At 40.8% G+C, this 144179-nt stretch overlaps 2 long non-coding RNA genes across 2 annotated transcripts; one reads left to right on the top strand and one right to left on the bottom strand.

The window, feature by feature from the left end:
* The first annotated feature begins 632 nt into the window (after positions 1-632).
* Positions 633-106741, top strand: LOC140477139 (uncharacterized). The gene is made up of 3 exons (XR_011960653.1): positions 633-829; positions 948-1055; positions 106605-106741. It is a non-coding gene; the product is annotated as an uncharacterized lncRNA (long non-coding RNA).
* A 14784-nt stretch (positions 106742-121525) lies between these two features.
* Positions 121526-130452, bottom strand: LOC140477140 (uncharacterized). Its single transcript, XR_011960654.1, has 3 exons — positions 130267-130452; positions 125322-125413; positions 121526-121745 (listed from the first exon to the last, which is right to left on the bottom strand). It is a non-coding gene; the product is annotated as an uncharacterized lncRNA (long non-coding RNA).
* Positions 130453-144179: the final 13727 nt, after the last annotated feature.

Here is a 144179-nt window from a genome sequence, read left to right on the forward strand (position 1 = left end):
AGCAAGAAGTGAATTGCTTTCCTCTACTCTGATTGTTTCTGATAGGTCACTGCTACTCCAGCAATTAGTACAATACAAAAATTGAAGCCAGCATATTTTGTTACTGCCAGCATAACAATTTTGCACACAAGTGCCAGCTTTTGGAACACAGGCACTACAGGATGTCTCTCTGAAGTAGACAAGCAGTCTTTTGACTGGCTTCTTCCTTTCTGGTGAGAGGAAGCAGCCTGGTGCCTGTGAGAATAATTATTTTGTCATGGCTGCGTATTGCTTGATTTAGCAGTTGCCTCAGAGTTTTATAATTTGCACTGCAGCAGTCTAAATAATTTCCTTAAGTTCAATTTCCTTTATTTCAACTTGAGCTTCTTCATAGTTTGGAACAGATTTTGTTTTTAAAAGTACTTGCATGAAATTAAAAGTGTAAAATAAATCTAAACGCTGCATTTGCTCCTGAATGAGCAAAGCTAAAGGTAGTTCTCTCTGCCCTGAAGTCAACATTGCTGGGCCTTCTGTTTCTCAAGTTACATCATCAGCTACAAATCAGCCACTTGAGAGTTTATGTTAAATAAATGCCTAACAAGTGAAAACACTAGAAGCTTCTGTTGCCTGGAAGAAGGAATTTTATTCTTGTAAAAAGATCTCTATATCTGCATTACATGTTTCAGTGATAGAAAGGAGCAAACACAAGAGACTGATTGAAAAATAATATAGTACTGCTTGTTCATTCTCTTCTTGCTCTCCTGGAATGGTGCCCCAGTATTATCATGGAGCTTAATCCATTGTCACCTCAAACGGACTCACTGATTCAGTTGGCAAGCAAAAGGTTAAGGTACTACTAAAAACGCTGAAAATAACACTGCAGAAAATGAAACTTTACAGAAAATGCTAAGCATGTCTGATCTGTGACTTAACTTCATAAACCTACTATTTCTCTCGTACCCCAATAGAAGATCCAATGGCTTCTTCACCCAACGTTTACATGTGTGCATTCCAGCAGGATTTATCAGATGCAAGGAGGGAATGGAAATCCTGGCTGATAGCTCTGTCCTGTGTTGGTGAGTTTAATGTGCTGTCCTGACTTGTGTTTGGATGACAATCTGTTAACAGCACAGATATGAGACTGATCCTGGAATCTTTTAGCATGTGGTTTCATGTATGGGTGTGCTTTTGAATACTTTCACTTCCTTTCCAAAGCATAAATATGACCAGTTAAAGAAAGAATGGACATGACCAGATGATAAAGCCCAGCTAATCTTGTGGCTGACATGTCTGATGCATTGATTAGTTTTGAGACTGCTATTGCCTGAACAAAATCATTCAGGACAGTTAAAAGTGAGATTAACTTCTGCCTTTTTGTATATATTTGGATACAATTCTTTTTACATTTGTAAGGGAGTCTGTTTAGGCTTGGAGCTTTTTAGCCCTAAGTATTTTCTCATCCAATGCCTAACAGAACAATCGCAGCCTGTATGGTGGTGCCAAATCCAGGCCTCCTTGAACACCATCTGAATCAAGTAAGTCTCTCTGAGTTTTGGGGTGGGATGAGGCGATCTAGGTAAAGGTTGTTGATTGGACTCCTGATAGGTAATAACATTTTTATGAGTTGTCACACCCATACAAGGGGAGTCAATGAATAAACTATGACCGCATATGCGTTCTACCACACTCAGGTTTTCGACTCCTTTTGTATTGGATTCTTGAACTTTCCACATCAGTTAGCAACTGGGCTGCACTCAAAGGATAGTGGTTGATTGCCTACAATCATAAAATTAAATTACCTTCTCTTGATCTCACATGCTTTGGTAGAGACAGTACCAGAGATCATGGGTGCAAATATATGGACATCCAAAATAGAAGAACTAATAAACCATTCTGTCCCTTGAGTCTATTTCATTATTCAATAATACCATGGTTGATTTGTGTGTCTTGAACTCGGACCTACCCCTGATAATATTTGATTTGCTTGCTTGACCAGAATTGATCTACCTCTGTCTTAACAATATCAAATAACACCACCTCAACAGCCTTTGGAGTCAGTGAGTTCCAAAGTCACGCACCCCACTGACAGAAAGGTTTCTCTGAAAGAGCAATCCCTAATTTTAAAACACTCCTTGCAGTTCTAAGCTCACCAACAAGGGAAAACATCCTTTCTACATTGACCTTTTCAAGATCATTCATGATTTTATATTCTTCAATCAAGTCACCTCTCATTCTACTAAACTTCAGTGGAAACAAGCCCAGTCTGTCTATCAAATCTATATAAGACAACCTGTTCATTTCAGGTATTAATCTAGTAAACATCCTTTGAATTTCTCCAATGCATTTACATCTTTCCTTTAATAAGGAAAGCAAAACTGCACACAGTATTTGAGATGTGGTTAACAAATGCCATGTAAGTGAAGCAGAACATCTTCATGTTCAATTTCTTGTAACAAAAGATAACATCCCATTAACACTTCTGTTTATAAGAACATTAGACCATAAGACATAGGAGTGGAAGTAAGGCCATTCGGCCCATCAAGTCCACTCTGACATTCAATCATGGCGGATGGACATTTCAACTCCACTTACCCGCACTCTCCCCATAGCCCTTAATTCCGTTTGTGTTAGACAGGTTATATTTGCTACTTTCAGTCTGCCAGAACCTTTCCTGAACTAGGGAATTTTGGAAAATTAACACCAACCTATCTACTAGTTACCAGTCACTTCTTTGAAGACCTGAGGGTGACATCATCTGGAGATGGGCTAGTTTTTGATCCACAGCCTCATCAGTTTGTTCAGTATGTTTCCCTTGTTTTTCCCTTCTTGCTTTCACCTCCTATCACTGGAATGTTATTTTTGTATCCTCTACAGTGAAGAGAGAAGCAAAGTATTTGTTCATTTAATTTACCATTTCCTTATTATTTGTTACTAATTCCCAATTCTTGCTCTCTGGAAGACCAACACTCACTTTACTTACTCTCTTCCTTCTTAAATACTTACTGAAAGTCTTGCTATCCAGTTTTATATTCTTGGCTGGATTCCTCCCATACTGTAATTTCCATCTCATGGATAAGCTTTTAGTCATGTTCTGCTGTTCTTTATATTATGATCAATCTTCTAATCTGTCAAAGATCTTTGCACAGTTAAAAGCCTTTTCTTTAAGTTTGAAGCTTCTTTAGTTAGCCACGGATGGTGCGTCCTCTCTTTTAAAACTTTTCTCTGTAGTCGGAGTACATTTATTGTTTGTATTGTGAAATATCTGCTTAAAGGTCTGCCACCTTGTCTCTGTTGATCTATTACCCACTTTGTATAGTAGTTTGCTTTAGCTAACTCAGATTCCGTGCCTGCACAAATGCCCTTATTCAGGTTTAAAATAACTAGTCTTTGATCCTCTCTCTTTCAAACTGGATGTAAAATTCAATTGTATTATGGTTTCTTGTGTAGGTTGCCTTTACTCTTTATATACTGGTTATTGATTCATCCTGTCACATTAAACAACACCAAATTTAATAAACATGGTCTTTGGTCTGTTCAAGAACATGCTGTTCTAAGAATCCATTTTGAAAGCATTCAATGAACTCTTCTTCCAGGCATACAATAGCCAATCTGATTTTTATAGTTTACATGTAGATTAAGTCAACAAGGATTATTGATGCTCTCCTATCGCAAACAGCAATTTTAAAAATTTATGCTTAGTCCTGCATTGTTGTTATTGTTGGTGTTTTGCAGACTCCTCCCGCTAGTGAATTATTTCACTCACTGTTCCTCATCTCCACCCAAAATGGTTCTACATTCTGATTTCCTGAACACAAGACCATCTGTAACTATTGCACAACAGTATCATCCTTTATTAACAGTGACATCCCTGCAAATTCACCTTACTTCCTTTTCATCTTAAATGTCATTTGTACCTAACTATTCAGGACCGAACTACGCTGATCATTCAACAGTCACATCTCCATTATGGTGATCAGATCATATTTATTTATTTCAATTTGTGCTATCAATTTGTCAACATTGTTATGAATACTATGTATATTCAGATGCAGAATCTTTAGATTTGTTTTGTTATTATCTTTGGAATATATAGTTGGTTGTTGGTGTATTGCTGGGGCTCTATTCTCTGTCCTTGCCTGCTAACCTCTGGCCATCATTTCCCATTTTAACATATTCCTTTCTCTGGATTGGGATTGCAATTCCTTTTAGGAACCAGTAACAGGTAATAAAAAAGCTAATACCGAGGGAGAAAATTGATTATGAATTTATAAAAACAAACAGCAAGATCTTCTGTTGGTATAAAAAGAGAGTAGCTGAAATAAGTATCAGATCTTTTGAGAATGAAACTGGGGAACTAATAATCATAGAATTATAGAATCCCTACATTGTGAAAGAGGCCGTTCAGCCCATCGGGTTCACACTGACCTTCTGAAGAGGATACTTCTACATTGGATTCTTTGTCCCATTGCTTATTTTAAAATCTCCTCTCTTTTCCTAGTTATGCAGTTCACAAAAACATGACTCCAGTACTTCTTATGTATAGACCATTCCAATGGTAAAGTCCCTACTTTCTCCAGTACTGATGTCACAGACCCAAGAACTATAACCCGCTTCTCCCACATCAATCTTTAAGCCGTGGATTCATTTGTCTAATTAGATGTATCCTACATCAATTTGCACACGGTTCAGGTAGTAACGCAGAGATTATAACTTTTAAGGCTTTTTAAAATAATTTAGTGCTCAGCTCCTCACAGTCTATGTAGAACCTCATTCCTGGTTTTATCTTTGTCATATTCAACTTTAAGTGTGACCACTGGATCGTCCATCTCCCAGTGTAAGTTCATTTTCAGTCCTGAGCAGATGTCCTGAGTTCTGGCACTAGGCTGTCCATCTGACCTCTACCTCTTTGCTACACAGGAAGGGATCAACTTCCATCACTATACAGCCATTACAAATCTGATATTCCTTGTTACTCCCTGCACTTAAATGGCTTCTTGTACCGTGTGCTATGGTCAGTTTGCATATCCATGCTGCAATCCTCATTTTCATCCAATCGTTAAAAAAAAGAAGCTGGAGTAGGCCACTCAGTCCTTCAAGTCTGCTCCTCTCTTCAATATGACCATGGCTGATCATTCAACTCAGTACTCTGTTCTCATTTTCTCCACACACTCTTTGATTCTGTTAGGTCTAAGAATTACATCAATCTCCTTCTTGAAAATATTCAATGTTTTTGCCTCAACGTCTAATAGTGGCATATAATTCCATCAATTCACCACTTTCTGGAATAAGAAGTCTTTCCTCATCTCAGTTCTAAATTTCCCTGCATGCTTAAACTATAACCCTGTTCTGGACTCCTTGATTATCAGGACCATCCTTTTTGTCGTTAGCCTGTCTAGACCTGTTAGACCGTTTTAGGCTTCAATGAAATTCCCCCTCATTCTTCTAAATTCCAGTGAATATGGTCCTAACTGATCAAGTCTCTCCTCACATGTCGGCACTGCCATCCTAAGAATCAGTCTGGTAAACCATTGTTGCACTCACTTTAGTCTATCTGTAGTTTTCAAATGACACAATTCATGACAATCTTTCATCCTGTGCCTTGCCCTGTTTCCATCGAGTGTTTGACTTGGTTAGAAACGTCAGCAGTTCTCATAATCTTATTAGATAGTCCGACTTAGGAATTCATATTGGAAAGGCACAGTATCCTTTACTGCAAATGAGCACATGAGACAGGCTCTGACTTTACAAGCCGTCATGTTTTTCCTGATCTATGGAATCCTTATTTATGACATTGAACCACTAAGATGTAAAAAATGTTCCATTGTTACCATAACTTTCTTTTGAAACAAAAACAATGCAAAAAAGAAAATGACATAGGATAATGTTTGTGTTGCATGACAGATTGCCAAGTCAGAGAAATAGCACGTGTACCTCAAAATATCATAAATTAATTTACAGTGTGTTTGTTTCCATAAATGTTTTTTTAAAATAATGTGAATTCTACACTGCATTCTATACTTGAGTTATGCAACTCAAAATATGATAGCTTCTCTTTGTGGATGTTTAAATGCAATTCCATTGAGTTAAAGACTCTTCGGAGATTACACGCTCTGTTGACAATCTCTGAAGAGTGCTTAACTAAGCAGAGTTACTGGTGAGCATGCCTGAATATTCTAGTCAGTGACCTAACATCTGTTTTAGTACTGTGACATCAAGTTTGACATAAGTAGGAATGATCATTCAGTTTGCATGCGCCACACTGTCTTTTTAAGTCATCTCCAATCTAATCAAGCTTCTTAAAGGGAATGGGAGTGATTACTGAAGGATGGTAAGATTTGATTTTGTACTTCTTATGATGCAGGGATAGAAGAACGGCAAGATTCCTCTGACTTCACAGTAGTATTATAGGCTGTTGTTGGTCTATACCTAAGCTATTTCAATTTGCCTTTCCCCCAGAATTTAGCTGTGTGTCCGCTTGGCTTCGAGGTGGCTCAAATTTCTATAAACAAGCTGCAAAGAGTTGACACAGGTCACCCATTTATGTTGTTAAGGCCAGACACCCCCTGTTTCCAATGAGATTCTGATGCACTGTTCTGTTTTCTTGGTTTATTTGTTAGATGCGGTATAGAATATTGTATGAAAAGTAAAGATTAACATAAAATGATACTCTTCTAGGTGCTGAATGTGCTCTGATGTCAAGCATTACCAACTTGTGGTTGGATTGGTTAGCTGCAACTATCCATTTTCCTTTAACACCCAACTTAGCTTATAGAATTGGAGGAAAATGAGTTGTGCATTACAGTACATGAGAAGAAGCTTTTTTCTTAAATAAAATGCAGTTTATTACATGACAGTAATCATCTACAATTTACACTGGTGTGTTGGACATTGGTGGTAAATCTATGGGCTATTACAAGACCCGCGAAGCTGGTTGTAGCCTTTCAAGATCTGCTGCAGGTCCTTCTGATACCATCAGATTAGATGGAGCTTAGCGCAGTCTCCAATGGTAAGTTATACTACATTATGACCCTTCCAAAGCAACATTTTCAGAATTTGGTCTCTCATATCCTGTTTGTTACTCATTATAACTCGTTGAACTCCTCCTATTTATTCAAGAAGGTTAAGGTCAAAACATGTATCCTTATGATTTCTTGATGAGGAATTATAAATATATTCTCAACAATCTTATACACTTGTGTTGCAGTAGTGCATACGATTAATCTTGAAACCAGTCCTACCTGGATCATGCTGCTTTATCTTCAGATTGTAACTTACCTTTCTTTATCCATGGTTTGTGATCTAATAAGACAGCTACAAGCTTACATTTAATGAGATATCCATTAACATGAATAGGATTTGTCAAAATCTAGTTGGTTTAATCACCAATTTCCCCTAGGGTATCGCTTCTACTACTGGTACCTCTACCATGACATGTCAACATAGAGGCATAGAGTCTTAAGGTTGTACAGCATGGGAAAAAGACCCTTCGGTCCAACTCATCCAGGCCAATCAGATATCTTAAATTAATCTAGTCCCATTTGCCAACATTTGGCCCATATCCCTCTAAACACTTCCTATTCATGGACCCATCCAGATACTTCTTAAATATTGTAATTGTACCAGCCTCCACCACTTCTTCTGGCAGCTCATTCCATACACACACGCCACCCTCTACATGAAAACGTTGCTCTGTAAGTCCTTTTAAATCTTTCCCCTCTCACCCTAAACCTGTGCCTTATACTTCTGGACTCCCCCACCCCAGGGAAAAGACCTTCTCTCTTCCTGATGAAGGGCTTTTGCCTGAAACGTTGATTTCGCTGCTCCTTGGATGCTGCCTGAACTGCTATTTACCCTATCCATGCTCCTCATGATTTTATAAACCTTGATAAGGTCACCACTCAGCTGCCGACACTCCCGAGAAAGCAGCCCCAGCTTATTCAGCCTCTCCCTATATCTCAAATCCTCCAACTATAGCAACATCTTTTTCTGAACCCTTTCAAGTTTCACAATATCCTTCTGATAGGAAGGAGACCAGAATTGCACACAATATTCAAAAAATGGCCTAACCAATGTCCTTTACAGCCACAACATGACTTCTTAACTCCTATACTCAATGCTCTGACCAATAAAGGAAAGTATACCAAACACCTCCTTCACTAGTCTATATACTTGCGATTCCACTTTCAAGGAACTTTGAACATGTACTCCAAGGTCTCTTTGTTCTGCAACACTCTCCAGAACCTTACCATTAAGTGTATAAGCCCTGCTTTGATTTGCCTTTCCAAAATGCAGTGCCTCACATTTGTCTAAATTAAACTCCATCTGCCACTCCTTAGCCCATTGGCCCATCCGATTAAAATCCCGTTGTAATCTTAGGTAACCTTTTTCACTGTCCTCTACACCTCCAATTTTGGTGTCATCTGCAAACTTACTAACTATACCTCCTATGTTCACATCCAAATCATTTATATAAATGATGAAATTGCAGTTTCAATGATCTTCTTACCATCTTCTTCTGTTAACTTTGTTTAGGCTTTTAAATTGCCCCTGCTGTCACCTTAAATCTGCCTGTGTGACATCATCAGTGCTGCAATCTTGGTTGAAGTTACTTCTATAGCCCTTGCTTTCCCTTCTGCTGCTGAAATTCAGCGAGTTCAACCACTGTAGCAGCAATCCTCAACGTAAACCCATAAATACCCCTTTATAATGTCTATTCTGCTCAGTCCATTCTGTGCCGTTAATTTAAATGTTTGCTTTGTCCAAAAGGGATTTTAAACTTTCCACATGGATCTCTAAACTATGTTCACTCTTCCTGTAAATTACTAATTGGGACTGCTTCTATTTCCCAATAGAATCTGTAATTGCCAGATAAATCAAGGATCAACTCACATTTGCTTCTGTACTTCTCTTACTAGGTGTGAAGAAAACGGCTTTACTGTTAAGTATCGTTTCTCCTTTGTTGAAGTTTGCATTAGTTATTCTTGATGTTCAAGTAACAGCAAAACACTGTAGAGACTTGAATTCTAAAACACACAGAGAAAATGCTGGAGTGGCTTTGCAGATTTGTCAGTATTTATGGAGAGGGAAACAGAGTTAAATTTTAGAACTCTTCTTCAGAACATTTCTCCACAGATGTTGTCAGATCTGTTGATTTTCACGAGCATTTCCTGCCTTTGTTTTTTGCTGTTCAATTGCTGCAGCTGCCAACTGTCTGTATGAGCAGTTCTTAAATCCTTTAAAGTCTTTAAAGTTTTTAATGTCCAATAATGCTCCTGGATGCACAGAATTCACTGTACTTGTATTCATTGGAGTTCTCACTGCTATTATCTGGCTGTATTTAAGAATCTATGTGCACTCAGTAGTCTTTTCCTTTTTTTCCCCTTCCATTGTATCTCAGTGCATTTTTGGCATGGAGGGAGTCTGCACGACAGTGGAGCCTGTTTGCCTTGGTGTTTGGCTTGGGTGACTGTGGGGCATTAGTGTCGAGACATGCTGAGTGGATCCTGCCCAGAGGCAGGTGCACTTTCCTCAGCTTGACTTCCGACCAGGCTGAGGGCAGTAGGCAGGAGGAAGGTAGAAGACATGGCCATCCCTGCAGTGTCCAGAATGGAGACTTTTTTGTGGGGGAAATGTATGTGATTCTTCCTCCAGGTGGGTGCCTTCTGGCACCGTCCTATCTTCTTGTGATGAAAGGCTCATCTGAAGTGAGCTCAAGAGTTTTCATCCCCTTTTTGATTTGCTGTTGGCAATGAGCACCAATGTCTAGAACAATAGAGTGTATACCCGCCAGACCCTGAGGGTACTGGGCCTGGCTCTCCATGGTGGCTGCCAACCTGTCCTTGGAGGCAGCCAGACACTTGCAACTTAGCTGCTCAGTGACCATGGCAAACCTGCTCTTGCCTCTGTTTGAGCATTGCGATGAAGTCAAGAATGGCTGACACAGTTGGGTCCTGTCCCAGTTGGGTTTGAGAAGGTCCCTGGTCTCTGGTAGTGTTCTGAGTACCAATGACCTGGGCATTTCCTCAGAGTGCCAGATGCAGAGACAAGGTGCTTCCAGCTCTGACCTAGAGAACATTCTCTTTGAGGAATCAGTATCTGAGCTAGGTGGGGAGTGCAGGAGGCAACTTTGCCAATGTATCCTCTGAGGCACTGTGTTCAGTTTCTCAGCAGTGGAGCAGGATTATTTTGCAGGATCGCCTTGTTGATCATGGAGATTATGCTTATGCTGCTCATAGCTGCAGGAAATAAAAGAAAGAATGTGTTGTAAACACATAATAAGGATAATAAGAGTCCATTTACAGTGCTGGTATTGGCAGTATAACACTGTAATGGATAATGTTTATTAATTTGGTTCCAGGACATGGAGGTTTCTGTGTTACCCCAGGACCGGTCCTCACTAGAGAGGATCAGGATCATCTCCTGGTGGTGGACTAGCTGCTGAATGTTGGGTGCAACCTCTCATTTTGACTTTTTCTGATCTTTTATGGGTTGTTTTCTCACATAATGAGATTGAGTCAGTTCGAAATGGGTGACAAAGCTGGTAGTGTTGCTGCAGGTGGGGGAAAGTTGATGAAATGTCCTGAGTGAGTGAGAAGGGTTTAGGATGGGGGCACAGGGATAATGGTGGAATTGAGGTAATTGGAGTAAGGGAAGATGTTGAATTAAATAGTGAGAGTGGTAAGACATGAGCTTTGATGGGAGGTGTGTGCAGTATCAGAGATAGAGTGAGTATAAGGCAGCAAACACAAGAATGTAGTGCTTACCCTAGCAGAACAGAGAAAGTTAGTCACTCTTCTTCCTACACTGCTTGGTCTTCCTCTGGACAATTGAGACTACACTGACCTGGCTGGCAACATTGTAGCCTTCTCTGTCCATCCTCAGGGAACAGGATGGCTCTCTTCTCCACCATTCCAGCCACCAGGATGCCCAGATCTTTGTTGGCAAAACAGGTTGCCAATTTTCCCTTGTCTGCCATCTCTGGGACAATTCAAAGGAGAGCATGGAGGCAACTCTGATGGGGCTTTTTAAATTTGGTGCAGGTGCGAGGATTGCAGGCATATGACCTAAAGTGAATGGAGAATAGGATGAGTAGGGTGCCTTAGGGTATGGTGCATGATTAACATGCCTGAGGGTATGGTGCATGATTAATATGCCTGAGGGTATGGTGCATGATTAATATGCCTGAGGGTATGGTGCATGATTAACATGCCAGTTGGGGATGATTGCATCAGAAAACCCACTTTGCCTTGAGGAGAGAAATACTTTGTGAACCTGCCAAAAATGATAATTAGTCAATTTCTGGCAAAATTTGACCCATGTGTTCTGTCCATCACATAAGGCTACAATACCCATATACCAGCAGAGACAGTCTAGAGAAAGAACAAAGAAAAACATGCTGCTTTAACAGCACATAATTCTTCTTGAATGCTTCTTCTTGAGAAGTTCAGTGAAAAGAACACCAGACATGTGAGAAAACTGGTTGCTAATTCACCGCAAACCCTTTTTGTGCAATGGATATGGACCAGTTTTACCAATTTATTAACTATTGAATAAGATGCTTTATGTAAGCATTTTCCATAATGAATACCACTGAATAAGTTAATCCATAATATAGCTCAATTAACATAAATAGAATTATTTTGAAAAACAAGTGATGCATTTAATTTATGAAGTATTTACATTCAAAACAGGACAACAAGTTACTTATTCTCTAGAATAAAAATGTTCATCTTTCTCAAAGAGCACAAGGCACAGAAACAGCTTGTTCAGTACTTATATTCTGGACATGAAAGGATTTATTTTATTGTTTTCACTTGTGACCACTTCAGCTTCCAAGAATTTTGTTCTTGTGACTTGTCAAGGCACAGGGTCATGCAGCTTGCTCATAGTCCTTAGCCCAAGGTCCAGGATTCCCTCCTTTTCCTTCCCAGTATTGTCCTACATCCTGCAGGGCCGTTCTCCCTCTCTACCGCTGCTGTCGTGACAAGAATGACTGGTGCACAGCCCATGTGGACACAACGGTGACATATATTGGTTTATTGCCAAGATTTAATTACTACAGTGTGACAACAGAAACTTAAATAAAGGTTTGCAGAAGGTGTATGCTGGTCTAAACATATCACATCCTGTGAAGAAACCCTTCTCCTGTTTCAGTAATCAAATCTATCCACATATTAACCATACTTAAAGAGGTCAAATAAATCTCCATTAAAGTATACTTGAAGTAAAGTTGATTAAAATTAGTCTGTTTGATATTAGTTACTCATGCTGGAATTCCTTTTGCTATTTTAACAAGTTATTTAAATTACATGGCTATTGTTTTTGTTATAGGAGAAGATGAAAATATCATACCAGCAACAAGAACTATACATTGCGTAATGCTCTTAATATTTAAAGGTACTTTATAGATGTGAGGGAAAAAACGATGCTGAAATGTAGAAGGAAAAATTAGGAAAAGTGACTAACACCTTGAACAAATAGATCTGAAAAGGGGAAAATTAGAGTGGAGACACTGCAATTTTTAGTCAAAAGTTTCAGGCAGCAGGATAAAAGAGGAGGATGCACAAGTGACTGAAATCAAAGGAGATTCAAGAGTAAATGAGTGAGATCATAGAGAAGGTTAAATTCAATGTTCACAATTTTACACTTGGGCTAATTGAGGGGACTAGAAGCCAGTATTTGTCAATGAAGACACGCTGATGAATAACATTCATTATAGTTATTTGTTCAGCTGCATCAAGATCAACTGTTTAGTCAATGGCAGCAGTTTCTAGAAGAGGAGACGATAGTTTAGAGGGAACCCGGGTGATAAACATGGGGAACACGGCTTGAGACAAGATGCAGCAACAACATTTTAGATGAGCTGAAGTTTATGGCTTATACCCTAAATGTCGATTCTCCTGCTCCTTGGACGCTGCCTGGCCTGCTGTGCTTTTCCAGCACCACACTCATGACTCTGAAGTTTATGATAGCTTGACAGTCAGCCAATTTTAATTCAGAAGATGATTGAAACGTGAATAGTCCTTGTTAAGGAGAAAATATTATGGACAAGGCTCAGCTCAGGGCAAATTGACATGACAAGGTTATGAACAGTCTGGTTCAGAACTTTAACTGTGGCCAGAGAATTAGTAACAATAATACAGATAGGTTGATGACATCAATCATTGCCTCAGTGTCAAATTTATAATAACATAAGACATAGCAGCTAGAATAGAGCATACCATTCTTTGAGCCTGTTCAGTGACCCAACATGACCATGACTGTCCTTCCACATTCAGAAAAGTGGCTTGGGGGTCAAGTTGAGTATAATCAGTTTGCATGCGGAAACAAAAATAAAAATAAAATGCTGCACATGCTGATGATCTGAAATAAAAAAAAGAGAAAATGCCAGAAAAACCCAGCATCTGTGGTGAGAGAAGTAGAATTAATGTTTTAAGTCCAATACGATTGCAGGGAGAACAATGTGGCTTTTGCCCCAAACATTATCCCTTCCATCACCTCGACTCATACAGGCCATACAGAAAAACGACTGGACTTAACACATGACATCGTGACCCCTAATATGGGGAAAAATGTCAGCAATGAGTTGATGAGCATCTTAAGGTTGTTAATTGAATATTGGTAATTGGCTTCAACAGGGCCATGGTTGGACTGGTGTCCCCTCTCTGGCCACTCCAGAATTTCAGAGAAATTGAGAGTGAATGGGTAGGCAGTGGGGAGGCCACCCACTGGCAAGAGAGCTTACAATTCAAACCATGGTTATTGACTTTCCTGCTGAGGCAAACAGATCACTCCCAAGCACTGAGATTGGGAGAAGGATGCAAGTTTAAAAATACCTCACAACGCAGGAAGCAGGAAGTGTGCCTGGAAGAGAGATACAGACCCAATTAAAAGCAGGCAGAGAGTTGGAGAATTTTTAAAACTGAAAGAAATGGAGGATATATCACCGAAAAGAATGAATATGCAGACAGCAATTTATAAGAGTTAATTTATCACTTTATCCAGGAGAACTGAAATTGTAAGAATACGTAAACCTTTATTGTTAAAGCACCCATGAAAAAAAAGTAATCACGACAGAATCATGAAAGCAGTGGTGATGCCCCAAGTAACTGTGACGCATGGGAAGTGAACACAGATTCACGCTTTAAAATGCATTACTGTACAATAATCACACTTTGTGACAATTCAATCATATGTTACCCTCAATTATAGAATCATCCTTGTCACTCTTATTCCAGTACTCCTTTGAGTGAGTTAGCATTGAATTTGTTGCAAATATTTAAGTAAACATGTCTGTCTAAAACTTAGCTGAATTACATGTGCTTACAAACTGTAGGTAGTAAATGAGGTCCTTATAATAGAGGACAGAAATAGTGCACACTTTGACAGAGACTGACTGCTAAGCATTTCAGACATAGGCAAATAAGAGGTATTGTGGTAGCAACCAAGCAATTTTCAAAAAAGGCATTTCTGTTAGTTGCCCAGACATGTTGTGAAAATGATGCAGATATCAAGGTGAGTGAAAAAGGGTTTCATGTAGGGATCACCAATCAATCTAAAAAACAGAAATTAAAAGTGTTATTTAATACAGATTAATGCAGTGTCTGGATAATAGGTAGGTGGCACTGTGATAAACTTGTAATACAAACTTGTAGTGATACATACATTCATGACTTGTGCTTAACTTGAAGTTTTACTGCTGTTCAAATATCTGGTAGCTGGCATAAATGCTTCCACAATATTTCTATGGATACTTTTCCTAATATTTACAACATTCCTTCTCCCCATTTTACATTCTCTACATTCGACACCATCTATCCCTGCTCTTTTCCATTTTCCTTTGTTCCTCTCTCCTTGTCCAGTTTTCAAATCATTCTCCATTCACTTTGCCCCATCCCATTCGCAGTCACTCCTCTTCTTTCATTCTCTTTTCTTTCACGAATCCCCGCAATGACTATGAATAACATTCTTATGAACTTTGCACTCTTTCTCCTTCCAACTTTCAGTTGATTGACATAGCTGCTTCTGCAAACAGCTCTGCAATCTCTAAAACTAATCAACTGGAACCAGAATTCACACAAAGAACACCAAGGCACGAAGTAACAATTCAACTCCATTTAGGTCTGACAATATTTCCAGGACAAGTGAAAAACAAATAACACTGTGGGGGTATCCACTTAGGCAGGAAAAATAGATGTGCAGAGCATTTCTTAAGTTGTAAGATATTAGTGTATGTAAAAGGACCTAGGTATCCTTGTTGATATGTCACTGAAGGCTGACATGCAGACTCAGCAAGTATTAGGATGATTGATGGAATGTTAACCTTTATTGCAAGAGGACGAGAATCCAGGAGTAGTAATGTCTGCTTTCATTGTTTTGGGGCTTGGTTAGTACAATGAAGATTTTTCAGACTTGGTCCCAGGATGGAGTGATTGTTTTCTGAAGAGAGATTCAACAAATATTCTGTGTTAGAGATTTAGAGATGTACAGCACTGAAATAAACCCTTTGGTCCCACTCACCCATGCTGAGCAGATATCCTAAATAAACTTAGTCCCATTTGCCAGCATTTGGTCCATATCTCTCTAAACCCTTCCTATTCATATACCCATCCAGATGCCCTTTAAATGTTGTAATTGTACCATTTGCTCCATCACTTCCTCTAGCAGCTCATTCCATACATGTACTACCTGCTACATGCAAAAGTTGCCCTTAAGTCCCCTTTAAATCTTTCTCCTCACATCTTAAACTTATGCCTCTAGTTCTGGACTCCCCTACCCCGAGAAAAAGACTTTGTCTATTTACCCTATCCATGTCCCTCATGATTTTATAAACCTTTATAAGGTCACCCCTCAGCCTCTGAAACTCCAGGAAAAACAATTCAGGCTATTCTGCCTCCCTCAATAGGTAAAACCATCCAACATTGACAACATTTGTGCAAATCTTTTATGAACCCTATCAAGTTTTGCAACATCCTTCTAATAGGAGAGACCAGAATTGCACACAATATTCCAAAAGTGGTTGAGCCAATGTACTGTACAGCCAAAACATGACCTCCCAACTCTTGTACCCAATGCACTGATCAAGCATACACAATTCCTTCTCCTCTATCCTATGTACCTGCGACTCTACTTTTAAAGAGCTATGCACCTGCACTTCAAGGTCTCTTTGTTCAGTGACACTCCCCAGGACCTGACCATTAAGTGCATAAGTCCTGTCCGGATTTGCCTTTCCAAAATGCAGCCCCTCACACTTATCTAAATTAAACTCCATCTGATACTCCTCAGCCCATTGGCCCATCTAATCAAGATTCCATTGTACTCTGAGGTAACCTTCCTCGCTGTCCACTACACCTCCAATTTTAGTGTCATCTGCAAATTGACTAACCATACCTCTTATTTTCAAATCCAAATCATTTATGTAAATGATGAAAAGCAGTGGACCCCTCACTGATCCTTGTGGCACACCGCTAATCACAGGCCTTCAGTCTGAAAAGAACCCTCCACCACCACCTTCTGTCTTCTACCTGTTCTTTAGCATTTTGAAACATGAGAATGATATCATTGATACTTACAAAATACTTAAAGGAAATGACAGGGAGGTCAGATGTTTCCAATGTTTGAGGCATCTAGAACCAGGGGCTGCAGTTAAAAATAAGGAAGATGCCATATATGTCTGAGATGAGAAGAATCTTTTATATACGGAACTTTGTGACCCTTTGCAATTCTCTATCACAGAGAGTTGTTAAGGTTCAGTTTTTGAGGATGTTTAAAGTAAAGACTGATATTTTTCTGATTACCAGTAACATACTGTAACATGTGCTGGGGTGAGTAAAAGGCATTGGAGTGTTTGATCAGCCATGATCATATTGATTGTGGGGCAGGCTCGACAGGTAGAATCTCCTGCTCCTGTTGCTATTTGGACAGAGTCTTACTGATTCTGGAGAGAGTGTGAGTGATTCTGCAGTTAGTCTAACAGATTCAAAAACAAAGAAAAAGGATTGATATTTGATTCTGGATAGTCAGCTGAAACCTGTTCATTGCAATATTTGAGCCAAGTGGGAACTTCAGGACACAGTGTATGTCTTGGGAACAACGTATGTAGTAACTACCCCAGCTACTTGATTCCAAACTCAAGATTTCTAAACTTCAGGGGCAGTTGGAACTATTGTGTCACTTCAGGGAGGATGACTATATCCTGGATCAGTTATGCCTGAAGGTGCTATCCCCACAAGCAAGATTTAGATGGATGGTCATCTAGAAGAGTAGGATGAGGTAGGCGAGCACGGGAATCTTGGGATGTGTGTTATTCTTGAATTGGTACTCAACAGTGAAGACTGTTGGGAGTAATGTCATCTTGAAGGAATATAAAACTAGGTGTCAATAGGAAAGGGACTGCACAGGGAAGGGCAAAATGTAGAATGCAATAATTGAAAGATAATTGTTCCATATTTATGAGGATGGGGCATTTTGGAAACTGTTGTCAACAGTCCTCGATTGTCTAGAATCTTTTGCTCAGATTGGTTGTGAGCCAGAAGTTGTGGTGCATGTTTCTACAATCTCATAGGGAAGCAAGCTTCCTACTGCCAGAATATCAGAAGTTAGTATAGAAATTAAAAAGTAGGATTTAATGTCACAGTTATAAAAGTGTGCAAGGGCAGAGAGATCTAATATCTATGTATTTGGTATTTGAAGGAGGCAGAACATATTGGCAGTTAGCAAGGTACATGAGATCTTGGACTTCATGAACAGAGGTATTGAGTATGAAAACAGTGAAGTTGTGTTGAACTTTATAAAGCTCAGGTGAGGTTATAACTGGAACATTGCACATAGTCCTGGTTTCAAAAATTTAGCAAGTATGCAAAGATCCGTGAGAAGATAGACATGTGATTGGCCAGAATGATTTACTATTCTTGAACATGATGCAGGTTCACAAACAAGGCTGACATTTGTTAACCATTTCTAGCTGCCCTTAAACTGACTGACTCTTGAGGTCAATTGAGAGGACAATGACGAGTCAACAATTTAGATTCAGTAAGAGGAAATTGAGCCACATTAATTTGGAGAAGGTTCTCCTTAGAACAAAAGAAACTGATGGGAATGCAATAATGGTGTACATAGTGTCATAGAGACATACAGCACGGAAACCGACCCTTTGGTCCAACTCGTCCATGCTGACTAGATATTCCAAACCAATCCAGTCCTGTCTGTCAGCACCTGGCCCATTTCCCTTCTAGCTATTCCTATTCATATAGCCATCTAGGTACCTTTTAAATGTTGCAATTGTATCAGCCTCCACCACTTCCTCTGGCAGCTCCTTCCATATACGCACCACCCTCTGTGTGAAAAAGTTGCTCCTTAGGTGCCTTTTAAATCTTTCCCCTCTCACCCTAAAGCTATGCCCTCTAATTCTGGACTCCTGCACCCCAGGAAAAAGACCTTGCCTATTTACTCTATCCATGCCGCTCATGATTTTATAAACCTCCATAATGTCACCCCTCAGCTGCCGATGCTCCAGGGAAAACAACCCTAGTCTATTCAACCTGTCCCTATAGCTCAAATCCTCCAACCATGGCAACATTCTTGTAAATCTTTTCTGAACCCTTTCATGTTTCACAACATCCTTCCGATATTCCAACAGTGGCCTAACCTATGTCCTGTACAGCCACAACATGACCTCCCAACTCCTGTACTCAATACCCTGACCAATAAAGGAAAGTATACCAAACGCCTTCTTCACTATCCTATCTACCTGCGACTTTATTTTCAAGGAACTATGAACCTGCACTCCAAGGTCTCTTTGTTCAGGAACACTCCCTAGGGCCTTACCATTAAGTGTATATGTCCTGCTAAGATTTGCTTTCCCAAAATGCAGCACCTCACATTTATCTAAATTAAACTCCATCTGTCAGTCCTCAGCCCATTGGCCCATCTGATCAAAATCCCGTTGTAATCTGGGATAACCTTCTTTGCTGTCCACTATATCTCCAATTTTGGAGTCATCTTAAAACTTACTCACCATACCTCTTATGCTCATATGCAAATCATGTATATAAATAATGAAAAATAATGGACCCAGCACCAATCCTTGTGGCACTTCACTGGTCACAGGCTTCCAGTTTGAAAAACAACTCTCCACCACCACCACCCTCTGTCTTCTACCTTTGAGCCAGTTCTGTATCCAAATGGCTGGTTCTCCCTGTATTCCATGAGATCTAACCTTGCTAAGCAGTCTTCCATGGGGAACCTTGTTGAACACTTTACCGAAATCCATACGATTAGGACCAAGATGAATAAGGTTCATAGTCATAGAGTCATAGAGATGTACAGCATGGAAACAGACCCTTCGGTCCAACCCGTCCATGCCGACCAGAAATCCCAACCCAATCTAGTCCCACCTGCCAGCACCTAGCCCATATGCCCTTCAAACCCTTCCTATTCATATACCCATCCAAATGCCTCTTAAATGTTGTAATTGTACCAGCCTCCACTACTGCCTCTGGCAGCTCAATCCATACATGTATCACCCTCTGTGTGAAAATGTTGCCCCGTAGGTCTCTTTTATATCTTTCCCCTCTCACCCTAAACCTATGCCCTCTAGTTCTGGACTGCCTGACCCCAGAGAAAAGACTTTGCCTATTTACCTGATCCATGCCCCTCATACTTTTGTAAACCTCTATAAGGTCACCTCTCAGCCTCCGACGCTCCAGGGAAAACAGCCCCAGTCTGTTCAGCCTCTCCCTATAGCCCAAATCCTCCAACCCTAGCAACATCCTTGTAAATCTTTTCTGAACCCTTTCAAGTTTCACAACATCTTTCCAATAGGAAGGAGACCAGAATTGCATGCAATATTCCAACAGTGCCCTAACCAATGTCCTGTACAGCTGCAACATGACCTCTCAACTCCTGTACTCAATACTCTGACAAATAAACAAAAGCATACCAAATGCCTTCTTCACTATCCTGTCTACCTGCAACTCCACTTTCAAGGAGCTATGAACCTGCACTCCAAGGTCTCTTTGCTCAGCAACATTCCTTATGAAACAAACCTTTTCATATTTACTAATGATATCAGGGCTAGGGGGCAGTGATTTAAGATTTTGAGCAAGGGGTTTAAATATGATATGAAGAGGAACAGGTGGTCATAATCTGAACTCGCTGCCTCCGTGAATGATGCAAGTAGGGAAGATAAGAATTTTAAATGGTAATTGAATAGGTATATGAAGGAAATAAACTTTTCGGTTACTTTTATAGAATGAAGAAATTGATCAGTCTGGATTACTCTATAGAAAGTCAACATATTCTCAAAGACTTGAAAAGTCTTCCGAGCCATAACGACTCAATGACTCCATTTCAACTCTGCTTCTTTTGCCAATCTCTTTTAGTCTGTATCTTTTGGCCATTGGCACTTCAGCCATTGGAAGCTATTTATATCATCTATATAAATCTTATGACATACTGAAGTGAGGATACATAGTACATGTAAAACTTTACTCTGCCTGTATTTCACCAGCAATGATTCTGCAGGATTAAAAAAAGGCATTTCAATATAAGGCTTAGTGTACCTCACCAAAGCTCAACTTTAAAAAACATTCATAGTGCTTAATGTGAGCCTTGATCAAGTACACTTAGAAACTATATTTGTTATTTCAAATATTTTCATATTTCATGATTAAATGCCATTTACTTGAGTATTTCCATGGCTGCCAGTTTACTGTCATGGAAATATGAGAGATTAATGTGCACATCTTACATGGAATGATAGTAATACTTCATTTTGCATTAGATTATGATTTCCAAATCAAACACAGGAGGGTCTTTTCTCCTTTTCTGCTGTTCCTTCCTTGATTTATGGAGAAGTTAAAGCAGTGGACAGCAAACATCTGTGTTTCACATCACAAACATATGTATTCTTTCAATATTGCAGAAAATATTCGCTTTTTTAATTTAAATGTGTCTGAAACAACCATCAAAAGCACTCTTGTTAGACAGAAAGTTCCTCTTTGCCCTTTATAAATCTCTGATTCTATTTTAATTAACTTCATATTAACTTGCCTTTGTTTTGGAAAAGTTACTTTGGCTGTTATGAAATTAGAATTTAAATTTGAATAAATCTTGCCACAATTTTTCTTAACCCTTTAATATATACTGATTTTCTCCCACCTTGCTTTCAGTGCATGTCTGCAAAGTATGCCAAAGTACATCTCTATCGGGAAGTTAGGACAAGTGGCCGTATCACTAGTTGCTTCACATTTGCATTAGGCTGGCAGATACGAGGGCTGGAACATGTGAGCTTGTGATTGGGTGCAAGCCTATTTGTGATGAGCACTTTTGAAGGCTGCTGTCGGATGTAGGAGATTGAATCAGCTAACTTCTGAAAACAAGCAGAGAATTCTCAGTATTAACTAACATTGATGCACTCATCAGGCCGTGGGCAACATGTTAATTTAATGCTATCTCCTGGTGTAAATCATTGCTGTGAAACCCGCACTCCCTGACTAGTTAATTGGCTACACATGTCAGTCAAGCACCGATATCGAGTAGCTAATGCAACCTGCATCTTTGAAAATGATGTACATTGTGACTACAAGAAATGGTCAGAAGGTTTTGAAATGCCAATCTAGACTCTGGTATTTTGAAGAGCAAGAAGGGCTTGTATGTTAATAGAATTGCAGTTGAATTTCCTTAGTCGAATTTCAGAATAAGACTTGGTTACTTCCTCTGAAGGATTCTGAAAACCTGTGGCAGAGTAAATGGGCAGAATAGTAGGGAGTGCATCAGTACAGTGCAAAAAACATGGATTTAGTGCAAAACATGTAATAATCAGACTAGGTAGGTGGAAGGGACTAACTGTCTTAATTCTCTTGTAACAAATGGTATTATCATAAAGTCTTTTGTTCTGTTCCTCAAACTTAGAATTTTCAGTGACTGATGTAAAAGAATTATGTACCAAAACTTCAAGCTTTGAGACCATTACTATAACAAACTAAAGGCAACATCAACTAAACATTACCGAGCAGACAATTAATACCCAAAACTACAGAAAAGATAAATTTTAAAACTATTTTAACATGCCATATAACTCTGCAGCTTAAATATGCAGGAGAAAGGACCACAGATGCAGGAGATCAGAATCAAATCGTGTGGTGCTGGAAAAGCACAGCTGGTCAGGCAGCATCCGAGGAGCAGGAGAGTTAATATTTCGAGCATAAGCTCTTCATCAGGTATGGGGGTGTGGGCCAAGGGGGCTAAGAGATAAATGGGCAGGGGTGGGGCTGGGAGGAACATAGCTGGGACTGCGATAGGTAGATGAAGGTGGGGGGAGTGATTGGTGATATGTCGGAGTGGAGGGTGGAGCAGATAGGTGGGAAGGAAGATGAACATGTAGGACAGTTGACAGGTAGCTCATTTGGAGAGTTGGATCTGAGATAAGGTGGGGGGAGGGGAGATCAAGAAACTGGTGAAATCGACATTGATCACGAGTAGTTGGAGGGTCCCAAGGCAGAAGATGAGGTCTCTTCCTCTAGGCGTCGAGTGGCTAGAATTTGGCAGTGGAGGAGGCCTCTTTCAAGGATCTCAGTGAATCTCTCTCTCATTGCAGCCCTCAGGTCATCTCCTCTGCCCTGAAGCTCTTCAGCCACATCCTGAAGCAGGCCTGCTACCACAGCACTCCCCCTCCCAGTCTGCCTGACCTTTTTTAGAATTAGAACCCCTACAGTATGGACACAGGCCCTTCAGCTCAACAAGTCCACACCGACCCTCTGAAGACCAACCCATCCAGACCCATTCCCCAACTCTATATTTACCCCTGACTAATGCATCAAACCTACACAACCCTGAACATTATCGGCAATTTAGCTTGGCCAATTCACCTAACCTGTACATCTTTGGCTTGTGGGAGGAAACTGGAGCACCCAGAGGAAACCCAAGCAGACACGGGGAGAATGTGCAATCTCCACACAGCCCGAGGCTGGAATTGAACCCAGGGCCCTGGTGCTGTAAGGCAGCAGTGCTAACTACTGAGCCACCTTGCCGCCCTGGACCTGCTGTACTTTTCCAGCACCACACAAATTGACTTAGCATAAATTTACATATATGCTCTGCGTAGGCTTAGCATCTTTGAAGAAAACAGTCCACAGTCAATCCCAGCTTCAAAGGTTATTGGCTTTCCACTTTGGCAAGACTTGACATCTAAATGTACTTCCCTCAGTTTTCAATGATTTCCTGAATTGAGTATCAGTAAATAACCCCCAACTCAGGTGATTTATGTTCTTAGCTTCACCAGGGAAAGTTTTCAAATACATTTTTGTATGCTGAGAAATGTGCCTCTTCAACCAGAGATTATGCTCCCTTTCTTATTCTGCCTTCTTGTAGCCTTTTGTCTCCATAAGTTGTCTCTCTCTTTTTCAACCCGAAACCTTGGACACTGAAAGTCTGCCCACTGTTAGGCCAGTTACTCTTCCTTTGTTTTCAGATGTGAAATACTTCCTTTACATTTCAATGAGGTCTGACCAGATTTCTGCGATCCCAATGGTAACCAATGTACATCGTCTTGTTTTTGGGCAGATCTTCTAACGGATCACATGATTCTCTCATGTATCCATTCTACAAACATTATCATTTTATAAAACCTTCGATTTATAACACCTTCATCGAACATGTTTATGGTCAATTATGAATCCCATCATACACTTGTCACCACCATCCTTAACCACTGCATATCTGAATAAATAACATACATGGGCTCCCTCTCTGCAAAACTGCATATTTATGTCCTCAGTGTGTTTAGAGTGTGTACCTTCCTATGTCAGAGTAAATAAATTCCAAACATATGCAAACACCTTGGTTATGTCTTGATCTTTTAGTTGCCTAAAAGCTGCTAACAATAGAGGAGACCAAGCTGATACTGGAAATAGCTTCCATTAATTTGTCGGTCACTTAGAACTTTGCATCAAAGACCCAGGGCTGAGATTGTGAAGTGAGTGCGGGAGAAGAGAACACTGAGTGTAGTGACATAGGAGATTTTGCTATATCTGGATTGTTGTTTTACCTTGTTGTTTCTTGAATAATACATCATTTCCACATGAACTAACATCTAAGGCACCATCCATTAGATGGTCACTTGGCCAAGACAGTTCTTTCTGAGTTGCTTCATGATCTCTTTACTCTCTCAGTTTTCTTAAGTTTGAGTTGTAAGACAGAGCTTCCCAAGAATATCCACCCAACACCTCATCAAATGACCTTTCTTCTGAATCAGGCAAAGATATTCACAGAGATTTCTAACCTGATAGTCAGTTTAAAAGGGCAGCAATCTTAGGTGCTGATGGGTCAAAACACTTCCTAACTGGTCCATATCAGATGGAGGACGCATCTTGGCTTAGGTTAGCAGTGCCCACATGGGCACTTTATACAGAGATTGCATAGATTATTTTTAAAACAAAACATACTTTTCTTCAGGGGTTTAAACTTTCAACTAAGCCAGAACAACCATTGAAGTTAGGAGGATCTGAACGACATAATTCCTTCTATATTATATTCTTTACCCTTGATCATGTTCTCTTCTAGTGATAACATTCTGAGGAAGGTGTTGTCTGGCTAAATATCTTAGTTAATAATTTATAACTGTAACTTTAATGATCATTGATTGGAATTACTCTGGATTTTCTTAATCCTGCTAATAAAGAACTATATTTAGCAGAGCAACTTCCTGTACCATTTTTATGTTAACATTTACAATATAAACATACCGTACAACAATGTGTAGTGGGATTTTTGTATGTAAATATTTTGTAATGAGGAACCCTACAAACAATTCTACTGCTAATTCAACTAAATGATTCCAGTTTTTTACAAAAATTTGCCATTTTACTCTCTAATTTTCAAAATAAAATTTTAAATTTCACAACAACTCCCGGTAACAATAAAAAATACCTAAGAATATCTATCAGTGAAGTAAATGTGGAAATAAGCCCTTTACTTTACCTTAAACCTTGCAATATAAATAGGACATGTTTAAGTTCAATACTTGATTTCAATCAATTTTACACTTCATTCAGTTTAGTGAGGCATAATCTTCTGAGTGAATAAGCTGTTGACCTCAGTTGGTGTCGTCTTTGAGCTAATGTGATCGCTACTGTGAGGGGACCGATTTTGGTGAAAGGCCCACAATGGCCTGATTGACTTTGTGAACTGGCAGGCTTTCCCAAAAAAGGTTTTCCTGATGAAGAGCTTATGCCTCAAACGTCGATTCTCCTGCTCCTCAGATGCTGCCTGACCTGCTGCGCTTTTCTAGCACTACACTCTCAACTCTTTCCAAAAACAGTCTGGGTCTCTCACTAGCTGTCTAGTTGGTAGGTGAGATCCTGAACATATCTATCTGATTTCCAGAAGGTATTTGATAACCTGCCACATGAAAAGCAATTGCACGGTATAGGAGCTCACTATATTGTGGGTAATAAATTAGAATGGATTGAGAATTGGTTAACACACAGAAAACAAGGTATTGAGATGAATGGATCTTTTGCAGGTTGGAAAAACGTAATTTGTGGAGTGTCACAAGGATCAGTCCTAGAGTCTCAATTATTTACTATCTATATGAATAACATGGTGAAGAGCAATGTTGTATTGTGAGCAGTTTTGGGCCCCATACCTCAGGAAGGATATACTGGCCCTGGAGTGGGTCCAGAGGAGGTTCACAAGAATAATCCCAGGTTTGAAAGGCTTAAGGTATGAGGAACATTTGAGGACTCGATGGAATTTAGAAGGATGAGGGGGGATCTAATTGAAAATTGCAGTATATTGAATGGCCTGGACAGAGTGGAGATTGGGACTAGGACCTGAAGGCGCAGCTTTAGAATAAAAGGAAGACCCTTTAGAACAGCGATGAGAGAAACATCTTTAACCAGAGAGTGGTGAATCTATGGAAGTCATGGTCACAGAAGGGTGTGGAGGTCAAGTCATTGAGTATATTTAAGACCGAGATAGATAAGCTCTTGATTGTCAAGGGGATCAAAGGTTAAGAGGAGAAAACGGGAAAATAAGGTTGAGAAACTTATCAGCCATGATTGAATGGTGGAGCAGATCCGATGGACTGAATGGCCTAATTTCTGCTTTTATATCTTATGGTCTTATGGTCTTACGAGAGGGCAGATTGTAATAAATCTAAATTCCCTGATGATACAAAAATAGGGAGGAAATGTCATGATAAGGGCAGAAGGAATCTGGAAAGGTTATAAATAGGTTGAATGAATCATGAGAAACTTGGCACATGGAGTTTAATGTAAGAATGTATGAGTTCATGAATTTTGGCCGGGAGAATTAAAAGGCAGACTATTATTTAATTGGAGACAGACTTCAATAAAAGTCTAGCGCAGAGGGATTTGTGCATGAAACACAAAATGCTAGCATGTAAGTGCAACATGTAATTAAAATCATAAATATAATTTTGGCCTTTACTGCTAGGGAGTTGGAGTTTAAAAATGGGGGAGTCTTGTTATAACTGTATAGGGTGTTACAACTGCATAGGGTTTTGGTAAGGCTGTACCTGGAATTTTGTGTGCTATTTTGTCCATGTGTTCAAATTAATTACATTGGTATTGGAAGAAATGTAAAATAAATTCACTAGACTGAATTGTGGGGTGAGGAAGTTGACTCCTCAAGAATAGCTAAATAGGTTAAGCCTTTATTCATTACAGTTGAGAAGAATGAGGGTTGATCTTTTTGAAACATACAAGATTCTGAGGGGGCTATCACAGTAAATATTGGTAAGATGTTTCTATCAGTGAGAAGTCTTTAACAAGGGCTCAAGTAATTCTGATGGAGGTAGCTGATGAGATAGTGGAGGCATTAGTACTGATCTTTCAGGTGTCACTGGAGTCAGGTAGGGCTCTAAAGGACCAATGTAAATCACTAATGTACTCCCCCCACCCCCTCCCGTTTAAGAAGGGAGCAAGGCAAAAGGCAGGAAATTAGAGGCCGATTAGCCTGACCTCAGCCATCAGTAAGATTTTGGAGTCCATTGTAGAGGGTGAGATTTCAGCAAATTGGATGTGCGTGGTAAAATAGGGCAAAATCAGCACCGTTTCATCAAAGCAAGGCAATGTCTGACAAATCTGTTGGAAATCTTTGAGGAGATAATGCCCAAGTTATATATCTGGACTTCCAGAAGGTGTTGAGTACAGGAAGTTGCTGAGTAAGATGAGGGCCCATGGTGTCAGAGGCAAGCTACTAGCATGGATAGAACATTGGCTGTCTGGCAGAAGGCAGAGAGTGGGGATGAAAAGGCCCTTCTCAGGATGAAAGCCAGTGACTAGTTGTGTTCCACAAGGGACCACAGTGTTGGGACCACAACTTTTTATTTTAAACATTAACAATCCAGATGAAGGAACTGAGAACATTCTGGCTAAGTTTGCAGATGATACAAAAATAGGTGGAAGGGCAAATAGTATGTGGAGGTGGAGAAGCTGCAGAAAACTTTAGACAAGTTAGGAGAGTGGGCAAAGAAGTGGCAGATGAAATACAACGTGGAAAAGTATGAGGTCGTGCACTTTGGTACGAAGAATAGAGACATGGACTATTTCCTAAATGGGGAGAAAATTCAGAAAATTCAGTGCAAAGGGACTTGGGAGTCTAGATCCAGGTTTCTCTTAAGGTAAACTTGCAGGTTGAGTCTGTAGGTAGGAAGGCAAATACAATGTTGTCATTCATCTTGATAGGACTAGAATATAAAAACAGGGATGCAGTTCTGAGGCTTCATAAGGCTCTGGTCAGACCACATTTAGAGTATTGTGAGCAATTTTATACCTATACCTCAGGAAAGATATATTGGCCCTAGAGCGGGTCTGCAGGAAATTCATGAGAATGATCCTAGGGATGAAAGACTTAACGTAGGAGGAATGTTTGGGGACTCTGGGACTACACTTGATGGAGTTTCAAAGGATGAGGTGGGATCTAATTGACACTTACAGAATACTAAATGGTCTGGACAGAGTGGACATTGGGAAGATGTTTCCATTGACAGGAGAAATGAGGACCTGAGGGAAAAGCCTTAGAATTAAGGAAAGACTGCTTAGAATGAAGATAAGGAGAAACTTCTTTAGCCAGACAGTGGTGAATCTGTGGGATTCATTGCCACAGAAGGCTGTGGAGGCCAGGTCATTGAGTATATTTAATGCAGAGATAAATAGGTTCTTGATTGCCAAGGGGATCAAAGGTTATGGGGAGAAAGCAGGAAAAGGGGGTTGAAAAACCTATCAGCTATGATTGAATAGTGGTGCATACTCGATGGGCTAAATGGCCTAATTTCTGCTCCTGTGTCTCATGCTCTTATGGTTTTAAGATTACTGAATAAGGGAACTCATTTAAAACTGACATGTGAAGGACTTTATTTTCTTTGAGAACAATGAAAGTCTAGAATTCTCCACTCCAGAGATTTTTGGAGGCTATGCCTCTTAAAGTATTTAAATAAGAAGTACATAGATTTCAGAAATGTCAAGGAATTGAGAGCCTTGATGAGTTGGCACAAAAGAGCAAGCAGGACCAAGGAGGAAACTGCATTGATTCCAGGTCTGGGGCTTTTGGTTGTATTTTTTTTAGGAAACACAGAGGTAAGTTGGTAAAGGACTTGCATGATCTCCTCGACCGCCAAATCAAACCCACCTGCCGCCTGGAGAAAGAACGCCTCATCTTCCGCCATGGAATCACATGGCAACAACATCAACTTCACCAGTTTCCAAAACCCCCCTCCCTCCACCTCATCCCAGATCCAATCCACCAACTTGGCACTGCCCTCTTGACCTGTCCTAACTGTCCATCTTCCTTCCTACCTAACGGCTCCACCCTCCCCACCAACCTATCTCAATTACTTCCCACCTGCATCCACCTGTCAACTTCCCACCTACCTTCCCCACACCCCAACCCCCACCTTCCCCATTTATCTCTCAGCCCCCTCCCCCGTCCACCCTCCACGTTCCTGATGAAGGACTTATGTGAGAAATGTTAACTCTCCTGCTCCTCGAATGCTACCTGACTTGCTGTTTTTTTCCAGTGCTACACTTTTCGACTCTGATTCTTCAGCATCTGCAATCCTACTTTCTCCTATCTACTTGGAACCAGCTAAGACAGAGTTGGCATTTCCTTTACCCAACAGAAATGACTTCAAAAGGTGTGGTGTGATAAAATGGGTGGAGTGTCAATAAAATAGAATACTTAACTTTTATTACCTGGTTATTGATTTACACACTACAAAAGATGGCTGGGTGCAGAGTACTGCAGGTTAGTGTACATTTCAATTTGGATTAGATCTGTTTTATATAGCTCCCTATACCTATAATTTGTTCAACTTGCCAGTGAACTGTGAATGATTGTGTGATTGGATATATGGGCACAGTCTTCCATGAAAACAAGTTTCTTTTGATAAGGAAACACTTTGCATCCTGGAATATGACTAGTGCACTTTCATTTTAACACAAAGTGGAATGTCTTAATTTGTCTTTTGCAATTGTTCTTCACTGGCTTTGCAAAGTCTGTAGGAAATAAAAAAAGATCAGAGAAAAGCTACCTTTCAGCTTCAAATAGTTTTGATTGTTCAGATGAAAGAGAGGAAGAGAGGAATTGGGAAGCTATTGCTGGCATTGTTAAAACAAGCTGATTTGGATCCAAGCCTGGCTTTCTTTGGCACAGAATTAACATTGGAGATATTGAATATTAAGTCTGTAGATGAGAATATCTCAACTTATTCTTTTTCCTGACTGAGTTGGCAGGATTTACATCACTAGTGTACAATGCATATCCCTCATGCTACAGGGTGGCAGGCTTTACCTACTTTTTTTGTAAGATCTTCAAAAGAGCAACAGTATTTCACCATCAAACTGATCTGCTCCTCTGCCTCCCTTGCAGCAATTGAGAAGAGGCCATTCCCCCTGTGACACTCTGATTCACTCTTCAATTACCTCTCAACACCTTCTCCTCTTCCCTCAGCACTTCACTTTGAAATATACAACCTTTCACTGCCTTCTTTCCCACTTACCAAACATGAAGAACATTCCACAGGTGGATTAGTAATTTACTTCTATTTTAAAATGTATGTACTCTATTTGTTGATTACATGTATCAATGTGGAAAATTTGTCATCAGCTATTAAGCAGCACTTAGAGTCATAGAGTCATAGAGATGTACAGCATGGTAACAGACCCTTTGGTTCAACCTGTCCATGTCGACCTGATCATTGATTAAAAATGGAAAGAACTGTAGATGCTGATCATTGATGCTTAGTGTTCTGCAAAGGCCACACAGCTCATTACAGCCTTAGTTCAAGCATGGACAAAAGAGAGGAATTTCAGAGGTGAGATGAGAGAGACTTAACAGCAAGGCAGCATTTGACTGGATGTGGTATCAATGCACCCTTTGAAAAGCTGACATCAATGAGAATTATGATAGAAAGAAATGGTGCCGTTGTCATTTTAACTCCAGGCCAAAGCTGCAGGAGTTGCTCAGGGTAGTGTCTTAGGCCCGACCATCTTCAGCTGCTTCATCAATGCCCATCCTCTATTCTAAGGTTAAAAATTGGAAGGTTTAGTGGTGATTGCCTTATATTCAGTACCATTTGTGGCTCTTCAGTTCGTGTCCAAATACAACAAAGCTGGATAATTTCCAGGATTGGGCTGTTAAATAGCAAGCAACATTCACGTCGCACTAGTACCAAGCACTGACCATCCTCAACAAGAGACAATCTGACCATCACCTTCTGGCATTCCACAGTCTTACCTTCACTATCAACATCCGACTGGTTTGCATCGATCAGAAACCGAACTGGACAAGTATGGAAATATCATGTTGAGAAGAGCAGTTTAGAGACAAGGAATCCTGCCCTACCTCATCTCCTGTCTCCCCAAAGCTTGCCATTTAAATAGAGCCATAGAGTCATAGAGTACAGCACGGAAACAGACCCTACGGTCCAACCCGTCCATGCCGACCAGATATCCCAACACAATCTAGTCCCACCTGCCAGCACCTGGCCCATATCCCACCAAACCCTTCCTATTCATATACCCATCCAAATGCCTCTTAAATGTTGCAATTGAACCAGACTCCACCACATCCTCCAGCAGTTCATTCCATACACGTACCTCCCTCTGTGTGAAAATGTTGCCCCTTAGGTCTCTTTTATGTCTTTCCCCACTCACCCTAAACCTATGCCCTCTAGTTCTGGACTCCCCGACCCCAGGGAAAAGACTTTGTCTATTTATCCTATCCATGCACCTCACAATTTTGTAAATCTCTATAAGGTCACCCCTCAGCCTCCGACGTTCCAGGGAAAACATCCCCAGCCTGTTCAGCCTCACCCTATAGCTCAGATCCTCCAACCCTAGCAACATCCTTGTAAATCTTTTCTGAACCCTTTCAAATTTCACACCATCTTTCCGATAGGAAGGAGACCAGAATTGCATGCAATATTCCAACAGTGGCCTAACCAATGTCCTGTACAGCCGCCACATGACCTCCCAACTCCTGTACTCAATACTTTGACCAATAAAGGAAAGCATACCAAACGCCTTCTTCACTATCCTCTCTACCTGCGACTCCACTTTCAAGGAGCTATGAACCTGCAGTCCAAGGTCTCTTTGTTCAGCAACACTCCCTAATGATCAGCTGCCTCCAATGATGTAAGATTTTGGAGTAACCGGAGTGTAGAAGCCAGTATATAGAGACGATGGCATTGTAAGCAGGTTACAGCTGACAGCACTGTCAAATAAGAAAATAGGGAAACCTTACTAAAATTTATTTGTGAGATAAGGAGGAATTTCTTGTCTTAGAAGGTAGTGAATCTGTGGAATTCTATATAGAAGAGAGCTGTAGATGCTCGGTTATTAAGTATGTTCAAGGCTGAGATAGACAGATTTTTGATTAGTAAAGATCAAGGATTCTTGGGGAAAAGGCAGGAAACTTGATTTGAGGATGATAAGGTCAGCCATGATCTCATTGAATGGCGGAGCAGACTTGATGGGCTGAAGAGCATGCTTCTGCTGCTCTGTATTATCATCTTACAGAACATAAGAACATCAGAACTAGGAGCAGGATCAGGCTGTCCGGCCCTTTGAGCCTGCTCTGCCATTCAATAAGATCATGGCTAATCTTTTCATGGACTCAGCTCCACTGACCCGCGCTCTCACCATATTCCTTAATTCCTTTATTGTTAATAAAAATCTACCTTAGCTTTAAAAGCGTTTACTGAAGTAGCGTCAACTACTTCCCTGGGCAGTGAATTCCACAAATTTACAACCCTCTGGGTTAAAAAGTTCCTTCTCAATTCAGTCCTAAATCTGCTCCATCTAATCTTGAGGCTATACCCTCTTGTCCTAGTTTCACCTGCTAGTGGAAACATCTGATCTACTTTTTTATGGATTTCCTTCATAATTGTATATGTTTCTATAAGATCCCCCTTCTCTTTAAAGTAGAGCAACTAATGTTTTTATATTCATTGTAACAGGTAGATGAGGCCTCAAGTTAAGATCTCATCTGAAAGTACAAATCTCTCTCAGTACTCAGCAAGCTCCAGCTCAGCTTTCAACTTGTCAATTTACAGCCTTCCAGACATCATGTTCAGACAAACCTCTGCTTCCCTGTTCCTTTCCTTTTTCTTGACATGTTTTGAGCTTACTCTCAGTTTCTTCCTGTTTTTGCTTGCAGACAGCTTTTACGCCTCATGTTGATGCGTCTTATGCCTCTTTAATTGTCTCACTACCATTTGCTTTGGCCTTGCACCATCAGCCCATGGCATTTAATCTCTCCTGTTTTCTATCTTACCATAAACATTTCTTTTTGATCTTTATCTGACCCTTTCTCGAGGGCCTCATGTCATTCCTCTGTATCTCTGAAATCACAAACAGAGAATTCGCCTGTCTGCGCCAAAAAATGAGTAACCAATCAATCAAAGTCCATTGGCAACAATCGCTCATCCATGGCCACTTTCGAGGCAACCCAAAGTTAGTTGTGGGCATTATTGTGATGGGTCCCAGACAAACAGGTAATGCTAGTGTGCCTAAGTGCAAGAAGGTGGTGATAAATTTCAGTGGAAACATGATAAGTTAAATAAGTCACAAAATGGTATGTCATCTAGTGCTGTAGGCCATGAGTTCGGCCTCAATGAGTCTACCGTTCAGTAGATCAGGAGCAAAGAGGCCGAAGAAGAAAATCTGTGAAGGAATCTGCCCCTCAAAGTGCTAAGGTGAAATTTGTGCTGCAGGATATTCACTGCGAGATGATGGAAAACAGGTTTAATTTCTGCACTGGTGATGGAGAGGTTGACTGCAGTGTATGATTATGCCGGGCAACAGGAAGACCTGCAACTCAATGAGCACATGATGAAAGACTTGCGGGATGTTAAGCCTTTTACAGCCAGTAACGGGTGGCTTGGAAGGTTTACAAATCACCATGGCTTTTACAACATTATGCTGAGTGAGTGGGGAGGCTTGTTACGCCAACCAGGAGGCCAATGTTTTTGTGCCAATGTTCCTCAAGCTAGATGAAGAGAAGGGTGTGAACAAGCACTTAATGTAATTGAAACCAGCTTTTTATACAAGCAAATGGGGTCCTGCACATACATTACCAAGCAAGTCAGCAAAGCACTGCAATTCAAGGCTTTCAAGGATTGCACCACTTTGCCGCTTGCCACCAACACTTGGGGAAACTTCAAGAGTAAACTGCTGATGGTTTACTGGGCTGAGAACCATCATGTCTCAAGGGAAAGAACAAGAACTGTATGTCTGTGCAGTGGAGATCTAACAAAAAGGCCTGAATGTCCACTCATATCTTCTGGGATCAGTTTGACAACTGTTTTATCCCAGGAGTCAAGATATGCCTGTAGACAGAAACCTCGCTTTCAAAGTTCTTCTCATCCTCGACATTGCGCCCATTCGTCAGATACAGAGTGCCTACCACAACATCAAAGTTCTCTTCATGCCACCCAAAACCATATTCATTCAGTCGTTCGACCAAGGGAACATGAAGATGTTCAAGTGCCTCTACACCCAGTGCAGGTACCGGACCACCTACCAAGCCTATCTACAGATGAAACCTAATGGTGATGGACTTCTGGAAACAGCTCAACATCTGTCACTTCATCAACCTCGTCTATGCTGCTTGGGAGCAGGTCACACAGTCCACCATCAACAATTGCTGGAAGAAATTCTGGTCTGACTGTGTGACCAATTCCGAACACTTCCCCATTGTCAATGGTGTTGTCAAGAACATCCTACAGCTTGCCTAGGTTATTATACGGGAAGACTTTGAAGATAAGAGCAAGGACACAGTCGAGGACATGCTGATCCAAACAGCTGAAGAACCAATAAACAAGGAGTTGGATAAGATAGCTATTGAGGGGCCCAACGATGGCAACAATGATGGTGACAATGATGTCAAAGATCTCCACAAGGTCAAGCCTCTCACTTTGGCGAAGCTGTCATTCTTGTTTAACACCATTGAAACCATGTACAAGGAGCTGCAAGAATCTCATCCTTTACTTGAACAAAGCCTAAAGTTCAAGAGGGCAATCAAGACAGCCAATCTCCCCTACATTGAGCTCCTCAAGGATATCCGGTGACAGGCACAACAAACAACGCTTACACAATTCTTCCGATCTGTTCTGTTACACAGCTCTTCTCTTCAACCCTCCACAAGCAAGGGCATAGGTGCTCGAGGGGAGCAATAATCAAGGAATGCCTTGAGGATATCTGCCAGATGGACATAGAGGAGAAGGCTGATCATGGGCAGAGAGTGGTTGGGAGGGAAGCATGTTGACAATGTCCTCCCCCTCTGACACCCAATAACCATCCATGACTTCCTGCAACAATACCCAGTCCTGCTAGCTCAGACCTTCTTGCCTTTATCTCTAGGTTATAATACACATAATTGTTTTTAATATTTTATTCAATCAATGTTAACTTTTATTTCAGATGTTTTGGTGTTTATTATTTTAACCAAATAATAACCCAAAAATAATAGCCAAAAAATCATAACCTTTGGGTACAGGAACCTAACCCTAATTTTACCACAATTGATTAAGCTCCACATTCGCTAATTCATCATTCATGGGGTTTTCAGAAATGGATATAGAGGAATGACTGTATTACATTTTCTACATTCTGATGAAAAGTATTTTATCTCAGCATTAACTCAGTTTCTCTCTCCAGAGATGCTGTCTGACTTGCTGAGTATTTCCAGCATTTTTTGAAACATTTATGTACTGGGTATATCCAGTGTCTACTTAAAAGCTTTATAACACCATGTTCCATCCACCAAAGGAAAGGTCACTAAATTTGGATGCCGATTGGATTCTGGTCTGATGGTGTGAACTGAGGAGGAATTCTACCAGGCTGATTTTAATTGCTTCTCCGTCCCCAGTACCTACCTGAGTCTTGTCATTGTTCAGCAGGGGAACATACAGGACAACTCCAAATAAGGGAACATCACTTACAGGTAAGCAATTGGACCACTCCAAATATAAGCTTTTGTCTACAGACAGCAAAACTGAACATAAATCAAAATAAATGAAGACTTCAGTTCGCTCCAACAATGGAAACCAAACGTGTTGACCATCATCAGTGACTATTTAATATCCGATGATACACTTAGCTCTCATCTGCTGGAATCAGATGTCAATCAGATCCTGTCTGGTTTGTAGTGCCCTATGCAGCAGAGCTCTGTCGTGGACAAGAAAAGCTTCCTCACCCTCAATTCTTTATCCTCCTTCTTGGGAGATTGCTTTCATTCTCACAGTTTCACAGTTTTCAGCACATCGCCTTATTGCCTGCTCCAATTATACAGAGCCAGCACTCCAGGGTGTTTCACTCCAGATTGGTCCAAAGAGCGGAACCACATTTTCAGCAACACTATCATCTACATCAGTACTGGAGGCATGGGCAGCATTGTATCTGCACTTCGCATCAGTCAGTGGGTTGTTATGAGACATGGTTATAGTGGGTAGCCGTGGTGCCCCTGTAACCAACCTTGTAAAGTCCTGGATCTTCAAATGTGAGAGTGTTGCTGGGGAGGAATTATGGCAGCTGTCAGGGTAGTGGGTACACTCCTGAAAAGTAAATGAAAATTAATGGAATGGAATCCCTTCCTGAATTCTTCACTGTTGAGATACAGACATCTCAGTGCCTTGTGTGTGCAGTCGATGTCACCCTGTACCTGGAGGAGGCTACTATGTTCTCGCATCCGACTGCCTAAGCTCAGCACTGATGTTGTCATTGGTAATAAAATAAGGAACTGTGATCCTGCACAAATGGCATCAGTCACTGTCCTGATACATTGTGGGAGCATGATTGAGAGATCCCAAACAGATCACACATTACTCTGTTGATGAAGCCAGTCACATAGAGGTTCAGCACTGCAGTGACCTTCACACCTATTAGGAGGGAATGGTCTCTCATTCATTCAGCCCTCAGATCCCACTCCAGAATCTGGCACAGTTCCCTCATAGTGTCCCAGGACACATGGACCCTGTGACGATATTACACCTTGCTCTTCATTGGAGTCATGGTCAAAAAACTTTGGTTTTCCTGCACAGCACACATATTCTGAGGGACTCTTCGGCAGTGACCTCTCACTGACCTGAATGCTCCTCATTCTCTGTGCTGGCCTGTTGCTGCTCCTGCAAAAATCCTGATGCAAATAACTTTCGTTGGGAAGATAAGAAGTAGATGTTCTTAGGTCTCAGAATAATCAATAACTGCACACTCTGCAAATGAGAGCTGGGCACACTCTTTACACAGTAGGGCACAATGCACCCCGAATAATGAGGGTCATGTTTCCACCAACCATTCAGCATCAGCATCACCACATACAGCAACTTGGTGAAGGTGCTGCATTAGGTGAGGGACCAATACATTGCATCAAATGGGAGTTTCTGCTGCAGTGTGAACCACTTCCCATCCCAAACCCCACATCAATCATTCAACTTCTCATTGCATTTAGTAGAGACCATCATCATAGATGATGAAGTGATTTTATCTGACCTCTTTGGAAATCGCACATGTAATGAGTCACCTTTGGCAAGCATTTGTCTCTTTTTAGGCTTTTCCTGCTACCATCTGCATCACTGAGATGTCAGTGTTTGATTTGCAAGGACCAGTTGCATGGTGTTAATCACCATTGAGCAATATTTGAATCCTAAGCACCTTCACTCTGCATGCATTGCAAATGGAAAACTAAATGATTATAAATTATATATGGCTGAATTTACAAGTACATGTTTCATGTGTCTGCACCTCCAATGTCCTAGCATCCAGCATATGTGGATCCCATACTTTTGCTCATCAAACTGATACTGACTTACACCTACTCTGGATGCTTTTGCAGATTTATTATTTCTAAACATAATCTGTAGCTCGAACAAAAGTGGGGGTGTGGATAGGAGTATCTACATACACTTGACCAATATGTCAACATCACATCTGTTGCAGGTGAATTATATGTAAAATTAATCTCGTTCACTTTTCGAAATCCCGGAATCAAAAATAGCAGAGCCAAATATTTCTCAAACTTCAAGTGACCTTTCCAAAACGAAAGCTGAAATGTTAATCTAAAAGCTGGATAGCATTTCACTGTTTCAGGACATACGGTGGGGGTGAGGGGGGGGGGGGGGGGTATTTTGCAGATCTTGCTTTAACTCTGGCAATGAAGAGAGATAATTGCCTCCAGAGCAGCAGTGAGCAAAGCCAATATCCTGCTGAACTTCATGACGAAAACAGGAGGATGCAAGTCAAATGCTCAAAGGTGCTTAAAAGAAATGCCATGTTTAGACTGTACCTTCAATGCTACAATTTAGAGTAGTTTCCGTACAGGGTGGAAACAGGCCCTTCGGCCCAACAAGTCCACACCAACCCTCCGAAGAGTAACCCACCCAGACCCATTTCCCTACCCTATAATTGTCCCTGACACTATGAGAAATTTAGCATGGCTAATTCACCTGACCTGCACATCTTTGGATTGTGGGAGGAAACTGGAGCACCCAGAGGAAACCCATGCAGACACGGGGAGAATGTGCAAACTCCACACAGTCGCCCGAGGCTGGAAGCGAACCCAGGTCCCTGGTGCTGTGAGGCAGCTTTGCTAACGACTGTGCTCAGTTTAGTTTCATTTTTAAAATTTTTGTTTCAGGGCATGGGCATTACTGACAAGGCAAGCTGTTGCCCAACCCTAATAATCTTTGAGAATACGGTAGTGAGCTGTCTTGAACCACTACAGTCCATGTGGTATAGGTACTATTCTGAAGGGAATTCCAGAATTTTAATTTAATATCACTGAAGGAGAGCTAATAAGGTTCCAAGGTTTTTCATTCACGGACTATGGGTAGCACTGACTGGGTCAGCATTTATTTCCCATCCTAGTTTCCCTTGAGAAGTTGGCGGTGAGCTGCCTTCTTAACACTTGCAGTGTTAAAAGGTAGACCCACAATTCCATTAGGGAGGAAGTTGCAGGATTTCGACCCAGTGATACTTAAGGAACAGCAATGCATTTTTAAGTCTGAGTGGTGAGTGGCTTAGAGGGGAACTTGTAAATGGTGGTGTTCCCATATATTTGCTGCCCTTGACCTTCTAGATAATAGTGATTATGGGTTTGCTATTAAATTTTGGTGTTGGACGTTATGAATGTCTGTGGATGTGATACCATCCAAGTGGACTGCTTTGTCTTGGATTGTGTTAAGTTTCTGCAGTGTTGTTGGAGCTGCATCCAGGCGAATGAGAATTGTTTGTCATTTGCTAGTTTGCGGTTTGCGATGTTTCCATGCATTTGTTGCCCATGCCCTTCCAGATGTATAGAAAAAGCTTTGGGGAGTTGCTGCAATGTATATTGTAGATGGTACTTGCAGTTGGTGTCACGTTCTGGTGGTTAAGGGATTGAAGCCGACTGATGGCTGGTCCAGTTCAGTTTCTGATCAATGGCAATGCCAAGGGTATTGATAGTGGGAGATTTTGCAGTGATAATGCCACAGAAACATCAAGGGAAATGGTCACATTCTTTTTTGTTGGAGATGGTCAATGCCTGGTACTTGTTTGGCACAAAGCTTATCTTCCACTTATCTTCCCTGAATGTTGCCCAGGTCTTCCTGGATTTGGACATGGATATAGACTGTTTCAGTATCTGAGAATTTGTGAATGGTGCTGAACATTGTATAATCAATGAACATTTCTGCTTCTGATTTTTATCAGTTCGTACAAAGAAAGGAAATATTCAAGAAGCAGAACAGATAGAAGCCATGAAGATAATCTCAGGTGTGAATTATGAATATGCATTGAAATAAATTTGGACTTTTTCATCCTGTAAAATAGTCAGACATCTAGGTATATAAGATAGTGGAGAAAGAGAGATAAAGTATGTCTGCTGGGTGAGGGGCTGGTTTCTGAAAGGTTTCATAGTCCCCTTTATGAAATCCTTTATCCACTGTATCACCATGAGCATTGATAATAAGATTCTTTCAATTATAATGAAGTTGGATGACAAAGAAGTACAGTCCAATCTTGGTGCAGACTTATATTTATCGTGTATTTACATTGGACTTGACTCACTCGTATTGAAATAAAAACAAAAAAATGCTGGAACAGCATCAAGAGGATGAAAAGTGAAATGATAACATCACTATTGAAGTGATAAATAGATTCAGAACATCGGAATAACTGAGACAAAGGAAGTACAGAGAAAATGCACTCACTATGTTCAGTTAGGTTTGATGATAAACAGTGATAAGTGAGAAGGGAAGTTATTTTTTAATTCTCCTGTGGGGCATGCTTGTTGCAGGCTGACCGACATTTAATGCCTGTCCCTAGCTGCTCTTGAGAGAAGGTGATGGTGAGCTACTTTCTTGAGCCACTGCAGTCCTAATAATGTAGATGGAACCACAATACCCTTAGAGAGGAAATACTCAGATTTTGACCCAGCAACAATGATGGAATTATAATATATTTCCAAGTCAGGATGATGAGTGGCTTTGAGGGGAACTTGCAGGTGATGGTGTTGCACCTTATCCTTCAAGATGAAAGTGGCCATGGGCTTGGAAGATGCAGTTTCAGCTTCTGTCGTGCATCTTGGAGACTCTACACCATGCTGTGAATGCGCATTTGTAGTGGAGAGAGGGATGTTTGTGGATGAGGTGCCAATCAAGTGGGCTGTTTTGTCCTGGATGGTGTAAAGCTTCTTGAGTGTTGTTGGAGCTGCACTTATCGAGGCAAGTGGGGACTATTCCATCACACCCCTGATTTGTGTCTTATAGAAGGTGGACAAGCTTTGTGGAGTCAGGAGGTGAGTTACTTGCTGCAGTATTTATATCCACGAGGTAAAAACAATGACTGCAGATGCTGGAAACCAGATTCTGGATTAGTGGTGCTGGAAGAGCACAGCAGTTCAGGCAGCATCCAAGTAGCTTCGAAATCGATGTTTCGGGCATTGTCTCAGCATGCTCCTGCCCCACTGAACTCATCTCGACACTGTCCTATCCCCCCTAGTCCAGGAACTCCCCACATACGTTCGAGACACCACCCATGCCCTCCACCTCCTCCAAGACTTCTGTTTCCCTGGCCCCCAACGCCTCATCTTCACCATGGATATCCAATCCCTTTACACCTCCATCCGCCATGACCAGGGCCTCCAAGCACTCTGTTTTTTCCTCTCCAGACGTCCCCAACAGTATCCTTCCACCCACCCTCTCATTCGTTTGGCCGAACTGGTCCTCACCCTTAACAATTTCTCCTTTGAATCCTCCCACTTCCTCCAGACCAAAGGGCTAGCCATGGGCACACGTATGGGCCCCAGCTATGCCTGTCTCTTTGTTGGCTATGTAGAACAGTTGATCTTCCGTAATTACACTGGCACCACTCCCCACCTCTTCCTCCGCTACATTGATGACTGCATTGGTGCCATTTCGTGCTCCCGTGAGGAGGTTGAGCAATTCATCAACTTCACCAACACATTCCACCCTGACCTTAAATTTACCTGGACCATCTCTGACACCTCCCTCCCCTTCCTGGACCTCTCCATCTCCATTAATGATGACCGACTTGACACTGACATTTTTTACAAACCCACCGACTCCCACAGCTACCTGGATTACACCTCTTCCCACCCTATCTCTTGCAAAAATGCCATCCCGTATTCCCAATTCCTCCGCCTCCACCAGATCTGCTCCCAGGAGGACCAGTTCCACCACAGAACACACCAGATGGCCTCCTTCTTTAGAGACCGCAATTTCCCTTCCCACGTGGTTAAAAATGCCCTCCAACGCATCTCGTCCACATCCCGCACCTCTGCCCTCAGATCCCACCCCTCCAACCTTAACAAGGACAGAATGCCCCTGGTGCTCACCTTCCACCCTACCAACCTTCACATAAAGCAAATCATCCGCCGACATTTCTGCCACCTCCAAACAGACCCCACCACCAGGGATATATTTCCCTCCCCATCTCTTTCTGCCTTCCGCAAAGACCGTTCCCTCCACGACTACCTGGTCAGGTCCACGCCCCCCTACAACCCCCCCTCCCATCCTGGCACTTTCCCCTGCCACCGCAGGAACTGTAAAACCTGTGCCCACACCTCCTCCCTCACCTTTATCCAAGGCCCTAAAGGAGCCTTCCACATCCATCAAAGTTTTACTTGCACATCCACTAATATCATTTATTGTATCCGTTGCTCCCGATGCGGTCTCCTCTACATTGGGGAGAATGGGCGCCTCTTAGCAGAGCACTTTAGGGAACATCTCCGGGACACCCGCACCAATCAACCAAACCGCCCCGTGGCCCAACACTTCAACTCCCCCTCCCACTCTGCCGGGGACATGGAGGTCCTGGGCCTCCTTCACCGCCGCTCCCTCACCACCAGATGCCTGGAGGAAGAACACCTCATCTTCCACCTCAGAACCCTTCAACCCCAGGGCATCAATGTGGACTTCAACAGTTCCTCATTTCCCCTTCCCCCACCTCACCCTAGTTCTAAACTTGCAGCTCAGTAACTGTCCCCATGACTTGTCCGGACTTGTCCTACCTGCCTATCTCCTTTTTCACCTATCCACTCCGCCCTCTCCTCCCTGACCTATCACCTTCATCCCCTCCCCCACTCACCCATTGTACTCTATGCTACTCTCTCCCCACCCCACCCTCCTCTCGCTTATCTCTCCACGCTTCAGGCTCACTGCCTTTATTCCTGATGAAGGGCTTTTGCCCGAAATGTCGATTTCGCTGCTCGTTGGATGCTGCTTGAACTGCTGTGCTCTTCCAGCAGTATTTATATCCACTGACCGGCTCTCGGAGACACTGTATTTGTACGGCAGGTGCTGTTGAGTTTCTGTTAATGGTAACTCCCAAGGTTGTTGATATTGGTGGATTTGGTTATGGTAATATCACTGAATGTCACAGGGGAGTTGGCAAATTGTCTCTTCATGGGGATGACTATTGCCTGGCATTTCTGTAGCATGAATGTAATTATCAGCCTAAACTTAGATCTTGTCCAGATCTTTTGCATTTGAAGATGGATTGCTTCAGATCTGAGGAGTTGCGTATGGTCTTGAACAATGAGCAACCATCAGCAACTATCCCCATTTCTGAACTTATTATGAAGGGAAGACTACTGATAAAGCAGCCGCAGATAATTTAATTTAGGACACTACCCTGAGAAACTCCTGCAGAGATGTCCTGGAGCTGAGATGAATGACTTCCAACAACCACAACCATTTTCCATGTGCCTAGTATGATTTCAAACAGTGGAGAGTTTGCCTGCCTGATATCCATTGATTACAGTTTTGCTAGGGGTCCTTGATACCACACTTAGCAGAATGTGGCCTTGCTGTCAAGGCCTGTCATCTCACCTCCTCACTTCTGGAATTCAGCTCTTTTGTCCATACTTGAACCAAGGCTGTAATGAAGTCAGGAGATGAATGGGCCTTGCAGAATCCAAACTGGGTATCACTGAGCAGGTTATTTCTGAGCAGGTGCTGCTTGACAGCACTGTTGATGACCCCTTTCATCAGGTTACTGATGATCAAGAGTAGACTGATGGGGCAGTAACTGGATTTGTCCTGCTTTTTGAGTACAGAATATACCTGGGCAATTTTCCACATCATCAGGTCGATGTCAGTGTTGTATCTGTAGTCGAACAGATTGGCTAGGGGAGCAGCAAGTTTTGGAGCAGGGGACTTCAGTACTACTGCTGGAATGTTGTCAGGCCCATAGCCTTTGCAGTATCCAGTGTCTCCAAACGTTTTTTAATAACATGTCAGGTGAATCAAATTGGCTGAAAACTGTTATCTGTGATGCTGGGGACCACTGCAGGAAACCGGGATAGATCATGTGCTTGGCACATCTGGCTGAAGATTCTGTTAGGCCATAAGTTTGCAGTTTGTGCTGGAGTTCAATTCTACTGTTGTTGATGCTCCACGGCACTTCATCGGTGCCCAGCTTTGAGCTGCTACATCTGTCTAAAGTCTGTCCCATTTAGTATGGTGATGGTGCAGCATAATACAACGGAAGGTATTTTCAATGTGAAGGTGGGCCTTATCTCCATAAGTGATCAGTCTTACTGAGACTTTCATGGGCAGATGCACCTGCAGAAGGCAGATTAATAACGTTGAGGTCAAACATGTTTTTTTCATCTTCTTGGTTCACTCATCACTTGCCGGTCTAGCAGCTGTATCCTTGAGGATATGACCAGCTCGATCAGTAGTGGTTTTGCTGTGCTACTCTTGGTGGTTACCATTGAAGTCCCCCACCCAGAGTACATTTTGTGCCCTAGCCAATCTCAGTGCTCCCTTGAAGTGTTGTTCGTCATAGAGGAGTACTGATTCATCAGCTGAGAGAGGACATGGTAATCAGCAGCAGGTTTAATTGAAGCCATGAGGCTTTATAGAATCCAGAGTCAATGTTGAAGATTCCCTGGAAACTTCCTCCCAACTGCCAGTAGACAGGACTTATCCAGTGGTGGTGATGGTGGTGTCTGAGACATTGTTTGTAACCTATGATTCTGTGAATATGATGATATCAGGCTATTGCTTGACTAGTTTGTGAGACAGCTTTCCCAATGTTGGCATTTACCCCCAGATATTAGTCAGGAGGACTTTGCAAGGTTGATAGGGCTACTTTTGCCGTGTTGTTTCCAGTGATTAGGTTAATGCTTGGTGGTCTGTTTAGTTTAATTTCTTTGTTGAGATTTTGTAGCAATTGGTACAATGAGTGGCTTGCTAGACCATTTCAGAGGGCAGATGAGAGTCAACCACATTGTCTTGGATCTGAAGTCACATATTGGCTAGACCAGATAAGAATGGCAGATTTCCTTCCTTGAAGAATATTAGTAACCGAATGGACTTTTCCTGACAATCTACTATGGTTTCATGGTCATCATTAGATTCTCAATTCCAGACATTTTTATTGAATTAGAATTCCATCATCTACCATGGCAGGATTCAAACCTGGATTGAGCTCCTGGATTGAGAGTCTAGTGATAATACCACTAGATTATCACCTCCCTTTTATTAACAAGAAATTAAGGGCAATCTGTTGTACATAGGCCTGTAAAGTTTATCTGAGTTTGAACTGGCTTAGCTCATATTAGGCAGTGTTAATTTAAAGTACCTCTGGGAAGTGGAGGAGGGATGTTATGATAACTTTTAGGTACCTAACCAGCAGAACTCTTGGGGAAAAGATTGCTTCAATTTTGAGTCTCTATCCTCTCGTATATTACCAAACAAATGCTACTTCTTAGATAGACATGGAGTTAGACTTGCAAATGGCAACATGCCTGTTTACTTATCGGGGATTTGGGTAAGCTGAGTTAGTCCTGCAGGAATTTGGAATTGTCAATGTTAGGGCTCTTCATCTCTACTGCCTGTGACACATAACCTAAAATGGTAATTGGGTCTCAAGATCTCACTTGAGGGATCTGCTTCATAGAAGCTTTCTATTACTTGAAAGAGGCAGTTGTCTTGAGGCTCCAATGGTAGACCCTTTTCAAAATGGCAACAACTGCATACGTCATTTGTTGTTTTTTTTAAAAGTTACCTGTTTGCCTCAATTTATTTTTTCATACAATATAATTTACAGAGGAAATTATGGCACAGACTTGTCCTCTATTATTCAACCTCATGTGACAAGAGACGTGCACATGCAGATGGACCAAAAGTCAGAAGCAGGAATTCTTTGTTTGACTGGTATCAAGTCATCACAAACAAGAATGGAAATTAAGGGTAAACAAGAAACTATTTGTGCACATGGAATGATGGTGTGGGTTACACTGGGCTGAGGACTTCCTTTGTCTGTCGGCTCTCCCTTCCCACCATCCCTCTCTCCACCAAGTACACTTATTTTCTCCAGCAAGAGTCCATTTGCCTGTACCAGCTGTTCTGTATCATTGTTGTTACCTGTTTTTGGAGGTCCATTGCACACACATTGAACTTCCAAGCCTTTTATCAGACCTGTACATTGAAGAAACATCAAAAGCAGCACTAGAAATAAAAATTCTGGAATTTGTTTATTTATTTCTGATAACATCTGAAAGTAGTTACTTAATTCTTAATCAAATCCTAATGGTAAAGTCCTAGGGAGTGTTGCTGAACAAAGAGACCTTGGAGTGTATGTTCATAGTTCCTTGAAAGTAGAGTTGCAGGTAGATAAGATAGTGAAGAAGGTGTTTGGCATGCTTTACTTTATTGGAATTGTCAATGTTAAGCCTCTTTATTGGTCAGAGCATTAAGTATAGGAATTGAGAAGTCATGTTGTGGCTGTACAGGACAATGGTTAGGCCAGTTTTGGAATATTGCATGCAATTCTGGTCTCCTTCCTTTCGGAAGGCTGTTGTGAAACTTGAAAGGGTTCAGAAAAGATTTACAAGGCTGCTGCCAGGCTTGGAGGATTTGAGCTATAGGGAGAGGCTGAATAGGCTGGGGCTGTTTTCCCTGGAGTGTTCGAAGCAGAGGGGTGACCTTAAAGAGGTTTATAAAATCATGAGGGGCATGGATAGAGTAAATAGTCAAGGTCTTTTCCCTGGGGTGGGGGCATCCAGAACTAGAGGGCACAGGTTTAGGATGAGAGGGGAAAGATATAAAAGGGTCCCAAGGTGCAACTTTTTCACTTAGAGGGTGGTGCATGTGGAGAATGAGCTGCTAGAGGACGTGGTGGAGACTGGTACAATTATAACATTTAAAAGGGATCTAGATGGGTATTTGAATAGTAAAGGTTTAGAAGGATAAGAGGCAATATCTTGTCGGCATGGATGAGTTTTCAAGCTGTACATCTCTATGACGCTCTGACTCTATCATTGTGCTCAAGCATCATTGTTGAAAGTTCAGTACGCACTGAGTGAGTTCTATCCTGCTGGACATGTCAGAGAAATATTAAACCAATGAGACCCCATCTGTTCTGTCAGGCAGATGTAAACTATATATGAACTAATTTTGAAGGAGAGTAAGCGAGTTATTCTTGGTGCTCTTATCACTTATCACTCAATCAATCCCACTGAACCAGTTTAATTGGTCATTACCATAATGCTGTTTGTAGGAGCTTGCTCTATATAAACTGATTGTGGCATTTTCTTCGCACAACAGAGATGAGCTGAATGATCTTATTTTTTAGCGAAGTCTTTTATTGGATGACATTCATGGTGCCTGTTTCACCATGACCAATTTTGACTTTTCTCAAACAATCCCTGGTCTTCATCTCATTAGCATTGCAACTGGTTTTTGTTGGCACCCATCTCACAGAATTGTACAGCAGGACAGGTGAAGATGTTCACTGCTGCCAGGACTTTGTGATATATATGACGGTCATGCCGTATTTAACTTACAGCTCCACGGCACTTCAGGCACTGCAAGCCAAAAATTGGCTTTCACACTTTGTTGTTGTACAGTTGTTAAACAGGACATGGACCAGGAAGAAAGCACACATGCTGCTTCATCAACAGGGATCTCAAGGTTCTGGTGAATGGTGTGGTTGAGAGGATGGTAAACTCTTTAAAGGAAGCACACAAGGAGGAGCAGCTTGTTTGGATGAAGACAGTGGCTTGGGTTCACGTAGTGTCCCAGAGAATGCAATGCAGAGCAGTGCCGAAAGAAGGTGAATGTGCCTGCTCGGGTATGTGTCACCATTTTCTCCCTACTACCTGACATCCTCACAGGCCCCACTCATGTGAACTCTTCCATTTCACATTCCTCCATCCCAAGGCTTATGGACTGGAATTCTTGCTATTTAATGTAGTATGATCATTCATCTGCTTTTAACCACTTCATGCTTCCAAACTATTAATCCTTCCTACCTCTGCATTTCATACTCACTCACTGCAGACAACACACCATCTCTCTGTTCCTGCATCACCATGGATAGCTCTTCCATCTACTTCTATTACACTCAATCCCTCCCTTTGTGACATTGCATGAGAAATGAATGTGACATTGGACAGCTGGTTGAAAGGGTGAAGACTGGTTGGGGCAGGCAGGCATTAGGCTTATCTTCACATATAAGGAGAAACACTTGATTTAGCCAGAGACGAATACAGCTACATGAAGATCCCCATGAGCAGCCTATGTATTGGTCATGATTTGCTCCCACTAACAGTAATACTAACTCATTTTTAACCTTTACACACTAATTCCCTCCCTTCTCTTATGTGGAAACTAAGTGCTTTCAGTATCACTGGCTCATCTTCACAGCTGGTTGAGGAAGATGCACCCCAGGTCTCTGGGACTCAGAGCACTGTCAGAGACCAGATACCTGTTCAGGCACAGGCAGAAGATGCCCTCATGGTCTTAGCCATTCTCGACTTCATCAGAAAGGACAGAGCATTCCAGAAACATCTGGCAGGTTTGTCAGAGGCAATCTGCAAAAAGGAAACATCAGAAGGAAAGAGGAGTCCACAAAGTTATCAGTGCTATGCTCGTTCTGGCATGCATGTGTCTGGCTATTTCCATGGCCAAGCTGGAGACCTAGCAAACCTAATGTTGGTTAGATATGTACATAGCTACGTTGCTCTTAAACATAGGAGCTCAGCATGAACGGCAGGACAAGAGGGGACAAGGGAACATAACTTCATTCCAGTTGATCCTTCCTCCCAGGGAGACAAGGACGTGTCAGCAGGGACCCATAATGAATAGCAGTTGCACACAGCAGCACCAGAAGTTTGATCCCAAGATACTCCAGAGGTGCACAATTCCTTCACCACATCCTGTCTATGATGAAGGGCTTATGCCCAAAACGTCAATTCTTCTGCTCCTTGGATGCTGCCTGACCTGCTGTGCTTTTCCAGCACCACACTCTCGACTCTGATCTCCAGCATCTGCAGTTCTCACGTTCTCCTGTCTATGATGACAAAGCCTGAAGAAGTCCATGCTGAGGAGGGAAGCCTGCACCTGGGCAGGATACACCCAGCAAACTTGGGCCCACTAGGTCCAAACCACATCGGGGAAAGGCCAACGAAGTCTCTCAGTTCAGCAAGGGCTGTTACAGAGAAGCATCTGTTCACCCATGGTAAAATTGGGACTGCACTTAAAGTGAGGGTTAGGAAGTTATAAAAAAATATATCAGGGGCAAATAGGTAATACATCATTGTAAAAAATGTTGCATTTTTGTAAATGTACTCTCATAAATAAACTTGTATTTTTAAAATGACTGACCAAGTCACTGTTGCATCTGTAGAAGTTGCACCCATTTGAGAAATGAAAAGTCTCTTCAGATATCCCAAGGATGAGAGAAATCATAATGGTCCAGTGTTGCTCATTTCTCATAAGCAACTAACTCTTTGACTGCAGATAGCATCAGTCACCAGGATCCTTGAACTATGTCATTGATGCCTGCAGTAAAGGGGTTGCCCATTAATGTAGACAACTCTGATGCTACCATCACACAGCAGGGATTGTGCTTGGGCCTGCCCTACACACACATCGTTCCACACTCACACCAACCTTATGTGTGAGAGTTTGGAATAGTGATGATTCCATTCATTTCGTGATATGAAGTTTCAATCTATCAACCAGATTTTCAGGGGGAAGCCCAATTACTCAAGGCTGTGGTGTTCACAATGGGGCATTCACATGTCCACTCTCCCGTATGGTGCATTGGCTTGCTGAGAGAAGCTGCACAAAGTACATCCTACTGGATGTTCAAGCAGTTCAGGGAAATTTAGCTATCTACGTGAACTCTCAAATATTGAAGGCCAACCATTGGTGGAAGGATGAGAAAGCAGGGCCACAGGATTATTCGTAAACTGCACAAAATTCAGATATCATCACTTTAATGCTATGTGATGCTGTCACTTTCTCCTTAATGGTGAGCAAGACTGGTAAAATATAGATATGTTAAAGTGGGATCAAATACAAGATTCAAGGACTGCAGAAATAACCAGGTCCATGTGTTCTTTGGATTAACTCGGTGCTACTTACCATATAACCAATATGTTGCACAATGAAAGGAAATCCAAACCCAGCTCATTAAACCTGCAAGTGCATTAAAATTAGGTTCAGCCTGGCTAATAATCCTCAATGATCCATTTGTTCCTGGATGTGCTGCCAGGTCAATAGCCTGACTCTTATTTCCATCCTCCTAAGATTGCTGGTGTTCCTCCATTTCATCTATATCAGGATATCCCCTTTTATTGTCTGTAGTTGTGAAGAGCACCGCATGCTTCAATGATACAGCACACCCTTTCAGGAATATACTGCAAGGCTTTGCTTCATTAGTTCAGGTATCAAATCTCATCTTAAAGACTTCTATGGTCTGGTCCACTATTTCTCTGGTGGATACAAGGACAGTATTGTACTTGTATTCTGAGGTCTGAAGGGCTTGTAAATGTGTTGTGTCCCATATTTGGAGAGGGTAGCTCTTGTGTCTCAGCAGCCATCACAATATGGTGTAGCGACTTTGTGAGGCAGGAACTTGTGAGCTTAAGTATCATGGCTCCCAGAAAATACGGTGCACAGTTCCAAAATCGAGCACTGACAGTCACAGATATGGTGCACATTGATGCAGTGGAAACCTTTTCTTTTAACAAACTCTTTAGGTTGATGGCAGGGCGCTCTCAGAGCAACATGTGTGGTTGATAGCACCCAGTATCTGGGGAATGCTAACGATTGTGTAGAATCCCACTGTCTGCGTCTCCTCACTCGCCTAATTATTAGGCAAGGATATGAAGAGGTATGACCTGGAGAAAGTGACATTGGTGAAATTCCAGCTGTGGTTGTGGGTTGAGGATTGGGACTTGCTATCCAAGTGCCCAGATGTTTCTCGAAAATAAGCCCCACTGAGTGCAAGTCCTGCTCCAGGCTAAATCATTTGGTGACAATTGCCTGGGACATCCTTAGTCTGTGTTTTGATTGCCAGATCTACATGTAGGGTGTGTTCATTCTCTTCCACTTCCTTGGGTCTTCACCTGCTGCTTCTCTGTCTAGAAGCTGTGCAGTGGCTGCTGGGGTTGACTATTCTTGCTGGACTTGCTGATGAAGTTGTAATTGCTCTATCTTTTGATGTTGTCTTCAGCTGTGCAACAAGGCCACAAAGAGTGCACCAAATATGAGGCCGCTGTGAAAATTTGTGTATTTAATTTCTGGGGTGTGTTGGAAATACTACAATGAATCAGTAATGGTATTTGTGAGCCCACACATCACTCATCGTGAAGTGTTATATGAAGTGCTGAGAAATAGTGTGACATCAGAAGCTTTGTAAAGAGGACTATGTCACACCTCTGTAATGATCTCCAAGCTATGTAACTTTATCCAGATGTATGTTACAGAACAAATGTGTTTCTGCAACATTGGGTGAGTTAAATTCTCCATTATTCCACCATCGTAGTATCCCCTCTCAAAATAAAACCCCTCCATGTTGCAGAAACACTTTTTTTCTGTGGACAATTTCTTTGCATACTTACTGTTCAAGGTGCAGGAGGGAGGGCTTTTGATCCTTGGACACTGGGAATGACTTCGGGTGAGGCGGCACCTTTTCAGATGGATTGCTTCTGAAAAGAGTTTGGACTGTGTTCCTTGCAGGGCAATTTGCTTGTGCTGTTTGAAGGGATTTCAACAAATTTGGCAGAGGTGTGGGAAGTAGAACAGCAGTACTTGTCCAGTCTAGAAGAGAGGATGCACTGTTGGACCTAGTTCTGGGAAATGTATTGGACCAATTAGATCAAGTAGCAGTGGTGGGGACATAGAGATGACAATGACCATGATGTCATAAGTTTTAGGATGAGAATAGAAAAGAAAACAAAAGTATGAACAAATGTTCCAAAGTATGAGCAATGAATTAATGGAGAGTCGACTTCAATGAAGCAAGAAAGCAGCTGGGCCAAGTAGGCTGGAATGAAAAGTTAGCAGAGAAATATGCAGCTGAACAATGGACTACTACATTTAAGATATATTCCCGCAAAAAGGAAAAGGTGGACAAAAAAAATCCAGAATTCCTTGGATGAGAAATGAATGAGAAATTAAAATAAAATGTGTCTATGACTGGTGTCAGATAGAAAGTACAATTGAGAACTAAAAGGAATGTAAATGGTTCAAGGGGCAGATAATAAAACATATCGGAGAAATTATGAGTAAAGATGCTCAGCAACACAACGAGGAATCCCAAAGTCTTCTTCAGGCCAATCAATTGTAAAAGAGTGATGAAAGGAATGGTGGGTCTGATTAAGGACTGAAAAAAGAACTTACACATGGAGACAAGAGATATAGTGAGACACTAAATAAATACTTTGCATCTTCTTTATTAAAAAACTAGATATACATGCTGGCCATGGTGACAGAGCAAGTAACTCTGTCACAAGAACCTGTTACTAAAGGGTTCAAAATTGAAAAGGAGGAAATGTTGGGCAGGCTATCAATTCTTAAAGTTGACTAAGGAATGGGGCATAGATGAGATATATCTAAGGATATTTTAAAAATCTGATGTCAACCTACCCTGAAGCTACCAAACGGACTGCTTGTATGACAAACAGCATAAGCAGAAAGTGATAGACAGGGTATAGCAAACCCACAACCAATGGATCGGATCTAAACTCTGCAGTCATGTCACATCCAGTGGTGAATGATGGTGGGTAATTAAACAACAAAAGTGAAGAGAACAAGGCCCTACAAGTACCCCCATCCTCAATGAGGGAAGAGCCCAATGCTTCAGTGCAAAAGACAAGCCTGGAGCATATGCAACAATCTCAGCCAGAAGTGCTAATGGATGATCCATCTCTGCTTCCTCATTTGATCCCAGAATCACAATTGTCTGCCTGCAACTAATTTGAGTCATTTCATATGGGGGTGGGGGTGCAAAGAGGGCTGAGAGATAAATGGGAATCCTCAGTAAAGGCCTCAGTTTCATCCCACTATGCCCTCAGATCATGAAATCAACACATGTCACGACATTGAATTTTCCTTCCACTCCCTCTGCTTCCATGCTTACTTTATCCATCAGGACCCCCACCTACATTCTGAGGACCCCTTCGCCCACCCCCAACATATTTCATCCACTTGGACACTCCCTACTGGTCTGTCACCCATTCTCAGCTCTTCATCTCCAACTGCCGCCGTGACATTGACCACCCCAACCTGTCCACCCCTCCTACCCACTCCAACCTCTCACCCTCACAACGTGCAGCTCTTCATTCCCTCAGCTCCAACCCCAACCTCACCATCAAACCAGCGGGCAAGGGGGGGAGGGGTGCAGTGGTAGTTTGATGCACCGACTGCTGAAGCCTGGCACCAACTCACGGGCACCTCCTCCGACTGTACCCTCAACCATGACTTCACCTCCCATCACCAAACTATCATCTTCCAGAGCATCCACAACCTCATCACCTCAAGCGATCTCCCATCCACAGTCTCCAAACTCATAATCCAGGAACCCCGCACCACCGGGTTCTACCTCTTGCCCAAAATAAGTGCCCCAGTTGACCCATCATCTCTGACTGTTCCTGCCCCACCAAACGTATCTCCTCATTCCTTGACACTGTCCTGTCCCTCTTGGTCCAGGATCTCCCCACGTGCATTTGGAACATCAGCCACCCCCTCCACCTCCTCCATGACTTTTATTTCCCTGGCCCCCAATGCCTAATCTTCACTATGGACATCTAGTCCCTGTACACATCTATCCGCCATGACGAAGGCCTCCAAGTCCTCCGTTTCTTCCTCTCCTGCCAACCCACCAACGCACACATTTGATTGGCTGATCTGGTCCTCACCCTCAACAATTTCTCCTTCGAATCTTCCCATTTCCTTCTGACCAGAGGATTAGCCATGGGCACCTGCATGGGCCCCAGCTATGCCTGTCTCTTTGTCAGGCACATGGAATAGTCCATCTTCCGCAGCTACACCATCATCATCCCCCACCTTTTCCTCCGCTACATCAACGACAGTGTCGGTGTCATCTTGTGTTCCAACAAAGAAGTTAAACAGTTCATCAACTTCATGAACACCTTCCACTCTGATCTCAAGTTCACCTGGACCATCTCAGACACCACCCTCCCCTTCCTGGACCTCTCCATCTCCATTTCCAGTGACTGACTCAACATGGACATCTACTTCAAAACCACCAATTCCCACAGCTACCTGGATTACACCTCCTCCCACACACCACACCCTCCCCCACCCACCCCCCACCATAAGAATGCTATCCCTTACTCCCAATTCCTCTGTCTCTGCCGCATCTACTCCAAGGAGGACCTATTCCATTCCAGCACATCCCAGATGGCCTCCTATTTCAAGGAGGAGAAAGTGAGGACTGCAAATGCTGGAGACCAGTGTTGAAAAATGTGATGTTGGAAAAACACAGCAGGCCAGGCAGCATCCGAAGAGCAGGAGAATCGGCATTTCAGGCATAAGCCCTTCTTCCTGAAGAAGGACTTATGCCTGAAACGTCGATTCTCCTGCTCCTCAGATGTTGCTTGGCCTGCTGTGTTTTTCCAGCATCACATTTTTCACCTCCTATTTCAAGGACCACAATTTCCCCTGCCACATGGTCAACAATGCCCTCCAGTGCTTCTTCTCCACTTGCTGCATCTCCACCCTTGAACCCCACCCCTCCAATTGCAACCCTCCTGGATTGAACCCTCCTGGACCTCACCTTCCATCCCACCAGCCTCCAGATACAATGCATCATTGTCCACGATTTCTGCCGTCTACAGTCAGACCCACCACCAGAGATATATTTCCCTCCCCATTTATCTCAGCATTCTACAGAGACCATTCCCTCCCTGCTCCCTCATTAGGTCCCCGCCACCCCCCAACCCTCCAAAAACACACCCTCCACTCCCAGCACCTTCCTTTGGCACTATAAAAGGTGTAAAACTTGTGCCCACACCTCCCCCCTCACCTCAACCCAAGGCCCCAAGGGATCCTTCCACATCCGGCAGAGATTTTCCTGTACCTTCAAACACCTTATCTATTGTGTCCGCTGCTCTTGGTGTGGTCTCCTCTACATTGGGGATACAGAATGCCAATTTGTGGAATGTTTCAGAGAACATGCACCAAACAACCCCACGGCCCTGAGGCTGATCACATTAACTCCCCCTTTTACTCTGGCAAGGACAAGCAAGTTTTGGGCCTCCTCCACCACCAAATTCTCGTCCACCCGATGCCTGGAGGAAGAACACATCATCTTCCTCCTTGGGACCCTCCAACCACATGGAATCAATGTCAATTTTGCCAGTTTCTTCATCTCCATTCTTCTACTTTATTCCAGATCCAACCATCCAACTCGGCAATGCACTCTTGAACTGTCTTACCTGTCCATCTTCCTTCCCACCTATCCACTCCACTTACCACTCCAACCTATTACCATCACCCCCCACTTTCATCCACCTATCACATTCCTAGCTAACATCCCCACAGACCCAACCCCTCCCATTTATCTATCAGTCCCTTGCACTGCCCCCCCCCCCAAATTCCTGACAAAATCTTCAAAACACCAACTCTCCTGCTCCTTGGTTGCTGCCTGGCAGTCTGTGTTTTTCCAGCGCCACACTTTTTGACTCTCACTAGTAGCAGTCATATCTAGCACAAAGGAAGTTGGTGTTGCATATGGTTATGGGTGTTCAATCACCTTAGCTCCAGGGAATAACTGCAGGAGATCCTCCTTGTTTCAACCATCTTCAGCTTCTTCATCAATGACCTTTCCTCGATCAGAAGATCAGAAGTGGGAATGTTGACACATGTCCAACACCGTTCATAGAACATAGAACAGTACAGGCCCTTCAGCTCTCGATGACCTTTTATCCTATTCTAAGATTAATCTAACCTACGTACCCTCCATTTTACTATCATTCATGCGCCTATGCAAGTCATTTAAATGTCCCTAATGTCTCTGACTGTACTACCATTGCTGGCAGTGCATTCCATGCACCCACCACTCTCTGTGTAAAGAACCTACCTCTGACATCTCCCCTACACCTACCTCTAAACACCTTAAAATTATGCCTCCTCATGATAGTCATTTCCACCATGGGAAAAAGTCTCTGGGCTATCCACTCTATCTATGCCTCTCATCATGTGTACACCTTTATCAAGTCACTTCTCAACTTTCTTTGCTCTAATGAGAAAAGCCTTAGCTCCTTCAACCTTTTTTCATAAAACATGCCCTCCAGTCCAGGCAGCATCCTGGTAAATTTCCTCTGCATCATCTCTCAAGCTTCCATATCTTTTCTATAAGAAGGTGACCAGAAATGAACACAATATTCCAAATGTTGTCTAACTAGGAGTCTATAGAGCTGCAGCATAACCTCGCAGCTCTTAAATTCAATCCCCCTGGCTAATGAAAGTCAACACACCATATACCTTCTTAACAACCCTATCAACTTGGGTGGCAACTATGAGGGAACTATGACATGGACCCCAAGATCCCTCTGTTCCTACACACTGTCAGGAATCCTGTCTTTAACCCTGTAATCTGCATTCAAATTCGATATTTCAAAGTAAATTACTTCACACTTTTTCGGGTTGAACTCCATCTGCCACTTCTCAGCCCAGTTCTGCATCCTGTCAATGTCCTGTTGCAATCTACAATAGCCCTCCAAACTATCCGCAACTCCACTAACCTTCATGTCATTGGCAAACTTACTAATCCATCTTTCTACTTCCTCATCCAAGTCATTTATAAAAATCACAAAGAGCAGGGGTCAAGAACCAATCCCCGTGGAACACCACTGGTCACCATACTTTCCATCTACCACCACCACCTCTGTCTTCTATAGGCCAGCCAATTCTGTATCCAGACAGCCAAATTTCCCCGTATCCCATACCTCCTTACCTTCTGATTAAGCCTACCATAAGGAACCTTATCAAACGCCTTGTTTAGAAGGCTAGGATTTGATATTATTCTTCTGATCAGGGGAAACACTCAGTGCTTTAAAAAAGTTTCGTTTCATTTTAGCCTACCTTTTTGGATCTTTGGTAGCAGTGAATTTATGTAAGGGAAAAGTCATAATCTGGCTTTGCCTTGAAACCAGGACTGCGATAGTCCATGCAAAATAACAAAAGCAAGAGTGAATAACTTCCAAATAAAGAGTATATAAGGGGTGAGGGTGGGGGTGGTGAATGACTGCTACAATTTGTAACAGCTCAAAAACTATTCATTGCATTCAGTCCAAAGTTTTACGACTTTCTGATGTTGTGAATGCTGAACTTTGAGAAACAATTATATTTCAAAATTTATATTTTATGCAAAATAAAACATACAGTTCCGAAAAAGGATGGTGTATTCCTGGTAAACCCATAACTCAGAAACATATCCATATGATTTTAGGCTGTCATGGCATAGACATTCAAATAGAAAATTATTTAGGTGTTGAGAGATAGTTTTAGTTCCATTCACAGAACTGTTGCTGTGGAGATGCAGGAGATGCAGGAGGATGAAGGATTGTTACTCTCCCAGAGAAGTCTTTGCTGTTCTGTAAGAAATGATGGAGAACAGAAGTTAAATGCTCTATGAGGAAAACAGTTCTACCAGAGCCACCTAAATTCTTCAAGTGGCCATGGAAATCATTCCATCTGGATTGTCAGGACTGTCATAACCTGAGGAGTAAGGTTTTGTTGAAGTCTGCCTTGCTAATTATAATGAACCTGGAAAACTCAGGCAGAGCGGAACAATTATCAAAGGATACTAGATGATTTGGTGGAATGGCAAAGAGGGGTGAAGCCCTGCTGGAAAACTGGGTGTGATTTGGAGACTGTACCTTTAATGCTAGGTGTCAGACGGTACAAAGTAAGGCATATTTTTATTGTATTAATTAGTAAATGACAAACATAGCTGAAAAATGTGTTGCTGGAAAAGCGCAGCGGATCAGGCAGCATCAAAGTAGCAGGAGAATCGACGTTTCGGGCATAAGCCCTTCAGCATCTGCAGTCCTCACTTTCTCCTAAATGACAAACATAGCCTTCTTGATTTGGATTGATGTATCAGTTGCTGTTAATTATTCTTAGATTTACATAGGTTTTGGTTTAATTGTCTAGTAAAAGTCTTAAAAATTGAAACTTGTCCTTTGGTTATTATCTCAATGATCATTTTGGAGATGCAATTTTTGAAAAAATGTTATCAGTCCCTATAAGAATCATAACACTTTGCAATTCTTTCCTGTTTATCTCTTATTCTATATGATTAATAATCACCAAAGAACCTTTCTGGATGTCCAAATATGTACTACATTGATGCAATCAGTTTATAAATGCTGAATTTTCATATTTTTATGATGGGGGTAAGGACAAGTTTAGAACAACTTTGACTAGTACATTTATTTCAAGATATTAGATTCTGGTTTGTTCATCAGATGATTAGGAGTCTGAATCCCAGAGCACTCTGTCTGAATCTTGCTGTCACAACTGAGCCAGATTTGTCAGTACTTAGTGCTGCTGTTATATGAGATGTTCTGACAGCAAAGTGTTCCACCTCAAGGACAGAAAGCAATAGCACTTCATCTTCTTTTACTTGAATCATCTTCCACTGGTTCAGCATGGGGTGATGTTGATGGTTGTCATAGAAATGTCTGCTTGGCATAGTTTCTCACCATCCCACTTGAAGAAGACCACATATAAATGAGGGGCCTTCGGGTATAGAATGACTGCAAGATGTGAGAGAAACAAATCAAACCTATTTCATTGCCGATAGTGACTAATGCCGTAGATTAAAAGGAGTCGCCATGGTCTTTCTCAAAATTGAATGAAAGTCTGAAACTCATTCAGAGTGATGATGACATTCTATTTATTTTATGTGTGCATGGCTCCTGCTCGAAATTTATGTGCATTGTTAAAGTTGATTCCGCCAAAAGTTAATTGTTACTTCACATATGGAAGTAATCATCTTGGATTTTCACTGAAATTAACTATATGATCTTATGGCCAATGAAGTTACTGATAATGCATACAGAGTAAATAAAAAAGAATTACATACGTACTAATATACGAGTCATGGCAGATATTTCTTCAAGGATGTCAATCATTGTTTTGTAAAATATTTCAAATATTGTTGAATAAATGTTTTTTCACCTATCTTCCAATTCTTCCTAAAAGACATATTCTGAAATTTAGCAATTTTAATAGATTAAATATCTTTAGGCTCTTGTGTAATATCATTTTCCCTGAGGCCTAAGTGCTAAATTGGGATTTTTAGCATCAGCAACCCACTTAATTTCTGCAAACTACATTTAATCTGATGTTAATAATGTCAGTACATCTAAACCAAGTTTTATTACCTTAATGTAACAGAATAGTACATGACACTTCCATGAGAAATCAAGAGAATCAATGGTTATAGGGAAAAAGCAAAAAGGTGGAATTGAGGGATACCAGATCAGCTAAGATCTCATTGAATGAGGGAATAGATGCAATGGGTTGAATGGAATCCTCCTGCTCCTCTGTCTTATGATCTTATAATCTTAAAAACAAGCTACAGTTTTTACAGGTAAGGTCCCTCAATGTGTTGTGGTTCCAATAGGAACATACCAATTTATTAAGCCCCTGGGTTATGAGAGATGGAGTAGCTTTCTTTAATTATTCACCCGCTAACTTGGCTGTTCAGTGAATGCTTAATTAAAAAAAAAATCTTTTCCCATATGGAAACCTTCTTCCAGACCCAAATAAGATCATAAGGTATAGGAGCAGAATTTAGGCCATTTGACTTTCATGGAATAGAATCCCTACAGTGTGGAAACAGGCCCATTGGCCCAACAAGGCCACACCAACCTTCTAAAGACTAACTCACCCAGATGCATTCCTCCACACTATTATCTTATATTTACCCTTGACTAATGCACCTAACCTACACACCCCTGAACATTGTGGACAATTTAGCATGTCTAATTCACCTAACTTGCATATGTGTGGACTGGGGGAGGAAACTCAAGCAGACACAGGGAGAATATGCAAACTCCATACAGACAGTCACCTGAGGCTGGAATCGAACCCAGGTCCCTGGCGCTGTGAAGCAGCAGTGCTAACCACAGAGCCACCATGCCACCCATCAAGTCTGCTCTACCATTTGATCATGGCTAATATGCTCCACACACCCATTTTCCTGCCTTCTCTCCATAACTTCAAGCCATTATCAATTAAATATCTGTTTAACTCCTCTTTAAACTTACTCACTGTCCAAGCATCCACCACATTTTGGGGTAGCGAGTTCCACAGATTCACAACCCTTTGGGAGAAGTAGTTTCTCCTCAACCCTTTTTAAACTTGCTACACCTTATCCTAAGTTTATGACCTCTCATCCTAGAATGCTCCACAAGAGGTAGCATCCATTTCATGTCAGTTTTATCCATACAGTTTATCATCTTGATTACCTCAATTCGATTTCCCCTCATTCTTCCAAATTCCAGACAGTATAGTCCTAAACCGCTCAATCTCTCTTCATATGACAAACACTTCCTCTCTGGAATCAATTTAGTGAATCCCTTCTGAACTGCCTCCAATGCCATTACATCTTTCCTCAAATAAGGGGACCAAAACTGTGCATAATACTCCACATGCGGTCTCACCAATGCCTTGTATAGTTGCAATAATACTTCCTTACCTTTATATTCTATTCCTTTAGCTATCAAAGCCAACATTCTATTCACTTTCTTTATTACCTGCTGTACCTGCATGCTAGCACTCTGTGACTCACGAAGTAATGCACCTAGATTTCTCTGCACCAAAGTATCCCAGAATCTCTCTTCATTAAAATAAACCTATATTTTAAAAAGAGTCAATTTAAACAGACTTTCTTGAAGTAAATAAAAGTGTGGTTTTATTAATTGCTAAACACAAAAGATAAAAACACACCACAAACAAAATAGAAATAAGAGATAAGTCTAAAAAGATTAAAATTAAAATAATATATATCAGTCTCTGAATTGGTGATAAAGACCAGTGCCAACGGTGTTATGAATGTTATTAGATAGCACCAGTACCTTTGACATTGACAGTTGCGCTGCCATTCTCAAGATTCTTGGTTTTGTATGTTGATTGCAATTCTTCTGTCCTGATTCCTGCTGAACTGGCTGGCAGCACTCAGAGGGAGAAATAATTTATCCTTTTGTTCTACCTGCAGTATAGAAGTTTTGAAAATGGCTGTTCTCTAAGTTGTGGACTTTACTTAGCACTTTGTCAGTCACTGAATTTCACTTTGCAGTTTTTGTTCCTTCTATAGTCCTCTGACAAAAAAAAAGCATTTTTGAATTACAAATAACAAAAAAGGCCTATACTTCTCATTAAACACAAAGCTGTGTGAATTCCTATCAATCTAAGGGAGTCATTGGCATATTTATGTGGTTCCTATTTTCTTCACACATAATCTGAAATACATTATGTTTGACTATATTTAGAATGCTTAAGAATTTTGCACAAATTGTAGCCTATACTGTAGCAGATTAAATTCTTAAGTTAGCATACCCAAACAAATAGCAATGGCTGAGAAGATGGGTTACTGGACTTGAAACATTAACTGTTTTCTCACCACAACACTGTTAGACCCGTTCAGTTTTTCCAATAACTTCTCTTTTTGTCATATAAATAAAATATTTAGGTGGTTAGAAGAAAACTTAATTTGAACTCCATTAGGAAGGCATGGAAACATTTTCTGAGATGTTTTCTCTAAACAGGTAATGTTTTGTTAACAATTTATGAGAGGCTGCATTGCATTTGCCATATATGAGGAAGCCGTTTGATAGGACAAATAGTCAGTTTTAATTCATGCATACTCAAGTTTTTCTGGTAAATTTTCAAAGCTGTACTCTAAAAAAGGAATTGATTGATTGAATTTGTGTTCTGAAAGATTAGGTGACAACACTTCAGAGGAAAGGATTTGGATTTTCTTTCTGTAGATGCACATGTAACCTTATCCCAAATTCTGAAGTCGGCATTTTTTGTGGAAATGGGAGATATTGGTGCTCTTGCTGCAACATAGTTGGTACTACCTTGCCTGCTAAAATTATTTAAATCTTTATAAAAGCATTAAATTTGAATTTGCTTCTTTTCCAATAGGAAATAATTGCTGTTCAATTGTTTTTAGTGTGGAAAGTGGCTTTTGAAAGGAAATCATTTCCTGCTTCCAAAGGAGAATGAGCCAAAAAAATCCTAGAATCTGATGTTTTATTAAACTCAGCTGCTGTATCAGTTGTTAGGCTGGGATCAGATGTTTTCAGATTCTAAGCTGGTATGCACAACACATTGGGCAAATCTTGGGCATTTGAATGAAATAAGAAGCTGGTAGATGGCCATGCAAATTCATATTAGTGGTTAAACTCTCATTATTGGAGGATAGATTAAAAATTTGACAGACTTCTAGGTATTTCCATGGCATGATTCTCACCTGAGGTCAGGGAAACCATATTCATTTCCAAAATTATCTGGATGCCAATTTGTTTGCAAGGCCCAGGTCACGAGTTGTAAAAGGAAGTCCAACTGCCGAAATATTCAGACCCATCTCCTTGCCAAGTTGCAGGCTTTGCCTGAGACAAGTATCAATGGCTCTCACACAAGGGCCAAGCAGAAACTGCTCATGGCTTTTCTTCTGAGTTGAGACACAGAGATAAATTCTCTGGTCCTTTATGATCTGGATGGCAAGTGAAAAGATAGGCAAAATGGTAAAGAAAAGCCTTGGAAGTGGGTTTGGATGTCATGCCATTATTTTGCTATTTAACACTAGCATGATAGTTGGCGGCTTGGGTGGCTGCTCGGAGGCCCATTGAACCACTGAAGTCAATAATAAGGGCTAATTTCTACTGACATGAATATTTTACCTGCATTGAGAGGGCCTGCTACATCATGGGGAAACCACTGAGTGAAATACAACTGCCGCCTAGTGGGTATTTAAACCTCATCTTGACTGACAAAATTCAGCTGCTGGGTCTTGCTGGCCTCCTGCATGCCATACATTGCATTGCAACTTGTGCCCCTCAAAAATGATGGAGATTGGGAATAGGCCTTTGGGGGGGAGGGGCAGGGGAGCGTTGCCAGGGAAGGTGTGTTAGATTATGCCATCAACATCAGTCCTTTCTCTGTTATTTGTACAAAATGTGCCAATCCAGATTGTACTGTTCTGCAGTTCCATTGAATGTTCTACAATCCAAAAGAAGGATAACAAGCCTGCTCTTTTGGATCATAGCCCGAATTCCATTCATCAATCGGGATAATTTTGCCTTCTTTTGCATCCTGAAAATTAAGGTGTTGAGTGGTTATTCTTTTACTGTAATCTCAGTATCATTCAGGGCATCCAAGGGGGCATTGGATGATTATTTATTTAGAAATTGTGTACAGGGATATGGGGAATGGCAGAAAATTGGCACTGGGTAATCGAACCAGTCCAGGCACAATAGACCAAATGGCTTCCTTCTGCGCTGTAACAATTCTGTAATTCTGTGAAGAGTAGTTTCAATTCACAATGTATTAAATTCATTACAACTTTCAGATATGGACAACAAATCTCTTCTGTACCAATTCAATCTAACGACGCAGGAACTTTTTTTTGTTTGTTTTCTTCAGTTTGAACTTTATTTCACCTATTTTCTTTTGCTAAGTAATTGCGATCACAATTCTTTATACTCTTTGGCAGACTTATGAGAAAAATTGGCATTTGACAGCAGTGCTATCTGACAGTTAACATTTGCGGAAAGTTATTAAGCATGTCTATGACGTCATTAAATCAAGTTTATCAAGAAACTGTTTGCAGTTAATGAGAGGGAAATTTTATGTCATATAATGGAAAACAGATATTTCCTCTTAAAAGAAATACAGACACCAGCATGGCTGTTTTCATACTGCATATATTATATAAATTAGGAAAGCAGTTGGAGCCTACAGCTAGTCCAAATTTAGTGCCAAATTTACAGGAAAATGTCACTGAGTGCACATGGCCTTCAGTAATGCAGACATTCTCAACTTTAGTTGTGGATTCAGTAATGTGCAGCGCAATTACTGATGCTATGACTACCACCTCATTGGTGTTTGCATAAATGCCTACATTGCAACAACAACTTATGTTTATGTAGCCCCTTTTAAGAAGCAAAACACCCCAAGGTCCTTCATAGAATCATTAAGAAAGGTGTGATATCAAGCCATGAAAGGAGCTGTTAGGCCTAATGGCCAAAATTTTGGTGAAAGAGATAATGCTTTAAAGGGGAAAAGCAGAGAGGAAAAGTGTGGGGCCGAGGAAACTGAAGGCAAGGCCATCACTGGTGGACCAAATATAATTGGGAATGCAGAAAAGACCAAAATTATAGGAGGGTGGGTATCACAGAGTTTTGTGGGGGTTAGAGAACATTAAATAAATATGGAGAGGTGGACCAATAAGGGTGTTTTATACAAGAATGAGAATTTGAAAATTAAGATATTGCTTGATTGGAAACATATTTAGGTGAGCCAGGTAGGATCCTACCAAAATCAACAGTATGTAAGGAACAATCTTGTGGAGGCTCAAGGCCCACACGATGTTAGTGTCGTTTTTCATTTGCATGATGCCAGCAAGTGCAGACACCTGTGATAGAATTTGCTGGTGAAACAGAATTAACTTCTGTACCATTATGTAACCATTTGATGCCACAGACATATCCTGAGAGTCAGGGTAAATGATCAGGAGGAATCAGGATAAAGGCCTGTACTTGTGACAGGGTGACTGAGAGAGGGAGGGAAGTGATCAGAAGGCAGGGACCAGACCAAGTAGGGATGGGCAGTGGCCTCTGGCACAGCAGTGGGGTTTGGGGGAGCCCATTCATTTTTTTTAAAAACGTGGGTCTTTTTGGTGATGGCCTCTACAGATCCTTAAAGCTCAATTGGTTCGATCATATGCAAATCATATTTTACTTAAAGCAGTCTACTGCATGTTCTGGGCTGCTAAGTTTGAATTGAGGACCTCGTGCAGGTGTTTGGTTCTATATTTGAATAAACTAACAGATTAATAAGGTTTGGCAACTTAATTCATCTCTTTCTTGTTGCATCAATATTGCAGGTGGTAAACCTCCGATGTAATTTGTTTCAATTCATTTTGGGATATGGGCGTTGCTGATTGACCAACATTTATTGGTTGTGCATGGTTGCCTTTGAGAGGGTGATGGTGAGTTACCTTCTTGAACCTCTGCAGTCCACATGCTATGGGTTAACCCATAATGTCCTTAGGGAAGGAATTCCAAGATTTCAACCTAGCAACAGTGAGGGAACAGTTATATATTTCTAAGTCAGTATGGTAAGTGGCTTGGAGGGAAGCTTGCAGGGGGTGATGATCCCATGTATCTGCTGCCCCTCTTCTTCCAGGTGGAAGTGGTTGCGGGTGTGTAAAGTGCAGTCTCAGGATCTTTTGTGAATATCTTTAGTACATATGTGCTAAACAGCATATAAAACAGTAATTGCTTATCCTGGAATTCGAGGAAATCACCTCCAACACCTAAAATACCTCAAAAAAAGGAGCAGCTGTTACAACCAGAATTTTTTCCCGTCCTCCATCTTGGATTTCCCAGAATCGCATGGCCTTGTGCATGGGAAATCATGTCTCACAAACTTGATTGAGTTTTTTGAAGAAGTAACAAAGACTTATGCCTTGTATATGGTAGACAGGTTTTGGGAAGACAGGAGGTGGGTTACTCTTCACAGTATTTCTAGACACTGTGTTTATGTGGTGAGTCCAGTTGAATTTCTGGTCATAGGTAACCCCAAAGATGTTGAGAGTGAGAGAATCAGTGTTGGCAACAATATTGAATGTCAAGGGGTGTCTTATTGGAGATGGTCATGTTATGCATGTGGAGTCATGTTAAGTATTTCTTTGAAGTAAATATGTCTATTGAGTGGCAAAGGAATGACTCAAATGGTTTCCAGTGATTCCGACTTGCATTGAATAGTTGATGTTCAGCTGCAATTCTAGTGGCCTGGATATGTCGCCACCTTTGGGCCTTCTGACATTGTTGCTGATGAAGTAAAGACCATTGGTGTGGGGAATGGATTCATCGTCTGAGAGTCGAGAACCAGAGTGACAGCAGGAAGGTGAGATTGTTAATAAATGTGAAGTAATCCATTTTGGTAGGAATAACAGTAAAAATGACTATTATTTGAATGGGATAAAATGCAGCATGCTGCAGTGCAGAGGGACCTGGGTGTCCTTGTGCATGAATCAATGAAGGTTGGTCTGCAGGTGCAACAGGTAATTAGGAAGGCAAATGGAATTTTGCCTTTCATTGCTGAAGGGATTGAGTTTAAAAGCAGGGAGGTTATCTTGCAGCCGTGTAGGGTTCTGGTAAGGCCAAACCTGGAGTACTGCGTGCCGTTTTAGTCTCCTTACATGAAAAAGATACCAGAACTGGAGGAGGTGCAGAAGAGGTTCACTAGTTTGATTCTGGAGTTGAGAGGGTGGGCTTTTGAGGAGAGACTGAGTAAACGGGGATTATAATCATTGGAATTTAGAAGAATGAGGGGGGGATCTTATAGAAACATAAAACTTATGAAGGGAATAGATAATTTAGAAGTAGAGAGGATGTTTCGACTGGTGGGTGAAACTAGGAGAAAAGGGCATAGCCTTAAAATTAAGGGGAGCAAATTTGGGACTGAATTGAGAAGGAACTTCTTCACCCAGAGGGTTGTGAATCTGTGGAATTCTCTGCCCAGTGAAGTTGTTGAGGCTTCCTCATTTAATGTTTTTAAAGCTAAGATAGATAACTTTTTGAACAATAAAGGAATTAAGTTTTATGGTGAGAGGGTGGGTAGGTAGAGCTGAGGCCACGAAAGATCTTATTGTATGCCAGAGCAGGCTCGAAGGGCCAGATGGCCTACTCCTATTATTAGTTCTTATGTTCTTATTTGGGAATATTTATTGAGCATCTTTGCTGCTCCCAACCCCATAAAAATGAAAATGGATTCACTTTTGGCATTCTTCTTTGTGTTAGTATTCAGAGCTTAACAGGTTAAAATTCCAACCTATTTAATCTAAAAATAATAATCATGGTCCTAGTGAAGTCATACTCCAATTATCATTTTAAATAGACACTTTGTGAGACTCTCTCCCTTGGTACTGCCACACTGCAATAGGCACCAGTGAATATTAAAGCAATAATAGTGACAACAGTACAATAAATTATCACCCACAAATTTGTGACAGAATACACTTAGTTAGCTTCAGATAAGAGGGCAGACAACCTTAATAGAGACCACAGTTCAAGGGAAAACTATTTTTAAAATGCTTTCTGCACTTTACAATGTCTATGCTGATGGATTTAACAGAATGAACACCCTTGGACTTATTTGTGTTCGGCTATTTAGCGAGCAAGTTCTCAGACTGTAGTAAATGGTAGTCCACAATCAACTGGTGAAATGTGACCCAGAGTAGCCCATATGCTTCTCTTTTCTATTTGCTTTTCTTTTATGTGAGATCACTTGGCATCTATTCTTCATTGTGGATGTGAACTGTCAGGGGAAATATGGATGCGGAACTATTAACATCAGGGAATTTTGAAATAAGCTATTATCTCTATATGAGTGAAAACTTAATAAAAATGTGAAGTTTTAAACTGTCAAATCACTGGTGAGTGAAAACAACAACTTGTACTTATAAGGCAAAATTATTTTCTCTGCATGCTTCACAGGAACACTATCAAGGAAAATTTGACACATAATATTAAGATGAAAAGTAAGACTTCAAAAGTTTAGTTAAATTGTTAGGTTTTAAGAATGTCTTAAAAGAGGAAAGAGAACCATTCTGATGAAAGATCATTGACTTGAAATATTAACTCTCCTTTTATCTTGGCAGATATTGCCTTACCTTTTGAATGTTTTGTTGTCAGATTGCCACTTCTGTCATTTACTTGCACAGCAGTTCTGGGTGAGTCTTTCAAGAGGGGTTTATCTAGAAATGAAGAAAGAGTCTTCAATCAGAGAGCCTCAATGCAACAATGGATTATTGGGGGGGGGGGTGGTTTAAGATGAACATATCACCTTATATCATCTCTAGTTGCCATAAAGTAAGTTCAATAATGATCCAAGTTGAATGTTTATAAACAGTTGAATTTTGGTGAAATTGTGGATGGGTGAATTGGTGAATGGATGAATGAGTGAATGGATAGGAGGTAGAGTGGGCAGGTGATTGAGGTAAGTTGGAAAGGTGGATTGTGCATGTGGGTAAATGGGTAGTGTGATGGGTGGATAGATAACAGGTGGAAGGAGGAGGCAACAGCAATAGGTGGAAAAGGTAATAGATAAATAGTGTGACATCTGGATACAGTGGTAGGACCGTTGGGTAGACTGTGGGTAGCTCAGTGAGTTGGGTAGGTGGGACTGGTTAGGGGGCAGTTAGATTGAGGGCCAGTTGGGAGGTGTGAGTGCAAATGCAGTCAGGTGGGATAGCGGGCTTAGATTAAAGGGGTTGTGAGCCTTCCTCGGAATCTGAAGATGGTAGTCAAGGTTTAAGGTAGTAGTTGGCAGGTTGGGGAGTCTGGGGATCTATTATATTGTAATCCAGTTAGACTAAAATATTTTCTTCCTGGCATTTACCAAATACTCATGTAAATAGAGGAGCTGTCTGAAGCATCTGACTCTTACGCAGAGTTGGAGCTTTTTCTAAATGGAACTATGGATCAAGGAAAATGCCTGTTGGAAGTTCAAACTGTCTAGGGAATTCCCATGAAGATCAGTATGAAAGGATATTGTAGGATTGCAATGCACATTTTTGATTATGCGTCTGGTCTCTGGTGATGTAGAGCTGGAAAAATGTGGAGACCAATGGTGTTTCCTAATCAGCAATCACACCTTTTTCTACTTCCTTATCATCACTGGCCACTCGAAACTTTGAATATTAAATGCTCACTCTTCATTCTTAAACCACAGTTTTGTTATTGCCATCATATCATATTGTAGCTCACCAACTTTATTTACTACACATTACGTATACATGCATAAAGTTTAGTAAATCTGCTTCTGCATTGCTCACATTCTAATACTGAGATTAAACAAAGGTGTGGGAGATCATCTGATGCTTTACTAAATTCAGACTATAGTGAACTTTCCACTTATGGAAATATTGAAAAAAATGTCAGGAGTTATTGTTGCAGAGTCAGTTATCCAAACATTGAATGAATGGTAAAGCTTCAATTAGATCTTTCTGTAATCAAATGTAGGTTTTGTTTACTTATTCTCTTCCCAAAGGGCTTCCATTTGACATGCTGTGCACAAGAAGGCTATGTGCCAATGTCTGTCATGTAAATTCCCAGACTTCGTATATGAGTGAAAGGTTCAGAACTTTGCCATATTCCCTTGGACTGATAACAATGGCTGACATGACAACAAGCTCCATTAATTATCTTCAAGTGCCTAGAGTGGTGTCTATAGTTACAGTAAATAATTTTCCATGTGGTAACTGTCATATCTCTTAGGTACAATGATGTGGAAATAATGTTATAGAGGAAGAGAAATAGACAGAAGAGTATAATGTTGAGCCACAGAATCTATATATTGTAGCTATGAAATTCAGTCAGTAGTTATACAAATATTCATCAATATCTGACTCTTCTGTTATGAAGCTTAAACAGCCACTTTTACTCTTGCAAGCCCATTACTTTGCAATGGAGGATAAGTTACAATTCTCAAAAGCCTAATGATTTCATTTAATTCCAGTATTTATTTCATTTTGTGGTATTGCTTCATAATTTTGGTTTGTCTTGGACATAGCTTTGTAATATTAACAAATCTACTAAGCCTTCAAGGAATGTCCTAAGAAGTTTACATAGCCTCCCCAGTAAGCTATTTATTCATCGGAATTTCAGGACATCATTCCATTTGTGCTTTGTTATTTCCCTGACCATCTTTTCTATCAACTGTTGCTCTATTGCATACATCACAGACTGCAGAAATCAAAGTAAATTTGATTTTAATTTGAAAAGCTGCAAGTTGCAGGCAATGTTTGTATTTCTTGAGTCCATTTTCTGATCAAACTTGCTTTCAAAATCAGTTTCACCAACTCATCCTTATGTTATGTGCAATGCATTCACCAGTGTGTCATACCACAGCACAGACCTGCCAGTAATACCAGACCACAGAGCCAAGCAAAGTATTTGTATGCTTAAACTTAGTGGTGGCTTAAAATGTCAACCTGATTAATCACAGCAAACGGAAATGGAGGAAGAGAAAATGAAGGCATTTTAGTGAAGAATTTCCATTTTCGATCGAGTTTGAAGCTACTTTGGGTCTGGTAACAGCAGAAATCTATCCAGCTAGCTTCCTCTGCCATCAGGTTTCAGAGCCAATAGATATCACGGTAAATGCAAAGGATGGTTATTGATAGTAATGATGCACTTGTCACCATTGACAAATTAATACTATTGGGAGTTAGGAATGCTATTGTGGTCCTGGAATCCAGTGGTATGAGGGAGGCAAAAACAGTTAGCTTCTTAAATACTACCAGACAAAATACATAAATTATGAGTGAATTGCTACTGAGGCCCTCATGTTTATCTGCTGTAATTTTGACAAAGAATACTGGGGAAAGTTTGAAGAAATGTGTTCAACCCTTTACATAAATCGGAAAGAAGCAATTCTTGTTTTCAGCAGCCAGGACTATTGGCCAAACATTCACGAAACATGTAGCAAAATATTTGCCTGTTTCACTACCAATCACATCAGAAGTAGGTGATTGTGTGGCTTCATGAATACTTTCTGTGATTCCATTACTGCCAACACCCTTAAAACAAGGATACATCAAAAGGTAGAAGACCTATCCTGCTGTATCCCCTGTGAGAACTTTATTTGCAATGAAACTCCTGGCTTTAATGAACAGTGCTTTTCTGCATTTTAATCCTTTCATAGAGTCATAGAATCATAGAGATTTGCAGCACAGAGAAAAGACCGTTTGGCTGATTGCATCTGTACTGGTCAAAAGCAAACAATGAACTATTCTAATCCCAATTCCCAGCATTTGGTACATAACCTCGTGTGCCTTGGCATCACAACTGTACATCTAAATATTTCTTAAATGTTATTAGGGTTTCTGCATTTACTACTCTTACAGGCAGTGAGTTCCAGATTCCCACCACCCTCTGAGTGCAAAGTTTTATCCTTGCATCTCCTCAAAACACCTCTCCCCGACCTTAAATCTATGCCCCTAGTCATTCATCCCTTCATCAAAGGGAAACATTTCTTGCTGTCTGGATTTTTTTAGATTCCCACCCAGACCCATTCCCCTAAAATTACCCCTGCACCAAACACTACGGGTAAATTTAGCAAGCCCAATTCACCTAACCTGCACATTTTTGGACTGTGGGAGGAAACCAGAGCACTCCCATGCAGACACGGGGAGAATGTGCAAACTCCACACAGTCAGTCAGTTGCCTGAGGCGGGAATTGAAGCCGGGTCTCTGGCGCTGTGAGCCAGTAGTGCTAACCACTGTGCCACTGGGCCGCCCACTACCCTCATATTTTTGTACATCTTAATCATGTCTCCTCTCAATCTCCTCTGCTCTAAAGAAGACAATCACAGTCTGTCCAAACTCCTTTCATAACTGAAACTTTCCAAATTAGACAACATCCTGCTACATCTCCTCTGAACTGTCTCCAGAGCTATCACATCTTTCAGTAATATGGTGTCCAGAATTGCACAATACGTTCATTGTGGCCTAACCAATACAGTTCTAGCATTACCTCCCGACTGTTAAACTGTATGTCTCGACTAGTAAACGCAAGTATACCATATGCCTTCTTGACTACTTTAACCACCTGTCCTGATACCTTAAGCAGCTGGTGCACAAGTGCACCAATGTCCTCAGATCCTTGATTATTCTCAGGGTCCTACTGTTCATTGTGTACACCTGCCCAAGAGCATCACCTCACATTTATCTGGATAATATGGAGGATTACTTTGTTTTACTATTCTCCTCACGTTAAAACAGATGAGTGACAATAGTTCAGATCTTCTAGAGTGCAGATATTGGCGATTGAACTCATGATGAGAATATTGACCTTGTGCTGGCATGCTGGTTCTGTAGGAATTGATCAGGTTATTTGAGCTTCTAAAAGCTAATCCCTTTCTTCATCTGCAGGATCAATTGCAGAAGTCTCTGATACTGAGTTGCATAGTTCTGCCTTACTTGTCTGGGAAAAGTAAATACTAGATAGTTTAAAACATCACACCAGAGTAATGATAAAACTGACTCTCTTCCCTAACTCCTTTATATCCTTGGTAACATAGGTGTTGGAATGGGTTGAGGAGCAGTTAACACACAGAAGACAGAGGGTTGGGATGAATGGATCCTTTTCAGGTTGGAAAAACATAACTAATTGAGTTTCACAAGTTTCATACCTAGGGCTTTCATTATTTACAATCTATATTAATATTTCAGACCTGAAATTCTGCATTTTTATATTTCTCATAAGATAGAGGAAGTAATGCTAATTTGTATATTTTTCCGTTCCTCTTAGTCGTTTTCAAGCTCTTTTGAATAATATGGAAGATTTGCACCCTCTCTGTTTCTTCACTGAGCTATCTACACCATTTTAAATTAAGACAATTGACACTGTGCTGTCATTGCATCACTTAAAATACTTTTGGTTTTACAATAAAAATTTGTTTTCCCCTCAAACACTGATTTTTAATAAACACATCTTCTCCATTTCTTTTCAGTCATTTGTTAGGTTATATTGCCATTTTGATGACTTTCTTAATGGGTATCCTTTTGTTTAAACCTTTTTGCAGAGTTCTCAGCAATTTTGAGTGATTTTAATAATATTCATTGACAGAAGAAAGCAATTTATTCCTTCTTTTGGCTTCTCAGCCAATTTTCTTTCCTTAAGTTTAAGAACGTTTGCTCTTGATCTACGAGACTTAATTTAATTCAAGTTCCCAAGATTGTCCACTGATTCCAAAGTTCATGATTTGGACAATTCCCCTTTTAGCTCTGGTACGGATACTGTGTACTTGACACAAACATTTTTAGCAGTTTTCACTATTTCTGAGCTTTTACAAACAGCCTTAATATATCCACCTGTACTGCACACTGTTTAATTCCTGGCGTGTATCAAATTCTACTTCTAAAGCCCAACTATATCTGCCTTCACTGTCATCAGTGCATTCCAGATCCATTCACTTGCTTTTCTTCATGCCCCTGTTGCTTCATTTGCCAATCATTTTAACTCGTTGCCCTCTAGTTCTTGATCCTTCTGTGAATGGAAATATTTTCTCTCTCTCTCCTCTGCCTGTGCACCTCATGGTTTTGACAATGGCAAAAATACTCGTGTCAACTTTCGCCTCTTTAAGCTGAACTACCCCAGCTTCTTCATAATAAAAATCCCTCAACACTTGAACAATAATTCGCACAAAGTTTTACACGCCACTTAAATTTAGCTTAACCTAAGAGTGTGTACAGCTTACTGCCATAGCAACATTTTCATATGCATTACAGAGACAACTGAACAACTCAATTCACCTTAGCTTCTCCTAGGAGTTGTCCTTTATATCCCGATGGGTGGCGCTTATTGCATGATGGTAGTTAAGGCTTTTAGGTACCATTTCCATTTCCATTTCCCTCCCATTCTCTTCGGTGTCTCCTCCTTTACCATCTCCTTCAACTCCTGCACTCCAGGATGGAGGCGGTGGAGTAGGCAGTGTCTAGGCTCAGCCTGGGGCTCACACTTTGCATCTGTCTCTCTTTTTTTGCCTTTCCTCTTTCTTCTCTTTTTTGATTTTTTTAATACTTTTTCAAAAAAGTTAACTTGTGGAGAGAGCAGCGGTGATGACATTGGAGCATTGTAGCTGCTGGGGGCCCAGAGTAGGATGGTTAGTGGGCCCAGAGTGGAGTGCAGTGGCCAGTGGGCCCAGAGTGGAGTGGAGTGGCCAGCGGGCCCAGAGTGGAGTGGAGTGGCCAGTGGGCCCAGAGTGGAGTGGAGTGGCCAGTGGGCCCAGAGTGAAGTGGAGAGGCCAGTGGACCCGGAGTGGAGTGGAGTGGCCAGTGGGCCCAGAGTGGAGTGGAGTGGCCAGTGGGCCCAGAGTGAAGTGGAGAGGCCAGTGGACCTGGAGTGGGATGGAATGGCCAATGGGCCCGGAGTGGAATGGAGTGGTCAGTGGGCCCAGAGTGGGGCGGCTGGTGGTCGACAGACTGGGACCAGGTGCGGTTAGCCTGTCACAGATAGCTGTCAGTGCAGGGGAGAGTGAGACCACATGTGGAAAGACCCCAGTGTGGAGGGATTGCCGAAAGACTTTAATGTTTATCTTTTGACTTTATTTCTTTACTTTCCTAACTTATGTTATGAAGAACTGTAAAGTAGAAGTTTTAGCATTTTTCTTTATTTCTCTATTTTTGTACCTAATCAATTTTAGTACTTAAGATTTGCAACTGGGTACTTTGTATCTAACATGGCACTGTGTGTGGTGATATTGTAGCCATTGCACCTTTGTACTTGAGCACACATGACAATAAAACCTTATTCTAATTCCAAACTGTTCATCTCCTTTCCAAAGTGGAGCGTCCAGATTGGATACAAAACATTGGATTTCTGAGGATTGGAAATCTCAGCTGGAGGTACTGCCAAGTCTCAGGAGGAATGGGAATATCATGTCAGGGTCTGTAAGACCTAAGGGGTCTGGAGGACAGTAGTTGGCATGCGCGAGATAATTGATGGGTCAGTTTAATCATTACTCACGAGTTAGACCTTTAAATACATTGTCTAACTTTTCCTGAATAACTGTATTTTAACTTCAGCAGTACCCTCCAAGTTCTCAGATTTAAATGGAGACATTTGGAGGGTTCCAGACATAGAGAAATTTCCCCATGAAATCTTCAATGTCCTGCACAATACCTTCATAGTATGTTACTATGGGATTCCACAAGGTCCCATGTGCAACTCTATTCTCTGCTTCAGAAATGGTCATCTGGCCAAAGAGAAATCTGAGCCCAACCTCCAGAAGAAGCCAAACAAAATTTTTCTGAAAATTTAACTTTCTTCCTTTTGGATTCAATGCCTCTAAATGTAAAGTCTAATCCAAATGTCTGTTTCATCACTTTATCACCCTTGATACCACATTCAGCTCATGAAACAAAAGGTGAGAAGTGGGCAGCGGCGTAGGCTATACAGTCCCTCGAGCCTTCTCTGCCATTTAATAAGTCTATGTTTAAACTTCATTTTCTTGCATAATTCCAGTATTCCTTGATTCCCTTTGTGCCTTTAAATTTCTCGATCATCATAAGGAATATACAAATTCACTGCTTTCCGGATTAGGGAATTCCAATGATTTACAACCATGTGAATGAAAATATTTCTCCCCGTCCCAGTCCTAAAAAAATATCCTTTATGCTGAGATTATGATTTTCAATAATAAATTCTTCAGCTAGGAGAAACCATCTCTCAGCATTTATCCTGCAATCCCTCAAAGAACATTATGCCTTTCAACGAGACCTCCCCAGTTTATTTTAAACATCATGGCATATAAGGCTCCTTCTACTTAATCTCTCCTCATAGGACAGCTCATTCATCCCAGGATCACCGTTGAAGAAAGGCATAACTTTCTTTTGGTAAGGAGACCAGAACAGTATACAGTTTATGAGCTGTGGTGTCAACAAATCTCTTTGTAATTGCAGCAAACTTCCTGACCCATTCACATCAAACATTTTTGCAATAAAGTATGAGGTACCATTTTCTTACCAATTTTTCACCAAACCGACATACTAATTTTGCAGATCATGTAAAAGGATGTCAAACTCCTCTGAATATCAGCATTCACAAATATTCCATCTTTTCAAAAAAAAATAGCATGTTAGACAATGAGAGCCACAAGACTTGGACCTTGGGGTTTGCTCTGAATGACTAGTTCGAGTGAACATCTACTCATGTAGAAGAACATGTAGCCCTCTAGTCATGCCACTTACCCTAAGGTATGTCAATCCTCTACAGGAGGCTGATGCACTCAATGCAACTGGAGTATCCCTCCTTACTTAGCTCAATTGCTTTTTATCACCTGTAATGTCTCATTCTGTTTGGAAGCATGTCACTGATTTGATTTGACTTGATTTGATTTATCAATGTCACAGGTACCTAAATACAGTGATGAGTTTTGTTTTGCGTACAGTACAGGCAGATCATAACATACAAAATACAAAGTTGTTCCAAAGGTGCCACTCACTTTCAGGATCATAAATATCTGATGAGTTTAAATTATATTTTCCCTTTTGATAGAATCACTTAGAACAAAAAAGGTAGTGTGTAAATTTTGCAAATTTTAATTTTAATTAGAAGAAATGTTACAGGATACCTTCTGATTCAAACTTAACTTCTGGAAAAACGGGGGCTCAAAATCCCAATTTTTCACCAAGATAACTGCAATGGATTAGGATTCATGCCTTGCTGGCAGGATTTGAGCCTGATCTGTTGAAACATCCCACATTAAATTTTGTTTTCCATTACCAAACCATATTCAATCCATGTACTTAATGTGGCATTAATTTTATCAGTCATTAATCTTCTGTCTAAAACACCAAAATACATCTTATCACGCTATATCTAAATTGCAGAGGCAAGAATGTTGTTTGAACACCAAACTAATGAGGCTAAAAAATACTCTGAGCAGTGATAGATGGAAAATGTCAAGAACCTGGGGAATCCTTCAAAGACACAGCACATTACAATGCACTGACATTAGAATAAACAGACACCATCACATTCAAATGGCACCAAATGTAATTACTGAGCTTTTACTGACTTCTGTGAATTAAAAATCCTGCAAAGAACCTACTGAGGTAAGATATCATTGGCAATTACATCGGTAAAACCAATGACAATCTTTTCCTAACTTTGCCACCTATTTTTATTTCATGTTGTAATATTATTTTACTGTCTTCTTGGAACAATATTATTTTCACAGGGCCAAGATGTCAGCATGTTAATTATGAAATTTGAATGGAGGTTTGCACAAGTATAATCTTAGGTTCCCCACTTCTCTGGAAACTACTGAGGAATGCTTTCTGCAGTCCTGTTAAACTTTTATATTTCTTCAGCTTCAATCAGTTAATGTTTGCTTAAGGATCCCATCCCACCACCACTCGTATGAACCCAACAGCAGTCTGGTGGCTTGTTATATTGGGGGCATGACAAAAAACGTGCACAGTGCTACTTGTGTGCTCCCAGGGGGTCCCTCATTCAAAGATAGTCAGTGTCCAATTGAGAAACCTGACATTAAAAGTGGCCCACTGAGAATCTCTGCTTTATTCTTGAGCCCTTCTCCTCCATAACTACTACACTGCAACCTCCCCCTCTTCCTGCCATCACTCACCTCAGACATATATCCAGCAACCATCTTACCCCTTGGAATAATGCCATACAAGGAGAAAGCTCTGTCTATCTAGTTTTAATTCCATCAATAGAGCTGATAGTTTCTGCTGGGCTGGGAACTGATGTCAGGCAGAACCTCTGCTCCCAGGACCTTTGATCACAGGGAAGGCTACCCACAGTGCAGTATTGCAATGGGTCTTCCCTAAAAGAGGTGATGCATGGCTCTCATATGTGCAGACCTCTGTTGCTTCCAGTAAATACTGGCCCTGGTCTTGCATGTCTTAATCATGTAGAGTTTCCTGCACTGAATCCAGGTGTTGGATCAAACTTAGTCTAGTCTCTTCAGGTCTGCTAAGGATTGTTTACCCCATTCAAGGGAAATGAAATGCCGTTCTAGCCCATACCTCTTCCATTTCCAGTATCTTTCGGGTCTCTACAGTGTAATTAAATGATTGGCCATTAACTTAGAAGATTGAACTCATTACAGCCGTATCTAACAGCAATCAGCTCTCTTTAGGAAATGCATTTCATAGGCCTCAAGAGTTCCCAACATAATCAGTTAAATAATAGGTAGCAAATGAAACCAAGAACTTCCAGAAAATCAGACCCTTGTACTTATAGAATTGGGTCATTTATTTCTTGTCTGTTACACCCAGTTAAATTCCCCCACCTCCGGTGAGTTTCTAGATCTTTCTGCAATTAATCCACACCTAGGGTGACATAGTGGCTCAGTGGTTAGCATTGCTGCCTCACAGCGCCAGGGACTCAGGTTTGATTCCAGCCTCAGTCTGTGTGAGGTTTGGACATTCTCCCAGTGTCCGCATGGGTTTCCTTTGGGTGCTCTGGTTTCCTCCCACAGTCCGAAGATGTGCAGGTAAGGTGAATTGCCCATAGTGTTAGGTGCATTAGTCAGAGGGAAATAGGTCTGGGTGAGTTACTCTTCAGAGGGTCTGTGTGGACTTGTTGGGCCAAAGGGCCTGTTTCCACACTGTAGGGAATCTAATCTAAATCTTAACAAATGTAGGAAACCTAAGGTGATCAGGCATGTGTAGAAGGGCATAGAAACATTGATCCCTAGATACTAACGAACATAGACAAAACAACGTGCTGCATCTATAATTTTTATTGGTTTTACCATTCATGAGATGTGTGTCTTGCTAGCTGGGCTAGCCTAACCTCAGTTGCCTTTAAAAAGATGGTCGTGAGCTGTCTTCTCAAAAACAAACCACCATTGATTAAGTTATGCATCCTGTGGAATTTCCATCTTTCAGTCTTTAAGTGACAATAACAGGGAAGACTTGCACTTATATAGATTTTACAAGAATTCCTGATGTCAAATTTTAAGGAAAAGAAATGCATGATTTGTTGAAACTTTTCATCTTGCATTCAATTTTCAAGAATACTAATTTAAGAGGAAAACAACATTTATGCTGCAAGAGAGGCGAAGGCTGACTATTTGGTAAATTGACTCTTATTGGTGGAGGCATTGCCCTGTAGAATGAACTAATAATGCTGATTGACAATTAACTGCCAGGATTTGTTTAAGTTTTAAATCAGAAGGTTAACTTTGATTGGTCAGAATATTGCCTCGAAAAATTAACCAGTGAACGGCTGCCACTTATTTTGTTTTGTTGAAACTGACACAATGATTTTACTTGTGCTTTCTGTACACAGAGAACAGAGGCCTTTTTAGTGTCAGCCTTGAATTTTGCGTATCAGTAACTGTAGTTTCATGTATAGTCTGGCCATATTATGGGAAGGATGCAATTGCTCTGGTAGGGTAGCATGGAGATTCACAAGAATGTTGCCAGGAGCTGAAAATTGCAGCTGTGAGGAATGATTGAATAATTATAAAATATTAAGGAAGATGTATTTGAGCATGGTAGGCCTTAGGAGTTTTAACATGCAAATATGGACATCATTTGCATATGTGTGAAAATAGAGAATTATTTAATATTATTAAATTTGGCTTGAGATCTGACTTAACTGAAACTTGCATTTAACTTGTTTCTATGCTGGGAATGCACATTAATTAAGCAGCCATAATCAGTGACCCTTTTCTTAGTTGTGCACATCCTGTTGATTTTAATGCCTTATTCCCACATAACATTTTGGTCGAGTCATTTAGTGATCAACTGGTGCACTAGCTTTATGTTGCTCTGCATCCAAGAACACTACATCTTTGAGTGGAGTGTGCTGTAAAGGGTTAATGCTAATATGTAAATAAGTCTACAGTATGTGGTGAAAAATGACATGACCATTGGAAGATGGTTCTGTCTAGGAGCCTTGGGCAGAACTTTACGTTGTTCAATGAAAGGCAGTGGTTATGTTCACGAAGACCTCTTAAAATCTGTACCAACACCGATTCAGGTCACAAGCAAATGACAATCATAGGTAGTGATAACAAATGACTGCACAATGGAAGATATAAACATGTGGAGCTCAGCTACTGCACAAAGAAGCAACAGGGAAGATCTTACTGGAGTTCTTTGAATCCATGGCAGGTCCAAACTAGGCTGATACGTGGCTGAACTGGCTTCATAGATACATGATGTAACAGGACTAACTGAAATGCTATTAAGGAACGAGTCAGTTCTCTTTTCCATGCAATTGGCAGTCAGTCAGATGATGTTTTGATCAGAAAGGCAACCAATAAACAAATGAGTACATCGAATAAAGTTACAAAAGCATACTTTATTCCAAGAAGAAACATCATAATTGAGAATGTAAAAGTTAATAGACACATCCAATAACTGAGGGAGAGAGTCCATTCCTTTATTAATGCCTGATGGAAAATTATGAATATAGAATTTTAAAAAGTAATCAATCCAGGAGTTACAGTTGAGACATTATCATATTTTCTGCCATCAAGGGAGGCTTTAATGTTGTTGAAGGTACTGCTAACCAGGCAGAAGAAAACAGAACTACACAGTAATTCAAGCAATACGGAGACTTACTGGGGAAAAATAACTGATTACAAAAAACAAGGAATTAAACACTGACTCCTACAGAACTCCATTGCTGGCAGCTTTTCAGTTACAAAAACACCCATCAATCATTAGGTTTGCTTCCTGTTGATAGACCAAATTTAGGTCCAGGAGAATTGATGTTTTGGGCATAAACCGTTCATCAGGAATGGGGGAAATGCTCGAAACGGCGATCCTCCTGCTCCTCGGATGTTGTCTGAACTGCTGTGCTTTTCCAGCACCATACTTTCAACTTTGATCTCCAGCATTTGCAGTCCTCGCTTTCTCCAAATTTAGATCCAGTTGGCCAGTCTCCCTTGATGCTCAAAGACTTTTACTGTTTTGAACAGGCTACCATGTAGGACTTTGTCGTAAACCTTGCTGAGACCCATGTGATATTGATTTGATTTATTATTGTCACAAGTACCTAAGTGCAGTAAAAAGTTTTATTTTGTGTACAATACAGGCAAATCATAAGATACAAAGGATGATTGAACAGAGCAAGGAATACTAAGTTACAGCTGCAAAGAAGGTGCACAAAGGCAAGATCAACATCATCTTTGAAGTTTGGGAGTTCCATTCAGAGGTCTAATAATAGTAAGGAAGAAACTGTTCTTGAACTTGTTGGTCCATGTATTTAAGTGTTTGCATCTTTTGCCTGATGAAAATGTTTCGTAGAGATTATAACTGGGATGGGAGGGCTCTTTGATGATGTTGGCTGCCTTTCTGAGGCATCAAGATGTGTAGATGGAGTCAATAGATGGAAGATTGGCCTGCGTGATGGTCTGGACTGTGTTCACAACTTTCTGTAGTTTCTTACGGTCCTGGGCAGAGCAGCTGCAGCATCAAGTCATGATGCATCCGGATAGAGTGCACCCATTACACTGTCCTTGTCAACTCACTTGTCACCACCTCAAAAAAATTCAAAGTTAATCAGACATGACCTTCCATGAACAAATCCATGCTGACATACCCTTGCATAATGCTTGATTTCCTGAATGAGGGTTTATGTTGTCCCTCAGATTTGATTTAATTAATTTTCCCATTCTGAACTTAAGATAACTATCCTATAATTACTTAGATAATTCTTTCTCCTTTTTTAAACAGTGGCAAAACATTGGCAACCCTCCAATTTTCTGACACCTCTCCTGTAGTCAGGGAGACTGAGGTATGTAACTATTCAGCAAAACATTTATTGCAGGACAGGATGTTACAATAATTTAAGTTAGCAGGCAATATAAAGTAAAACATGCCTTTGGATCCCTGTTGTTTTGGGTCTTGTCCAGCAATCCCCCTGTAAGGCTTTTCCTGATTTTGACAACTGATAGCTTTATAGTGTTGGAATGCTTTTACTTTATCAGTAATAACGTTTATTACTTTTGGTGTTGTCCAAAATGGCTATTTTCATCTATTTTTCTTTTAGTTTCCAATTGTGCATTCTCCTAGGTTCCCCTTTGTTATGATTCTTTATTAGTTCTGTTCTGTTTTTCACTTATTTACACATACACATGTTCTTAAAACCTGCCTTTCTATTATTAGTTTTAACTCTCTTGGTCGTTTACTCTGGAATGTATGACCCAAAGATCACTATTCCTGTCTTGCTCCCCACATCAGTTCCTTGTGTAACATTCCATATGTCATGTTATTTCATGTAACTGGCGTTCAGAAATCTCTGACTATTTTTATTACTATCATGACTCAAAACACCTTTGAATTTAAAATTTGTGACAGTTCCCAATATAAAAACAAAATTTGTTTTCTTTATTGTCCTGGAAAGTGTTTGATTAATATCAGTTGTTTATTGAGAACAGCACCCCCTGATAATTTACTTCAGTTTCTTTGATGGATTCCGTCCCCTGAGACCTCTTAAATATCTTTTTTTAGTATCTTTCTGCTGCCCTTTATATACAATGAAATTTCACATTTCAAATAATTTATATCCTTTCATTGCTATCTCCTATTTTCATTCCTCCGTACTACAGTTTCCTACAGAATTTGTTCAAACAAGTGGATTTTCAATTAGGTCTGTGTTTTTTTAAAAAAATCAATAGGTTAACATTAAAAGTATCTCAGTTTCTAAGTTAAACATAATTAAGTCTGAAATGCAGTCCTCAGAGAATGCTGCATTTTGAACGTAAAATGTTTAGCTAAAGACATGTTGACCTGTACAGGTGGATTTATAGAAAAAAGTACAGAATTTTTTTCGAGAACTACAGGGAGGCCTGGAGTGCCTGTCAACATTTCAACATCAACTGATGGCATCAAAAACCAATTAACTAGCTATTCACTTCAATTGATGTTTATGGGACTTTGCCATTTACAATTGCTTTAAGAACAGTTATTAAACAGTATTTGGTCTTTTGGCACATTCTGAAAGACACTTAAGAAATTCAATTTTTATTTGTGTGTTTGTTTTGACAAGTTCTTAAATATGATTAGCTTTTGATAACCAATCATAATAAGAGCAAAATGCACTAGATACTGGAAATCAGCAATAAGACAGGAAATGCTGGCAATCTGAAAATAGATACTGATTGATTACCAGGCAGGTGACTGAATATTTTCAGTGTTCCTTTATGTAGGGATGTTCATCAAGCTCCTCAAAACACTGGAGAAACACCACCAGCTGTACTTTTGAAAGGTCCTCCAAATCCCTTGGCAAGAAAGGCAGTCCAATAGCAGAACCTCCTCCCCAGCCATCTAAATCAGAAGTGATGCGATAACCATTCAAGCATTTAAAACTAGCTGAGCTCAGCAAGAGAGGCAAGTTTTTGACATACCTGACACTAACTCCTGAATCACTTGCCCTGCTCTGAACTCAATCCTTCAAGAAGGACAGTGGAAATACTTTAGGAATGGCCTGAAAGCATTCCTGAAAATATTAAGTATACTCACAGCCAATGAGAGAACCTAAATTGAAACCGACTCAAATGGAGAAAGCACTTTCAAGAAGACACCAAACACACACATCGGAACATGTGAACAGGAGTAAGACATTCAGACTCTCAAGTCTCTTCCACCATTCAATGATGTCATGGCTGACCTGTCACCTAACTTCATTTAACTACGTTTGGTCCATGTTCCTGAACACCTTTGCTTAACAACAATTTATCTCTCTCAGATTTAAAATGAACGACTGATCAAGCATTTACTTCCATTTGTGGAAGAGAGTTCCAATCATCTACCACCCCTTGTGTTTACAAGTTTTTCATTCACTTGTTGGGAATGAGCATCATGGGCTGAGCCAATGTTTAATGCCCATCCCTAGTTGCCCTTGAGAAGATGATGGTGAGCTGCCTTATTGAACTACAGTCGTCAACATGCTGTATGTTGACTGACAATACCCTTAGGGGGAGAATTCTAGGAGAATTTGACCCAGTGACAGTGAAGGAATGGTGATATATTTCTAAGTCAGAATGGTGAGTGGTTTGGAGGTGAACTTGCAGGTGGTGGTGTTCCCATGTATCCATTTTCCTTTCAAATGGACACAGTTGTGGGTCTGGAAGGTGCTGTCTAAGGTTCTTTAGTGAATTTCTGCAGTTCATCTTATAGATAATACACAGTGCTACTACTGAGTGTTGACGGGGGAGGGAGTGGATGTTTGTGAATGGTGTTTCTGGATTAGTGGTGCTGGAAGAGCACAGCAGTTCAGGCAGCATTTTCCTTTTGCCCGAAACGTTGATTTCGAAGCTACTTGGAAAATGCTGCCTGAACTGCTGTGCTCTTCCAGCACCACTAATCCAGAATCTGGTTTCCAGCATCTGCAGTCATTGTTTTTACCTTTGTGAATGTGTGCCAACCAAGTGGCTGCTTCTTGAGTGTTGTTGGAGCTGCACTCATCCAGGCAAGTAGGGAATATTCCATCACGCTCCTGACTTGTGCTTTGTAGATGGCAGACAGCGTAGGGGAGTCAGGAGGTGAGTTACTTGCTACAGTATTCCTAGCCTGTAAGCTGTTCTTGTAATCATAAATTTATGTAGTGAGTCCAGATGAGTTACTGATCAATGGTAGCCCCCAGGATGCTGATGATGCTTCCTAACATCTCTCCTGAACATCTGGCACTAATTCTCAGACCATATCCCATAGTTCTAGAATCCCCAAGCAGTGGAAATAGCTTTTCTTTACCTATCCTGTCTTTTCCTGTTAATATCTTAAAGACTTTGATCTGATCAGCTCTTAATCTTCTAAATTCTAGAGGAATCAGCCCTAATTTGAATAATCACTCCTCATAATTTTAACTCTGAAGTCCATGTATCATTCTTGTAAAGCTACGATGTACCCTTTCCAAGGCCAATATATCCCTCCTAAAGTGTAGTGTCCAGATTTGCTCACAGTACTCCAAATGGGGTCTAATCAGGGTCTTGTGTAACTGCATCATAACTTCTGCATTCTTAAACTCCAGTCATCTAGTTATAAAGGCCAATATTCCTTCAACTTTCTTGATTATTTCCTGCACCTGCTTGTGACATTTTAAAGATCTGTGCACCCTGAACTCTCAAGTCACTTTGGACATCCACTGCTTTTCACTTTAAAATGCTACATTAAACTCAGTCAAGTTATGATCACTATTTGATTTATGATTAGGTTATTGATTAAATCTGGTTCATTTCTCATTCAAAAATCCAATATTGCTTGTCCTCTTGTTACATCCTGGACATATTGCTGTAGCAAACTATACTGGATGCACTCCAGAAATTCACTACCTTCCTGACAGGTCGTTCCTGCCTTTCCAAATCTATGTTAAAGTTAAAACTCCGCAGTAGTATCATGTTTGCCTAATTTTTGTATCTATACAACCTAGCACTTGAGAGATGCGCCCAGGAACTCTGTACACAATGCCTATTACAATGTTACATCATTGACTGTTTCTCAGCTCTATTGATAAGGTCACCACGAAAGACTTTCCTCTTATTATGTCCTCCCTCATCATTGAAGCAATTTTGTTCCTGATCAGTAAAAGCTACTCCATCTTCTCTGACATTTTCAAAGCTGTTCTGTAGACCTTATAACCTGGTCTCTTTCATTCCCAATCTTGAGCATCTTGCAGCCATGTCTCAGTGATGGCTATTATACCATAATTTCCAAGTTGAATTTGTGCCTGCAGCTCATTTAATGAATTCTGTATGGTCTGTGCATTCATGTATAGACCTCCTATTTGGGTTGTACACTGTAAACTGTCCCTCATCACTGATGCTTTGTCTAACTATTTATTATTGATTGTTATTTATTATTGATGGAGAGGAATAAGTGTGCACTGCAGGGCAGGAGTTATAGCTGGGGGCAGGGAAATTATGATGCGGTGAGGCATGACTTAGGATGCGTGGATTGGAAAAATAGGCTTCAAGGGAAGGGCACAAATGATACGTGGAGCTTGTTCAAGGAGCAGCTATTGGGTGTCCTTGATAAGTATGTACCAGTCAGGCAGGGAGGAAAGGGTCTTGTGAGGGAGTCGTGGTTTAATAAGGAATTGGAATCCCTTGTAAAAGGGAAGAGGGCGGCCTATGTAAAGATGAGGCGTGAAGGTTCAGTTGGGGCGATTGAGAGTTATAAGGTAGCCAGGAAGGATCTGAAGAGAGAGCTAAGAGCAGCGAGAAGGGGACATGAAAAGTCCTTGGTTGGTAGGATTAGGGAAAACCCTAAGGCTTTCTATAGGTATGTCAGGAATAAAAGGATGACTAGGGTAGGTATCGGTCCAGTCAAGGATAGTAGTGGGAAGTTGTGTTTGGAGGCAGAGGAGATTGGAGAGACACTAAATCAATACTTTTCATCAGTATTCACTCAGGAACAGGACGTTGTTGCTGATGTGAATATTGAGTCACAAGTGATTAGAATGGATGGCTTTGAGGTATGTAGGGAAGAGGTCCGGGGAATACTGGAAAGGGTGAAAATAGATAAGTGTCCTGGGCCTGATGGCATTTATCCTAGGATCCTCTGGGAAGCTAGGGAGGAGATAGCGGAGCCATTGGCTTTGATTTTTATGTCGTCGTTGTCTACAGGAATAGTGCCAGAGGACTGGAGGATAGCGAATGTGGTCCCCTTGTTCAAGAAGGGGAGTAGGGACAGCCCTAGTAACTATAGGCCAGTGAGTCTCACTTCTGTTGTGGGCAAAGTCTTAGAGAGAATTGTAAGGGATAGGATTTATGAACATCTGGATAGGAATAATGTGATCAAGGATAGTCAGCATGGTTTTGTGAAGGGCAGGTCGTGCCTCACAAACCTTATTGAGTTCTTTGAGAAGGTGACTAAGGAAGTGGACAAGGGTAAAGCAGTAGATGTGTTGTATATGGATTTTAGCAAGGCGTTCGATAAGGTACCCCATGGTAGGCTATTGCAAAAATTACGGAGGTATGGCATTAAGGGTACATTAGAGGTTTGGATTAGGAATTGGCTGGCTGGAAGGAGACAGAGGGTAGTAGTTGATGGTATAGGTTCATCTTGGAGTGCAGTTACTAGCGGTGTTTCACAAGGATCTGTTTTGGGACCATTGCTGTTTGTCATTTTTATAAATGACCTGGAGGAGGGGCTTGAAGGCTGGGTGAGCAAGTTTGCGGATGATACGAAAGTCGGGGAGTGGTGCACAGCGAAGAAGGATGTGGCAGGTTACAGCGGGATATAGATAAGTTGCAGAGCTGGGCAGAAAGGTGGCAAATGGAGTTCAATGTAGCTAAGTGTGAAGTCATTCACTTTGGTAGGAGTAACAAGAAGATGGATTACTGGGCTAATGGTAGACTACTTGGTAGTGTGGATGAGCAGAGGGATCTTGGTGTCCATGTGCACAGATCTCTGAAAGTTGCCACCCAGGTAAATAGTGCTGTGAAGAAGGCATATGGCGTACTGGGCTTTATTGGTAGAGGAATTGAGTTCCAGAGTCCTGAGGTCATGTTGCAGTTGTATAAGACTCTGGTGCGGCCTTATCTGGAGTATTGTGTACAGTTTTGGTTGCCATACTATAGGAAGGATGTGGAGGCACTGGAACGGGTGCAGAGGAGGTTTACCAGGATGTTGCCTGGCATGGTCGGAAGATCGTATGAGGAGAGGCTGAGGCACTTGGCGCTGTTCTCATTGGAGAAAAGAAGGTTTAGGGGCGATTTGATAGAGGTGTACAAGATGATTAGGGGTTTAGATTGGGTTGACAGTGAGAACCTTTTTCCGCGTATGGAGTCAGTTGTTACTAGGGGACACAGCTTTAAATTAAGGGGAGGTTGGTATAGGACAGATGTTAGGGGTAGATTCTTTACTCAGCGGGTTGTGAGTTCATGGAATGCCCTGCTAGTATCAGTGGTGGACTCTCCCTCTTTATGGTCATTCAAGCGGGCATTGGATAAGCATATGGAGGTTATTGGGCTAGTGTAGGTTAGGTAGGCTACGGTCGGCGCAACATCGAGGGCCGAAGGGCCTGTACTGCGCTGTATCGTTCTATGTTCTATGTTCTATATTCTATGTTTTTGGTTTAATCAATATACTTATAGTTTTGCAATTCTTTGCCATACCTGAAATAAGATTCCTGACTGTTTTTTTCTACTTTCTGTAATGTTACTTGATTTTGAAACTGTATTGACTTCCCCTTAGTGTTCTCCCCTATTTCCTAGTTTAAAGTCTTGTGACCACCCTATTTAACTTTTCCATTAGGATATTGTATCCAAATTAGTTCAGGTAGAACTGTCCCAGTGGTACATTCCTTCCTGTCCCAGTACTGATGCCAGTATCCCAGGAAATATAATTCCTTCTTTTCACAACATTCCCTGAGCCATGTATGTCTTCCCCAATTTTCTTATTACTATACCAAATTGCACATGGCTCAGGTAATAAACCAGAAATCGTAACTCTTGAGGTCCTGTTCTTTAACTTTATTCCTAATTTCTGATATTCCCCTTGTCTACTCTTGTCTGTGTTGTTGGCCCCAACATGAACCACAACAACTATTTCCTCTCTGTTCCACTCCATCAACCTTTCCAGTGAGTTCAAGATGTCTCTCACCTGGGCACCAAGAGGGCAAAATATCTAGTAGGACTCTCAATTTTGTTTACGTAGGAGGCTATTTGCACACCTAGTATAGAATTTCCCACCACCTTTTTATTTTCTCTTCCTGCTTGAATGTTCTCCCATACCACAGTATCAGCAATGATCAGTTTGTCCATCCTTTCTATGGTCCTTTTCCTCATTCACACAGGGAGTAGGAACCTCACATCCATTGGACAAGATCAAGAGTTGTCCTCCGCAAATGTTAAATTTAAGATCCCCTCTACCTGTCCCACTTGTTAGTCATACTCTTCTGTCACTGACTATTGGCCAAATTTGAAGTATTTCACATAATATTGAATACAGTAAGAGACTTCATCAAGAATGTGCGGACGTGAAGTCAAGGTATTGGAGATAACAGAAACTTCACAAGAATTCATCGAACGTTTTGTTACAACTAGAACCCTTATGAGATATTCTGGTTCATTATAGTTCTAGACAGGATTCCCCAAATGGTTAGGCTCTCAGGTGATGATGAAGGAATTAGCTGCCTTTCTTTATTTACACTCCCACTCTGTTAGTTGCAAGTTTAATTTAAAATGAATCCCAATCTTTCTAGATACCTTTCTCCTGGATCAAATTAGTTTAATCAGGTTTTCTTGAACTAACAAAAGACTGAATAATGTATTAGTTACAAAACATGTGAAGAAATAATAATGCAATACATGTATTTATGAAGAAGGGAGTACAAGAGACTGTGATTGCTAAGAAAAAATATGAAGCACTTTCTGAGTCACTCGTGAAACGTAGATATTAGAATGTTGTGGCAATTACATGGGATGATATTGATAGCATTGATATTATGACCATAAGACCATAAGCAATTGGAACAGGTGTATGCCATTCAGCTCCTTGAACCTGCTCAGCCGTTCAACAGGATCATCACTCAACTGACACTTGTCATATTCACTTTCCTACCTTCTTCCATAACCACTCATTCCCCTACTAATAAAGAATCTATCTATCTCAGCCTTAAATATATATATTGCTCTCTATCGCAATGAGTTCCAAAGACTCACAACCCTCTGAAAAAGAAATTCCTCCTCATCTCAGTCTTAAATTGGCACCTCTTAATTCTGAGACTATACCCTCTGGTCCTAAACTCTCCTGTGGAGGGAAACATCCTTCTAGCATTTACCCTGACAAGCCCCTCCAGAATCTTTTATGTTTCAATGAGATCATCCATCATTCTTTTAAACTCCAATGGGTAGAATCCCAATCTATTTAAGGCATTCCTCCAACTTGGTGAGATTCCAAGTGAACATTCTCTGAACTGCCTCCAAAGAAATAACTGCAGCAGTACCCCAGATGTGATCTCACCAGCAACCTGTCCTGATTTCCTTATTCTTGAATACCAGTCTCAGATCTCAAATTGTCCTTGTCTGCCATTTTTGAACCCAAGGAACTGAGGTGAAAGAAAGTCGTCCTCAATCCTGAGCAAGAAGGAAAATAAATATTTATAGATTTTTCTGTTACTTAAAGTAAAATAGAGTATTCACTCTCAATGACAATGATTCTGACAAACCAATTGGTTCATAACACTGAAACTTTGCATCAACCAACTCACTAAAAAACTTGAATAGTATAGATAGTCTTGGGACTGTACATGCTTAGCTATTTTGGATCGACTCTGAATTTACTATGTGGTTGATTAGAATGTGCAATATATATGTTTATTTACTACATCTCCAATACCATGATGAAGCAAACTCTGTGTAAAGTGATTCAATTCATGCTGTTATAAACAAAAACTTTAATGCAAATTCTTTTTGTAGCATCTGTTCAAGTTAAACATGCATTACTCCTTAATTTAAAGCATATGCCCTAGTTTAGGAATTAGGTGTCAAGGAATTCGAGTTCTGTTCTAATTGCAAACTTATGATACTTAGCATTTTGAAGATATTTTAGAAGTTCACATGACAAGAGTTCTTTCATGAAAGAACTTTTTTTTTTAATTGGCAAATATTTGCTTCAAAAGGCAAAAAACCCATAGTTAACATTTAATTGTGATTAAACCACATGTAAACATTTGACAGTAATGTCTAAAACACAATTCACTTCATTATGAATGCCCTCATGAATAAGACTTGCTAAACATATCATGATGTTCATGTCCCTTTAACAGTTGTTTGACAAGCCATAGGTTGTGCTCCTGCTTATTTATTTCTGCTGGTTTCACTTCCCAAATATAACTGGTTTAAACAATGTTACCCTTCTAAATCCAGCCTATGTTTGCAGACTAAAATCATGTATATTTGAACGCATGTCTGACGTTAACTTTGCAAATAAATACCACTCTTGCCATCATCTTTTTACACTTTATCTGACCATAGATTTCTACCTGCATGTTGTTGGCACTAACACAACATAATTTAGGATTAGATAAGGCAATGGTGTCAACTTTGGATAGGTTGTTTAATTTTCCAAGAAGCAGAGAATGGTGATTACTGGATATCACTGGACCCTGATTTTGGATCTATGAAATTAAAATGAGCAATGTTGTAATATAAATGGTATATGCCTATAAAAAATGCATTGAGGGCCGAAAGGCCAGTACTGCACTGTGATGTTCTATGTTCTATGTTCTAAAGTCACACAGGATTAAAGTAATAGTTGGAGTTTGGGTATAAGTAGAATCACCAGTAATTAACCTACATTCTGGATTAGTGGTGCTGGAAAAGCACAGCAGTTCAGGCAGCATCCGAGGAGCAGTACTGCTTTTCCAGCACCACTAATCCAGAATCTGGTTTCCAGCATCTGCAGTCATTGTTTTTACCTAGTAATTAACTTACAGTTGATGTATGTCTGGAGCAAAATGGGTCATGGCAGAAAATAATGTAAACTAAGCAATAGGAAGTATTTAGTTAAAAAAAGAGAAATCATTGTTTTTCAGTGAATGAGTAACAGAACATAAATCATACTGACTCCACCGATTTATATTATTGTCAATACATCCTCAGTTTACCTTCTCTAACTAAATTCCTGGCACTACAATACTCTTAGTAGGTTTCAGAACTAAAGTCCTGTAGGATTCTAACGCCTAGCAGATTTCTGAAGAATCACTTGTTCAATAATGCTGAGCAATAAACTGAACTTGAAAGTGTTTCCATATATAAATACATTTTTGGGTTCTGGTAAGCAATCTTAAAACATTGCTCAATACAATATGAAGTAGTGTGGCTTAAATCTTGTTTAAAGAAGTTTAAGAATAACAATCAGTATAGTGGTCACTGAAATAGTTGATATCTCTAACCCTTATTCAAAGACAGCCATATACAGTAACAGAACTACTTTTGTGTCTGCATTTTGGAGACATGTCCCAGAGGAAAGTGGGGTCAGGCAACAGGGATCTGAATCAAGTGCAGCTGCAGTTCTCTGTCTTGGCACAGATCCATGGTCAGGATATACAGAGCCAGTGTTTCATTTTAAAGATAATAACATTTTGATTTTTATGTATGATTTTACTCATTTTGCTAATTGTGTCACTAGAATTGTCAAGATAGATCTTTAAAATCAAATTCCATTTTAAACTAAACACCTTTTCATATCAAACCATTTTAATTTATACTTAAGATCAAATCCTGCTACTTATCTCCATTGTTTGGCAAACATCTAAATCTAAGGTCATTTTAAGTCCAATTCCTTTCCTCAATTCCATGTCACAATAGACTGGGTGTTAAGCTAATTTGTAATTATGGGCAGTAATGTGACTTTTAAAACATAAGTTGACTGAGGTCATCTATTCACGTTCACGCTTTTAATTTTGTATTTCGATTTCCTGTTAGCTTGTGATCAAGTAGATACACATAACCAATGCACAAACCAACATTAATGCCCACTGCAGCAATTCTCTAAGAGATTGCCCAGAGATAAGTCTCTTCCCTATTTGGACACCCACCCAGTTTCTATCTAGATTGGACAGTTCAGATTGAGAATTGAACATGCTCAAGTTTGTATTCATCCCTTCCCGAAGGTCTAAATGTTCACAGCCGTATTATCATGCCCACAGGTCACAACTCTAATTACTTGTACCTAAAAGAGTGAAACAATTAACAATCACTGCAGATATAAATTAAGTAGCTGTTTGGAGAGACAGAGACTTAGCAATGTCACACATAAAGATGTGAAAGGATCTTCAAACAATAATTCTTTTCAGGGGGGATTGGCAAGTCAAAATACTTCCTGATACCACACTTTAGGAAGGATGTGAAAGCTTCGGTGAGAGTGCAGGTAAGATTCATGAGAATAATTTCTGCCAGAAGGAACGTAAATTAGGTAAGTTGGAGAACCAAAGGCTGTTGTCCTTGGAGAAGAGAAAGTTGAGAGTGGATTTGACAGAGGCATTCAAAATCATCATGGGTCTGGGTGGAGTAGAAAGGAAGAAACAGATGGTGGGTAATCCAGCACTAGAAGACTACAATTTCAGGAAATTATCAAATGAAAGAGCAATGAAATGAGGAAAGACATTGTCACACAGCTAATGATTTGGATATGGAATGCACTATTAAAGAGATAGCAAATTCAAGGAAGAGACTTATCTCTGGGCAATCTCTTAGAGAATTACTGCAGTGGGCATTAATGTCGGTTTGTGCATTGGTTATGTATATCTACTTGATCACAAGCTAACAGGAAATCAAAATACAAAATAAAGGATCGGCAAATTCAATTGAGATCTTCAAAAGGGAAATGGATTTGTTTTAACAGCAAAATATTGTCAGGTTACAGGGAAACAGTAAGGGTGGGAGTAGGCAAGCCGCTGTTGGAGAGAGCTGGCTTGGACACTTTAGACCCAGTAATCCATTTATACAATAGCCATTCTATCTTTATATGATTCAATGATAGCAACAGCCTAGACACAATGTAGGAAATAAAAAAATCATCAACTGTCTTTTCTCTTCCTGTCGGAATTGGAAAATCACATTGTCTAATTGCACTACTTAAGAAATCCCCAACTCTGAAAAATCGAGAGGGTGACACATTGTACTGCAACATGTTGCTGCAGATAGCATCTGGTATTGATTAATTCCACTATTGATGCTCTGACAACTGAGTAAGTGATAAGAATGAAAAATCCAACAAGGGTCATGATCATTGTCAAGATAGCTTGATGGCTGAAGAGTACTTTGCAACAGAAATGAAGCTAATTTATACCTTGCTGTGGTGTTTGGACTAGAGATCAATGTGACAATGTACCTTAGATACTTGGGCTGATTTCTGAGTTTCATTCATTTTATGCCGAAATGCAAACTAATTTTCTGATATTTTAAGTTAATTTTTTTTACATTAAATGCATTATTGTGGTTGCTGTGGTTTGTAACAGTATGCTAACTGAAAGGTTTTGTTAGTTTCTTTATATAGGCTGATAACATTCAGCTCCACTTCATGTTCTAATCCAAGGTTAATTCCTGGACTCTTAAATTGCCTAATTGTTATCATGACCAGAAGACTAAACCCCTCCTCTGACTGATTATCATCAAACTGTAAGATTACTTTTGGTTCTCTAAGTCTCTAGTCTTCAGTTCTTGATTTCAGTTGCCCCAAAACCATTTTAAGTTGAATCATGGAATCCCTACAGTGTAGAAGCAGATCATTCAACCCACTGAGTCCACACTGACTCTCTGAAAAGCATGCTATCCACCCACTCCATCTCTGTAACCCTACATTCCCCATGGCCAATCCACCTAAGCTGCATATCTTTGCACTGTGGGAGGAAACTGGAGCACCTGCAGACATAGGGAGAATATGCAAACTCAACACAGAAGTGGAATCGAACCCAGGACCCTTGCACTGTGAGACAGCGGTGCTAACCACTGAGCCACTGTATCACAAAGATGCCTAGAATCTGAGGAGCATAAATTGCAACTGGTTGTTAATCCAAGCCTTGGTCTTGATAAAGCAGACAGCACATAATGAGTAAACCAGGATTCCAGCTAACCTACCTTTCTGAAAGGGAAATTGTTTTCATTAAAAGAAAGGTGCTGCTGACTTTAAACAAATTGGCTACAAAGCAAAACTCCCCAAAATGACTGACACCAAAAAGAAACAGCTCAGTTGTTTTCAAATGTGGTGCTATATAAATAGGAAGGGTTTGGAGGGATATGGGCCAGCTGCTGGCAGGTGGGACTAGATTGGGTTGGGATACCTGGTCGGCATGGACAGGTTGGACTGAAGGGTATGTTTCCGTACTGTACATCTCTATGACTCTATACAGTCTCAGATGCCCTCGGGTATGGAAATGGGAGCAGAGCAACCATTTAAATATGACATGTGTTCCAAGGGTGCTAGATTTTTGCAGTTTTCCGGTGAGTGGCAAGTTCTTCTGAGAAAAGATAGTGAAGTCAATTCCTATAGTCTTGCCCAACAACCTGGCAGCAGTGAGTTTTTGGTGGGTAAGGCTGGTGAATGCACCTTCATGTGATATTTTCAAACTAACCCACCCCTCTGACTGTTCGATGAACAATGGCCCCACCATAAACTCAGCAGCAATTTGCAGCGATCACGAATCAGGCCTAACATCCAGATATTCCACCACAAAGTTTCTGTGCTTTACTGTTCTATTTTCTATCTATCTTCTATCTTTAACTTTCAGTGCTTCCAGTTGAAAACTGCATCGCGCTGCTTCCATATGCATCCTGCTATTCATCCATGGAAGAGAAATCACCCAGACATTGTCACTGACATTCTTCCTAGTGGATAAGGTAATGGTTCCGAAGGGATTAATGTTCACATTACATTGGGTACATTAATTTTACTGATCTCACACACACACACACACACACACAGTTTTACTATAACATTCAAAGAGAACATGTATATCTGCACTGACTCCTTAAGTTGCTTGTAATTATGCCTGAATGAATGTACTTGTACTTATTATTGTCATGCAATAAAACTTATTTTATCTAAGAACAGTGACTCTTCTATAGATAATGTAAAGTGGTCTTTCCCATGCCATTAATCATGAGATAAACCCAACACAAAGCAGAGATAAAGAAGGCTTGGTGCCAGAAAGCTATCTCAAACAAGCCTTACCTCGGATTATATGCTGGTAGAAGTGATAAATACTGTAAAGTATCAGGAATTGTCATCTGGGAAAATATGCCACTTCCTTCTGTCTTGCAGAATAAGGCAAATAATAACACAACATAAACTGGAACATAAACATAAACAATATAAACATAAACAACATAAACTCCAGAACTGGAGAGGAATAGGCTTGTTGGCATCTCTTGATCCCTCTTGAGGAGATGGTGTTTCACATCATGGGGATGATTAATGTCAGAAGTCTATATATTTAACGTCACTGAGTACATTCAGGATGTTGGAATGGTTCTATCTTGTAAATATTCTTAAATCCCTCCTCACTCTGCTATCTGGCATGAAGTGAAAGCTGCAAATGTTGTGACTATGAACCTCTTGCTTTCTATTGGACCTCAGTTACTTGGCCCAGACCTTGCCCTTCTGTGTTTATTTTTTCAGATATCCAACAAGTTTTGCTTGGCCAGCCAATGCAGCATTATAAGGGACAGTAACAGCTAGTACAAACTTCTGAGAAAGACACCGTCACCTGATCTGACCAGTGTAGTTATCTGTTCAAATATTAACACTGCATGTACCTTAGAAAATACGATAGCGTTAGAATGTACATCTGGTGAATAAGCAGGCATGGGTGTGGTGAACCTGGGCTGGGGAAAAAGCAGAACATCGATCACAACCTGGAAGGTGAGAACACTAAGGTGAGAATTTCGGTGGGGTTGTGAGGAGGTGAATGCTGATGGGCATGAATACCAAGCGGCCAGGCCTTCAGTGATTAGAAGGCCTGTAAAGACTGACTGTTGTCACAATTAAGGAACATGAAGGAATTTGACTTCTTTGTGGCAATGAATTTCAATGTGGTGCAAGAAATCACACTTGGAGCTTGGAGCCCAGCCCTTACAGAGTGAAAGTGTTAGACAATAACATAACAGCACTTGTGGACGACGTAAGATACATTATCTGGTGGCTGTTGTTTCAATTTCCACACCAGTAAGGATAGAATTCACTGACCTCTTAGCACTGCAATGAAAACTGAGACTGAGATCACTAAACAGGCTCCAACTTCTGCCAAATGTTTGCAGATTTGTGTGTTGAAAGGAGTTTTCAGGTATTTGCAGCAATTCGGCAATTAAACCTGGTGAAACCTGGGAGCAGAGGTGGGGGGTGGGGTGGTGGTGGTGGTGGTGGTGTGGTAGTGGGGGGGGGGGGGGAAGCTCTTGTTCCATGGAGGACAAAACTGCTGCCTTCTCTCAGCTTGACAGCATTCATTCTACACTCCATAGTGTTCAACAGTTCTGTGTTTGATTATGTGAGTCTGGTGCTGATAACTCATCTATGCTCATTATGCTAAATTGGTTAGGTTTGGCTATTGACTCAGAGAAAAGCAAATTGACGTAATAGAATCTTGCAATTTTTTAGCTATCAGTTTTGTATATTTTAATGGAGGGTTTGTTCTGCAAGCCCTAATGATGCATCTTGATTGCTTCATTGCAAACTTGCTTCATTAAGTACCTACCTGCCCCCATTGCCCAGTCCTATCACCCACTATTCTCAGAAGAACTTGCCACTCACCAGATAACTGCAAAAATCAACAACCTTGGCACACGTGTCATCTTTAAAAGGTTGCTGCGCTCCCGGACAAGCGCTGGCATTTTGAAATTTCCTTGCTTGGTAATGGACAGTAATTCTGAAGATTTCAGAGGAGACAAGAATGGCATTGGAATTCTCCATCCAGCACTTAAAGGTCCTGTTGGATGTAGTGTTGCAGTGAAGGGGTATTCTTTTCCTGGAGAAGACTGTCATACCAGATCCTGGTAGCCTGGTTCAAAGTCACCACACAAGTCAGTGTGGTCTCCATGGTCCAGAGGAATAGCCAACAGTTCTGGAAGAAAGTCAATGATCTTCTCCACTCCACTGGGGTAAGACTGTATCACTTCACACCTCTCTATTTCTGCTACAGCACACACTTCCCACTAGGCCTCATGCTCTGGCACTCTCACTAATGCTTGCAACATATTCCCTCACTTTCTCTCATTGACCACTAAACCTGCAATGCTCTCTACAGTGCCTGTTGAATCAACTAAGATATCTCACCATGCTTCAACTATGTACAGCTATTCCACCCACTTGCTTTTCATTCAATCCCTCCCTATCTCACATTCTAGGAGAAAACAGCCCACAACATGGTGGAACAAGATGGTATTGGTTGGGTTGGCGTGCACCTGACAAAGAATCCTGATCCTCACAGGAAACCAATCCTGTGGGGATACCATATCCTGCCAAATGAATAAGCATCATTCTTTATTCTACTGCAACTCTCACACTAATCCAATTGTCAGTCATTCATTGCACAACACTGCTAAGCACTGGCTGCAGCATTGATTCTCCCCTGTGCCTTTCAAGTACCAGAGCTTGATAGAGAAATGGCCAACCTGTTTAGAAGCCATCGCTTCACCTTAGAGGAAGAGATTTTGGAGGCTTCAGAAAAAGAAGGAACATAAGTAAGACTGCCTCCGTTATAATGCTGACTGTAATGTTCTTGTCCTTTAAAGGATCTCATAATAATGGATTTTTAGCTCCATCCCTCATGGGTTAAGATACTTATCCCACACACTTTGGGAGTAGGGATACAGCCAGTAAGTGTTACAGCCACTTTCTTTCCCATTTTCCTAGTTTCGAGTTCCAGCACGATGGAGGATGACAGTGAACACTCTTCAGACAGTGGCACCCAGCCTCCAACTCTACATACATGTGAAGCCCTGAACATCCAGCTCCCCATCCTGATAGCCCTTCCCGTGAAGCTCTGATGTCTTGCACTTTCAGCTGTCCATTGGACCCACTTGCTCACCTTTCCCCCTCTCCAGCCCTTGGCATATGAAGTGACAATATCAAGTGTGGTCCTACACAGTTTCTGACTTAAAGCCAGGCTGCTCCTGATTATAGATGAAGCACTCATCCTGCATTACTCCCTTCCTATCCATGCTTTACCATCTCGCCCCTTTACAAATGTGGTGTCCCTTCACAATTGTCATTCTCCCTTCAACTGCAGCTCCCAGTCCTTGCAAATAGATTCTTAAATTTCTGTTCCATGGCAGTGAACTCTTGTCTGCCCCTCTTTCCTTTCCTCTTAGTTCTCTGGAGGCATCAGCAGATTGACCATGGTTCATCCCCCATACCCTGGACAGCCCAAGACAACAAATGCTATGGGTCCACAGTAATCAATTTTGTGAATGCACAGGCATGGCCACCCCAGTTACCTGACTGTGGCCAATCCCCTGGATTGGTATTAAATGCTGCTGTTGAATTATGAGCCAGGCTGTGGATTGATGGGTGCCCACAAGGATGCCAGTGAGGACTACCCCCTTAAGCCTTTGAGATATGGCTATTTACTTGCTGCACATGAAGCGTGAATGCCAGGTCAGGTGTTGGTACATGATGCAGGTGGGAGATTGCCGTAGAACAGTGCTGTATGGCAAGATGGACTTTGACTGAGGACAGATAATCAGTAAGGCAAGCTGCCTGGCTGTGTGACTGCACTAAGAGACAAGGCAAGGGAGGGCAGTAATGCTAAGTGCATGCAGGTAGGGGCTAAATGAGTGAGCCTTAAGAGAGCAAGTGAGCAGCCCTGAGAAGCAGCCTGTCCAATTTGCAGGCAGATTGCATTTTAATAGGCAACCTTTCACTCTCTAGCAAGAAAATGCCTCAATGCACGGAACTGAATTAAAAAATGCAATGAGTTGGTCCCAGTGTCGAGAAGGCCTTGCTAGACTTTTCCTGTGATTCTGCCACATGCCCCAACATAGACCAAGTCATTCAGGCCCCAAACTAACAGGGGACCTGGAGGATTCCCTCCAGGGGTCCATGCAGCTAAACAATGGATTACTAAGGAGGTTCTTGTTGCTGGTATGAGTTGGTAGAGCTGCATTGACATCATGTGACGAGGTGGCACAAAAGTTAATTAATTGTGTGTATCAGAGGCTTTCTCTTGTCTTCAAGCAGGCTTTGAGTATAGAATCCACAAAACCATGTGTGTATAGTTGATCTATTCCTGTACCGTTGGGAATATCACAGTCACATGCCCATTTCTCCTGCCTCTTTCCTCAGAGGGAAGTCTAAGAAATCCCCTCTCTTGGGTACAGGGTGTTAGTCACTTGCCTGATGCAACAGATTCTGAACTAGAAAGTGTTAATTATGTTGCCTTCTGTAGAGGTTGGCCTGGATGGTCACTGGCAGCACTTTTCTTATCTTGCTGTGTGGCTGTAAATCCTGTTGAAGGAAATGGTCCCAATCTTCTTTGCAAATCATAGGTCTTACAGCACAGAAACCCTTCAGCCCTTCAGCCCACCATGCCTGTACTGACCAACAAACACCAACTATTCTAACCCTATTTACCTGCAGTTGGTCTGGCTTAGCATTTTAAGTGCTCATTCAGATGCTCCTTAAATGTTGTGCGAGTACCTGCCTCCACCACTTCTCAGGCAGCACACTCCATACTTCTACCACCCTCTGGGTGAAAAAAATTGTTTTCTCAGATTTCCTCTAAGCCATTTACTCCTCATCTTAAACATATGTCCTCTGGTCTTCGACAAATCTACCATGAGGAATAGATTTTTATGATCTACCCTGGCATGCCTCTTGTAATTTTGAATACGTCAATCAGATTCCCCCTCAGCCTCATCTGCTCCAAGGAAAAGATAGCAGTCTGGGTGAGAAACGTGTTTTGAGTTAACTTTGCAAGAGTTTACAAAAATACGTTTAAATGTTAGTTCAGCTCTGATCTGTGTATAGCCATGAAAAAGGTAGGCTGGTGAAATGAGTATTCATTTATGCCAGAAGGTTGAGGTACTTGTGTCTCTTGGGCAGGGGTTTGTGAACGAGTGTGCTGTGAAAGTCACAATCAAAGTACCACCCATTAGTCACCACTGCATTGCAGGGAAAGGGTGCTCTTGTTTTAAATGCTAGAAACCAGCTGGTTAGTGAGCCACTCAAAATGAAACAGGAGAATAGAAGGACTCCATCGTTCTTAGTGCTCACAGACAGCCACTATCAAAAGGAAACAGGACAAAAGCATTTCAACTAACCTGCAAAGCCAAGAATCCTAAAATCGATTACTTAACTTTCAATTTTATAAATGACCCAGAGACTGACTTGTATATCTTTTAAATTTTATCTTCTTTTGCATTCACTTCTAGTTTTTAAACTATGTGAATGAATGTTTTGGTTATTATTTCTTCTTGTTTTCACAACCAATCACCTCACTGTTTTTGTTGACTCAAGAAAGCCTGATTAAATTGCTATCCTTTTAAATGTAAATTCATTTGGTCTGGGAAAAAGATACTCACAAAGGAAAATCCTTTTTCTTTTTAAATTAACTTTGTTGGAACCAACTAAGACGGTGGATGAATAAAAATGGGACGCAGTCCTTTCCTTCTTGTCTGGAAGCTTCACAGTTTGAGGTATCCCAGCTGGAATCGGAATAATTTGGGGAATACTTGGAGAGCTCATGTCAACCTTGAGGTCTATATTGGAACTGGCTGGAAGTGATATGTCTGTCACTTTCACAACTGGCTGGAAGTGATATGTCTGTATTGTTGACTCCACTGGTGTGATGGTGCTGAGCTTTTTGCTTTGATATTAAGACCTAGACCCCCAAGCTTAGGTTACCCCACAGTGTCCACTCTGTTTAGCAAATTGTTTTATTCCATTGTAACAATGTTGATGCTCTTGTTCCACTCCATCTTTTTCTTGCTGCTGCTGAAATAATAACCCATGCCTTCAGCACTTCAGGCATCGTCTTCAATAATAACCTTCTAGTTTTTGAATCCATCCATTCACTCTTAAAAAAAACTCCAGTTTATCCAACATGTCCTCAGCCACTCTGAGCTCTATGACCCTCTGATTAGAATGTCACCTCTTTCACAGTGTTGTGGTGTTATAAATGATTGCAGTATTTTTCACTGGGAATTTCCAGTGTGAAGTCATCAAGTTGTCCAAGCAGCTGATTGCATGAAAGGATTTCCACTGTCGTACAAATAGGAAAGAAAGAAACATAAAATAAAATTGTTGTAAAATTGTTATATAGAGAAAATGAAAGATAAGGATAACTATGTGGCATAAAGGTTGAAACTCTAACATAATCAATATGATTTTTTAAAAAGATTTGTTTAATTTCACTCTTGAGATGTAAGTGTTGCTGGCAAGGCTGATGTTTATGGTTCATCTCCAACTACACTTGAAACATTTTTAAAAAGTTAATAATCTAGTAATTAGTCATTTAACAGCATTCTATGATTAAAAAACATTTTCAATACCACTTCTGTCATTAGATAGGAAAGGTATATTGGTAGCAAAGTAAAACGTGCATCAAGTTGTGAAGAGGAGAATGAGGTTACAAAAAAATAATGGTAGGCTAAATGAGTGGACAAAGATCTGGCAAATAGAGTCTAATATGGGAAAGTTTGAAACTGTCCATTTTGGCATGAAGAATAAAAAAGAAGGAATATTATCTGAATGGTGAGAAGCTGCAGAGCTCTGAAATGCAGGGGATATGGGTGTTCTAGTTCACACATCAAAAACATCAGTATGCAGGTACAGCAGTAGTTAAGAAAGCTAATGGAACATTGTCATTTATTGTGAGGAGAACTAAATATGAAAAAATTACAGATGTTAAACTTCAAATGGTGAGACTACATCTGGTGTATTGTGCACAGTATTGGTCACCTTACTTAAGGAAGGATACAAATGCATTGGAGGTAGTCCAGAGAAGAGTTACTACATTAATAGATGGAATAGGCAGGTTGTTTTAAGAGGAAAGATGGACAGGCTAGGTTCACATCCACTGGAGTGTAGAAGAGTGATAGGTGATTTGATTGAAATGTATTAGGTCCTGACTGATCTTGACAGGTTTAATGTGGAAAGGGAAAACCATTGCTTAGTAATCAGCAATCTCCTATCTGAAATGGAGATGAGGTAATCTTTTTCCTTCAGTGGATCATGACTTTGGAACTCTCTTCCTGAAATGGTGGTGGAAACAGAATCCTTGCATATATTTTTAAGTCAGGGGTAGATTGGTTCATGTTAAGGAGGGCTGAAAGGTTTACTGGAGTAGGGAGCAATGTGGATTTGCAGTTGTAATTAGATCAGCTGTGATTATTGAATGGTGGAGCAGGCTTAATGGGCTGAATAGCCTTCGCCTGGTCCAAATTCATATGTTTAAATGTTATTCAAAGGAAACTGATCACATTGCTAACTAATTAAAGTGTAACTTTCTAAGACGTTTGTAACTAACAGTGATGTGAGGATTGGGAATGTGGAATTGCTCGCTGAGCTTAGTGATTGCTGGCTATGGGTTTGTAATAAAGAATCATAGAGCCCTACAGTGCAGATAAAGGCCATTTGGCTGACAGAGTCTGCACCAATTCTCTGAAGAACATCCCACAGCTTCAGCATATCCCTGTAACTCTGCATTTACCATGGCTAACCCACCTAGATGGCACAGCCCTGGACACTATGGACATTTTCACATGGTCAGTCCGGCTAACTTGCACATCTTTGGACTGTGGGAGGAAACTGGAGCACCTGATGGAAACCCTCACGAGAACGTACAAACACCACACGGCAGTCACCCAAGGCTTGAATCGAACCCAGGTCCCTGGAGCTGCGTGGACAGCAGTGCTTACCACTAAGGCACCATGCTGTCATAAGGAATTAATAATGGGGAACTGGGAAATGGCAGAATAGTTGAATAAATATAATGCATTAGTCTTCACAGTAGAAGACACTAATGGCATTCCAAGGTTATTAAATATTCAAGGGGCAATAGGAGGAGAGGAAATAAATAAAATAACTACCATCTGAGAAAAAATGGTCTTGAATCAAATAAAGAACAAATAAGTCCCCTGAACCTCATGGCATACTTCCTAGGAGATTAAAGTAAGTAGCTACAGAAATGGTGGATGTATTGGTAAGAATATTCCAAGACTTTTTAGATTCTGGAAAAGTGCCAGAGGATTGGAAAACTGCTGATGTAATGCTGTTATGCAAAATGGAATGAGATAAAAAAAAGGATCTATAGGCCAGTTAGCTTAAGATTTGTTAGTGGGAGAGTCTGTTGTATAGGATGTAAACATTTAGAAATGCAAAATATGGATCAAGCAAATTCTGCATGCTTTCATGAGAGGAAATCATTCCTGACTGGAATTCTTCAAGGAGGTAACAAGCACAGGAAGCAGTCATTCAATCATTGTGCCTGTGTCCCAGTGTACTGGATCCAATCCCTCCATTTTAATTCCCTGCTTTCCCTAACACAGCAATGCCATGGATAACACCCTTTCTCTTGAGGTTTACTGTCCAGTCTGACAAGACTGATTCTGACTTGCCCATAGACCAACTTTGGTGGACAGCCCCACCTGAGGACAACTGAACCCCCTGATGGTTTCTATGCCACTTTGCAACTGACATATTAATAGTTCCCAGATTGATTGGGACTTGATCTGTAGGTTTGTCTGTGACTCGAGTCCCTGGACTGGATGGGCATGGATTTGTAGACCCTGATTGCACCACGTGGCTGACTGACCATGACCAATGATTTGTGCTCCCCCCAATCCCAGACTGAGATCACATGCAGTCCTTGACTGACTGTGGTAGCATCTCTTACAGACCATAGTTCCCCTTTACTCAACTAGAGATAGTGGGATATATTTCTGGGTTGCACAATTAAGCTTGTGTTGAAGCCCTGAGTGACAGACCAAACTTTAGGATTTCCTTGCTAACCTGTTCACGCTCTACCTCTTGAAATTGCATTCATTTTTAAATGGTTAGTGTTCACTGAGATTCTATCTATCCCTTCCCCTCAGCCCTTGTAAAATACAGGCCCAGATGATATTTACAAACACTATGATTTGGAATACATACATTCTTCTTTATTAAACCACAAACGTCTCAATCCATATGTGTAATTTTGCGGACAGAGTGTTGGTGCCTTTGCAATTAGGTTGCATAAACATAGACCTATGGTCTACCCAGTCTGACCAAAGAAAAACAGTTTGTAGTTGCCTTGTAAAAAGCTGATTCCAGCTGATCACTGGAGCCAAAACACCACAGTCTGGAGAGCTGCTGAAAGAATTACTAACTGTTTCAGAGGGTGAGACGACAGATTTCAAACTCTTGTCAAATTTTTCTACTGGACGTTGGCCAATTTTTAAGCATGTCATAAAGTGTTAAATACTGAAGAATCCAATAATTGCCAATTTACAAAAGTAATTGAAAGAAATATTAAAAGGCATTTGTACTTCATGATAGAAACTACTGGTAATTGAAAGGGTATTGTGTTCTGCTGCCAGTGTCACAGGCTGACTGAAATTGAAACCCTTGACACTGCTTCCAGACAGTTACATAGGATTACCTAGGATATTGTATAGGCAAGGAAACAGGCCATTCAATCCAACCTGTCCATGCTAACATTTATGTTCAATTCATGTGTTCTCCCATTTTTGCACATTTAAAATCTACCATTATAATCATCCATTCCCCATTCTTCTGTATGTTTTTCTAGCTTCCCTGTAAATGTGTTATTGTCCCCAAGTATTAAGGTGAGGTCTGGGGATTAATTTTAGCTGAGCATCTTATTGTGTCTGCAGCATACAGGAAACCATACAGTTTTAAGTGTTCAAAACTGGGTATATACAAAATGCACCATCGTTATGTTCTGCCAGTTTTCTTCATAAACCATCCTGATCTAAACTAGGATTCCAACTGCCTTGAATTTCCTTCCCCATTCCTTGGATTTGTGGGATCAATTTCAGGGCATTCCAATTGCATGGCAAGTGATAAAACCATTTCAGTTAAAGTTGTAGCATGTCCCCTGTCACAGACCGGCAAGCCCTTTGGCTTTATTCCACTCATTGGGTAAGGAGTTTTCCATGTCCCTTAATCCCAGCACAGCTCTGTTGGACCCTTCTAAAGGATGCCTTTCAAGCAGAAATTATTTTGTTTTCTGGTGGTCTCTGTTGCTTGCTTGGTTTAGATCCTGCATTTGCACCCTTGTGGAATTTGGTATAACTGGGTGTACTTGCAAAGAGGAAATGAGGACTGCAGATGCTGAAGAGTCAGAATTTAAAGGCGGCACGGTGGCACAGTGGTTAGCACTGCTGCCTCACAGCGCCAGAGACCCGGGTTCAATTCCCGCCTCGGGTGACTGACTGTGTGGAGTTTGCACGTTCTCCCCGTGTCTGCGTGGGTTTCCTCCGGGTGCTCCGGTTTCCTCCCACAGTCACAAAGATGTGCAGGTTAGGCGAATTGGCCATGCTAAATTGCCCGTAGTGTTAGGTAAGGGGTAGATGTAGGGGTATGGGTGGGTTGCGCTTCGGCGGGGCGGTGTGGACTTGTTGGGCCGAAGGGCCTGTTTCCACACTGTAAGTAATCTAATCTAATCTAATTGAAAAGTGTGGCACTGGAAAAGCACAGCAGGTCAGGCAGCATCTCAGGAGCAGGAAAGTCGACATTTCGGGCATAAGCGCTTCATCAGCAAGGCTCACCCCAAGCTCAGAAATTCGAATTCCTAAATCAAGGGCTTCTCAAAACTAACTGTTCCTTCAGTCTGTCCTTTATAAGGGTCAAAGACAGCTTTTACAAATCAATGTGAAGATTCCCAGAACTGGTAGAGACACAACACATACAGATTTTATATCTCAGGCATCCACTCGTCTCTTGTTGAAATTATGGAGGGAGACTTGTGAATTCCAAGGATTTGCAGGATTGCTCTCAACAATGTGATTCTTACTATAACCCTATTTTTATATAACTCTCAAAGGCAGCGCTCTAGAGGGATGAACTAATTCTGTACACCATTTTAATATAGAACAGACTGTTGGTGATTACATTAAAGCATACAGTCTCATGTGGCAAATCCATAGCTAATCTCAAACTGTTAGTCATTAATACAACAAAGTGTATATATGATGGCTTTTGATGGACTATGCTATTTCCTTTTGACCAGGAATTTTAAAAACTCTAGAGATCTTCTCTTTGGGTGATAAAATAGTTTTCCGTTTTAAACCAATCTATTGTGTAAAGAGACCTCAGAGATTTCTGAAACATATGCGCTTTAAACGATAGTGTGGTTTGACAAAAGATTCCACTTTACATGATGTCTGAAATGACAGACTCTAACCTAAATGGGGAACTCAAAACAGATTGTACAGAAAGAACATCAAATTTTCCCATATTTTTTCACTATCATTCAAACTAATTGAACGTTTTATCAAATATATAATGACTGAAAGAGTGTCCCATTGATACTTTCCCCCAGTTGTTAGGTAATACTGTATATTTGGTCCATTCTTTGAAAAAGGAGAAATAGAAACTATTGAATGAATATATACCTAATGCATCTTTTTCTCAAAATGTTAATGTTTTTAATAGAAACACTGTCACGAGTTTAAGCTTTCTGAACAGTGGTCATTTCACCTTGAAATACCACACATGGAGCTGAGGGAAAACAATGAATGGTGTAAAAAGATTAGAGTCAGCAGCTCTTCAGTGGCAGGCATGAAAATGGAAAATACTGGAGAAACTCAGCATGTCTGAAACACCTGAGGAGCGAGAAACAGAATTAAAAGTTTGAGTACAGTATGACTCTTCTTCCAATCTCTGTCAAAACTGTTCCTCCACAGATGTTTCCAGATATCCTGAATTTTTCCAATACTTTCATTTTTTGTGACAGTTCTCTAGAATTCACAGAATTTTGCTTTTACTTCAGCAGGAATGTAGTGAATATTTTCAATGTATATATATATTAATTCATTATTTATTCATGTCTGCCCTGCTTGGAGACAGGTCTTTGGCTCATTCATTGTCTGCTGCTGCTTCACCCTTCACTGCAATCACACTCACCCTTCCTCCTCCATTGCTTATTTCAGCCTGCCTTATGAATACTCAAGAAAGAGGCTATCAGATGCTTAAGACCAAGAATTCAAAGCAACAATTAAGTCATTCCTATAGATGTGATCAAGAAGAGAATTCGCCTGATGTTTAACTACTGTAAAGGGATATTGTTGGGACAGATGGAATATTGCATTTTTGTTTATATTCTGAAATCATTCAAATTTTGTGAAATATAAATAATTCAGTTTATTCTATTTTATCTTTCTTTTGTGAAATAAACTTTTGGTTTATTGTTAAACCCATATCAGCAGCCTTGCATCTTTATATTTCACTGGAAGACTACCTTGTGAAAGTAAAGAAAAAAAATGTATTCTACTGAGCCAGATTTCAGACTGGGATCTGACTTGTTCACTAACAACAACAGTATAGTAACTGCTGTTATATATGCAATATGTGCACATAAAGTATGTTTTTTGTGTTTGCATGATTGCACTCAAATTATTATGTTTGTATATACATAACTCTATTGTAATACATGTATACATCATTTGTGTGTCGATCTTTGTATCAAGCTATATGTGCAGGAGTGGCTACCCAGTTATGTAGGCATGATGCACAACTTTTACAATTAAATCATTTTTATAACCTGTCTAAGGGAACTGATCATATGATACATGTAATGGTGAATTGATGGACAGAACCTTGGGAACATCATGCATATTGACAGTGAGATGAAACCATGCTTGAGAAGGTCTTGTAACAGACACAGATCATAATTGGTTAGGTTGCATTGTCCATAGTGTAAAGCAAGGATTAGATTTAAGAACAATTCCAGCACTAATTGAGGTTTGTGTGTTAGACCACATACCTGATAGGAAACATTTTAAATGATATGGAATACATATTAACGTGTAGGGCAATTCCAGTGACTCAAAAGGTGAATTTAATTCCATTTCATCACTTTAATAGCTTCAAAGATTCAATTATTGTGATCAATTGTTTGTGTGGTATTCTACTGCTCGCTTTACCTTACACAGAAGTAAAGAGAACAGCAGCCAATGTTTCTTGAAATTACTGTTTACATGTTGCCCTACTCATTCCCTTTAAGATTAACACATGGCCACACATGCACACTTCTTAATAAGAGTGTGGTCTATGCACAGACTGCTGGTTCCCTGCATAGTATAGTCTGGACTGTTGTGTGACCAAGAACCTGTGCAGCTTCAGGGGGAATGCCACCGGCCAGAAAACTAAAAGTGCCAGCAAAACTCTGACTATTTTTCCAATAACCAGTATTATAGTTTTATTGCCCGAAACAGATTGGGACCTAACCAGCTGCAATGTGGTACAATAAATATTATCATATTTATATAATATTAATATCATATTCAATTCTGCAAGGTGATAAAAATCAGTTCAACTAAGAAAATGAGGCAGGGACATTTAAATATAAAAGTTTTTTAATTATGCATCAGAAAAATATGCAGAATGTGAAAAACCTTTCAAGATGTTGCACAGACACTAAAGCTCTGTGTCTGTGTCTGGTTAAGTGGTGAGCTTAGGAAGGTGGAGAGCATTGACTCAAACTTCCTGTGGGATCCTTCTGTAATGCAGCCAGCACTCTGCTGAGTTTAAAAAAAGAACCTGAGGGAAAAGTTGGAGCTGGAATGATTTGGGTTGAGCAGGGCACGTCTCCACAGGGCCAGGCTTTGCACAGTTGGATTGGATCACACTGACATGGTGAAAACCTGGTGGCTCCAGCCTGGCGGGCCGCTCAGCAGGTTGATGAATGTCCAAGGCTCAGGATCTTGCCATTCAGGCCAGTAAAATCAAGCCACAATGAGTTACAGTTTCCCAGCTCTCCCTCCTCCCCCCAAATACAAACATTCATTACTGTTAGATGCTCGCAGCTCACTTTACGTCATATACTCGCTCCCTCTCACAGCACTTTTCGATGACTCTGCCCAATGCATCATTTTAAACATCCTCATTACATTAAATCAAGCAAAAAAGATTCTCAAACGTGTTTGTTTTCTTAACAATGAAAAACTAATTGAGAAAAGCCTTTGAAGTACAGATAAAATTAAATTCCTGCTTAACCACTTGACTCCCACATATATCAATGTCTCCCTGAGCTAGACAGTGAGGTCTGGCAAAGACATTTCACTTGATATTTTAATCCTGGAGCAGAGCTGGGTATTTTGCTGATATGCCAACATATTTGCCACACTCTGCTAACACTTTGATGTACACACAGACAGAGGGAGAAGAGTCAATTGAGTTTACATTACGTAGGTGTCTGTCAATGTATCCCAAAGATAGTGCTGTATTGATGTTGCTGGTAAAATTCTTTTGCGTAAGAGTTAAATTGGAGAAGAAGTCCTGAAAAATGGGTGTGGGATTGATAGGTTATTAACCCATGCCCTATCATTGTGACGCAGCCAGCAAGTTAAATTCATCTTGCTTGTTGTTTTAAATGATTGCTTGTGTAGCCAGTGCTCTTCACACAGTTCACTGGCTCCATGCATCAACAGGAGCCCAATACTGCAAGTAGCTTGAGTTACTTAAAGGCAGCCTTTACCTCTTAAAGAGGCATTGCACTGTGGCTGTAAAAAGTGGCGCATTTCTTTTCAAAACCATATTTTCTATTGTGATATCTTGAGCAATGGTTGAACATGAGAGATACTGAATGATGGGGTGTTTTGTCAGTGCATTTGTGGTCTTGATACAAGATGAGTTGAGAGGGAAAGATATCCTGTAAGAAGCATATGCTCAACAAGCATTGGTAAGAAATAAGAGTCAATGCGAGGCGGTTTGCTCCATGGACATGGAGATAGTGAAGAATCATCATAGAATCTCTACAGTGTGGAAGCACGTCATTTGGCCCATTGAGTCCACACCGACCTTCTGAAGAGGATCCCACCCAAACACACCATATCCCTATAACCCTGAATTTGCCTTGGTTCATCCACCCAGCCTGCATAAGCCTGGACACTATGGGCAATTTAGCAGGGCCAATCCACCTAACCTGCTCACCTTTGGACTGTAGGAGGATATGGGAAGAATGTGCAAACTCCACAAGACAGTCACTCAAGGCTGGAATCAATCCCAGGTCCCTGATGCTGTGAGGCAGCACTGCTAACCGTTGAGCCACCGTGTCACCTCCTAAGAAGTTGAGGTGATTGAGTTTGGCTTTAGACGGTAGATCCAACCAACTACATCACTAGCTCCCTTTTACTGCTCCATACTCTACATCCCTATCATTCATCTACCAACAATTTCCCATCAGGACAATGCTACCATTTATATAGTTTACCTCACCTTTGCACTCTAGCATTGTTATAAATTCACAATCAAAGCGCAACCCACATAAATTTACAGCTATTCAACCATGAAAGCCACACAAATTAAACAAATCAGAGGCCAAACAGATTGCAGGATATTCCTTGAAATAATTTCCTCACTCTTGCCTGAGAACTTAATGCACAACAAGACACAGTGGGCAACCCATCCACCTGTTTAAAACTCTGTGGGGTTGCAGAACGAGCAATTTGGATAGTAATCCCTAAGTCAACAATGGTGGCTTGGAGCAGAGACTCAGGCTTTATTATCCTGGAATTGGCAGCAAGGCCCCATTAAATGAGATCAATGTTTTATGCCATTGCATTTGGCCTAATTTAATGAGTTTTAAGGCCTGATCATTGACACCATCAGAACCTGCAAAATTATAGGTACCTTAGTTGCTTTTTTTGTGCCAGTATCATAAGAACATCGGACCAGGAGGAGTTGACTGTTCAGCCTCTTGATTCTGCTACCATCTGAGATCAGAGCTGATCATCGACCTCAATGTCTCTTTCTCCACACTATCCCCATATGCTTTGATGTCATTTGTATCGAGAAACATAACAACTTGTCTTAAACATACCCAATGATTAAGATTCCATAGGTCTTTGAATATGGAATTCTGAACATTCATTATCTTTTGAGTGAAAAATTTCTCCTTATCTCAGTCCTAAATGGTCTCCCTCTTATTCTGAATCTGTTCACTGGTTCGAGACCTCCTAGCTGGGGAAGAGATCCTTTCTGCATCTATCCTGTCAAATTCAGTAAGAATTTTTAAAGTTTCAATGTGATCTCCTTTCATTCTTCTAAACGTTAGAGAATACAGACACAAATAGAGAGAAAGCTGAAGAAACGATGAAACCACCTCTCATTCTTCTAACCCTAGGGAATACAAAAACAGATCGAAGCAATACCAGCGTCTGTAGAGAAACAAAGTTAATATTTTGGGTTAGCATGACTCTTCTTAAAAACTGATAAATAGTTCTATTCATTCTAGAAAATTCTGGAGAATACAGGTGCATTCTCCTCAAAGAACCTTTCTACCACCTCAAAAGCTAATCCTGTGAATCTCACTGAACTCACTCCATGGTAAGCCTATACTTCCTTAGGTAAGACAACCAAAACTGTGCACAATACTGCAGTCTCATCAAGACTGAACAAAGACCTTTCACTGCTTCTTACAAAGACTTTTCACGATTGACATTTTTAAAAAGATTTGTCATCAGTTGTTCATTTTAAAATGCTGAGGAGTGATACCAGATTTGTTTTTAAGATGCTGTCGCTGAAAGGAAACTGGTGCCCCTATCCTGAAAAATACATCTTGGAAGTTACATGATTTAAGTTATTTTCTTGGACTTATGTACAGCTAATCACATGGCTGGGTTTATGGATATTGTTTAGAGTTCAGTTTTGGTACAGCTTTCTAAGTGACAGAGGTTACCCAGCCCAACCTCTGTTTTTCAAAGAAAACTCTTTGAAGAGCCCCATGTGAAATCAGAATATCAAATGGGACAGTTCTGCTGAAAAAATACTCTCTGAATTCTTTGTGATTATTAAATGAAAAGTGTTTACAGAGGTACCAGTGACAAATACTTGGCCAAATATTGGCCAAAGTGGGGTTTTTTCAAAGTGAATCTCTGCAAAGAAAATCTCTTTTTCTCTAAGTAGCAAATTAAGGGCCTCTTCACATCAGTTCCAGTATTTTACCAGCTAGCTGATACCCCAGTAGGCCCTTTACCACATGAAACTTGATAGTCTCACTAAGAACTGGGATAGAGGAATATGGCCTTCTGACTGGGCATCTAAGGCCCATGGTCAGCATTAAAGTGGTGCTCGAAAAGCACAGCAGGTCAGGCAACATTCGAGGAGTAGGAAAATTGATGTTTCAGGCAGGAGCCCTTCATCAGGAAGGCCCATGTCAGGTCCCCTTCATGTCAACGAATACCTCTGTACCAAGTGCCCTCATTTTCTTCCATTTGCTGGAGACTGACTGAATTTCTCTGGTAACCCCAAGCCTCGCATTTTACTAAAGGTGATTTCCATGTTATTGTCGTCACTGGGGGCAGTACCACTACTGGCCACTGCCCCCAGTGATGCTACTGGGACTGAAGACCTGGTTGTCTCCAATTAGCTACCAGCCCTTGGAGGAAGGAGCTTGGCCTGAAGGCTTGATGAGACTGATGGCTCCTCATTAATTGCTACAGGAAATAGGATTTGGTTGGTTTTCCCAAATGGCAGAGATGGGGTTGCCACTGCTTTCTGCCCATCGCTGGGGACAACACTGCCTCAAAAAAGTCCTGGCCAAGGCCGCAGCATTTGGCAGATTTCACCCATGACCTGTTTTTTGAAGCAGAGAGGCTTCATGCATTGATCCTTATGGATAGTGATGGAGGAAAATTATTCTCATGATCCTGAGTGTCTATGGCCTCACACTGAGTGCCCTTTTTCCTCTCTTTTCCCATTTTCCAATAGATTACCCCACTCTGTGTGGTTTCACTCCTTTCTTACAATCATGTTCTATTTCCTGAGCAATCACTACCAAGCCACGCATGGCTGGAAACAATATTTTTCAGTACTGGTGTGTGAATTACAGAAGGAAATATGCACAGCACTAGCAGTACCAATCCCCTGTTGATTCACCTAATTTTGACCAAGTTTTGGAAAGCTCTAAATGCATGACTGCAACCAGAAGAAATAATTTAACGATTAACCTGTAAATACTCTAAATCTCTTTCAAATTTTATTGGTGGGCTTCCTTCAAATTCTACAGTATATTGAAGTGTACAGAGCTAAGCCAGGCTGTTTGGGTATATTGCAGAGTCTGAAAAAGACAGCAGAGTCTTAACATTCTCTCTAATGACAGAGCAGCCCTATGGTCTAGTAAGACTACAGTGATTTTACCCTTATCATTTAAATATACATAAATATATTATTGTTAATAGTGGTGATGACTGTCATGAATTACATTGAGAATGAATATCAGTAACCATCCATTCATATCCATGGTCTTTTAGTGATATGTAGCAATTTGTATTCTTCCCTCTAATTCCAAAGTTGGCCTTAGAAATTTCTTCAAGGCAAGACTATAAGATGTATTGACCCAAATATTGTCCTGCATATGGCTAGCTGGCAGGAGTGAGCTCTCTATTTTTTAAAGGTGTTTAAAATGGCAGGAAGGAATGGGCTACTAATATTGAAGACTAAACTAAAACAAAAAAAAAACTGTTGATGCTGAAGAACTGAAACAAAAACTGAAATTGCTGGAAAATCCCATTAGGCCTGGGAGCTTCTGTGGAAAGCAGAGTCAATGCTTTGAGTCTAGTCAGCCTTCTTCAAAATGATGGGCTGAAAGGCCTCCTTCTCCTCTGTAAGTACTCTATGACCAGAAATGCAAGGCTAATAGTGCAAGTCAAATAGATCAAATCTCACCATCGCAGCCAATGAAATTTATATTCAATTCATAAATCTGAACTTAAAAGCTAGTTTGAGTAATGATGGCCCATGAAACTAATGTTGATTTGTTGTAAAAACCTTTCCTGTTTGCTAATAATTATGAGAGAATGATTGGTCTGGTCTACATGTGCCTGCAGGCTGACACAATTTGCTTGACTTTTAAACACTCTGAAGTTGCCGAGCCAACCCCTCAGTGGTTTCAAATCACTACAAAGCCAAAAAGGCATGAAACTTGGAATTAACCGAGGCACTAAAATGGCAATGGCTGTATATATGTCAATCTGCACAGTCCTCCTTATCAACATCTGGAGACTTCTAATAAAATTAGGAGAGCTGTCTCAAGGACTACTGAAGCAGTAGCCTGACATACGTAAAATCACACCTTACGATTTCCTAGACACCGCTATCACTATTCCTGGATAATTCCTGACCCGTTGGCAGGACTGACCAACCAGAGATCGTTTATAGCCCGGATGGTGTTTCCCTCAGAATCCTCAACATTGATTCTGGACCTCAAAAATGGCATCAAATCAAACATGAGCAAGGAAACCTTCTGCTGATTACTACCTTCTGTAGGCCCACACACCACCACCACAACTTCAGCTGTTGAATCAGTACTCCTTCATGGTTAACACTAAGTGGAAGGAACAGTTCTTATGTAGTCAAAGTCCCATCTTTACATTGAAGGTTAGCTCCATCTTGTGTGGCGCCATCATTGGGCCAAATGAGGTAGATTTTAAACATATCTAGTTACTTCCATGAGGGTCTGGGGGTCATCAACAGCATTGGAAGTGGACTCAATCTCATGGCATAGTACATCCCTCATATGGTTTCAACTTGATGAAGCTACAACCTGGGTTAAGCAGCAGAATTAGACAGGCAGAGCTAAGCTATCTATAGCCAATGAATTAGATTTAAACTCTCCAATCCTGCCACATCCAGTTGTGAATGATGGCGGACAATTAAAAAAAACTAACAGGAGGAGGCTCCACCAATATCTCCATCAATAATTGTGGAGCAAAATGCAAGGCTGAAGCATTTGTAATTTTATCAGTCAGGAGGCTGAGTGGATGATCCACTTGGGGACCATTGGAGATTTGTCGCTTCAGATGCCGTTCTTTCCCTAATTTAAATCATTCCACATGATATCAGGAAATGGCTGAGATCAAGGATATGCAAATGCTACGGGCCCTGGCAACATCCCAGTGACCATGCTGAAGGAAATGTGACCTTAAGCTGACTATGTGTAAATTGCTACAGGTGGGACACCTTAGCTACCACTTTGGCATTTAAACAGCAATGTGGAAAGCTGACCAGATACCTCCTTCCAAAAAAAAAGACAAATCCAAGTGGGACAATTACTGACCCATCAGTCTATGCAAATCAGCAAACTGATAGAAAATGCCATTGACAGTGTCATGAAGTGTCACTTACTCAGCAAGAGCCTGCACAATAATGCTCAGTTTACAGTTTGTCAGGGCCACTCAGCTCCTGACATCATTACAGCTTTGGTCAAGATGGTGAAAACTACTGCTTTGGCGTCAACGCAACATGGCATCAAGGACTTCCAGCAAAGCTGAAATCAATGGGAAGTGGGGAGGAGCTCCACTGGTTGGAGTCATATGGTTTTAATTCTGAGAGGTCAATCCTCTAAGTCACAAGACATCTCTGCAGGAGTTCCTCAGGGTAATGATTTAGGCCCAGCCATCTTCACCTGCTTCATCAACCACATTCCTTTCATCATGACTTAGGATATTTGCTGATGATTGAACAATATGCAACACCCATCTCCAACTCCTCAGAGACTGAAGCAGTTTGTGTCCACATGCAGCAAGAATTGGGAGACATTTGGGTGTGGTCTAATAAATGGGCAGTAACACATGGAACACAAGCACAAAACAAAAAGCATCTCCAACAAGAGCGGTGTACCCTAGAACTCTGTGGGAAGCTAGGGAAGTGATTGCTGGGCCCCTTGCTGAGATATTTGCATCAATAGTCATGGATGAGGTGCCAGAAGACTGGAGGTTGGCTAATGTGGTACCACTATTTAAGAAAGATGGTAAGGAAAAGCCAGGGAACTATCGACCAGTGTGTCTGACATTGGTGGTGGGCAATTTGTTGGAGAGAATCCTGAGGGACAGGATTTACATGTATTTGGAAAGGCAAGGACTGATTAGGGATAATCAGCTTGACCTTGTGCTTGGCAAATCATGTCTCACAAACTTGATTGAGGTTCTTAAAAAAGTAACGAAGAGGATTTTGAGGGCAGAACAGTAGACGTGATCTATATAGACTCAGTAAGGCGGTTGACAAGGTTCCCCATGGGAGACTGGTTAGCAAGTTAGATCTCATGGAATACAAGAAGAACTAGCCATTTGGATATAGAACTGGCTCAAAGGTAGAAGACAGAGGATGGTGGTGGAAGGCCTTTCACACTGGAGGCTTGTGACCAGTGGTGTGCCACAAAGATCGGTGCTATGTCCACTGCTTTTTGACATTTATATAAATGATTTGGATGTGAACATAGGAGATATAGTTAGTAAGTTTGCTGTTGACACCAAAATTGGAGCTGTAGTGAACAGTGAAGAAGGTTACCTCATGGTACAATGGGATCTTGATCAGATAGGCCAATGGGCTGAGGAATGGCAGATGGAGTTTAATTTAGATAAATGTGAGATGCTGCATTTTGAAAAGTACATCAGAACAGGACTTATATACTTAATGGTAAGGTCCTGGGGACTGTTGCCGAACAAAGAGACCTTGGAGTGCAGGTTTATAGTTCCTTGAAAGTAGAGTCACAGATAGATAGGATAGTGAAGAAGGCATTTGGTTTGCTTTCCTTTATTGGTCAGAGCATTGAGTACAGGAGTTGGGAGGTCATATTACAGCTGCACAGGGCATTGGTTAGACCATGTTTGGAATATTGCATGCAATTCTGGTCTCCTTCTGATGTGAAACTTGAAAGGGTTCAGAAAAGGTTTACAAGGATGTTGCCAGGGTTGGAGGATTTGAGCTATAGGGAGAGGCCGAAGAGGCTGGGGCTTTTCTCCTTGGAGTGTTGGAGGCTGAAGGGTGACCTTATCAAGGTTAATACAATCATGAAGGGCATGGACAGGATAAATAGACAAGATCTTTTCCGTGGGGTGGAGGAGTCCAGAACTGGAGGACATAGGTTTAGGGTGAGAGGGGAAAGATATAAAAGGGACCTAAGGGGCAACTTTTTCACACAGTGGGTGGTGCATGTGTCGAATGAGATGCCAGAGGAAGTGCAGGATGCTGGTACAATTCAGGATTCATGAATTTGAAGGGTTTAGAGGAATATCGGCCAAGTGCTGGCAAATGGAACTAAATTAGCTTGGGATGTCTGGTCGGCATAGATAAGATGGACCGAAGGGTCCATTTCCATGCTATACATCTCTATGACTTGAGAGAGAATCTAAGTATTTCCCCTTGACATCCGATGGAACTTTCATCACTGAAACCCCATCATCAACCTACTGGGAAGTTACCATTGACCAGAAACTGAACTGTCCCAGTCATACAAATATTGTGGCTACAAGAGCAAGTCAGACCTGGAATTTCGATGGCATATAATGCACCTCCTGACTCCCCAGTGCCTGCCCACAACATATAAGGCGTAGGTTGGAAATATAACAGAGTATTGCCCATTTTCTTGGAAATAGTGCAATTGCAATAATATTCACGGAACTTGAATTATCCAGGACAAAGCAGCCCCTACAATCCACAACTGATCCATGATCTTACTCATTCATTCCCTCCACCAGCAAAACACAGCAGCACTTACAAGACGCATGGCAGCAACTCACCAAGGCTCCTTCAACAGCACCTTTCCAACTTGAGACCATTATCATACAGAAAGACAAGGCTTACACATATATGGGAATACCATCATCTGTGAATTTCCCTCCAAGCTGCACAACATCCTGACACAGAGTTAGATCACTGTTGCTTCATAGAAACGTAGAAAGCATGAGCAGGAGTAGGCTGTTAGACCCTTTGAGTTTGCTCCACCATTCAATATGATCAAGGCTGATCATCGACTCAGTACCCTGTTCCTGATACCTCTCCATACCTTTTGATCGCTTTAACATTAAGAACTGTATGCAATGTCACTTGAAAGCATTCAATGTTTTGTCCTCTATCTCTTTCTGTGGTAAAGAAGCCCATAGAATCAACACTCTCTGGGTGAAGAAATTTCTCTTCACCTCAGTCCACCCCTTATTTTTAAAAATTGTCCCATTCTCTGGACATTCCTGTGTTTACCCTGTGTAGTTCTGTTAGGGCTTTGTAGGTTTTTCTGTGACCCCTACCTTGAAGCTTCTAAAATCTAGTGAATACTGTCCTAACCAGTCTCACTTCTCTTTGCATGGCTGCTCTGCCATACCAGAAATCAGTCTGGCAAACCTTTGTTACACTCCCTCCATAACAAGAACATCTTTCTTCAGATAAGATGACCAGAACTACGTGCAATACTCCTAGTGTGGTCTCACCAAGGCCTTGTACAATTGCAGCAAGCCATTCTTGCTCCTGTACTCAAGTCCCCTCACTATGAAGACCAAAGTACCAGCTGTCTTCTTCATTACTTGTTGCATCTGCATGCTTAGTTTCAATGACTGGTGTATAAAGACATTGCACCTCCCCCTTTCACAATTTATCAACATTAAGATAACAACCTGCCTTTCTGTTTATGCTACCAAAGTGAAATACCTTGCACTTAGCCACCTTATATTTATTCTTTCATGCACTACCCATATGTCATTCACTGTTATTGATGATATGATGATTTATATTTTAGAATTTGAGGGAGAGAGGAAGAATTAGCAGAGGTTATGGGAATAATTATGAATTTGTTTGGAAAAGAATATTATGTGAATCACAGGAGGATGACACATGTGAAACCCTCTCTTCAGGAAAAACAGTCATATGCTAGGAAATTATAAATCAGGCTATTTTCATTTGTCGGGAAATAATTCTGACTGGATCTTTTGCTTCTGGTCACTATTCCTTCCACCATGACTTAGGTGAACAAGAGTAGAAATGGACAGGCCTCTTCCCGCTTTACATTATGTTTCAATTATGTGGAATGAAACTAGTAGCCAGAAGTTCCTGCATTAAACAGGCGTGAACCTACTTTTAATACTCATTTGAGACATGGACATTCCTCCACTGTCACTTCCTGGGTTCTAGTGCACAGAATCAAAAGGATGTGGAGAAAGGGAAATGGCTGTGGCAGTGAATTCATTGTTCTAATTAACTGTTGAAGCAGATGTTGTCCTTTTAAAAGGAAATCAATTGTTTCAAAAGGAGAAATAGGAGCAGGCATAGAGATCAATTAGGACATTGGGGTTAGGCTACATGACACAGTTGGAGGAAAACACCTGCAAAGACAAGATACACTGAATTGTTTGTTGTTGTATAGGATTTGATGATGTCATGGGCAGATTATATTTTTGAAATGCAAATGTATCTCAGTATCTATTTACATGTACTCATTTTGGTGCATTTAACAACTATTTCTGATTGAGACCTATACCCTCCCTGGCAAATTATTTCTCCTAAATTATAACTTGAATTAAATTTTAGCAGGCATAGGAAAAAGGAACATATGGCATTGGAGCAGAGTAGGCCATTTGAATCTTCACTACTATTGAATCAGATTAGGGCTGATCTGCTTACAGTTTGAACACCACTTTTTTGCCTTGTCCATAACCCTTTACTCCCTTTGTTATTACAGATCTATCGAATTTGATTTTGAGTAAATTGAACAAGCCTCCATTGTTTCCTGGGAAGAGAATTCCATGGCTAATAATTCTCTCTGAAAAGAATTCTCATCTCCATCTTAAAAATGAAACCTTACTATTAGACTGTGTCCCCTAAGGAGAAACATCCTCTGAATTCTGTTTAGTCCCCTGAGGATCTTACATGCTGCAGTGAGATCACCTCTCTTTCTTCTAAACTTCAATGGATATAGGCTGAACCTATTCAACCTTCTTCATAAGGTAAGCCCTTCACTCCAATACTAAGTTGAGTTCACTTTCACTGAACTGCATTTATTGCAGCCGTAATGTGGAGGTGTTGGACTGGGTAAAAATCACCAGATTACAGTCCAACAGATTAATTTGATATCACAAGCTTTTGGAGTTTCTTCACCTGACGAAGAAGCAGTGTTCCTAAAGCTTGTCATTTCAAATAAACCCGTTGGACTAAAATCTGGTGTCATGTGACTTCTGATTTTGCATCTATTGCAATTACATACTTCTCACTAAGGAGATGAACATTGCAGTGTTTTCTGTGTGGTGATACCAAGTCCCTGTACAGCTGCAGTAAATTTTCCAACACTATATTCCATTCCTTTTGCAGTTTGAGCATTATGCCATTCACCTTTGTAATCACTTGCTGTATTTGTCCATTTACTTCATGTGTTTCATATACCAAGACTCCTAGGTCCCTCCATATCTTCAAGTTCTGCAATTTCTCCCCATTTAAATAATATTGTGTTTACCTACATTTCCTGCTGAGGTGGACAAGTTCACATTTTCCCACATAATACTCCATCTACCAATTTGTTGCTCACTCATTTACTACTCAACCTACTCACAACGCTGAGATCAAGTAACTTGGCTCAGAACAACAATGAAATATCAGGCCCTCTGATCTGTATGAATTAGAACTCCACAAGTAGAGTCAAACAGTCTGGAAATAGACCTCTGGCCCAACTCATCCATGCCGACCAGATTTCCTAATCTTAACTAGTCCCATTTGCCTGCATTTGGTCCATAACCCTGTATAACTTTCCTATCTATGTACCTCTCCAAACATCTTTCAAATATTGTAATTGTATGGTGGATTTACTCACAAGGCCAATATGAGCTTTTACTTACATTGATTATCATTCAAAATTTTCAAAATGTGAGACTCAGAGTGTTATTTCCCCGTGCCTGAAAATAGTGAAGATTGTGGAATGAGAAACGAGCCACTGGGTGGGTTAGCCTTGCAGACACACTCATTCTCACCCTGCCACTTCAGTATTTATGTTGTTCAAGAGGATCCATGGGTGACCTTCTCAACCTATCACCAACTCATGATTAATCAATCTCCATTTAAGAGGCTCAAACCCACCCGCAGCCTGATGATCTGCTTTCTTGATAGGGGCATCAGAGGCAGGTATGGGATTAGAGGGGTGGATGTTTAAAGGTGCTCCCCTGACCTTGCTTTGATCACTCTCTGTCTGTGACCCATATTCCACAACTCTCCCAAAGAAATGTATCCAGCAGCTCACCCAGTGCAACCCTACACAGCTACACAGCCTTGGCCTCCAGTGACATTCTTCAGCTCCCTGAGACTGCCAATCTCTGATTGGTCAGTGGCTTTGAGTAGGGTGGGACTTCAGTGGTGAGATTCCTGATTGGATGTGAAGTTCACTGGCCGGTAGGTAAGGGCCCAATTGGTGCCAGGTGTGACAAACTTTCATGTAGTGGGGGTAGGGAGTGAACCCCTCCTGAGATCTCCTGCCCTAATACTGAGCGCATCTAATACTAAATCCTAGCATTAGCTTTAAAACATAGGAAAGTTAAGGGCACTTGTATGGAGCCTGTCACATACTGTCAAAGAATCATAGAAATCATAGAATCATCGAATCCCTACAGTGTGGAAACAGGTCACTTGACCAACAAGTCCACACTGACCCTCCGAAGACCCATTCCCCCTAAACTATTATTCTACATTTACCCTTGACTAATGTGCATAACCTATACATCCCTGAACACTATGGGTAATTTAGCATGGCCAACGAAGGGAAAATTGAACAGGAATATTCAAAATCCTGATTGAGTTTGCTCAAGAAGGGAAGAAGACATCTCTGTCAGCAGAATGGTTGGAATAATGAGAGGATACAGATTAAGGTAATTGGCAAAAGAACAAGAGGCATGGATGGGAAGAATATTTTTTACACAGTGGATGATCTGTTTGAAGTCTTCAAGATATTAATGAGGAAAGACAGAGAAAATAAAGATAGTCTATTTCCTCTGAAATTATACAGCATACATTTCTGCTCCTGTATTCTAGAATATCCTTTATTGTCGTGTTTATTCAATGTAAAATGCAGTGAAAAGTGTGTGCCATCACTGTACATAGGCGCCACTTACATTAACTTAGAATAAAATAAAAAAAAGACAATCCGACGTTTCCTTCTATGCTGCTATGGCACACCCAGAGTCCTACTCCGGGCTTCCCAGTCCATGCCATGCTGCCACCAGAGTTCCACTCTGGGCTTCCCAGGCCACGTCATGCCACTGCAAGAGTCTCGTTCCAGGCTTTCCCCACATCATGCCGCCAAGAATGTCCTGCTTCAGGCTTCCTAGCTTTCTTGAAAAGAATGGAAACATTGCATTTGCCTTCCTAACTGTGGAGTGAACCTGCACATTAACCTTAAGAAAATCCTGGAATGGGAATTCAAAGTCTTTTTGTGTATTAGATTTCTGAAGCCTTTGCCCATTTAGAAAATAGTCTACACCTCTATACTTCCTACACTACACATAACAACACACTTTCCAGATTGTATTCCATCTGCCACTTCTTTGCCTCCTTTCCTAGCCTGTCCATATCCTTCTGCAGCCTCTCTGCTTCCTCAACCCTACTTGTCTCTCCATCTATCTTTGTGTCACCTGCAAACTTAGCAACCATGCCCTCAGTTCCTTTGTCCAGATCATAAACGCATAGCATGAATAGCTGTGGTCCCAACATGGACCCCTGCGTATCGCCATTAATCACTGGCTGCCATCCTGAAAAAGACCCCTTTATCCCTACTCTCTGCTTTCTGCCAGTCAGCCAAACCATTACCATCTCTAACATTCAGGACTGTTATTTTATTTAGCACCATCCTGTGCAGCACCTTATCAAAGGCCTTCTGGAAATCCCAAAAGATAATATCTACTGGTTCTCTATTGTATAATTTGCTTGTTACCTTCTCAAAGAATTCAAACAGATTTGTCAGGTATGACCTTCCTTGATGAAACTGTGCTGACCTAGCCCTATTCTACCCATGATGTGGAGGTGTTGGACTGGGGTGGATAAAGTTAAAAGTCACACAACACCCGATTTTTAACTATTTTATTATACACTTCCAATCTCACCCTTAATATGATTCTAACATTTTACCAACAACTGAAGTCAGGCTAACTGTCTTATAGTTTCCCGTCTTCTGCATTCCTCCCTTTTTAAACAGAGGCATCACATTAGCCATCTTCAGAACTCTGATGTGTAATCTATCCAGTTCAAATGATTGATTCACTTTCACATTTTTTTTGTTTCCCCAGCATCTTCTCCTTAGTGATGACCACTACACTCAGCTCTGTGCCTGACTCTCTTCAAGTTCTGGTACTGTGCTGGTGTCTTCCAGTGTAAAAGCTAATGCAAAGTACCTATTTAGTTCCACTGCCATTTCTTTGTTCCCCATTTTTACTTCTCCAGTCTCATTCTCCAGCTGTCCAAAATCCACTCTTGCCTCTGTCTTACCATCTAGATATCTAAAATATTCTCTTGCAATTTTCTTTTCTATTTCCATCCAGCTTTTTCTCATACTTCACCTTCTCATGACTTTTTTAGTTATCTTCTGCTGGTTTTTAAAGGCTTCCCAATCATCTGGCTTCCCACTAATCTTTACCACATTGTATGTTTTTTCATTGGCTTTTATGCTATTCTTGATTTCCCTTGTCAGTCATGGTTGCCTCATCCTCTCCTTAATATGTTTCTTGGGATGAATTTTTGCTGTGTCTCCAAATTACTCCCAGAATCTCCTGCCAATACCATTCCACCATCTTCCCTGCTAGGCTCCCCTTCCAATCAAACCCTGACCAGTTCCTCCTTCATGTCTTTGCAGTTACTTTGACTCAATTGTAATACTGTTATATCTGATTTCAGCTTCTCTTTCTGAAACTGCAGGATGAATTCTGTTACATTATGGTCATTGCTCCTTAGAGGTTCCCTCAGCTTAAGCTCCTTAATCAAGTCTTCCTTATTTCCTATCACCAAATCCAGAATTGCCTGTTCCTCAGTGAGCTCTAATGCAAGCTGGTTCAAAAAAACTATCTCGCAGACATTACATAAATTCCTTTCCTTGAGATCGGCTACCAAGCTGATTTTCCCAGTCTATCAGTACATTGAAATCTCCATGATTACTGCAACCTTTCTAACATGCCTTTTCTATCTCCTGATTTATTTTCTTCCCCATATCCTGACTATTGCTAGGAGACCTGTACACAACTCTATCAGGATCTTTTCACCTTTTTGGTTCTTCAACTCTACCCGTATAGATTCTATAACTTCTGACTTTCTATCACTTTCTACTATAGATTTATTCTTATTTCTTACTAAAAATAAATCCCTCTCTGCCTATCCTTTTTACATGATGTGTATCCCAGATATAGTTCCCAGTCCTGATTTCCTTCCTACCACATCACTGTGATAGCCACACCATTGTACCTGCCAATTTCAATCTGCACTACAAGCTCATTTACCTTGTTTCATAACTGTTTCCATTTAAGTACACCACCCTCTGCCCTGTATTGACTGCCCCTCCTTCTCAAGGTTGCCCCTCATCTGCTGTGCCTGAAGTTACATTCCTGACCCTGCCCAATTACTTGTTCTGGAAACTTTAATAACTTCTATTGAACCCTCCCCCACTTTAATTTATTCCATTTTTTCCATGCAATTGAACCAACACCACCATTATTTGGTTTAAAGCCCAGTCCACAGCCCTAATTGTGCGATTTGCCAGGACTCTGGTCCCAGCATGATTCAGATGGTGCCTGCCCAATCAGAACAGCTCTCTCCTTCTCCATTATTGGTGTCAATGTCCCAGGAATTCGAACTTGTTTCTCCCACACCTATTTTTGAGCCATGCATTTACCACTTTAATCTTATGGACTCTGTGCCAAGTTGCTCATTGCTCAATTTTTTGCTGTTTAATTTAGCCTTTAGCTACTCATATTCCCTCAGCAGAACCTTGTCCCTCTTTCTACCTATATCATTGGTGTCTATATGGAACATGACAACTGGATCTTTCCCCTTCCATTCCAAGTTCTTCTGCAGTCCAGATGAGATATTCTGAATATGGGCACCAAGCAAGCAACACAGCCTTTGTGAGCAAGAATCTCAAACCTGTTAGACAAGTTCAAGGGCCGAGAGTCATGAACCCTTTTACCTGCCTCGCTCCTAGGTGCAACCTTCTGTCTGTGACCACTGATCGAATTCAAAGGAGTTAGTCTAAGGGGTGTGACTGCCTCTTGAAACACAACATTTATGTAACCCACCCCCTTCCTGATGTGTCACAATGTTCAAAGCTCAGACTCCAGCTCATAAACTCTGATGGAGTTCCTCAACCAACCAACACTAGCACCAGCTGTGGTCACATGAACGACAATGGAATGTATTAGCTCCCACAACATCTAGTCACAACACATCATCTGGCCCGACATCTCATTTTAATTACTTAGTTCTTAATTTGATTTATAAAAGTTTTGTAACTTTCAGTTTGTAACTCCTAAATATTTCCCATATTTACCTTCAATCTGAAAGTAACCTGCAATGGATAACCAAATCAGTAATAAATTATTACCAACAAGTGAATTTATAGTTTACCCATGATGTCACTCTTTTGTTCTGGGACCCTGATCCTAAGCTTTAATTTATTCTGTAAAAACACCTTACAAACTATGAGTCAACAGCAAGCAGCATCTCTTCCCCTCTGCACTGAATTCCCACGCTGCCTCCAAACTCTAAATATCCACTCACTCGGGCTGTGTCTCACTCTGGATGTGATCTCTCCCTCTTGACTGTGTGAAGCTAACTGATTACATTCTAACATTCAAAAATTGAGAGAAAAGTAAAATGGACTATAGAGAAAGAGAAGGTGAGTGAGCAAACTTGATAGATCTTACATCAAGCAGATGTAGGCATAAATCAAGTAGACATTTCGTGCAGTATCGTTCTATGATTCTTCTTTCTTCCTTTCTACAAACAATACCTTCTCCTGGGAAAGGGAAGAAAACAGAGAACAAAAACATGTCAGTGTAGGACGGCAAGTTAGAAAATTACTGTCAATTGTTTTCAATGTAATCAAAAAAGTTCCACGCAACTCCTTGGTCCTGTGACACATGCCTCAGGAGCCACCTACATTCTGCCATGAGGCCCTGTGGTCACAACCAGCAACTAATTTAGTTTTGATTTGAAAATTGTACTCTCTGGACATGGTGGTGTAAATCAATGCTGCTCTATGATAAAACAGATGGAAGTTTTCTGGGGCTGCCTGGAGCTTTTAGAAGGGTGGGCAGGCGAACATTCAATCTTCTGGTGAGGGTGGGGGAGATAAAGTTGCGCTATCAACTTCTCAGACTCTCTCCAGCAGTTTGACTTTCTCAACCATGGTAGAGAATTTGTTTTGCACTCATTGACATTTCATGAATACTTATTAATACTCGAATTATATTTACAGAGTGCAATCTTGTTAGACAAACTGGAAACTACATGTTCACAAACATGACTGTATCAATGATGGTTGGGTGAATGTCTTCCTCCAAGCCCTGCTGAGTACAACCATCTTCAGGTTATGTGATTTCTTTATAACTAAGGCATTTCTTTGCTCAGATGCTTAAATGCTCAAATACTTAAATGTTCCGGGTGAAGCCTTTCCATGTCGATTAGTTCATGAGAAGTCTTAATCATAGGCAGAGTGGCTTTTCATTGTTAAATGACGTTGTTAGTGGTGAATTCCAATTAGGCCAATGTGACTACCCAGATGAGCCTACCTCTCTGGCTAATGCCAGTAAATCTGACTTGGGCAGGTAAGTGGAGTTCAACTCAAAAGGGAGCTCAATTCAAAAGAAAACCTACTGCGATAGTGTCCTTTTCTTATCCAAATCTTTGATGAAAAGCTATCAGGTGTGTAAGTTCTCCTAGTTGGAATGGAAGATCATCGCTGATGACACATAAGCTGCTAAGTGCTGCAGGTCAATTTATTTTTAAAACTAAATCCTGGCAGATGTATGACAGGCTGTATTACTATAGTGTCAGTAGTGCTGCATTGTAGTGACAGACATTGGTTGCTCATGAGACGTCTGATAGAGATTCCTGATCTCAAAGCTCCCATTTGACAGTTTTTACACAGGCAACCTTATATCTGGTCAGCTAACTCACACTCATGGGATCATGAAACACTGAATGAGCAGCGGTACAAGCCCTAGCAGAGTGCAGCAAATTATTCATTTTTTTCTGCATTGGAACCTGGTTCTCTTAATCTGCCCATGGTGATGGACCAATGGGTTGAGAAGTAGCAGATGGAGGTTAATTCAGATAAATGTGAGGTGCTGCATTTTGGAAAAGCAAATCAGAGCAGGACTTACACACTTAATGGTAAGGTCCTCGGGAGTGTTGCTGAACAAAGAGACCTTGGAGTGCAGGTTCATAGCTCCTTGAAAGTGGAGTCGCAGGTAGATAGGATAGTGAAAAAGGCATTTGGTATGCTTTCCTTTATTGGTCAGAGTACTGAGTACAGGAGTTGGGAGGTTATGTTGCGGCTATCCAGGACATTGCTTAGGCCACTGTTCGAATATTGCGTGCAATCCTGGTCTCCTTCCTATTGGAAAAATGTGAAACTTGAAAGGGTTCAGAAAAGATTCACAAGGATGTTGCCAGGGTTGGAGGATTTGCGCTATAGGGTGAGGCTGAACAGGCTGGGGCTGTTTTCCCTGGAGTGTCGGAGGCTGAGGCGTGACCTTATAGAGGTTTACAAAATTATGAGGGGCATGGATAGGGTAAATAGGCAAAGTCTCTTTTCTGGGGTTGGGGAGTCCAGAACTAGAGGGCATAGGTTTAGGGTGAGAGGGGAAAGATATAAAAGAGACCTAAGGGGCAACTTTTTCACACAGAGGGTGGTACGGGTATAGAATGAGCTGCCAGAGGAAGTGGTGGAGGCTGGTACAATTGCAACATTTAAGAGGCATTTGGATGGGTTTGGAGGGTTATGGGCCGGGTGTTGGCAAGTAGGACTAGATTGGGTTGGGATATCTGGTCGGCATGGATGGGTTGGGCCGAAAGGTCTGTTTCCATGCTGTACATCTCTATGACTCTATGACTCTGGATAGATTTCCAGAATGTATTCGGTAAGTGACACCTAAAAGGTAATTACACAAGATGGAAGCTGACAGTATTGGAGTAATGTATTGTCTGGATTAAGCATTGATTAACACACAGAGACAGAATCAGAATGATTGATTCCTTATCAGGTTGGAAAGGCATAGGTAGTGGAGTGTCAAAGGATCAGTTTCATATAACTGTCCCCTTATCCTTTAACTATATCTCCTAGTTTGATATTACCCCATTAGAGGAAACATCTCAACATCTACTTCATCACGGCCTAAATAAAGGTTTAACTTGTTTAGCCATTCTTGATAAATCAACCCCTAAATCGTAGGAATTAGCTTAGTGAATCCCTTTTAAACTGCCTCTAATGCCAATATATTTTTCCTAAATACAGGGGCTAAAATTCTGAAATAAAAAGCTAGCCCATTTATAACCATGTACCACTGTCAATTGTTATAAAAATGCCCTCTCGTTCACTTGTTTGGTCTCATCTATACATCACTCCAGTTCCTATAGCAAGATGGTTGATTATTAACTGTCCTCTGGGCAATTATGGATGAACAATAAATGTCAACCTAGCCAGTGATGCTTGCATCCTGTAAACAAAGTATCAGTGACTTGGAAGAGGATGCAGAATCTAAGGATATGATGTATCTAAGTTTGCTAATGATAAATGGGAGGCCATATTGTGATGATGTGAATGTTGTGAATGTGCAAGAGAAGTGAATAGATAGAGTGAATGGTCAGAAACCTTGCAGATGGTGTTTGATGTCGGAAACTGTGAGGTGATGCAGTTTGTTAGAAAGAATTAAAAGGCAGAATGTAATTAATATGGGCAGAGGCGCCATAGAGTGCAGCAGAGAGAGATCTGGGTACTTTATGTGTGGAGATTAAAAAAAATGCAAGTGCAATTATTAGTTAAGAAGGTAAACAAAATCTTGGCCTTTGTTGCTAGGGGTTGGAGTTTAAAAGTAAGGGAATCTTGTTACAACTGTATATGACATTGGTGAGGTTGGATCTGCAGTGTTGCATATAGATTTGGTCCCCTGACATTAAACCTTACATTCAGCTGTTTGATATAACATATCCTTCACCAATTTTCTTCTTGCTCAAGTAATAGCCTAGAGTTTATTGGTCGTTCTGTTTTATAATTGTTCACTAAATTGTTTGTGCCTCTATGACAGAACCTTTTTCTTATTCCCAGTGGTATTGCAAGCTCACATAATTTATTGAAGGATTTATGAAAAATGGTCACTTTATTTGAAGTTAAGAATTCTGGTGACCTATTTTCTTTTCTAAGATACACAGAATTGACCACACAGACACTGCCTTAATCATTGTCTCTGTCCATGGTCTTTGTGTGTATGAAAGATTATAGTCTCATTGCCAGGAATTTAGATTGATTGGAATACTTGGGAAAGGAGTCTGCATATTAGAGTGACATTGCTGTAAATGTCTTATACATGACAATGCATAACTCATTCCATGAAGAGATAATGTGTAAGCATTATGTACAATGGGTAAAAACCTCTGAACTAAACACCTTGGGAGCTAAACAAGCTCCAGGTCAGTTCTATGTTGTATGAAATCTTGGAGCACTAGATGAATACTTCTGGAAAAAAGCCGTCCGTGACTCAGAGAGGAGTATGGCCCTGTTCTTCCTCAAGCTTCGTTCGAGATATTACTTCCGATTGCCCTCATCCAGAACCACAATAAATTCCTTAAAAGACCAGGTGAATGGCAACTCTGGGGCATTTTAGCTTCAGTGGCAGGGCCATGTAATTGAAATGATGTCATACTACTTTTGTAAGGCAACCTAGCTTCACACCCTAGTTTCCAGACGAAAGATAAAACATTGCTACATTGCACAAATTTAATGCTGTGAAATGTGAACCCAGTTGACTGATACAGTCTGTCAGACAGGATTCTTGTCCTCTCATCTTTGGAATTCTTTTTGATGTTTTCCTGAAGATAGACAGGGACCTATGTATAATGAAAAAAAAATCATTCTGTATTCTATCTCAGATTCCTTTCTTTGACATTGTAAAGCCAAGTAATCAAAAGTTGAATGACTCAATGAATTGAAACTGTCAGATTTCCTTAAATTGGGAGTTGAGTTGGGGATGTGGAGAGGGCGGAAGAGTTTGCTATTGTTCCTGAAAATACTAGCTGTGGGTAGTATGTCAATTTCAATGTGCTAATCTGGCACTGGGAATAATCACCAGGGCAAAGGAAGGGCAGCTCAGGAGTCACACTCTCCTCTTAACTGAGGCAGACTACATTTGAATTTAGAGCTTGTTCGAGGGGAGGGTGAAATAGTTGAAGGGGAGTGTTTCTGAACAGGCAAGAAGAGCAGAGGGCATAGTGAGGAGCCAAATATAACCTAGGACATTGTCCTAACCCCATCAACAGGGTCAGTGGGGCTCAAGATGGACTGGCACTTGATAAGCAAATGGTATTTCCTGGGTGGCAATGCATGTGTGCCTAGATTTTGAATGTTGTCAGAATCCCTCTGGTCTCACAATGGCAGAAAAGCAGGGGGCAGACCTACAAGGAGCCATCTGTCCAGGACAAAAATTCAAGCTGTCACAACTGACAGATTTTGGCTCAAGTAGTCATGAGCATTGAACCTCTTCACAGGAAGGGGAGAATCTCAAGCATCAAGAAGACATGGTAATAAAGGAAGACAGAGAGGCAATGGAGACAAAACCTCAACTTTAGATCAACTACCAAACATGAAGTTACCTGGAGATGATGAAGAGTCTATGTCACTGGACACTGAGACTCTCCAGGTGGATTGTCACAGACAGTTGTATTGCTGAAGACTTGGCATTTCCCAACAACATTCATCATGCTTCTTGTGGCTGACAAAATCGTATTTTGTTTCTTTTGTTTTAATGAAGTAGTTTTTCACTGTAGCACAAACTCAAAATGCTGCAGATTTGGGTTCAACAGTATAGTAGATAAATTATTACCTAAAAGAAATGAAGATAAAATAGAATGAAGTATAAGCTATCTGCATATAACACAAATATGTGATTTTGAATCATATGATAAAATGTATTAACAGCACTCCATTACTGTTAGACACATCAGAGACACTTTCCTCCTCTTTTGCGTATACAGAGCTTAATTTAATTGTGGTTTTAATTGCCTGGCTCAAGAATTTGATAGCATCATCCTAGATCCTTCATATAACAGTGCATGGGTGCTTTCAGTATCAAAGAACTCACCCAGTCGTGTAAACAAACACTTCTGATGTGAAAGTTAACTAAACTCCTTACCATGAGGTAACCTAGTTTTCAACAATCCTGAATGACCTCTGCTTATTAGGAAAAACTCTTTTATACGACTGCCAACTTCAACCAAAACTTGCGCGAAACACTCAACTGAAACCCAAAAGTTTTCACTTTTTTGAAAATGGCATCGCAGGTAGATAGGACGATGAAGAAGGCATTTGGCATGCTTGCCTTCATCGGTCAGAGCATTGAGTACAGAAGTTAGGGTGTCATGTTTCAGCTGTATAAGACATTGATAAGGTCGCAGTTGGAGTTCTGTGTTCAGTTCTCTTTGCCCTGCTATAGGAAGGATGATATTAACCTGTAAAGGATACAAAAAATACTTATGAGGATATTATCAAGACTGGAAGGTATAAGTTATAAGAAGAGGTTGAAATGACTGGGACTTGTTTCCCTGAGCGTAGGAGGTTGAGGATTTATAAAATTATGAGGGCCATAAAGGTTTATAAAATTATGAAGGCCATAGATAAGGTGAATAGCCAAGTTTACCCTGGGTAGGGGAATCCAAAGTAAGGGGCGTAGGTTTAAGGTGAGAGGTAGAATAATAGGGTAGGAGAATTGGTCTGGGTGGGTTATTCTTTGGAGGGTCGGTGTGAACCTGTTGGGCCAAATGCCTTGTTTCCACACAGTAGGGATTCTATGAAAATAACATTTAAAAGCCATTTGGGCAGGTACATCTAAAGGAACATTCAGAAGGTTATGGGCCAAATACAGGCAAACGGGACTAATATAATTTAGCAAATCTGGTCAGCATGGATGGGTTGGGTTGAGGGCCCTATATGTGCGCTATGATTCTATGACTCTATAACTCATTCCAAAAACTTCTATCTGAAGGTGTAATGCATTATACTGTTTCCTTCATTCACTTGTCAACTGTCCCAATGTAAACAATTTCTCCATTATTCTCCAGGAAACCTCTGTTTAATACAATGTTTGAAAAGAAATCACCGTGGCTACTCAAATACTTCCAAGTTAACAATTAATTACTTTCAGACACAGAGAAAACCCATATAGGACTAGTTCAAAATTCAAAAATCCCAAACTAAGTGGTATTAAATTATATACAGAAATTACAAGCCTTATATCACAATGGTATCTCAAAAAGGTTACAAGACAGTACATCCTGTTAACCATTGACACTCTCTTTCCCAAGAGGTGAACAGCACATTTATTTATCAACCAATGTGGGCACACAGGTGCAGAGCATTAACTTTCACCACCATCACTGGACTCCCCCAAAAGTAGGGCATCATCGCCTGTTTCTGTGTAGCCACTAAGATATTCGGTAACTATCCAATGAGTTTCATTAGTTGAAAGAGATTCCATTCTGTCAATGCCCAGCTGGTTTGTGACCATCACATGAAATTCTTCCATGTGCTCTTCCACCATTCCAGTGCTGATATTTTGGGAACATCCCAACCCAAACGCTAAATCCTTCTTTCACAACTCTTTTCTTCTCCACAATCTTTGCTGCCTCTAATCTTCACTCCTTACTCAAACAGTATGAATAGAACCTGAGGTTTTAGTGATATCTCCTAACTTTATGGCCACTGACTCCTCTGCAAGAGCCCAGACAGGCACAGAGAGGATTAAAATCACTGTTACCTGCTTCATAGGAAACCAATTAAATGGGCCATCATAATGTCATTGTGGGATCTTTGCAAACACCAATTTAGCTAGTTCACTCCATTGTTCTTTCCCCATATCCCCACGACACATTTCCCCAATTCCCTTAAAAATGCCATAACTGGAACTCCCTTCACACACTCCCTGACAGTCCATTTTAAATCTGAACTACTTATTGTGTAATAACTGTCCCGTTATATAAAACATCAGGCAAGCCACTACCTTGGCAGAGGTCAGGCTGTTACATTAGACATTATGTTATGAATAGCACTGACTGATTTCTGACATATCCCCTCCTTCCTGTGGATTGCTTTATTTGATGATTGCCAATGGAATGCATTTTTCCTGATTTGTTGAGATTCCAAGATTAAGTTAGAACGCTTTTTGAGGTTAACAGAAACTAGCATTGTTGTTATTGGATTCTCCAAACAGACAAACTTTGCTGCTATTATTGAGATTAGATCTTTAAAACCTTTTTACATTGAGAACAGAGTTTAATTTTTGTATCTGTGTTAAATGTACATACACAACAAATCCCAACTTTTCCACAGGGGATAGTTTTTTTAATTAAGAGGAAATCTATTGGTTGTGAAAACATTATAAATGACGACAATTGTTGATGTTGTAACTCAGATTTCAAATGACTCTTGCACTCCTTGATTGAATCGTTCGTGCACACAAAATACCTGATAATTATCAATGCATCTGAGTGGTTAAACTTTAAATTCCAATACTTAATTTGTCTTTGATCTCAGCTTTTTACTTAAATTTTATTTTTCACATTAAACTTGCTCTGTCTCCAGATGGTACAATTACCAAACGCTAAGATGAAACAAAAGACCTTATTCTTCAACAAAATCTTTTCAACGATTTTCTTATTATCTTTGAGCACCAAGATTTAGTTTCCATTTTACAGGAATTGGTGAAGTTTTTTGTGTAACTTAATTATGGAAAATTACAAGTTCAATAAAGAATTTCATGCTTCAAAATGTTTGTACAACTTTCCATTTTCTTGAACAGAGCTGAAAATGTGTTGCTGGAAAAGCACAGCAGGTCAGGCAGCATCCAAGGAACAGGAGGATCGACGTTTCAGGCATCAGCCCTTCTTCAGGAATCACATTTTCAGCTCTGATCTCCAGCATCTGCAGTCCTCACTTTCTCCTCGAACATTTTCTTTAACAGTGTTTATTTTGGTAGATTTCTTTCTTTCACACTCATAAGATTCTACACTAATTCTCTACAGTAAGACGCCAATTGATTGTGCCATAAGTAGGGGAGGTGGTGCTGTAGTGGCAATGTCACTGGTCTAGTAATCTAGAACACCAGGCTAGTATCCAGAGGACATGGGGTTGAATCTCACATGACAGATGGTGACATTTGAGTTTTATTACATTTTTTTTAAAAATCTAGAATTAAACAAACATTCCTAATTGAACAGTGACCATTTAGATTTAGATTACTTACAGTGTGGAAACAGACCCTTCGGCCCAACAAGTTCACACCACCCCACCGAAGCGCAACCTGCCCAGACCCATTCCCTTATATTTACCCCTTCACCTAACATTACGGGCAATTTAGCATGGCCAATTCACTTAACCTGTGCATTTTTGGACTGTGGGAAGAAACCCACGCAGACACAGGCAGAATGTGCAAACTCCACACAGTCAGTTACCTGAGGCGGGAATTGAACCGGGTCTCTGGCGCTGTGAGGCAGCAGTACTAACCACTGTGCCACTGTGCTGCCCACCATTTATCATATTATCATAATCAATTATCATAAAAACTCATCTGGTTCACTAAAAACCTTTTAAAAAAGGAAATCTGTTATCCTTGCCTGGTCTGACCTAATGTGACTCCAGACTTACAGCAATGCAATTACCTCTTAAATATCTGATAGGCAATGAAAGCAGGCAGTGATGGCCACATCTGATGAATTAATTTTTAAAAGTAACTAAAGTTAATGCCGTGCAGTAACTGACTGACATAACAAAAGACAATGTGATATTATCAGATTGAGAATTAAATTGTTAACATTTCTAGGTTATATTAGAGATTTTGGTTTCAGCAAATACAAATATGGAATAAAGAGACATCACATTTCTTGCTTCTGTTTTTCTACCAAAATGGTTACATTTCATGGAGAGAAATAAATTTTACCATTGGCATGACCTGAACGAGATTTTCAAATAATGTGGCAAGAATCAGATTTGAACAGTAATCCTCAGACACAATTGGCTGGGGGAAGCAGGTGACCATGGGTGCAGAAAACTGAAATAACAGGCTAGGGTAAGTCGCAATATAAAATATTAGAAAACATTTCCCTCTATCTACATTATGCTATATCTGAAATACCTTACGCTAACTTGGTCGACCAGAAATAGGTAAATTATCTAGCTTGGCCTACATTATTGTAAAATATATTGCGAAGGCAAATTTAAATGGGGAGTCAAACATGAAACTCAATAGCTGCAATTTGGCAGTTTTTCTTTGTCATGACGTACTAACCTATTCATAGTAAGGGTACCATGAAATGTAATGGATTTGAGGTGAGGTGTTTGGCCGAGAAACCTGTAACGGCAGCATCCTTTGCAATAAAATGCATTAACAGAAAATTTAAAAAAGAATTTTAAGATAACTTTTAAAAAGTTGTTCCACAACTTGTTCCACAGAATATTAAAGTTGAATTTGCCAGTTGGTGTTACCAAGAATGGCCTTTTTTATATGATTGGATGAAAACTGTGGTATGCAGGCTGGGAGCTGCAAATTATAGCCAGCCCTTCAAGTCTGAGGTTGTGTAACTCTTAGCATCTGTAGGAAAGTTTACTACAACAGAAATTAAGACATGGTAAGTATTATTTTATTTGACTTCTGTGGTCAGAATCATGAATTGCCATTTACTCCTCTCACTGACCCTGCTCGCAGATATTCAGAAATGTAAGAGCCACTAAAAATTTGCATTTTCACTATATCTATAACTTATTAGAATAGTGGATATCACCTAAAATATCAATTTATTTCAAAATTATGGAAACCAGACAATTACTGCTCTGCTCTTTGATGTGTTAAATTGTTGATATTCATTTGGAAGCATGTTTCAGCTGCTGGATTCCAAACTGATTTAATTCTTGGGAGAACTGTAAACTGTGAGGAAGAACATGAAAAGGACAGCTATGAGTTGGTGCAGTGGATGGTTAGGTGACAGAAGAAGTTCAATATGGAGAAGTAAGAGGTGATACAATTTGGTAGAAAGAACATAGAGACAGTACAAAATAAAAGGTATATTGGAAAAGGTGTGAAGGAACCGAGGGACCTGAGTGTACATGTGCCTAAATCATTAACATTGTCTTAAGGTGGAGAGAACAGTGGATAAAACATAGTGTCTTAGGACAATGACAGAGAGTACAATAGCCAGGAGGTTATGCTGAACCTGTTTAAGACATTAGTTAGAATTCAGCTAAATTATTATCTTCAATTTCAGATGCCACAATTTTGGAAAAATGTGAACATATTGGAAAGAGAACAGCAGAATCATTGCAGATATGAGAAAATACAGTTAAAAGGAGAGATTTGAGATGGCAGGATCGTTTCCCTTGGAGAGAAGAAGACTAAGAGCAAATTTGATTGTGACTAGAGTGTGGTGAAGGTATATAAGACGACATTGGATGATTATTTAAATAGAAATAATGTACTTAGTTGCATGAAAAGGGCTGGAGAATTGGATTATGTCGTGACATTCATTTCAGAGAGCTAGTCCAGGCATAAAGGCCTAAATGGCCTTCTTTTCCACCATAGCAATTCTGTGATTCAGTGATACTGTGAATTAAATAATTGGGACACAATAATGGCCAGAGAGGAAGTCAGACTTTTTCTATTGTGCATGGAACATATGTATTTCTTTATGTTTAAATTTTTGGCATAACAAAGCTGGCCAGTCACAGGTTGATTTTCTTTATATATATTGTAGATTTGCTCCATTGTGAGGCACAGATGAGGTGCAAAATAAATATGTTGTGTTAACATATGAAATATTTTGATTTTATAAAATTAATTCTGAAATTATAATTGGATGTTCAAACTGAAACTCAAGCCATATTGATCTTTGATAAAGTGTATTTTCAGTGAATCCATTCTTTATCAAATTTACTTAGTTTACACTTTTTAGACAAAGCTTCATCATCTGGGAGGTTGAATTTCTCACTCTTTGTAGCATATTTCTGCTGTGCAATTGGACAACTAAACCTTTGTGACAGGAAAGTTGGGCAGAAATTATTTCTGCTGAATTTCTGTAATTGAGTTGCTTTCCTGAGTTCCCTCTCAATGTTTCCCCTTTTCCTGACCCACCTGTTGAATCCTGAGTACTCTTATAAAGTTGCAAAGAATGTACAATCTATGTTAAGGAGATGTCTGAAAGAAGAATGTCCGACCCACCTCCCGCTATTCCACCCTCACTCCCTCTATCCCTTCCCGTAACAGCAATAGTGTTTCCCTTGTCCTTACCTACGATCCCATCAGTATCCACATCCAGAAGATCATCAGCTGCCATTTCTGCCACCACCAGACATATGCTCCTCTCCCCTCCCTTGTCAGCCTTCCACAAGGACCATTCCCTTCAGACACCATTTGTTCACTTTTTCTTCAATCCCAACACCCCCCATCACAGTCCCACGGCACCTTCACTGGCAACTGCCAAAAGTATAATACCTGCCCATTTGCCTTCTCCCTCCTTAGTATCCAAGGACCCAAACATACCTTTAAGTGAAGCAGTGCTTTATCTGCAACTCTCTCAATCTAGTCTCCTGCATTTGCTGTTCACAATGTGGCCTCCTCAAGTGGGTGACAGCTTCACTGAACATCCACATCCTGCATGCAAAAATAGATCCTGAGCTTCCAGTTGCCTGCCACGTTAACATAACACCCTGTTCCCTGTTCTCTGTCTCAGGGTTGCTGCAGTGCTCCAGCAAAGCTTAGCCCAAGCTCGAAGAACAACACTTCATTTTCCACTTGGGGACCCTGCAGCCCTCCGGACTCAATACTGAGTTAAATAATTTTAGGGCTTGAACTCCCCCATATCCTGGCCCCCTACCACACACACACCAAGGCTCATTATCACATAGTCTGCCATCACACACTACACATTGTTAGCCACTAACGGTTTCCATTAATAACTATTCACCCTCCCAGCCAGAATTTTATCGACTCCTTTGTCTGTCCAATTGTTCTTCTCTTTCTTTGGGCTCTATCCCTACTTATCATTTACTCCTTACCCTACCCCACCCTATCTTCTGCATATAAACCAACATTTTCCTAGCTACCATCGGTTCTGAGGAAGGGTCACCGGATCCAAAAGGTTAACTTTGACTTCTCTTCACAGATGCTGTCAGACTTATGAGCTTTTCCAACAGCTTTCTGATTCACAGCGTCCACGGTTCTTTCAGTTTTTGTTTGAAAGAAGGACGTGTTTTATCAAGGACTGACCAGAGTAGTTCTATCAATTACTGCATAGACGCCCACTACCATGGTCATTTGCCTACATGGTTAGGAAGATCCCACTGCATTCAATTTAAAAGGCCCTGGCTCATTTCAGGCAAAAGTAAAGAAGTGGGGAATCTCTACAATATCAATCAGAATATTGTCAGTAGTAAGAAGCACATTCATGAGACAAATGATGGAAATTAAAGGAGAATTAGAAAATTCATCATCTTAGATTTCGTACCAAGGCAAACAATGAAATGGGTCCCCCGGTTTTGAGTGATTACTTGCTTTCGCTGGGACCTGTAGGTCATCTTTGGCATTCATATTGCTTCACAAGCCCCCTTAGGTCAACCCCTCAACAAAATAATAGGCATGCCATCAATTCTTTCAAGGTAAAGATTGACTGACAAATATAGGTAGGACTGCAGATGCTGGAGATCAGAGCTGAAAATGTGTTGCTGGAAAAGTGCAGCAGGTCAGGCAGCATCCAAGGAGCAGAAGAATCGACGTTTTGGGCATGAACCCTTCTTCCTGACCTGGAGGGAAGAAAAGTGGGCCAATAATTGCCTTTAAATAAGAGGGCAGAATTTTACCAGACAAATGAAAACAGTTATTGTCTGTGGAGGGAATTAATGCTCCTGAATTGATTGCAAATGGGGATCCCATCATAACTTATGCTTAGAGCTTAAAAATGTGTTGCTGGAAAAGCGCAGCAGGTCAGGCAGCATCAAAGGAGAAGGAGAATCGACATTTCGGGCATAAGCCCTTCTTCAGGAATCCTGTTATGTTTATACAGACTTTCCCAGGATGAGTTACAATTCCACCAGGGAACCCTCTTTGATCTAATGGGGAAGCAATTGAGCAAATTTAAAAAAATCAATTAAAAAACATTTGAATCCTGTACTCCTTCTTTCCCACTCATGTCCATTTTCCACATTGATCTCCATTTGCCAGGGCTTAGTGTACAATGGGTAGAGCCTCTTCAATCAGACTGATAAATTAGAAAGCCTTTGATCATTTTCAGTGAAGTGTTTCTATCATGATCAGGTGAGAGGTTGCTGTCCAAAGCAATTCTGCTTCCTGGCCTTTATTCAAGTTCAGCTCCACTTTATTGCTTTCAGTTTTTAACATGACGTGGAAGCAGAAAATGTAATGTCAGTTTCCACTCAAGTTAAGGGCAGAAACAAAAGATGCTCCACCAACAATTGAACGACAATAAACAAAGCAGCAACATTAGCTCTCTACTCCACAGCCACATGCCTCGCCACAGGATGGACACTGAGATCCAACTGAAAGGAGGTGAGACCCTCAACACAGAGTTGAAGCTCTGAGGATGAATGCTCCCTGAGTCCAGGTAGCTCAGAAGGCTCACCATCTCATAGTAAGTCACTGCTGACATCAGTAACATCCTACTGGAGCACATGGAACAGATGTTTTCAATGGTTGACAGGATGCTTGTCACTGCAGGCGTGCCCTTTCTCTTCTGCATTTCTTCCACTCCCCAGCATGTAAGTATTTGCATTGGCTTGTGTAGGCAGGATGTCATTCATGGAGTAGTACTGAGATCAATTGGCAGAGGATGTGTTTTCGCTCTTTGAATAGCAATGTGAGGATCCTGCAGGTGGAAGAACTGTTTAAATGTACTCATTGCTGTATGATTCCAACTTTTTAAAAATCAAACAGCAATGTCAGTACATTTTCAGCTTTAATTAATCAAAACCTAAAATAATCATATGTACTTGTCCCAAATGCTCCTCTTCTCTGTGGGTATTCTCATCTTGAAGATGGAGCCCAATATTATTAGCCATTATGAATCACAATAAAGTAGCAGTCAAATTTAGTGGATAATAGAGCAAGCAAATGGATTGCTGGCTTTTATTTCAAATGGAATGGAATGTAAAAATAGGAAAGTTTTGTTAAAATGAAACAAGGCACTTGCCAATCATCACCTGGAATACTGTGAACAGACTAGTTTTCTTATATAACGAAAGATATAATGGCGTTGGAGGCAGTCCAGAGAAAGTTCGCTAGTTTGATTCTGGGTATGGAATGATTTTCTTACAAGGACAGTTTAAGTAGATTGGAATTGTATTTGTCAAGTTTAGAAGAATGAGAGGAGACCTTATTGAAATGTATAAGATCCTTAGGTTGACAGTATAAATATGGAAAGGTTGGGTTACCTTTTGAGAGAAACTAGGGTTAGAAGATATAATCTGAGAGTAAGGAGTCACCCATTTAGGACAGAGCTGAGGAGTATTTATTTTCTCTCTCAAACCGTAATAAATCTGTGGAATTCTTTACTGCAGAGGGTTTTTGAAGCTCGGCCATTAATTATATTCAAGACTGAGACAGATTTTTAATCAGCAAGGGAATCAAGGGTTATAGGGACAAGACAAGAAAGTAGAGTTGAGGATTATCAAATCAGCCATGATCTCATTGAATGGTGGATGAGACTTGATGGGCTGAATGGCCTACTAATGTTCCTATGTCTTATGATTTTATTATGGTCATATGATCTTATCACAGGAAGTGGAAGGCTGCTACTGTTCTAAAAAGGATAGACTGACATTACCCTTAACTCATGGCAGGTAGTTCCTGATAACGGACCCATTGAAAGCCACATCATTGTATCTTGTCTGGGTATCTGGGGATATCTCTTACATTTCACTGTTCTGAAAAGAAAGGCTTATTGGCAGTATTCTGTGGCTGAATACTGGTGAACCTGTAATACTTGTAAATCCTGAATCAGTGTTTCTACTGATAAGGGGGATGCTTCGTCTAAGAATTAGGTTGAATTCTGAAGGCCATTAGGCATAGTTGCTTCTTTTTTTAGATTACTTACAGTGTGGAAACAGGCCCTTCGGCCCAACAAGTCCACACCGCCCCGCCGAAGCGTAACCCACCCATACCCCTACATCTACATCTACATCTACCCCTTACCTAACACTACGGGCAATTAAGCATGGCCAATTCACCTGACCTGCACATCTTTGGACTGTGGGAGGAAACCGGAGCACCCGGAGGAAACCCACGCAGACACGGGGAGAATGTGCAAACTCCACACAGTCAGTCGCCTGAGGCGGGAATTGAACCCGGGTCTCCGGCGCTGCGAGGCAGCAGTGTTAACCACTGTACCACCATGCCGCTGTGGTGATATATCTTGGAAAAGATGCTTGGTGCTCTACATTGCTTTGGGATGGTTGCTGAAGTCTAAGGGAATTTTAAGGTTTATTTTGATTCAACATTCAGTGCACTACTTAAACTCTTAGATTTATTTTGATATATACACAGGAGCATGTCCATTCAGAGTTTATACATCATGTGATTTCTTAGAAACATAGTTTACTCTATGCGTATTTGAAAATTAGCCCTTTAAGTCCCCATCAAAACAGCAGTAAGTGAGGGAAGCTGTTGTAGGATGTGGGCAGCACTAGAGAAAGTCATGTCTGAAGTATTGGAGAGAAAACAATGGCAGGTACACTGGTAGAGTGGAGAAGGTCATTGACCTTCTTCCTATAGTGTTGCGCATTGTTCCAGGATTTTGAGATTGTTTTGATCTGGGTAGCAATCTTGGACCAGGGATCTGGTCCCAAGTCCTCCACCTCTGGTTCTGGAGAAAGAGGAAGTCCTCCCCTTATATCACCCCGACAGACAGGATATCTGGGTCCCTGACCCCAAAGTGGGGCACTGATTTCCTCTGTTTGTCAAGTGTAAGGAAGTGTGCCTGGTGCCTCCAGACTAACAGTACTTGCCTGGGTATACAATGAGTCTTTAAAGATAGCACAGATACAAGTGAAGCTAGTAAGTTCTGGGATATCCTCTGAGTGGCAATTTAGTCTGGAGACAATGGCATGGTTAAGTGGAGCCAGAATATGATGTGGTGTATACCATTGGGCAGGGTAGATAGTTAATGAGTTTGGTAAGCTGCAGTTGAGGTGGTTAAAAAGCAGAACCTCAAATCTCTGGATAACTCCCAGTCCCTCATGTTTGCGAGAGAAGGAATAAGAGGATAGGGCAGATTAATGCATGGCTGAGGAGCTAGTGCAGGGGACAGGGGTACAGATTTTTGGATTATGGAATCTCTTTTGGGGGAGAGGGGACATGTACAAGCAGACCAGGTTGCACCTGATCTGGAGGAAGACCAATATCTTGGTGGGGAGATTTGCTAGAGCCAGTCAGAAGGGTTTAAACTAGTCTGGCAGGGGGAGGGGTAGGCTCCTAAACAGCAGTGAGACAAAAGAGAAGGCTGAGGCTCGTAGAACATTGAGTATAGGAGTTGGGATGTCATGTTGTGGCTGTACAAGACATTAAGATGTTGTTAAACTTGAGATGGTGCAGAAACGGTTAACAAAAATGTTGCCAGGATTAGAGGGTTTGAGTTATAGGGAGAGGCCAAATAGGCTCTTTCCTCTGGAGCATCGGAGGTTGAGAGATGACCTTATCAAGGTTGATAAAATCCTGAGGGGCTTGGATAAGGTGAATAACCAATGTCTTTTTCCTAGGATGGGAGAGTCCAAAACTAGAGGGCACAGCTTTAAGGTGAGAGGGTAAAGATTTAAAAATCACCCGAGGGGTAACTTTTCCTGCAGGTGGTGGTGCTTGTATGGCACAAACTGCCAGAGGAAGTGGTGGAGGTGAGTACGATTGCAACATTTTAAAAGCATCTGGATGGGTACATAAATAGAGGGTTTACAGAGATTCGGGCTGAATGCTTGCAAATGAGATTAGATGAGATTGGGATGACTGATCAGCATGAATGAGTTGGACTGAAGGGTCTGTTTGCCTGCTGTAAGATCCTAGGACTCTATTTTGCAAGAGAACTCACTAGGCCTTGCAGTGGAACCGTTGAAAAACCTTGACAGAACTCAGACTTAGCACCAAACATAAGGCTTGATCCCTTGACTTGATGAAGGCCTGTTGACAACCATGTCAAGTTTCCTCCCTTTGTGTCTGCACTGACAGCAATGCAATATACGGAAATAATATAAGTCTGGAATAGCTGGCTATAGGGGCCAATCACAAAACATAAGTTTCAATCCTTTGCAAAGATTTTCCAGTTGTGTGATCGTTCATATGAATCTCTGCAGTTCTGTGATTTTTCTGGACCTTCTGGACGGGAGGCCTTTGATGGTTCTGTGCATTAGCTGCAATGCTTGCTGCATGAACAATCCCTCCCTGAAACTTGATAGTAGACTATGGGAACTCCCATTTTTTCTTTCAAGTTAGTCCTGCTTCCTGCAAACATTTCAGCACTGTTCAAACTCTTTAGTTGCATTAATTATTGGTTGAAATGTGAACTAAAATGTGATTTTGTGGTAATTTCACTGGGCTAGTAACTCAGAGTCCAGGATAAGAGTCTGGGGGCATTGGTTTGAATTTTACCATAGCAAATGGTGGAATTTGAAAAGCTAGTCAAATGGAGAAGATATAATCTTGGTTGATTATTGTAAATACCCATCTAGTTCACTAATGTCTTTTCATGGATGGAAATCTGTCATCTATAGCTGGTCTGGCCAATATGTGACTCGAGACTGCAGCAATGTGATTGAGCCTCCTAAAAGGCCCAGCAAGTTACTCAGTTAAAATGCAATAAATGCTGGCCCAAACTTCATTACCCATGTTTTGTGAATTCTTTTTTAAACCTTAAAATCCATGTGAAAATAACATCCTTTAATCCCCTTAAGACAGCTATCATCATTTTGGAAGATTTCAGACACAGATGTGATGCCAGCGGGTAAACAATTAAAGCAATAACTTCCTAGTGGGATGATGAAAGTTGTTAATATTTAAGATTTGTCATCTAGTGGAAATTGCTAGAAACTATGTTCAAATCGTTTTATGAAAATAATGTTTATTGCATGCTTTGTAAAACTTTAATTAACTGATGTCATAGGGCTTTACTTAATTGCAGAAAATTCACACAAATTCTTTATAAGCCATTCAGTTTTCAGATTGGCATTATGCCAGGATATCAATTTGTCAATTTGGTTGAAATCACTCCTTCATGATGCATTTCCTCAATTCCTTGTCACATTTTCTTTAAAAACATGGATGTGGGGCTTTTGTCAGTGTGAATAAATAAATTGACTTGGCATTTTTAAAGTTTGTTCAGGGGATGTGAGCATCATTGGCTAGGCCAGCATTTATTGCCCATCTGTGTTAGCCTTGAGCAGTTAAGAGTCAACCACATTGTTATGAGTCTTTGTATTATCTTTATAACCTCTTTGTGAAGCTCCACAGACATATCATGATGCCTGTATT

Source organism: Chiloscyllium punctatum, chromosome 5 (assembly GCF_047496795.1).
Source record: "Chiloscyllium punctatum isolate Juve2018m chromosome 5, sChiPun1.3, whole genome shotgun sequence".
Classification (NCBI taxonomy): domain Eukaryota; kingdom Metazoa; phylum Chordata; class Chondrichthyes; order Orectolobiformes; family Hemiscylliidae; genus Chiloscyllium; species Chiloscyllium punctatum.